Here is a 116,674-nt window from a genome sequence, read left to right as displayed (position 1 = left end):
GATCTAACTGATGACCTAAATAAACAGAGGCTGTTTGTCTGTGCTCACTGTAGAGGCACAGGGAGAGGGGGGGAGAGGGAAAAAAAAATATGGGAGAGACTAGCGGGAAATAGAGGGAGAGGCAGGCAACCGTGGATAGAGTTACCTGTGCACAGGTGACCTCGTCGCCATGGGCAGTGGATTAGCTGATTGTTAGGTATCAGGTAACTCCTCCTGTAATATTGAAGAGGGTGAAAACAGCTTTGTTGGAGCCCAGAACAATATCCCATTCGCAGCAGGAGCCCATGGCCTGTGGGTCTCACGGGGAGGGGGCCCACAGAAAATTCCACCTCAGTATTGTGTCCATAAATTAGACAAGAAAGGAGCACAATTGTCGCCTCATAGGGGATATTTAATATCACGGGGCACTCGGTTGAATTTTTATATTTTAAAGTTCTTTTTCCCTCACTGTGTCAAACAGACTTGGGTGTGCATTGAAAAAAAAAAAGGAAAAAAGAAAAGAGGACACTCCCCCACAACTCTGGCCTTATTAAAAACACTGACCTCTGATCTTTCAGATGCTTTCAAAGCTGACATTTAATGCTGCGGAGCAGACTGCAAGCCATATGTAACATGACCTGGGGAGAACGGCACTCCACTGCTCCACGTCCCACTAATGAGAGGGCAGGGGTCAGTGGGTGCCAGGCTGCTCCGGCAGACCCACCACTACTGACCCAACTCCTTCCTCGTGTCTCCTCTGGCACGAAACAAAGTCGTGGCTCTCAACCAGGAAAAATAGACACAGTGTTTGTCAACTACGAGGAAATAAACATCTTCATTCCTTGGTCGGGCGTTTGTCGTGTTCTCATTTGTTGCCTGGCAAGGACAGAGGTCATGTGCACATGTCCCACCACTGGGAAGACGCGCCACTCATCAGTGTGTCCGTGGCCTTCAAGGACAGAAAAACATGGGACTTTTTTTTTTTAAAGTGTGATGGACACACAAACACACTCACACAGTGGCAGCAGCTGTGAAGCAGCATCATTGTTACGCCACAGTATTTCCCAGAGAGGGGAAAAAAAACAGCACTTTGTAACCAGAGCAGAGGAGGAGGAGGAGGCCTGATATGAACACACACACACACACACACCTGCTGCTTTACTGCAAAAACTTTATGTGCAAAAATAACAACTGATCCCATCACTAGGACACGTTCGGACGTGCATGATCACACTGCGATGGCGCCCCCTCCAGTCGGCCGGCGGGCTCACACGGTGTGCCTGAGCATCACCACCCTTTAAAAAACCTCTCCCTTTTGGTGCTGTTGTCCGTCTGCCTTGTTTATTTACACACACACACCTGCCGTGCAGCTTAATAATAATAATCATAATTCTGATCATAACAATTTCCCTAACCCTGTATAAATGTGAGCCCGGGGCGAGTTTTCCCGACTGTAAAAGCCGAGGCCGTAATTGCATATTTGTGGAGCAGGTCCTCTGAGGAAATGCGTAATGATCGTGATTGGGGAGGGTGGGATGGATGGAGGGTAACCCCAGCGCACTTGTACCAGGTCTAATTTTCCAACATGACAGGAAACTCTGTTAAGCTGATAATTGCGGCTCCAATTTCATTTAACTCACTCATGTCAACAGTTGTGTTTTGTTTTGAGAAGAAGGAGCAGCTTTTTTTCTTTTTCTTGTTCCCACCACTGCGTGTTTTTTTTTTTTTGTTCACACAGTTAAAACACTTCATTATAGAGAGACACGAGGTATTGATTGGATGAATTATGCACGTGAAGGCAAATTAAAGAGCAGTTGCAATATGGTGTGTTTTACTTTTTCTCATTTAAATGCCTCGTTTTTTTTGTTTTTTGTTTTTTTTTACTTCTCCAACTTTTCTTTCAATGTCACCAAGGTCACCGAACGAAACATAACAACTCGGAGGAGGAAATAAAGCCGCCTTGGAGACTCTTTTTTCTCGCTTGATTTAGACACTATCGGCTTTGTTCCAGTCAATACAGCTGAAATAGCACTTTTGGATTTTTTTGAGACAGAGTGAAAACCATCTGCTCAGTGAGCCAGCGCTCGTTTCACTTTCCATATTTTCCTTTTTTTTACTTTATAAAAAAAAAATATATATATATAATAATAATAAAACCCTGGATAGAAAACAGTCTTGTTTTTTGGATGATGACATTTTTATGAAGTGTCTCACTGGAGTCACTCTTTTTATTTTAATATATTTTTTTTTGATGTGAGTGTCACAATGTGTGAGTTGCTTAAACCAGTTTGAATAGAAATAGAGTTCATTTTTAATGAATGTGTGAGTATAATCTGGAACATGCAGGAGGAGCTACAGGTTTTAATGATGATATTGGATGAGGGAGGGGTGGGGGGGGGGTAGGAGTCTGTTTAGTGATGATGATTTAAAAAAAACAAAAAACAAAAAAAAAAAACAGACAGGAGTAAGGAGTCATAGCTTTACCTTGCACTACTTGTCGTGGAGTACTAGAGGAGCCGCAGCAGCTCTGGCCGTGGCAGAGGCTGAGAGTCCACATCTTGAAATAATCTCGCCCCCCGGGCTGCTCGGGTTAAAGGAGGAGGCGCGGCGCAATGTGGTAGAGATATTAGAGAAACCCGAGAGCCGCTCATCAGACAGCTCATTTACTGAAGCACTGAGGTTTTTTACGCACAAATACAGACCCGGAGCTGCATGTGTGCATGTGGCTGCAGGGCCCTGCCTTCAGAGTGTCCATCAGCTGACACTCACACCCCCCCCCCCCCCGAAACCTGCACCAGGAAACGCAAAAAATACATTTCAATTCCAATTCAATTACATTTAGATTCAATTAAAGCGTGTGCTGTAAGTGTAGGGGCCTTTGGATTGATGAAATCTACATGTAATCTCAGATTATGTAAAGTGTCCACAGCCAAATTTACATTTCAGCGCCATAGAATCAACTGTATTTACACATTTTTTAGTAAAATAAACAGAGCCTTAATTAATCACGTGAATACATTTTATTTGTTTAGACTTATAATATAAATTATTTAATGTTGCTATGTAATTGTTATAATTGTTTTTTGTGTCCTAAACATTGCCTTGTGTTTTGTTTTTTGGGGATGGCTACAAAAACAAAAACATTTTACAGCAAACTAATCTAACCTTTCTTAAAATAAAATAGTCGACGTTTAATATCATTTTCGAGCTCCATTTCTTTGTCTTTTTTGTTTTATTTTTCTTGTGACGCGTCCAGAGCGAGTTTGAGTTCCAGACTTTTGTTGCAGATGAAGAAACGTGATCTATACGGTCCGAACCGACAACTGCACCACGCAGGGCCAGTGTCGCAGAGAACTCATTTACTAATGGATTGGTTTAGTGTTTCACTGCACAGAAAACCCTGGAGCCACAGCGGTGCCCGTCTAATCCCTGAAATATAAATGTAGGCAACACACACACACACGCACACACTAACACGAGAGAGTGAGGGGACACTTTTATCTTTGGCACAATCAATTATTTAAAAAAAGTCTTTCATAGGAAATACTGAATTTGTGACCTTGAGAGAGTTTGGATGCGACATTTTACGCACACACACACACACACTTAAGTGGCTGGTTTCCTACTGGTGGTCTTTGGCCCTTAACACATTTGGCAGGTACTGTAACACAGGTTCCTCACATAAAGGACGCGCGCAGTCATGGCACAGACAGAAACTGTCCCTTTTTTTTTTACATTATATCACCTCATAAAGTAAACGGCCTCGGGTAATTGTATATATATATATATATATATAGACTATATATGTATATATGGATGGTGGTCTGAATGTAATTAAGGAAGTGGCGCATGGGTGGAGACCACAATCAGCGTGTGTGACAGTAAACACCTCCACTCACACACATTTATGATGTTACTTTCTGTTTTTGGTCATTAGTGTTTTACTGCGTGTGTGTGTGTGTGTGTGTGTGTGTGTGTGTGTGTTTGGTCCTGGGGATTTTTCAGGTTCCACATAAAAAAAAGAAAAAGAAAAAGAAAAAGAAAAGAAAGAAAGAGGCAAAAGTTTCCTCCACAAACACGAATCTTGTGGGTTCACCCTCCACTGACTGTGATTACTGATAAGGTATAAGGCGAGGCGAGTGTGCGGTTTTTTTAACCCCCCACACGTGGGGAAGCCTATATACGGGGCATCACGATAAAAGGTGTATATTCCGAAGACGTTAATAAGGCTTTTTAAGAGGTCTGCAATAATTGATTAGTGTTTAGGTGCTGCTCTGCTCCCTCAGCTGGAGCAGGAGAGGGGCTGTGGGGGCGGGAGGTGGAGGCGCTCCTATTTCAGCCCCTGACGCACTGCCTCTGGGGAGGAAACGGAGCTGCAAACTCAGTCCTGCTCTGCTGTACAGGGTGCAGGGCAAGACGGAGAGCCAATCACCGAAACGCACAGGCTCCCTTTAAGCCTGACATATCTCCAGCAGGAACAAATTGTCCCAACAATCAACATCCCAATCTGCTGCGCGCATCAGGGGCTGGAGTGGAGAGGATATAGGCCTGCGCTGCGCGGATAAGGATTGCGCTGGATTGCAATTACGTCAAAAAGTCATAATAATAATACTACACGGCAGCTCTCATTGTGGATACCGACGTTTTGGGCGGAGGAGTGAGCTCGGACATCATGTCTATACTGCCGTCCTTCGGGTTTACGCAGGAGCAAGTGGCGTGCGTTTGTGAGGTGTTGCAGCAGGGAGGAAACCTGGAGAGGCTCGGCCGCTTCCTGTGGTCTCTGCCCGCCTGCGATCACCTCCACAAGAACGAGAGCGTCCTAAAAGCCAAGGCTGTGGTGGCCTTCCACCGGGGGAACTTCAGGGAGCTCTACAAGATCCTGGAGAGCCACCAGTTCTCTCCGCACAACCACCCGAAGCTGCAGCAGCTCTGGCTGAAGGCGCACTACGTGGAGGCGGAGAAGCTGCGCGGTCGGCCGCTCGGAGCTGTAGGGAAGTACCGGGTGCGCAGGAAATTCCCGCTGCCCCGCACGATATGGGACGGCGAGGAGACGAGCTACTGCTTTAAGGAGAAGTCCAGAGGAGTCCTGAGAGAATGGTACACGCACAACCCCTACCCGTCCCCGCGGGAAAAGAGAGAGCTGGCCGAGGCCACAGGACTGACCACGACGCAGGTCAGCAACTGGTTCAAAAACAGACGGCAGAGAGACAGAGCCGCAGAGGCGAAGGAGAGGTACGTTTGACTGGCGCCGCCTCGCTGCTGCTTTTAGTTCACAGTAGTAAAAAAAAAAAAAAAAAGGATGTTGACATGTTTTTATTTCGCACCTCGATTTCTCCAGCAACGAAATCCAGTTAAAATCTGGAGGGAGTTTTAACTGGAAATCTGCGCCATTTACGCGCAGGAATTGGAGCAGATTGACACAGAAGTGACAACAACGCAGGGACAGAATCTGAACACAGCAGTGTGTTGTTGTTGTTGTTGTTTTAATCTAAATGTTTTAAATCACAACTGTGATGGTGTCACTTTCTGGTGAAAACGTCGCAGTTGTTTTGTTTGCGGCTGAATTATAAAAATCAAAAATTAAAAAAATTGGCAAGTTCATAGAAAAAAAACAGTGGAGCGACAGTTTGGGAGAAAATGTGTCGTTTTTTGGGGGATTCACGTTAAAGGTTAAAATGACACGTGGAGACACAATGTGTTTGTGTCTTATATAAAACAACACAAAAGTGCCTTTTTTAAAAAACAACAAAAAACTAAATATTTCTGTTTAGGTCAAGGCCAAGGCCTGTTGTGTGTTTTCTGCATCCTCTCATGTATGTTGGCCCAATTCTTTCCTCTTTTTTTTTTTTACAATATTTCCCCTCTCGTGTTTTCATTTCCAGAGAGAACAGTGAAAACAGCAACGCAGGCGGCAACAAACAGAACCAGCTGTCGCCGCTGGACGGAGGAAAGTCTCTCATGTCCAGCTCGGAGGACGAGTTTTCTCCACCGCAGAGCCCCGACCAGAACTCAGCGCTTTTGCTCCAGGGTAACATGAGCCACCCCGGGGCCTCCGCTTACCCCATGTCCGGCCTGGGGCCCCCACAGCCGGTGCACGGCATGCACGGACACCCGCACCAACTGCAGGACTCTTTGTTGGGACCTCTAACCTCCAGTCTTGTGGATTTGGGCTCTTAAGGCTGCCAGATTGTTTCTATTTTACAAAAACAACAACAACAAAAAAAAAGAAATCTGGGCTGGGGTGTGAGGGGAGGAGGGGGGGGGCTGAGAACGAAAGAAAGACTGGTATCAGATTGAATCCATGTATGAAATCACACTATACTGTAGCCTACCTTATAATAATAATAATGAGAATAATAATAATAATAATATAGACTGACTTGTCTGTCGTTAAATTTGGTTCTAGAACAAAAAAATCCCTAATATGCGCTTAACCTGTATATCGCCCTTGTCTGGAGGATTTGTGACCTCCTACACACACACACACACACACACACACACACACACACACACACAAACGCCTCTTTTTTTTCTTTTTTTTTTCCTCCTCGACGTCGAAACTCAACGAAACACTTAACTGGACTTGCCCATTTGCTTAATTTATGATATTTTGTTAAGATAAGGAAGAAGAAGAAGAAGAAGAAAAAAAAAGAATTATAGGAAGGAAAACTCCTGCGATGGAAACTAAAGAGGTAACGTTTTCATTAGAGTCCTGGTTAATTAGTTTCCAATAAAACAAAAGTAATACATTTTGTCTCTGTGTTATTTGTGTATTTGGAAAAAAAAAAAAAGGCAAAGATTTATTATCCTATTTATTAAATATTAAATAGACGACGGCCTTAAATGGCAGATTTTAATTTTAATTTTGTTATTGTGGCTGCATGTTTATGGCGTTTTTTTTTTTTAAATGAAGACAATAATAATTGAATTAAACGCAGTGATAAATTTCAATCACGTATATGATGAGACTTTATGGAGGTGGAGATAAAACTCTGCTGCTCCCTTTGTTTCTTTCTTTCTTTCTTTTTTTTATGTACAATAACAATGGTAATTTAGAACATATCATTCAAAAACAGAGTCACAAAGGGGAAATTTAATTATACCAGTGTGAGTCAACATCAGCAGCTGTCTGTCAGGAGACTGTTGTGTACACACGAGGCTGCTTTGAATATCATGTCTGTTGTATAATGCATGTTTGGGTTGAGGAGAGGAGAGAGAGGTTTTTTTTTTTGTTTTACTTTCTTTCCTCTCGTCTTTTTTTTTGTGTTCTGTTGAGAGCGAGTGCTGCGGATCATTGGCTTTTTGTTGCCCGTGTTTTCTTTGCTCTCCCCGAGAGTTTGTTCTGGTTGGTTCCGGGCCATGGGAAAAAGCCACCGCGTGCACTCACACTCCACCAGAGGTTTTTCTTCGGGACTAAATATCAGCAAAACATCCAGAAAAAGACCCGATGACAGCAACAGAACAAAAAAAAACTAAACAATTATTACATATTTGCTTTTTTAAATAATATATTTATATATAAATAATCTGACAGTATTATTCCCAGGGATTGAGGTCAATCTGTGGGTCACACAGGTCCCCAAATAAATTTTTTGTAGACATTTATATTTGCTTATTATATATAAATTGTATAAATAAATGGCAGTAAAAAAAATAATCTGTAATATTTTACATGTAAAAAAGCTTGGGAAACCGTGTATTATAAAACGAGTTCAGATTAGATTAGATTAGAATCTATCCATATGATAAACAACAACATACAATCACTACTAATTACTACTACTAATAATAATATTAATAATATTAATGATGCACTGAAAGACACAGTTGGATGTACAGAGTGTGAGAGTCTCCTGGTGAGGACAGCTCTCCTGTCCCCTCCTCTCCCTCCCTCCTCCTCCTCCTCCCCCCCACACTCTCTTTGGGCTCATGTCAGGGTAAATTGTTTTGAGCAGAGAGCACCGAGGATTTCCTGAGCATAATCTGAAACAGTTGCTGCTAGCATTACTGCCTGATTGCGAAGATTGCAGGGGCTGCAGGGGCTGCAGCGGCGGCAGCAGCAGCAGCAGCAGCAGCAGCAGTGCCCGGGCTTCAGTGGAGGGACCTTGAGGTAGAGAACTGCATCCCAGAGGCCTCTCCTCTCCCTTTCTCTGTCTCTCCTCTCTCTCAGCCCCACAGGTCGACTAAAAACACCTATAGAGCACATCCAGCCTGCACATCTATCACCTGCAACCCTGCACATGGCTGTGTGTTTGAGTGACAGGCCTGAGTGTGTGTCTGTGTGTTGTTGTGTCCTCAGCAGACCTTCCCTCCATCAGCAGGATTCTCGTCACTGAGCCTTATTTTGAGCCTTAATACATGAGAACCATGCAGTTCTGGGAGGTGTATTACAGTAAGATCTGGCACACACACACACACACACACAATCCTGCTTTCAATTTATTACATCAGCAAAAGGACAAAGTGAAAAAAGAGTGTTTTTGTACTTGTTGACAGACGCATTAGGCCTTTAATGTGGTTGCCTGGCAACATGAAGCCATTTTATGCCATGAATCTGCTTCTAAGCTGTTTAATTTGCACTCACGGATTCTTTTTGTCTTAATTGATCACGTGTGTAAAGATAATTTTCTGTATATACTATAATATATCCATGGATTTTAAGTAAAAGGGGAAAATATGAGTGTAAGTATTGTAAAATAATACTATTTCCATGTCGTTTTCTCTTTAATATCAAACATATTTATGAATAATAAGTAGACGTTTAGAGAAATGAACAAACAATCCATTAAAGTTGTGAAATATTACTCAATTACTTAATTTAATACTCAAAAAGAAACTCTATATGTGACACAATACTTATAATTTCCCATTTATTAAACTAAACTAAACTAAACTAAACTAAAATCTTTTGTAACTTAAGCAGAAAAGTGTATGATCCCAAATAGGAAAATTGATTTTTATGGTTGTTATTTTTTAAGTCTGTGATACTTAATATGTGACATATAACCAAAAATTTGTAGTATAATAGTAAATAAAAGGAACATTTTACTGATGTGGGCCTGGCGTAGGGCAATTTGATATGAAATCCCCTGTTTTCTACAATGATACAACACTAACTCATGATTACTAGCAGCAGAGAGCAGATATACAGCAGGTGTGTGCCGTGCCGTGCCGTTGGCACACATCCGTGGCTAAATATTCACAAATTAACAAACAGGTGATCGCAGAGCCACCAGAGTGACTCGTGTCATCCCTGCTAATCTCAACGACAACATTTCCATACGGCCACGGACTCAGTGGGAGATTAAAGCAGCTCTAAGTCACCTTCAGGACAGCAAAACTTTGACAAAGCCCGTAATCGTGCACAAATCCCTCCTTTCCGGAAAAGTCTGCATCTATAAATCTATGTGCTGCGTCAGCATGTGTGTGTAAAGGTGCACGTAAGGTAAGGTAAGCTGCGGCCTATGGATGACATAAAGGTTGGGGGGGGGGGGGGGGGTAAATGTCAGGCAACAGTAGGCCGTTGCCAGTGGCAACAGCTGCTGATGGCAAACAGAGACTGAGTCATCAAAAGGGCATTTCATTTGTCATAGGTGTAAGTGGCAGTGGCTCTAAATCAACAGCAGGAAGGGCCTCAACATGTGCAAATAAACATGGAGGGAAGCCCGCATGAGCCGGAGCCGGAGCCTGAGCCGACTGCCTCTGCCTGGGCTAATGTTTTCTCTGGCACCAGGGGGGGTCAACGTATGGTTCCCTTCGAAAAATGAAACGCCGAGGAGCGTTTGGTTGAGCGGCACGATCTCAAACATCTTTCCATGGTCTGGTGCCCGAAGGAAGCTTCACCCCCACATTGGGAGGCGGGTGTGAGACAGTCCCAGGTATCCATAACCACAAGCTGTATGAGGGGTGTGTGTGTGTGTGCGTGTGTGTGTGTGAGGAGAAACAGGAGGGGCGGGCGGGCGGGTGATGAGGGACAAAAGGATCTTTTCAGGTCTGCCTCAGAAGAGTGGGGGTGGTGGTGGTGGTGGTGGTGCGGGAAGCTGGGGTTGAGAGATTTTCTTACCAATGATGCATGGATCTGACAATGTTCCTGCCTGGCTATATACCCAGAGGCAGATGCAGGCCAGTGTGTGTGTGTGTGTGTGTGCTGTGACTGTATCTGAGAAACTACAAATGATTAGAAGTCAAACTTCTAAAAAAGCATTTCTCTGGCAGTAGTGGCAGATGTCGGAATTTAAAGCTGCGCTAGGTTTTTTTGTGTGTTTGTTTTGAAATTGATATTTTATTCTTTGGAGGAGGGAAAACTATAGCAAGGGAACGCGAAAAAAAAGTTTGTTTTTCTAAAATAATTTGACCCACTATGACCCCACCAAGGCACCGTAGGTAGACCTGACGGAGGGAGCATTTGTGTGTATAAAGCAGCAGCGCAGTCGTCGGGTAAGAAGTATCGATAACTCATCGAATTGTGAAACGCCTGGAGAATAGGCCGTTTCTTTGTGTTTTCAGTTCTTACTCCAATGAGTGTCTGGTCAAGAGGTCCCCAACCCCTAGGCCGCAGACTGGTACTGGTTCGTGGGTCACTTGGTGCCGGGCCCACGGGAAGACTGATTGAAAACAATATTTTATTGATTATCAGAGTCTGAAAGAACTTTTATTATGAAAAAAAAAACAAAAAAACGCTCAGCATTGGGATATGGTACGTCAAAAGTGTAGCTTACAAGCAAAAATGAGCCAAAACCAAACGTCTTTAAATTTGCTTCCATTTCCAACGTCCTATCTTTGTGCAGCGGGATTGGACACACTTGACCCCCAGATGGGACCAGCTCGTGGGAGGGAAACAAGCTCAGGGCTGCCACTAATTCAGCGGGATGGTGAGTTTTTTTGTTTTTAGTTGTTTCTGTACTGAAAATATTGGTTTACATGAAACCGGTTTGTGGCGTAAAAAAAAGTTGGGGACAAAAATGTCAATTAAAACACAATATTCCATCATGATCTCGCAAATTAAGATATTCGTGATGACATTTCCCCCAAATTTCAAAGTAAAAGTGCTCGTTTTGATATGGAAGGACGTATACTTCACAATAAAAGCATATATATGATGCAAAATCAAGCTATTAACATCAAAAACACGAAACATTTGTTTAAAATGACGTCAACAACAATGTGGAAAACTGTAAATAAAACACCAAACAATCTTATTTATGCATGTAACTGAATGTTGTATGTGATACATATCATAACGTGATCATTATGACAGAATGTCTTATTATTACTGTTGCTAGCAAACATATTTAGTATTATATTCTGTCTGTATCCTCTCACCTCCCTGTGTTTAAAAGAAGGTGAGGTCGTGGGCCATTTGGTGGGCCACGTGTAATTGTTCGGGGGGGCCGCACGTGGCCCACGGGCCGCCGGTTTGACACCTCTGCAAACAGTTTTTTGGCCTGTTTTTGGACATTGAGACCCAAACTCAAACAAATGCTATTTTAAATGTGTTTTAAACTGTTCACGTGTCCCAAACTATTTGTTGTTCTTCGTTTTAAATTGTTAACACAGTATTTTAACGCGCAGTAAATTGTAAACAACTGCAAAGTTACATTTTCTGGCCCTTTTATGGTTAAAATGAGCAAACAAGGCCACACGGGCATCTTGAGGCTTAGGTGTTAAAGGGTTAACTTAAATAATATATCCAATTTCGTGCATGAACTCACGCCTGCCTGGATTACAGTCGTCTTATTCTTCTGTTCACTTCTGTTCTTTGTCATTTCTTCAGTATAATTTCAGTCAGATTAAATATGTTTCCCTGTATTTATTATTATTATTGTTCTTTTTTTAAATCTTGTTTCACACAATGATTCATTTTTATTTGTTGTTGTTGTTGTTTCAAAAATGGGACGCAGGAGCCGGAAGCCAAAGACGGAAGCTGCTCAGGAAGCTCATACGTGAGCGATGCTGAAAGAAATATTTATCTCTTTCTTGCAGTCGGATGAGTGATGCATGACCTAGGGTGCAGACGTGAGGAGGAGGAGGAGGAGGAGGAGGAGGAGGAGGAGGTGGAGACTCGCCAGACAATCCCATAAGTATTAGGGTGTTAAATGGCATGTTCTGTGTCAAATAAAGGACAGCGTCATATACATTACCTGATGAAAGGAGAGAAAATTTCTAATGCATTACAAGAGGAGGAGACGGGGGGGACAAGATAAGACGTGTGTGTGTGTGTGTGTGTGTGTACGAAAAAAGGACTTGTGTAAAAGAAATGTGGCCAGAAGGCACGGGCTCATGTAACCAACTCTTCCTGAGTCAAAACCCAGCTCTGGTTGCTCAGAATCAGATATCTATATTTTTGGAGCTCGGAGGGAAAGGTGATAGTGGCATTAGTGTCATGTTTTTTGATCAGGAAAGTGACTTCAGTCTGGGATTGTTTCGGGAGGCCTTTTCCGCAGACTTTGGAAATGTTAACTTTTTGATTTTAGATCGTCTCCCTATAGCCACGACCAACTTCTTCGTGGCCCAAGCTGTGGTTTCCACCGGAGACACTGAGAAAAACAAAGTAGAGAAACACTCTTCACTGTCCCTCAAATATCCCTGCAGTCGTCTGACAGGTTTGAGAGCAGCGTTGGTTCCTTTGTGTTCTGTTAATCCTTAGAACACAGAGCATTTTTCCCATCACTATGTTAAAACATACAGTATTTACAGATAGGATAGAATAAGACGCTCGTTTTTACGAAAAAATTAAAAAGAAAAGTCTAATTTTGTGACTTTGGGGCAATTATTGCTACTTTATATCACTAAACCAAAAAAATGCGATATAAAATGAATCATAACAACACACAAGAAGAGGAAAAAACAACAACATTGTTTTAAAGCCTGACTATGTGACCTGTAAACACACGCCCCCAGGATGTCCATATAAGGAGTTGTGTATTATTATAGGGTTTGTGGGTCGTTATTTCGATTTCCTACGCAAACACGTTTACTTTTGATTTGAAATAGTCACAGCTAATGCTTTGTACTTCTTTTCGTTTAAGTACTTTGAAGTGTGCGAAGTTTTAAATTTGAGTTCGTCATTGAACAGTGCTGCCCCCTATAGGACACGTTAAAGCAGGCGGGACAGCTGTCGTCTTACAATGTCTTGGTATTCAGTTACCACATTTCAGGGGAACAAAAAAGCAAAAGCAACAGGAAGAAGAAAGAAAAAAACATATGTTCTTGGGCAATTATGAGAAAATATGCGACGCACCGTCAAGTGCAAGTGGGTCAAGTAATATTATGTCTTACTATTTGTAGTTTTTTTGCTCCCCAGAAAGTTCCAACCCGAAGCAAATGAAGCTGCCAAACGCCATTTTCCCTTGGATGATTTACCGGCCGCATGACTGCCTCGTATTGAATGTGCTGCGGCTTTTATTGGAGTCATTCGCAGAGACGATGACTTACTGTCAAGGATGAGCGTGTCTAAAGCCTGGTGTGTTTTAATTCCCCCCGCGCCTCGTGACTCATCACTCAGCCACACCGCTGCTCTGCGTGGCTGACCGGTCTGTTCCCTTTTAACCATGAATGTGGGCACTGGAGCTTATTTTGAGTCGGTTTCTCCAAATATTCTCCTGTCAGGACTCAAAGTGCTTCATTTCCAGTTAGTTTAAAAGAGTCCAGCTGTTTTAAAAAAGGGAATTTAATTGAAAGAAATGCTTGTTTATGAGGTGTTTTTTTGAAGATTGAAGGAACAAAAGTATCCTAGACACTTGATTTATCTTTTAAATACATGTTATTCTCAGAATATCAGTTCATTTACAGTTATAAATGATGCCAAACAGCAGCCATGACTAGATATAATGACCTGCTCCTGTTTAACCATCAACGTGGAGCTTATTATGAGTCGGTTTCTACAAGTGTGCTTGATTTCCAGCTACTCTGAAGAGACCTGGCATTTTAAACAAGGGAATAATCTTTACTTGTGAGTGATTTATGCAGAAACACCTGATTTATCTTTTAAATACACATTAATATTGTTATTTTTTTTGTGGAAAACAATTGATTATGATGCCAAACAGCAGCCATAACTGGATATAAAGACAGGGTTCTCTACATCCACGTCCATGGATCTAAACTCTGTTCCTGTTTAACCATGAATGTCAAAATATCAGTGCTTTAATTTCCAGCTCTTCTAATAGTCCAGGTGATTTTTTTTAAGAAAATGAATAATCTTTAAAGAAATTAGTCATTTTTGAAGACGGACGAAACCAAACAAACTATTTGTGAGGACAAAAAGTATCCTAAACACCAGATTTATCTTTTGTTTGTCAATTTATGGGTTTTTAATCATATTATGGGGGACGCTTGTTGTCCAGCCTCTACATCCATGGACCTAAACTCAGACACATGACTGCTCCAGACTCACAGGGGTTGCCGGGGAGGGGTGGGCTGAAGTGGCAGACACAACAAGAGGAAGTGGTATGGGATATGGGATAATAAAATCTACCTCACACTCCCGAGGGGCATCACCTCACCTATCCTGGGGCTCACAAATAGCTCAAGTAACCAGTCCGCCCCCTCTACTCTCTCTTCACACACATGATCCATACCCCCGCTGTGGCCAAACCACACCAGCGACTCCTCCACCTACGACCCTGTAGCTCTGAGCAGTTTTCACTCCGTTTGTTTGCCAGCGTTGGAGTGACAGCGGCCCCGAATCTGAGCTGCCATCTCGCTCCCCCTCACCCTTCAGCTTCACAGGGCAGAGCAGGATAAAATAGCCGTCTTGGTTCCATGCAGGAGGAGAAGAAGAAAAAAAAGAAAAAAGAAAAAAGAAAGAAAAACATTCAGGAAATGAAAGTTGTAACACGATCCTCTGTGTGCCAAACATCTCCCTGAGCAGGGACAAAGGCCCAGAGAAAAAGCTGCTGGGCCTATTTTTGCCTGCAGATGATACAGGACTGGTGGCGAAGGAGAAAGAGGAGCCGAGACGGAGGGGGAGGAGGGAGGAGGGAGAAGAAAAGAGAAGAAGCAGAAGTATAATGGGGTGGGGGAATTAAAACTCTGGAGCAGGGATGAGCTGGAATCATTCCCTTAGACAGTGAAACAGGAGGAGGAGGAGGAGGGAGGCTCTGCAGTGATGAACCCGTCTGTGAAGTGCACAGCAGAGCCCCACATCCCTCCAGATATGCACCAAGCAAAATAAACTTCCCATTCCGGGGGCCCTGCAGTATGAGCTGCTCCGTCCTCATTGAGTGAAGACACACACATGGAAGACAATAGATTCTTATTTGATATTAAATAAGAGGAGGTAAAGATAGAAAAACCTGTGTCACTCTCCGGTGCCCACTGCTCGTCTCACTGTTGACTGGTGAATTTGTGGCATGGTGTCAGTGGCTGGTGGTAATTGCCCCGGCTCTCTGTGAGTTACTGCCACACCAGCGTGCCACCGGCTCTGGCATGCCCGGCTAAGCTCTGTTATTATGCACAGCACTGCCACTGAACAGTAGGTGCGACTTCAGTGGACAATGAACCTCCGAGCTGAGGTTCGCTGAGGACACGGAGATCCACTGACTTCTGCACATGTGTGTGTGTGTGTGTGTGTCTTCATAATGAATGATTGTGCAGGCCGAAGGTGCTAAATTAGTAGGAACGTCGACATGATGGAGATCACGGTGATCGTGCATGCAGCAGCTGTAATCACGTGCACTTAGAATGTCTTGATTAAAGCCGCGTTTGGTGCAGAGGTCATCAAAGAAGACAGCGAAGAAGAAGAAGAAGAAGAAGAAGAAGAAGAAGGAGGAGTAAGATGATGTGTACTGTACTGCCAAAACAAAACAAATCTCCCATTAATTATGTAAAAATGTGTGTGTTTAGAGATTCAAATATTTAAGTACAAACAATAGATTTAGAGGGAAAACTGATGTTTAAAAGCAACTTAACACATGATTTTTACAGCTAATAATTGCAAGTCATTGTCAGTTTTTTTTTCTTTCTAGTTATTCATCAGTTTTATGTGTTTTTTCCAGCAAAGAAACAAATAAAACTGTTTTCAGTAACTTGTTTGGTCAAATGTAGTGATTTTATCAAATGTAGAACATGGAGTTGGAGGATGAAGTTGATGAGCCAGGTTTTTAGTTCAGAGACACTTTAAGGTGTTTTAAAGAACAAACTCCTATGAAAAAAACCTATGAAAACACACACATTTTTAAAAACTGACGGTAAAAGACGGGGCGAGAGGTTCTGCTCCCCTCACCCTCTGTTTGTCAGGTTTACGGCGACAGTTTGACCCGAGAGCACGAGTGGGAAGGCCTTAAGGTGCTGAACTTAAACTTGGCGACAGCTGCAGAAACCAGAGACCAAAGAGTTTTAAATATAGACCTTTAAAATCCCGGCCAGTGAACTCGTCCTGCTTTCACACTTTCTTACACATGTACATTCACTCTCTCTGCTCAGTAATCATGTTCTCTTGTTCACACGCGGGCCAAAAAACTTGCCGTTTGTGTTGTTTGTTGTGTATTGCTTTTGGGTAAACTTGTGTTCTTGTCTTTTTATTAATTGTTTTAATTGTTTGTTTGCTGTCTGCAATCTTGTTTTTATGTTTTTTTTATTTTATGCACTTGCTTTGTGATTTTTATCTGTGAAAAGTGTTATATTAATAAAATGTTCTTTATTTCACTAGTAAATGTTGATTCGTTTGATTAACTATAAATGTCACAATTTATAGAAAAAACAAAGACTTGAAAGAGAAGCTTTTATTTTAATAATAAGGTTAAAAGGCACTAAGTTAGTGTCAGGCCTTTTATTATACATATTTGTTTTTTAATTTACTAATCTAGTGAAAAAGGAACTGAGCTCTCTGAAGCTGAAGGGTTTTTGCTCACTTTCATGACTTGTGTGCGCCATCTTGTGGCCAAGAGGGAGTACTACGGATACAAAAGAGAAAAGAGAAAATGACCTTATTTAAAAAGTCAGATTAAGATGAGTCAATACACAATTCCGTGCTGTAAATCTATTAAAAATAAATCCTCCCATCAACAGCTACAGGTTTGTTGTTATAAAGATATAAATATACGTGTGTACAATACATGGTGTTGGATTAAAGCAGCTTATGCTCTTTCTTTGGTCACTGTCTTCACCTAGTGGTTAAACGCTGTACAGCATCCACTGACAACAACAGTGTTTTGGATGTTTTTTTATCCATTGTATTTTTATGTCTCTCTTTTAATATTTATTGTATTTATTTTATTTTTAAGCACTTTGTGATTGTATATTTGTGAAAGGTGCTGTATAAATAAACTTTATTCACTTAAAGACTAAATGATTTTGGAGACTTTATCTCATGTCTTATGTCTTTAATCTCGACATCATTTATTGTGTGCATATATATACTAGGGATGGCACGATCCCCATTTTTGTGCCCAATACCAGTCTCACGACCATCTACTGATACCGATATAAGAAACTTGAGTCTCTACTGATACCGATATAAGAAACTTGAGTCTTTACTGATACCAATATAACAAACTCGAGCATCTACTGATACCAATATAACAAACTTGAGTCTCTACTGATACCAATATAACAAACTTCAGTCTCTACTGATACCGATATAACAAACTTGAGTCTCTACTGATACCAATATAACAAACTTCAGTCTCTACTGATACCGATATAAGAAACTTGAGTCTCTACTGATACCAATATAACAAACTTCAGTCTCTACTGATACCGATATAAGAAACTTGAGTCTCTACTGATACCAATATAACAAACTTCAGTCTCTACTGATACCGATATAAGAAACTTGAGTCTCTACTGATACCAATATAACAACTCGAGCATCTACTGATACCAATATATCAAACTCGAGCATCTACTGATACCAACATAACAAACTCGAGCATCTACTGATACCGATATAACAAACTTGAGTCTTTACTGATACCAATATATCAAACTCGAGCATCTACTGATAACAACATAATAAACTCGAGCATCTACTGATACCAATATAACAAACTCGAGCATCTACTGATACCGATATAAGAAACTTGAGTCTCTACTGATACCAATATAACAAACTTCAGGCTCTACTGATACCGATATAAGAAACTTGAGTCTCTACTGATACCAATATAACAAACTCGAGCATCTACTGATACCGATATAACAAACTTGAGCATCTACTGATACCGATATAACAAACTTGAGTCTCTACTGATACCGATATCACAAACTTGAGCATCTACTGATACTGATATACAAACTTGAGCGTCTACTGATACCGATATAACAAACTTGAGTCTCTACTGATACCGATATAACAAACTCGAGCATCTACTGATACCGATATCACAAACTTGAGTCTCTACTGATACCAATATCACAAACTCGAGCATCTACTGATACCAATATAACAGACTCGAGCATCTACTGATACCGATATCACAAACTTGAGACTCTACTGATACCGATATAACAAACTGGATTATCTACTGATACTGATATCAGAAACTCGAACATTTACTGACACCAATATCACAAACTTGAGTCCTAACTGATACCGATATAACAAACTCGTTTGTTATTTTAGACCATTTATGACCGAATGAAGCTGTGAACAACACATTTGTGCCGAGTCGTTTCACAGACATACAGTAATTCTCCAACTGTCTAACAAATATTGTTAGATTGACTCAGCTAAATGGCCTCTCAATCCGCAACACTTGAGTATGATGACAGATGACCTCAAATAACCCAGCATGACCCAGGGCCGTGTCAGCCTCAGGCAGAACATAAGAAATGAAATACAACCCCCTTGTGGTTGGGGGGGGGGGGGGGGGGGGGGGGGGACTCACAAATAAAAATGAGACATACAGTACTTCTCCTGCTACATACTGCTTTGAAAATGTAAAGGACGATTTGTAAAATGTGCCAAAGTGAGTGAGAAAAACTAGGATTAAAAAAGGATGAAATGGCTTATTAAGCAGTGAAGGTTTCACTTTTTAACCGAGATCCACAGTCCGTGACTTTTGCTGCGAGCCATTGACCTCCACGAGGTGGCTCCACCCACTTCAACATGTGGATATAATCCCACTGTAAGAGGAAAAATTTAGGATCCGGCCTTCTTTGATGGCAACCATCATTTGTCTACAGAGAGTGCCTCATTATATCTTAACTCATCCCTGACTCCAGAATCTCTGCAACACCCACCAGGGGTGTGTCAAGAGTCTTTGGAGTCCCTGGCACAAGAAAGAAGCGGGGGGGGGGGGGGGGGAGTTCTACATCAAAACTGAATCAAGAGACTTTTAAGAGACTATGCTGCCTTGTTGGGAATAGAGAGGCGCCGTATTTTCATCACACACACACACCTTCCAACCATCGCCTGTCGGAGCAAAACGCTGCTTACAGCTTACAGCAGCGCGCTGATATGAGCATCGACTGACTCCGCGTCAGCCTCTGTAATTGCCTCACATTGTCTGCATTGCATCCTGTCGCACCGCGGAAAAAACATGTGGCGGGTCCGCGGGCGGGGGGGGAAGACGAGCCGGGGGTCGGAGCGAGACGGAGCCGATCGATGGATCCGTCTGCGAGTCACGAAAAGATGATTTGCAACAGACGCAAAACAGGAGCAATCAATCGCTGCTGAAGAACTCGCCCATGAAGTTACAAGCACAAGCGCTGGTGTGCGTGTGATCGATGAGTGGACTTAAGTAGATTTGAAAGTTGCTGTGATGAAGCCTGTGTGTGCAGCTAATAGCCTATTGAATTGTGAGCGTTTTTGAGCCACTTGTAGGTCCTTATCTACGGCCATTAATGTAATCAACCTTAAATGCTGCAGCACAGAATGCTATTTTTCTTTTTGGTCGCTGTTCCATTCATTCATTCATTCATTCATTCATAGCATGTGGTAATTACAAAATTTGTGAAATGGGTTTTGTTTTGTCAGAAAGATCTCTTATACTGGCGGCCCAAAGGCCACATGCAGTTGTTTTATAATGAAAACATGGCCCACGATAGAATATCACCTAAATAAATAAAAATATACTAAATGTCTGATCTATTTCTTGTTCTGTGCATCATTAATATGTTTTTTTTAGTGTGAAATATACAAAAGCAAACACTTTTACTTTGAAATTCTGTCAAATATCATCATGAATATCTTATATCACGCCCCTTTTTTCTCAAGTCCGGCCCCCCTCTTGACCAGATTAGATGCTCATTGGCTCCCACGGTCATTTGAAATCTAACAGAACACAAAGAAAACATTACATATTCATGATGATATTTGACAGACGTTACAAGTAAAAGTGCTTGTTTTTGTATACTTTGCAATAAAAAACATATTAATGATGCACAAAAACAGAAATAAATCAGAAATTAAGGTAATACTGACGTGGATAACTGTAATTAAACAGCTTAAATATACGTGTCAAGTGTAATACATTTAATAATGCGATAATTACAGGTGTTAAATGTCTTATTGTTACTACTATAAAAACACTACCAAACATATTTAGTATTATATTCTATCACCTCACTGACGAAGAGGAGGTTGTGGGCCATGTTTTCATGATAAAATGATATTAAGCGGTGGGCCGCATGTGGCCCGCGAACCGTCAGTTTGACACACCTGAGTAAAATGTAATTTTTAAAAAAAAAAAACGTATCGAATTTGTGAAATTTGGAAATACATCACAGAACGTCAAAAAAAGAGAAAAAAAGTCTAATTTGCCACTTCTGCGCAATAATCGCTATTGACAGCTTTTTTTATAAAAAATATGTGATAGAAAATGAATCAAAACAAAAGAAGTCTCACTGCAGTCAGAGACTTTAAATGGCCTGAGAGTGTGAATAAACACCACACTGCTTTAAATCAGCGTGAGCACACAAGGGGAAGAGAAGAGAAAAAAGAAAAATCTCCTGCAGTATTTTATTCTTGATCTAGACGTTGCGTGGAGCCAACATTTTAAATAAAATACACCAAGTCCCACAATTAATTGCACACCAATTATTTAGTTATAGATTTTTTATAAAAGCAGTCAATGCTCTGAGATACATGAAAGTGCATTTAAAAGACATTTAATTTCAATAGCTCCATAATGGCAGGCAGATATAATTACACTGACGGAAAGTACTTATTGTGCTTTTAATGTAAAGCGACTTTGAGTACATGAAAAGCGCTATATTAATAAAATGTATACATGTGTATATGTATGTATATATGTATGTATGTGTATATGTATGTAAGTATATATACTATATGCATGCATATATGTATATATGTGTATGTATGTATATGTACGTATGTATGTATATATGTATGTATGTGTATATGTATGTATGTATGTGTATATGTATGTATATGTATGTATATATGTATGCATGTGTATATGTATGTATATATGTATGTATGTGTATATGTACAGTATGTAAGTATATATACTATATGCATGCATATATGTATATATGTGTATGTATGTATGTGTATATGTATGTAAGTATATATACTATATTCATGCATATATATGTGTATGTATGTATATGTATGTATGTATGTATATATGTATATACAGTATGTATATGTCACATACATATATATGTTTGTATGTATATGACATATACACATATGTATATATGTCATATACATATATGTATGTATATATATTTATACATACATACTTACACATGTATGTGTGTATGTATACACACACATATACATACATACACATATGCATGTACATACATATACATGTACACACACATATGTATATATAGATATATATATATATACATACAGTACATATATATGTATGTATACATGTATGTATGTACAGTACAGTAATGCTAATAGACAACATCTTAATTAGCTCCTACTTTCTTTTGTGTAACATTTATTTTACTCTTTGCAAGTGAGACTTCAAACTGCATGTTTTAGGAATGTGAGAGCAAAGCCATGTCGCCGCGCATGTAGGAGAATAAGACCACCACCAGGGGGCGTCACCGGCATGCATTCTGTTGCTCAGAGCTCACCATGATGGAGGTGCAGCAGCAGCACAGTGAGACAGACCACTGTGCTGCTGCACACACTTGGGATTGTTCCTTTATTTCCTTTTATAAGAGAAACCCATTGACCAACATGTGACACACACAAATAAAACCTTGAAATAATAAATAAATAAAAATAAATAAATAAAGATATATATTTATATTCCTAAGGTTGGGAAACACGAGGAGGAAAGAGCTTGTTTGAATGTGGTTTTCTGTGCACACACGTTCATGGCCTTGGCCCTCGGAACGAAACTATTTTTTAAATGGTGAAAGCATCAAAGGTTCAGCCATGCTGTGGGTTTCTGGTTCAAGCTTTTCAAACAACAACAACAAGCAGTTGGGGTTGAAAAATTGTTCCGTTGGAGAGATGTCGGGTTTGAAAAGGGAAGACAGGCGACGGACAAAGGGCCTGAAGAAAAGGACACGTTTCTCCTGCTGAGTGACCTCGAACCACTTTAGAGTCACTGTGCTCACACACACACACACACAGTGTGGATGTCTGATACTACCAGGTTACACAGTTATTATTCCTGTTATCATTCAGAAAAAAGGATCCAGTTTCTGTAAATAACTAACTCACACTATAGCATTATAAGCAAACAAACTTGACACACTCATGTGTCTCTTTCAGAATAAAAGCTTTTACAAGCTGATGCATTGTTGCTGAAAATTAAATGACTGAAATTAAAATTATATCTTGAAGGAATACGCATGATATTGCACAACATTTCAAATGAATAGTGTTTGTGCTTTTGATAATAGTATACACAACAAAAATAGCATGTTTATGAATGAATGAATAAATGAATTTTTCAAATATTAGCATCAAAATAAAACAAAAAACTTGATACTCACTCATACATTTTAAATAAATATCTAATTGGGATTATTTGACACACATTTTGGCTGTAAGAAACGATCAAATTCATACTACAAATCAAGATTATAATACTGTACAGTACAGTAACAAATTTATATTATGGCAATATCATATTTCTATAGGTAATAGCCTGTTAATAAGAATTGAAAAAATATGTGAGAGGATGAATTTCAACACAATATGGTAAATATTACAATTCTGAGTCATTTTAATGTGAAGGTGTAAATTACATGTACTATGGAAAAAAAAAACTATACATGTTGTTACTGTATTGTAATATAATGTGTTACCATGAAATCACATGGTCAGTGTGTGCCAATTTATTAGGTACAGGCTCACATTATAATGCAGTTCAATACAACCTCATGCCCACACTGAACACGTCCACTCTCAAGGTCACATGAGAGAGTCTGTGCTGAGAGATGTTTTCTGTTTACGCACAAGAAGGCCGATTATTATTAACACCTCAATGACTCCTTTTTTAAAAAAAACATAAAACCACCTGTTTGTATAACTATAAGAAGAAGTAATGTATTCCTCTAAAGTGCGCTGGCGAAGACAAATAAACACGAGTGTAATGCGCGATTAAATATAATTATAAAAGAGATAATGTTCAGTCCGGAGGACGACTACGGCATACGGTTAAAAAACAAGTGAAAGATAATATCTGTAAAGGAATTATGTTTATCTTTGTTTTATAGTAAAAGAAAAGAAGTCAGTCATGGACAGTGAGGCAGAGTCCTCTCCCTTCATTCTGCTCTGCACCATCATTAAAACACCATTTAACACAGGGAGTTAAACTCAAAATGACTTGGGGGCCAGTGAACTTCTAGTCTGGTCAGGAGGGGGAGCTGGTCAAGTGAAAACAGGAAAAAAAATGAACTCTTTAGTAATTAGAAATTAAAATGATACTATAATATACATATATATATATATATATATATACGTACTATAATACAGCGCACAAACAGAACCAGAAATAAAATAATAACAACAATAGACAATTGTAGTCGAAACACAAGACAAGCTTGAATATTATAACAATAATAATAATAATATTAATAACAATAATAATATTATTAATAATAATAATAATAATTATTATTATTATTATAATTAAAATTAAATGTTGAATTTGAGTAATGTTGTTCACTGTTGGTGAGTTTGGGCCAATTTTCATCATCTATATATATATATATGTGTATATATAGATATGTATACATATATCTATATATATATATATATATATATTAAAATAAGTGTAGGGCCACAGGACGTCCACTGGGGGGCCATATGTGGCCCGCGGGCCGCGAATTTGACTCCCCTGATTGAACAAGTTCATTTAAATGTGTTTTTAATTTTATTACTGCTTGAAACAAAAAAAATATATATACTGTATATGTATAAATATATACGTATATATATATAAAATATACACATATATGTATACATATAAACATACATATATATATACATATATATATATGTATATATATATACATACATAAAGTGGATGCTGCCAGGGTTCTTTTTTTTGTTTTTTTTTCCGTATGCTTTTCGAGCCTGTGACAACCTGAACCTATTGTTGAGAAATCGGATGATTCTTCCTGGAGCTCGTGTCCTTCAACCCTTCAACAACTCCCCGGCCACTTTATTAGGTACACCTTTTCAACGGCTCATTAATGCAAGGCGGATGCTTTCAGGCATGTTGACGCGGCCAAGGTCACACTGAGGTCACACTCGGGACATGGTAAGATTGTAAGTGTGGAAAAAGACCTTGTCGATGGCAAAGGCCACAGGAAAATGACCTGACTGGGGAATCGGTATCGTCCAGTATCGGTCCGATAGTGGTCATAAAATCACGGGATCGGATATCTGACGGATAAAAATGTAACGCTTTCACTCTGCACAGACTGTAAAAAAAACATTTTAGCTGAGTCATGTTTGGGCTGTTTATTTCCTCGTTTTTGGGGAAAACGATAATTGTTAAACAGTTGGAGAGTCATGTCTTTGATAAAATGACTCGGCACAAATGTGTTATTAACAGCTTCATACGTTCATAAATGGTCTAAAATGTAGCGCACTAATATCGGTATAAATAGATACTCAAGTTTGTTATACCAGTAGATACTCGAGTTTGTTATATTGGTATCAGTAGATCCTCGAGTTTGATATATTGGTATCAGTAGATACTCGAGTTTGATATATTGGTATCAGTAGATACTCGAGTTTGATATATTGGTATCAGTAGATACTTGAGTTTGTTATATTGGTATCAGTAGATCCTCGAGTTTGATATATTGGTATCAGTAGATCCTCGAGTTTGATATATTGGTATCAGTAGACACTAGTAGATACTCGTGATATCGATATATAGATAGTTTGTGATATCGGTATCAGACACTAAAAAGTAGCATCTAAACCACACTGGTATCAAGTAACACACTATGAGAAGACCATTTCTGAAAAGAAAAAACAAAACACGTTGACACTTTATTATGTGTCCTGTGTACCTAATTAATCTTATTGTCTGCGTCACCGTGTAACCGTGTAACTTTCTCCACCACAGACTGCAGGAAACAGTTGAAGTTTGTGCATTTATCCGACACCTGCTCTGGATTTGCTATATGAACTGTGCTCGTCAGTGTCTGCACACACACACACTGAAACTCAATCACAATGCAGATGCATTTTGTCAGGGAAGAAGCAGCAGCAGCAGCAGCAGCAACAACAACAGCAGCAGCAGCAGCAGCAGCAGCGTGCCCTTCAGCTTTACTGTAACACACTGGATTTACAGTGAGACACTTTTTAACCACACTGATGCATTAACTACTGTTTGATTGACAGCAAGTACTGACCTGATACAACTTATGTGTGTGTGTGTGTCTGATACACACTTGGATTTCTACACATAAGGACATCAGCCCAGTACAGTGTTGTTATGACGATGCTTTAAAAGCAGCCATTCCCACCACATAATATAGCATTCCTCACTCTTTCTATCCAGTCCATTTTGAGCATTATCGATCATCGTGATGCTTAACCAAGGTTTGCAGAAATAAGGGGTAAAAAAAAAAAAAAAAAGTATTCAAATTGAAAACTAAATGTGTGAGAAATCCTTCTCTGAGCAGGCTACTACAAGCCACACAAAAACAATCAACTGGTAATTAAATCCTGTTAATGGGACACACACACACACACACACACACACACAGAGAGAGGAGTCTTTTCTTTAGCTGTGGTCGCTTCCCTTCACAAAACAGCAGCGGGGCCCCTTTTGTCCCAGCAGAGAGCACAGAGAACATCATTAGCACTGATTACTGCTGACCAGTTTGACAACCTTATTGACTGCGAGAAAGACTTTTTCATCCACTCCTCGTTTTCAATGAGGAAAAACGGAAATATTCAGCCATTTTGTCCCCCAGGTCTGAAAAGGAGGGAGGCAGCAAAAGTAAAAAAAGAGCCTCCCAACCCAATTTATTTCCCTTCACTTGTTTCCTCTGTGTCTGTGCTGCTGGAGCTCAAAGACTTTTGTGTGCTGGAGAAGTTACTGTAGCCTAATTAATTACAAATGGGAAGGAAACCAGGTGTCTGGCCCTAAAGCTCAACTTGAAGTTCTGCTTTTAGTCTGTGTTTGCTCACTTTTTTTTTGTTTCCTCCTCCTTAACACATCAAGTCTACTTATATATAAGACCAGCAGATAATAATCTGAATTATAGGACTGCAGCGATTAATCGATTTGAGTGTTTTATTTATATTATTTGAATAATTCTGATGTTTGGTTTATTTTTTTTTTTTTGCTCCACATCACAAAGAAATGATTGTTTTGTGGATAAAACAAGACATTTTTGACATTTTATGGACTCGACAGATTAATCGATTATGAAAATAATCGCTGGGTGCAGTACAATTATTTTTCAATGCTACAGAGTCTATAATGCCGTATTTAAATATGGAAGGATGCTGCAAAAAAATATAAAAAAGAATATAGAAAAATAGATATTATAGTGAACAGTAGCGGTGTGATAATTCTGCGCCAAATAATTGAAACCATGTCAGTCAATTAAAATAAACCACAGCTATCAAGCAAAACGGTCCAAAACACAATTTAAAAAAAAAATCTTTTGTTTGTGTACGACATTAAATTCAATTTGATTCAAAATGAAATCTCTCACTGATGAAGCAACAATAACAAACCTAAAAAAATGTTTTTGTTTTTTTCAAATGTGATTTAAAGGAAGCTTGTGCGCCATTACGCATCTCCATTACGCACCAGAGCCCGCTGCTGTCTTGGGAAAATGGACACTTGCCCGTTTCTTTACATGATGTGAAGCTCATTTCGTGGATGTGCCGTGTTGTGATCTGTGTGATCTCTCCCCTGCACATCATCCGGTTTGTGATTCGGCCTCTGCGTGACCTCTCGCTGTCACCCTGCGTTACGGGGACGCCAAGCGTGCTGTGGCCAATTATGTGTCACATAAAAAAAACAAAAAAACGCAGCACTGCAGCGCATGAAAACAACCAATAAGATGTTTTATATATTATTATTACTTCCAATTTTGCTCCTCGATTAGTGTTGTTTTTTTCCTTCTTTCCACACGACAATGATAAAAATTTAAACTCGTTTCATGGACAGTTATTTTTATTTATTTATTTATTTTTTTGAGACGTTACGGACACACATGTTTGTCACTAAAGCGCGCATGCTCAACAGGTCCACCTGTGTACAAGGTAAGTATTAAAAAACACCAAGCAAATGAATATGAAATCCAGAGAGACAGAGCAGATTGTTTCTTTCTTCTTCTTCTTTTTCTTTTTTTTTTAAATAGGCAAATAAACATTATTTATAAAACTTTGAAAGTAAAGTGGAAAATATCACAGTTCTCTTTCAACATGAAATACCCACAGAGAAGAGCTTAGATGAGGCGCTCACGTGCCCTTTTCTTTTTTTTTTTTTTTTTAAATCTTTCTTCCTTTTTCTTCTCAGGGCGTTGTTTTTAAATATTAGTCCGTGAAATATGCTTCGTCCCATTTTAAGTTCAGTTATCCACGCGTGGGTAAAAACGCAAATTAAAAAGTGTGTGTTGGCCTAAAAAGGAACAGGACGCACAGTCACATCAGATCCACGATTTGGCATCAGTCACTATCAGTGTGTGTGTGTGTGTGTGTGTGTGTGTGTGTGTTTACTCAATGCAGGCACTATATGACTTGTTTCTTTTTGTCAGATTGTCTTTCTCTCCCCTCCCTCTAATTCATCCTCAGCATCATCAGCGTCGGTGCACGCACGCGCGCGCGTCAAATGTCAGATGTCACATTCACTGTCGCTGGAGGTGATGGAGATGGCGGAGGCGGCGGCCTTGCTGGACAGACTCGCCTCCGGACTGGACGAGTTCCCGAGCCGGTCCACGGTGCCGTCCTCGTCCGCCAGAGAGCGAACCGAGCCGCCGGAGAGAACCTGCTGCTGGAGCCTGCGAGGAGACGAAGAACACGTGGCGTTCAAATGCTTCCCAATTATGTTAAATCATCAGAAAACACATTTTTATTATTATTATTATTATTATTATTATTTTTGTAGATGATATTTGTGCTGTTATTTTATTATTATCATACATGTATTATTAATATTGTCTGTCTTTTATTTAACAACAAAATAGCATCTTAATCGTAATTACACATTTACACCGAGCACGGAAATGTGATCTGTTAGAATATGATAAAAAAAAGCTAATTATAATAAAATCCTGAAACAAAAGGAGTACATTTGAATTTTTTTTTACTCCCATAAAACGCATTAAATTAAATAACAAAAAAAATACGAGCTTTTGATTGAAACTACCCAATAACCTTGTGTTTTATTTACAAAAACTCAAAACACAAACAAAAGGCCAGTGGACATTTATCATCTAAAAGCTGGTTCTCAGGTTAAACTATAGTTTATTCACTATAGTGGCAAATTATAGGTTTCTTTTATCTCTATTAAACGTGACCAATAAAGCAGTTTGACCTCGACCCACACCACAAAGGGGCCTTTCAACGGAGGGGCTGGACGAGTAATTGGCATTTACAGGATTTCTCTACGAAGCTTAACCTAAATTGTATGCATGCATGAAATAGCAAAGGCCCATTTGTGAAGTACAAATATGTATTTATCTACTTAAATTAAATCTCATTAATTTGTCCTCATAATATTTTAATTGTCATATCATTCTTTTTAAACCTTTTTTAAATGGGATTTCAATTTATTGCAAAAGGAACATATAACAATTCCGATTTGTAAATATCAGCGGCATCAGTGGTTTGTTTTCTGTGCGTAAAATCCGTGTGTTTTTGTTTGTTTCTATAATCCACTGGCACGAGCGATTTGTAGGACGGACACACACACACACACGCACACGCAGAGAGAGACGCTCACCTGTTCTTCGCAGCCGCTGCTCTGTCTCTTTGTCTGCGGTTTTTGAACCAGTTCCCCACTTGCGTGGGTGTGAGTCCAGTGGCCTGAGCCAGCTCCCTCTTTTTACTGGGATTCGGGTAGGGATCCTGCAAATACCATTCTCTTAACAAGTGCCGGGTTCGCTCCTTGAAGCAGTGCGTCTTCTGCTCTCCATCCCAGATGGTTCTGGGCAAAGGGAACTTCTTGCGCACCCTGTATTTGTCCACGGGCCCCAGCGGGCGCCCGCGCAGCTTCTCCGCCTCCTGGTAGTGCGCTTCGAGCCACAGCGCCTGCAGCTTTGTGTGCGACTCCTTGGTGAACTTGTGGTTCTCCAGGATGTGGTAGAGTTCGCGGAAATTGCCCGTGTGGAAGGCGACGACGGCGCGAGCCCTCAGTACGGACTCGTTCTTGTTGAGGACCTCGCAGGCCGCTGGCGCCACGGGCAGCGACCAGAGGAAGCGACCGAGCCGCTCCACGTCCCCGCTCTCCTCCAGGGTCTCGCAGACCCCGGCGACCTGCTGGGGGCTGAAATTCAAGATGGGCAGCTGAAACATGGAGGCTTCTCCTGTGTTGCCCTCTCTCCCCCTCCTTTCTCCTCTCTCACTCTCTCTCTCTCTCTCTCTCCCTCTCTCCCTCTCCTCCGCGTCTAATCCTCCGTTTCTCCTTCTTCTCCTTCTTCCCGTGCGCCAAAGCAATCCTATCCAAAAAAAAAAAAAAGAAAAAACCCAGGCAATTCCAAAGTTACCCTACCAGTCGTGTGTGACCAGCCGCTGAACCGCTCAAACACCAAGCGCCGCCGTGGAGCAGGAACGATGCTGCGTGCGCGCTGTTCCGGCTTAGCGCATCCTCCTCCTCCCGCAAACTTGGCCGCAAAGAGGCGAAGATGCGAGACAATTATTAAAGCCGGAGCCGCGGTGTATTTTTCAAGGTAGGGTGTATAGGAAAGAATTGCAGCCGGAGCAGAGATGTATTTTTGAAGGGGGGGAAAAAGACAGTCAAGCCCCCTCCGATGATTTCCTATTGGACTTGGCAGATTGGCTGCTCGGTTGCCATGGATGCACGTCAATCACTGTCAAGTTCGGCCAATCGGGCGGAAAGAGAGGGAGATGCGCGCACCTCCCTTTCTCCAAAAAAGAAAAGAAATAAATAAATAAAATAATAATAAAAAAATAATATAAACATTTTTTGACCTTTGGTGCATCATAGTGTGCAAACGTTTCGCTGCCACCGAACGCGCCGTGTCTTTGTGCGGCGGGCGGTGTTAAAGGGAGAAAGAGAGACTCTTCACTTTGTAAACAGTGAAGTGCCAAACGCAGCACAACACGTCCTCATCCTCTTCACACGTCGCTTTACATAGGAAAATTACAGCTCACCATATACATATATATATATATATATATATATATATATACATATATATGTATATATATATATATATATACATATATATGTATATATATATATATATATAAAATCTTTGTGGTTTGTGGACAAAAAAGAACATTTTAACAAGAGCAGGTTTGATCGACACTTTTCAATAATACATTTCATAAACCAAAGAAGTACTCAGTACTAATCGAGAGAATATCGACAGATGACTAGATTATGAACATAATCTATTAATCTGATTACATTTTACGAAAAATAAAAAAAGTCTAATATTGAATCCAATCAATAAGTTTATAGCCACAATCAAAAGGTATGAATACAAAATTGTATAACATTTATTCTATACAATCATTTTTTTAATTATTATTATTATTTGTTTTCAGGTTTGAGGCTACAGTGCCAAATAAATAAAAAATTTAAAAAATGAAATTTTCAGTGTGGTTTTACAGAAAAAAATGTTGTTGGTTTTTTTTGTTATTAAAGAATGACTGAGTGAACTGGAGCCAGTGTGGTGATGTTGGTGTGTGTGCGTGCGCGTGCACGTGTGTGTGGCCTGTATATTTACAGTATAGTTTATCTACATCAGCGCGCGCACAGCAGAGATGGAGGCTGTGGTGAAGATGGATGCTGCAGCTGCAGGAGGAGGAGGAGGAGGAGGAGAAGAAGATTCCTCATATACTGTATATTTGTGTGCGCGTGCGTGCGTGCGTGCAGGATTACCGTGGCACTGCCAGGCTACTCGGCTTTAGTATCAGACACACTCCGTTTTGTGCACAGGCTGATTTGGTAAATAAGAGGGAGGATAGATAGCGCAGATGGTTTTAAGTGTCGGGTCAGATTATTTCATGGCTGGATACAGTGGTAAAGTTCATTCTGACGGAAAAGCCCGATATTATTTTCACAGTCTCTCTCTCTCTCCCTCTCTCTGTGTCTCTCTGTGTCTCTCTCTCTGAATCCCCCTCGGGCTCTTTGTGCATGAATTATAGACTCTTGATGCGGGGTTATGAATGCCTTCTGCCCAGGAAGCTGCTCATTCTCTCGCTGCTCTGCTTCCACTGCATCATCTTCCCATTTATTTATTTATTTGTTTATCTTTAAGGACAATCTCGTTTTGATTGTATTCTAATTTTGAGAGAAGTCTGCATTAAACTGCCCGCTGCGTGTGGTGACTAAATGATGATATTTCCGGCTACATAGTTTGGTAAATATTGATAAACAGTGGAAGGAAAGTGAGAGGGCGAAAAGACAAGGTGCTGCACTGAAATATTCAGCTGCGTGTTAAATATTTCACCTCTGGAGACTGAAATTTACAAGCACAGCAGGTTAACTTTTATTCTTTTATCTCCTTCTTCTAGGAAGTGTGCATCAATAAAACATGGAGGTGTTTTGGATCTCGTAAATAACAATAGTAGACTGTAAGCCTGTAAGCCACACGTCTGCACACGTGCTTAAAGATTTATAAGTGTGATGTGGACACTTTTATTTACTATAATTTCCAAATTTGATCCCCCTTTTTTATTCGTTACATATTTAGAGAAAGTTCATTATCTGGAGCAGGGAATAAAACCAAAATGATCATTTGCATTATATTCGATTTTCCCCTCTGCATCTACACTGATAAATATTCCATGTGCTCTTAAGTGTATAGTCTATACTGTGGTGTGGTGTATGTGTAAGTGTATGTTCGAGACCGCAGGCCTTTGTCACATGCAGGGTGACGCGAGAGTACAGGCCTCCTGACACCCATTCACATCCATCATCACAGCAACACAGTGGCTCTCATTCAAACACTTTTTCTATTTCTCTTTTTTCTTTTTTTTTTGTGTCTCATGGATCACTCCGCCATGTCTCCTCTCAGACAAACACAGAGTATGTTGCTGCTGCTGCTGCTGCTACTGATGCACGTTTCTATTTTAAACCAGTGGGTATTTATAAATAGCTGTTTAATAATAATAACAATAATAATATTAATTATTATTGTTATTAATAATAATAAGAACCTGGATTACAGTTGGAATACAGGCATAAATCCAGCCCACAAGCTGTGACCTTAAAATAAAGGAGTTGTTGGTTTAGTTTGGGTTTATAGTGTGAGGTTTTATCATTTTAAAATAATATAATCCTTTTAATCCAGTAGCATACAATCACAAAATATGTAAAATTGGGGGGGAAAAAATACTATTAAATATTATGAAATATGTGCAAGGCAACAAATGAAAACAAGGCAAACAATAACATAATATTTACAAGCAAATATGTTATATAATTAGCAGTATTGCACAGTAGATGTCATATTTCTTAAATAGTTTACATATACATATATACATATATACATATATACATATATGTATATATATATATATATATATATATATATATATATATACATATGTATATATATGTATAAATAAGGGATGATTCCAAGGGATGATAAATGACTTAAAGCCTTTTTTAATACATAAATAAATAAATACTATACATATCAGATTATTTATAAACTAATATCCTTATGCGGATGCACGTATAGATGTTATTTTAACACCATCATAAATAATTATTGTACTGTTGATGAACTCGCAGTGTTGGGGAGAAGCTCATGTATATATATATACATACATAAGTGTATGTATGTGTGTGTGTGTGTGTGTGTGTGTGTAGCATGTAGCAGGGTTGTAGCTCGCCCCAGGCGGAGGGAGGGAAGAAGTGGGGGAACGGTTTCATGTGAACAGGCTGAAAATGACCCAGATTCCCTGGGATCAGTGGAGCAGACGAGACGCTACAAGGGTCTGTCACCAACAGCCATGCTGCCACTATCCCATGCAGAGACCGACAGTACCTTTACTCCCCCCCCCCCCCCTCCCCCACCACCCCCATCACTGCTGCTGCTCTTCATGTTCATAAATCCCTCCGAAATGTACATGTACATGCAAAACAAAGAGGTTTCTCACTCTGTGTGTGCAGAGGCACTAAGCCTGTTCATACGCCAACAGTGCCCCGGTGTAAAAATGTGTGCTGGTCGTTGCCTGGGGTGGGCAGGCACTTCTGCTTGGCAAAGATGGGGGGGGATGGGGGGGGTGCACTGTGATGAAAACATCACAGTGCACGTTTACACGCTGCCATGACCTCAGTGTTTGGTCGACTTCTACACCAGTAGCGACAGACTGTTTTAACTTAAGAGTCACTGTAGCTGTCCTGCAGCACGGGATTAACTTTCCAATTAAGATATCATGTCAGTAACACCACCCATAAACCCTGGGTGACCTGCACGTATTTAAAGGCCAGGCTCATGCAGCACGACTTAAAGAGTCACTTCGCTCACACGTCGTCCACGGCGACAGAAGGGTTAAGCCAAAGCTCTCTCTGCGAGTTGTATTTTCAGACCCATTCGCCCTCGGGGGCAAGCACTGGCTCTTGACGCTGCATTTAATCTGTGGATTTGTGGTAACAGAGAAGACTTCTTATCAGCTGACCCATTGCCCACCGCGTGTAATCCAGCGAGCCACAGCTGACATGGAGAGTGGAGAATACAATACAATACACACACATACACACTGAATTGACTCCCATTCATTTGGACGGCCTTACTGACAGTACTGAAATAGTCTACTCCAGTATGAGTACCACTATTTTCATAACATTTTACTGAAGTACAAGTAAAGGTACTGGTCTAAAAATGTCCTCAAGTTAAAGTAAAAAAAAGCCTGTTTAAGCTTGTTTAAAATGTAAAAGGGGACACAAATCACAAAAGTACTGACAAAATAAAATATGTAAACATAATGTGTCATTCACCTGTCCTCATCATTCATTCATCTGTCCTCATCGTTCACCTGTCCTCATCGTTCATTCATCTGTCCTCATCGTTCACCTGTCCTCATCGTTCATTCACCTGTCCTCATCATTCATTCACCTGTCCTCATCGTTCACCTGTCCTCATCATTCATTCACCTGTCCTCATCGTTCACCTGTCCTCATCATTCATTCACCTGTCCTCATCATTCACCCGTCCTCATCATTCATTCACCTGTCCTCTTCATTCATTCACCTGTCCTCTTCATTCATTCACCTGCCCTCATCATTCATTCACCTGTCCTCATCATTCATTCACCTGTCCTCGTCATTCACCTGTCCTCATCATTCATTCACCTGTCCTCGTCATTCACCTGTCCTCATCATTCGTTCACCTGTCCTCATCATTCATTCACCTGCCCTCATCATTCATTCACCTGCCCTTATCATTCATTCACCTGTCCTCATCGGTCACCTGTCCTCATTATTCATTCACCTGTCCTCATTATTCATTCATCTGCCTTCATCATTCATTCACCTGCCCTCATCATTCATTCACCTGTCCTCATCATTTGTTCACCTGTCCTCATCATTCATTCACCTATCCTCGTCATTCACCTGTCCTCATCATTTGTTCACCTGTCCTCATCATTCATTCACCTGTCCTCATCATTCATTCACCTGTCCTCATCATTCGTTCACCTGTCCTCATCATTCATTCACCTGCCCTTATCATTCATTCACCTGTCCTCATCGTTCACCTGTCCTCATCATTCATTCACCTGCCCTCATCATTCATTCACCTGTTCTCATCATTCATTCACCTGTCCTCATCACTCACAGCCAAAGTTGAATTGTGTTTTTCTCAGTAATGGATGTGATTTAAAATGTAGCAAAGTTCAGTAACTTTCAAAAGAAAACATATTTCAGTAAAAGTACAATTACAAATTTAAGAAATGACTTTAAAAAGTACAAGTACACAAAAATAACCTACTCAATTACAGTAACGCGAGTCAATGTAATTCATTACTGTCCACCTCTGGTTATCGCTAACAAATCTTAGATCCTAAACTTAACCAGGTCCTCAGAAAGGAGGTTCTGTCTCATTAGGACCAAGTTTTGGTCCTGACAAGGTCCATATTTATGCCACACACACACACACACACACACACTCCTCCCCCCAAGCTTTTGTGTGTCAGGCATGACCAGTGCACGTGATGTCAGAAATGATACCCTCTAAGCCAATCCACACCAGCACAATGCAGTGAATATGTAATTCCATAATGTCCACCTCAAAGCAGAGCACACAAGAGGGTTTCACATGGTTTTTCCATTGCATTATGAGGAGACTGAGGCGGCACAAAAGCAAGGAGTGCCATTTCACCTGAGCTTAAGAATCTTCCCTTTGTGCCTGTATATCACTGCGGTTCTATATTACGCCGGGCTTTATCAAGCATCCGTCGCCTGTAAATGTAACTCCATTCAGTCGTCGCGCAACCATAAAAAAAACAAAACAAGATCCAATGCCCAAGGTTTCCCCCGAATCTCCATGTTTTCACTCGCCTTGCTGGTCGTGAAATGTAAGCGAGAGAAAACCGTTTACGGGGGAGTAACTTATAGAGTGTATGCAATTATTACATCCATTCCACCCTTGAATGCAGTCAATTCCAGGCCAGATAAAGGGCTAAATGAAACTAAGCAGAGTGCACGCCGCACACCACCTGCCGTGTATTATAGTGTTTGTGCAGGAAGCAGCGCGATGGAGAGGAGAAAATTGTGAACAAATGAACAAATGCATGCATCACCTATAGGCACTCGCACAACAAAGTGATTGTGTGTGCGAGGCGGCGTTTCTCTGTTGGAGGGAATTGTGATTGTGTGGACGGTAAATCCTCGGCGAGTGCAGCTCCAACGCGGGCAGGCTTGGAATTGAAATTGAACACAGCGGTGAGTGATTTTGTCCACGCACAAAAACATACGTGAAATTGTTATTCTTCGCAATCACTCCTCCTCAGCCGCATTGTACCGCGGTGAATGTAAACTGTTCAAAAAAAAACAAACAAGCAAACGTGTGCTGTAAACGTAGCAGATGCTCAACAAATCCAATGAAAGAGCCACTGTGATAATACACAATACCCTCAGAAAATGTTTACTGTCTATTGTGATTTGCCTTAAGTGCAAAAATGACTGTTTACAAATCTTTAATCTTGGGCTCATTTTGGAATGTTGGACGAGACGAAAACAATCATATACTGTATATCATGGGGAATCCATCCACGGCGCTGCCATTTTTGTAGTCCTTTGAAAGGGGAGAAACTACTGAATTATCATCCGATTTTTGGTATATTTGTAGTCAAGGAGTAGCTGAAGGGGATCAGTGTGCGGAATCATTGTTAGCGTGGTGTTAAATTTGGTTTACTCACATTTACTCAGGCATAGTAACAGACATTTATGGAACTGTAAACTGAGTTATTTTAATTAAAAAAAGACCTCTGATGAAATTTTGGTCACACTTTATATTAAGGAACACATATTCACCATTAACTACTAACATGCATATAGCACGTAGCATACTAGCCCTTTATTAGTAATTATTAAGCACGTATTAACACCTTATTCTCGACGTGAACTAAGATTTTTCCCTGATTATGGTGTTAATACGTGCTTAATAATGACTAATAAAGGGCTAGTAAGCAACCTAGTTAATGGTGAATATGTGTTCCTTAATATTGTTTTAACCCTTAGTGCTCACGCGGCACGGATCTGTGCATTGCCGTGGGAATAATACACAACTCCTAATATGGGCATCCTGGGTGTGTGTGTGTGTGTTAATAGGTCACATATTCAGGCTTTACAAATTATTCTCTATCGTTGTTGAGTTAAGGTTATGATACATTTTAAATTGTGATATAAAGTAGAAATAATGGTGCAGAGGTCACAAAATAGACCGTTTTTTATTTTTGTTTTTGTCGATAAAGACTATTTTAACATAGTAATGGAAAAAAGCAGCTGAAATGCTCTTCCTCACATATAGGTATATGATCTCTTATCGACTCACTCGGTGTGTGTGAGTGACAAGGGTAAACCTCTTTTTCTGTTTCCTGGTGTCTGGATTATGACTGAAAAGCCAGAAGAAGAAGAAGAAGAAGAAGGAGGAGGAGGAGGAGACAGAAAAAAAAAAAAAAAACCCAGCCTATGCCATGTCAGAGGATCCTGACGACACCTAAAGGTGACAGGAGTCAACACTCATCAGAGTCAGGGCGTCCGCTGGCGTCGGGGAGCGACATGATGCGTGACTCAGGGCACAGGTCACAGCGCCGCCCGGGCCTCACCTACACTTCACATTGTCTAAGAGCCACTGCTTCTCCCAGTGTCCCCCCCCCCCCCCCCCCCACACACACACAGAGATGACTGTCAATAAATGTCTCCTCTAGTGAGAGACTTTGCTCTTTTGTCCGCACTGTCACAGAGTTTTCCATAGTGACCTTTACATGGTCTTTTTTTAGGAAGTGTGTGATTTAATATCGGAGTGAAAAAAGCGTCCCAGTACATGGTACACTGGGTTAATTTCATATTTTTGAACCTGTTATGTCCCCATAATAAATACCCGTATACATCCTCAGGCAATTCGAGGGACGGGGGGAAAAGCAGAGGAGAAGCCTGGATCGCGTCCATTAGCTCCGGGGAATGATTCATACCATCTCCTCATAGCACAGTGACTTCACCCTGAGCTCATGCATTACTCTATAGTAAGTGGTACATTCATCTCTGTATTACAATCTCCTACACTATAAGGATAAAAAAAAAGAAAAGAAAAAAGAAGCCTCCTCCAGTTCATTTTTCCACCCACAACTGTTTCCTCAATGTGGGATTTTTTTTATTTGCATCAAGAACGGCCTTCACACACAATGTGCCACAGCTCTTGGATCTCAGACAACGGTGCCCATCGATCCATCGTCCACTCGAATCATCTTCAATTTTTTTTTTTTTTTTCTGCCGAAAACAAGACAAAGGAGAAATAAGGGCACCCGGCGTGTGCCGTGCACCGCAGGTCAAAACTCAAACAATCTGCCCGTCAAACTGCAAATGGAGCACTGACCATTACAAAAGGGGGATTTCCCGGATTCCCTGACTCTCGGTGACTGTCAGCTGTGCTTCACCCACGGCTTATGTTAAATGCCATTCTGACAGAGCTCATTAGGATGAGGGGAGTCGGCTATACTGTAGGTACGGAGACGGGAGACGACGGGGCTGCCCGAGCAGAGTCAGTGTGCACAAGGCTCATCACTGGACCTACAGGGTGATGCCTCTGACAGGAGATGGCAGACAAGGCTTTTCTCTGTGTGTGTGTGTGTGTGTCTGTGTTGCTGCTGTTGTTGTATTTGTTGCCTCTTTTGGGACAGTGTTCTGGCATAAACACTGACCTCGTCCTCATGGAGACCAAAACGTGGTCCTAAAGACACAGAACCCTCTTCTATCTCTACCTCACCTCCCTCTTGTCCTTTCTCTCCCCCCACCTCTACTCTATCCCCCATTTTTCCTTTCACCCCAACCTGTCCAGGCAGATAGCTGAATTTAGGGCTAAGATTTGAATTGTGGTTAGGGATGACGCTTTCATTAGGTTGTGTTAAGACCAGGCCTGGGGGAAGACCTGATCGCAACACAAATAAGGAGAATCCCCCTTTCCCCACTCCCAAGAAACCACCAACAACAATATTAAAAACTTTAAAAGAGAACATTTCTGCCCTAAATAAATGTTCGAAACAACCAAAATGCTAAAGTGGCTGCCACCATGAGGTAAAAACATCCCAAAAGACAAACTCAAAGTTTGTGCTTTAACACAAAACAGTAACACACAAAGTGGAGGGAAACAGCCACAAACCAAAACGGGTCGAACCAAAGTTGCTCCCACAGCAACACACAAAATGGACACTGGTCATCGAAATGCAACAAAGGTCAACTCCACAACATGAGAGAGACTTCAGTTACACACAATAAATAACAGCAACACACAAAAGCTCGTCTCGGCTCTACGCGGTTTGGTTGTGTCTTCATTACGATATAGTTCTTCCTCAACGTGGGCGGAGTCATCACAGAACGGCTGCACGAAACTGCCGTGTCGCTTAATACACCAGACTCCACTGTTAAATGATGAGATTTTAGACATTTCCCAGGTAATTGTTGGAGATGAACCCACATTTTTAGGAGTGTTATGTCTTTTGAACTGATCTACAGTTCGGCATTGTTCGGCTTGATTCTTGTGTCGGACGTCGCGCTCATGCCTCTTCCTGTGGCGGCACTATGACCAATCAGTGGCCGGCAGTTTGACCACGTCACATAGCTCACCTGGAACCTCGCTAACCTCTAACCCAGAGCAGGTACTAAAAAAAGTACCAGGTGCTATCGCTAGTGAAAACTAGCAAAATAATCGCTAGTGAATAACTAGCAAAATCAACCGTGCCGAGGTGAGTCGCTGGAGTGGAAAAGGGGCTAAAGTGGTTCGTCCAAATGAAGTAATGCAGTGTCCTAATTAAAATAGTTGCATAAATGTGTGTGTGGGCACAGGGCTGTGGCACGGCGATGGAACGCCGAGAGTGAAAGTATAACGTGCATGTATTCATGCCGCCCACCCCCCCCGGTGTCACCGAGCAGGTCCCCGCGCTTGATGCCGCGACACCAACCACAACTGACAGGCTGAGAGTCAGCTCACTTTTGCCACTCAGATATTAAACCGTGCGTGGCATCGGTAGTCTTGCACTACAAGCGCGAGGCCGCGTGGAGATTTCAGAGACCTTGAGTCGATGAGTCGAATGATTTCTGCACTTGTCCTCGGCGCACTTCTCTGCCACTGAATGTAACATCCTGCCGCCCCCCCCACCACCACCACCAAAAACACACCAAGATTGGATTCTATTTGCAGCCGAGCTGTCGCCCTTGGTATAGCTCTCATATAGGAAAAATACATTTTTACACATCATCATTCAGTGATTACTCTCTAACAGCCAGCAGCTGCGGCGGCATTATGCTACTTTAAACAGAACTGAATCCATATCTGCGAAGGCCAGCGGCGCTGGTGATGAGCTCAGACTGTTATGTGACATCTTAATATACAGATTAAAAATGCATGTTTGGAGGGTAAGTAGAGGGGTGTTCTGGCTGCTCCTGCCAGGGAAGATTAAATCAGGCTGCTTAACAGACATACTGGGAATTTGGGTCAGTGTAAATGAGCAAGCTATGAGACACCAGAGTCAGCAGTGGAGTTTCTAACAGAGTCATGCATCAGGATGAGCTGATATGATCAGAATCAGTCATAGGTCTGAAATCTCATACTAATATCGACATATTTTCACCACAAGAACAATATGGTAATAGTACTATAATCATTTTTGTAATACAGAGGTACTATTCTTACTTTTTTTTTAATTTCCAGCTTAATAATTTACAAAAGGATATAATGTTACAGTAATATGATGTTATTTCAAACATATCCAACCAACTACAGGCTGCCATCAGTGTCGTCAAAATTCATTATCAAGATGCGATCACATCAGTGCAACATACATGTACAATATCTCATATTCAATCATGTTTATACTGTACATATCAAACTCATATTGTATATAGTCTGTTAACTTAATAATGTCTATGACGTACATTCTATGTTTTACCTTTTTATAGCCTTATTGCTTATCATTTATTATTATGCATGCTTATTATGTATTACCTTGGTCTTTACTGTCTTTGCTGCTGTGATACTGTGGGACTAATTAAAGGACTATCTTATCGTATCGTATCTTATCTTATAGTATCATATAGTATTGTATTGCATCTTATCATATCGTATCTTATCTCATTGTATCGTATCTTATAGTATCATATCTCATTATAAAGTATCACATCTTAAAGTATCGTATTTCTTCGTATAGCATCTCATCGTTTAGTATCGCATCGCATCTTATAGTATCGTATCGCATTGCATCTTATAGTATCGTATCTCATCGTATGGTATCGTATCTCATCGTATAGTATCGTATCGCATTGCATTTTATAGTATCGTATCTCATTGTATAGTATCATATCGCATCACATCTTAAAGTATCGTATTTCATCATATTGCATCTCATCGTATAGTATCGTATCTTATCTTATAGTATCATATCTCATTGTGTCATATCGTATCTCATCGTATAGTATCGTATCGCATTGTATCTCATCGTATCGCATTGCATCGCATTGTATCTCATCGTATCGCATTGCATCGCGTTGTATCTCATCGTATAGTATCATATCGCATGGCATTTCATCGTATAGTATCGTATCGCATTGTATCTTATCGTATAGTATCACATTGTATCTCATCGTATAGTATCGCATCGCATCTCATTGTATCTCATCGTATAGTATCGCATCGCATTGCATTGCATCTCATCTGAGGTATCATATCGCATGGCATTTCATCGTATAGTATCGTATCGCATTGTATCTCATCGTATAGTATCGCATTGTATCTCATCGTATAGTATCGCATCGCATTGCATCTCATTGTATCTCATCGTATAGTATCGCATCGCATTGCATCGCATTGTATCTCATCGTATAGTATCGCATCGCATTGCATCGCATTGTATCTCATCGTATAGTATCGTAACACATTGCATCGCATTGTATAGTATCGTATCGCATCGTATCTCATCGTATAGTATCGCATTGCATCGCATTGTATAGTATCGTATCGCATCGTATCTCATCGTATAGTATCGCATTGCATCGCATTGTATCTCATCGTATAGTATCGTATCACATCGTATCGTATCGTATCTCATCGTATAGTATCGTATCGCATTGCATCGTACCTCATCGTATAGTATCGTATCGCATTGCATCGTATCGTATCTCATCGTATAGTATCGTATCGCATCGTATCGTATCTCATCGTATAGTATCGTATCGCATTGCATCGTATCCTATCTCATCATTTAGTATGTGTCACTGTGAGGTGAGTAGTTATAGAAAAATCAAAATGAGCAACAATAAAGGTAAGATCAGGGATGAGGATGGAAAAGAGAAATAATTGTAACAGAATATAAATATGTGATGACTTGTCAACTCGTGGTGTTTCCTGGTTGATGAGAAAATGTTTGGTATGAAGCCTAAGCATCATCTAGTAGGTGCAATTAACATTTTATTTCTCAATAAGTTCAAGAAAAAAAGAAAAAGAGAAAAATAAAGAACCGACGCGCTTGTGAATGAGAACAGTATCAGAGCACGCCAACACGGAAGCCATAATTGCGCAAAGGAGGTGACACGAGCTGTTTGTGGCCTCATCAGCATCCACTTCCATTAACATCCTGCCAAATATTTTGGCACGCGGGCGGCGGCACGTCAGCTGAGGAAAAAGCCGAGCGGCGGTTAATGCCATTCTTAGCTTTTGAAGTTGCATGTGGATGCCGGCCAAGTAGATGCTGGCTGCTAATCCAATCAGCTAAAACACAAGTGTGTGAGGTTTGGAGCTGATCACCACTGCTCTTTCCTTTGTCAGACGCACATCACTCTTTCATTACGACTCAAATGTGCACATTTTCTTTTACCGACGGCAAATAAAGCGCGGTTATTGTACGCGGTATCTTCCGTCGTCGTCTTCTTCTTTTGCTCCTGACAGTTTCCAGCGTCACCATTTACAATCGTCCACATGCTTTTCAGAAATACTGACTGTCATGGCCTTGTGCTGAATAATACAGCTTTAGAGAGAGCAGGGGAATTTTCCTCGGGGCACACCTGTGCCCTGATAGTCTCATAAGCCCCCGGCAGCACAAAGAAAGAAAGATGCTGCCTCGGTGAAAGGGAATCGGGAGGCACGAGGTGTAGAAACACACCGACAATGGCCTCTCTCGGTTTTTCTCCAGGTTTGGGTGTATTTGGTTTTGACCTTCAGACAGAGCTCGAAATTAATGTGAAACCGAATTGGAATATGTGGTGTGTGTGTGTGGGGGGGGGGGGGGCGAATAAGAGGTCCAATTCTTAAAGTGTAATACATTTTCTGACAGGCAGAGACAAAAGTGTGCAGGCAAAGCCTCTCCACAATTGTTGCACCAGCAGCTTCTGTGGTCTCTCCTTCTTTCTTTCATTCGTTTCTTCATTCATACACTCAAAGACAAGAAGTGCTACCCACATACCTATATATATATATACACAGTATATATATATATATATATATTCCTATAAATGACAATCATCTGTGTCAGGTAAATGTAAACTTCACGTGTACTTGTAGAGAAATTCCTCTCCTCGAGATGCTCGACGTGCCTTGACGTGGTCTGACGAGGTGAGTGGGCCGAGTGCGAGGTCTGGCGGTCAGAAGGATGGACGAGACACTTAGGACTTAGGAGGCAAGTGTGTGTGCAGGGGAATCTCGGGCAAATCTGACTTTGGAATAAGAATGAGTTAAAAAATGAAGCAAATACACCACTCCTCCTGGTGGCTCGTAGAAATTCTACGTGTCCTCCACTATGTATTTATTTACTTTCCCCCCCCAATAAAAGCATTTTTTTTTTCCTTTTCTCAACAAGCCTCAACACTGGGTTTTTTTCTAAGTATCGACACAGTTGAAAAGCTGACGACTAGGTTGTAAGTAGGTGCTAGAGGTGCACTGTAGAATTTCTGGGCCTGTTTTTGTTCCGTTTTCTCTTCATTTTAGTGTCTACACTTCAGCAACAAGGGGAGCGCGGAGGGGGAGTGATAAGGGAGGAAAACAAAACAAACAAAAAAAAAAAACCAGACAAGGAGTGCCAAGCTCTGGAAACTGGCATGCTGCAGTTGTGTGTCAGTCACCTAGCAACAAGTCCACCCCATCACTTACCCCCGCCGCCGTCCCCGTCTCCTGCTGCGCTCTCTAATTCGACAAATCTGCTCAGAATGTATGGCTGCTCTTCTAACAAAACAGCGTCTGCGCTGGGGGGCTAAGGATGTGGGCCCTCCGCTGAACACGCCACTCAGCTGCCCATTGACCACCGGGGGCCTTTCTCTGCGCACACTAAGGAGCCGGGGACAAAGACGCTGAAAGCACGGGCAGCTCTACAGAGAAAACATTTGCTTGTAATTGTGTTTGACTGCATAATGAAAATGATGTTCTTTTTTAATTTGGGCTTGTTAAGGCCACGCTATTTTCCCCCTGGTCACCTGATTATTGTAAAGGAACAACCCCTCACTTACCCTATGGGACACAGAGGGGGGAAATATTGAAAATGGTCCAAAGACCTCGCCACTATTTAGTTTAACCCCTCTTGTGTTTCAAGTGTTCTCCGGGAGAGAGGAAACATAAATATACAGAGTCTGTTCATTACAGGATGGGAGAGTATGCTAGAATGAGGGTTTTTTTTTCTCTCTCTCTCTCTCTCTCTCTCTCTCTCTCTCCAACAAGGATAATGACGCACACACACACACACACAAATAGGAGGTTAGCATTCTTGGTGCTACTTCAGCAAAAAAAACAGACCAATAGCAGGAGTTTTAGACCCAAAGAAGTGCTTCAGTGGACACATTCACACACGTTTATATGAATGTTTGTTTTCTACATTTATCCGGCTTCCCCCCCCCGCCCCCACCCCCAAATGCACTCCTGTGGTAAAGGTATATTCCCGCTGAATATCTAGTGGAGAAAATTCCTTTTTTTAAATAATGTTTGCACACTGTAAAATATTTCATTTATATATTCACAGTAAGTAGATAAATTAACTATTTGAGATATTGAACTTTCACGGTGGCAGTGAAGCCATTTATAGCACTATGATTAAGCAGTGTCTACCTGTATAAATGCTGTATTTCTTCACAGTAATTATAGTTTATATGTCTAATATTTCACAATTTTTACTATGACTTAGCTGTTAAACCATTTAGTACTATGTTTTAGCAGTTTTTACCTGTATATGTTGTATTTCGTCACAGCAATTACAATTTATATGACTAATATTCCACATTTCTTTCCGGTATAGATACTGTTTTTACTACGACTAAGCAGTCATGTCATATTACCTGTGTAAATGCTGTATTTTACTGTAACGTCACAGTAATTACAGTATGATTTACTACTATTTCACAATTAGTTTCCTGTATAGATACTGTTTTTACTATGACTTAGCGGTTAAGCCATATAGTACTATGATTTAGCAGTGTTTACCTGTATAAATGTTGTATTTTGTCACAGTAAATACAGTTTATATGACTAATGTTTCACAATTTTTCCCCGTACAGATACTGTTTTTACTACGACTTAGCAGTTAAACCAGGGGTGTCAAACTAATTTTTGTTCAGCGGCCACATACAGCACAATTTGATCTCAAGTGGGCCGGACCAGTAAAAATAGTAAAATAATAGCATAATAACCTATGAAGAACAAGAACTCCTTGCTTTTTTTTCTCCTTTGTTTTACATTTAATGAAGGATATTTTTTTACAAAACATGACATTTCTTTAGAAATATAAGTGCAATTTCAACAATATCGTGCCTAAATGTACTATTCACACATCACACTGGATCTAAAAAGGACACAAACATTTAGTCACAGGTATCTGGAAGAGAAAAATATTGTATTTGACATTACGTTTAGATTGTAATCGGAGTGTGAAATTTTAACAAATTCATCCTGTGGGCCGGATTGGACTCTCTAGTGGGCCGGTTCTGGACCCCGGGCCGTATGTTTGTCACCCCTGAGTTAAACCATTTAGTACTATGTTTTAGCAGTTTTTACCTGTATATGTTGTATTTCGTCACAGCAATTACAATTTATATGACTAATATTCCACATTTCTTTCCGGTATAGATACTGTTTTTACTACGACTAAGCAGTCGTGTCATATTACCTGTGTAAATGCTGTATTTTACTGTAATGTCACAGTAATTACAGTATGATTTACTACTAGGATTTTCCTGTATAGATACTGTTTTTACTATGACTTAGCGGTTAAGCCATATAGTACTATGATTTAGCAGTGTTTACCTGTATAAATGTTGTATTTTGTCACAGTAATTACAGTTTATATGACTAATGTTTCACAATTTTTCCATGTCTAGATAGTGTTTTTACTACAATTAAGCAGTCATGTCGTATAATGCTGCATTTCACAGTAAATTCACAGTAAGTACAGTATAAATGACTACTATTTCACATTGTATAGATACTGTTTTGTACTGTGACTTAGCAGTTATGACATATTACTGTGATTTAGGTGTATTTACCTGGTGAGTGCTGCATTTTACTGTATCTTTGCAGTATTTTCTCGTATAAATACTGTATTCAAACATTAAAAGATCACACTTAAAGCGAGATTTGTGACAGACCTATAGTAATTTCATAATATAACACAACAGTGTGATATTGTATGATGTGATAATGATGTCAAATATTGTCAAATTTACAGTTAAAGTCCTGTGAAATCCTGGAAAAGGGATTTACAGTTCAGGTTTGGCAGAAAAATGGCCGACCAGTATCACTTTATTTGACACCGCTAACGTCGCGCTTCTTCGAGTGCGACAATCAGAACGGCGACGCCGGCCAAGGCGAGCGTCAGCCCTGCTGGCACAACTATCCAGTGACTTAATTGGATGAAGTCTGGTTCCCCGTTTCCACCGTTTGTACAATCGCCCTCCGCCAACCTCTCCACAAAGCCTCGGGTTGCCGACGAGTCACCGAGGAGAAGAAGAAAGCAGGCCGCTCCCCGCTCGCAGATATTAAAGGGTTCTCTCGCAGCTCTCATTCACCAGGTCTGGATTCAAAGGGTCAAATCATTTGACCCCCGACCAAAACCACAGCACCTTATTCTGCAGGTTGAACATCCTGAAAAGCCCATTTATTGGTATCACAACTCATAACATGACACGTATATGACTAATTCTTAATAGGTAAAGCAGCCAAAGAGAATTATTTGATGCATTCTGGCACGTTCTTACAAGCAAAATCAATTTAACGGGCGGTTTCTGCAAATACTGGACATAATAGCATTTGTGAGGGGAAGATGAGGACGGCTGAATCAACAAGGAGTGCTTAAAAAACACTTAGAGGCAATATCAGCAAATGGGGTCGTCTGTTTTGAGCATTTCCAGCCCCGACGTGGTGTCGATGCACTTTCTTTTTTCATATTACCTGCAACAATCCTGTAAAAATCCAGTATTAGCATAATGTAGTCCGACTCAAACTGGGGAATTACAGTAAAAAAAAAAAACGATGAGTGATTTGAGATGAAATCGTCAAAGTTTGATGATGTCGCCGCTTGTTTAATGAAAGACTTACTGCTTTTTTTTTTTTTTTTTGTTAACCGTAGTGTCGTAACTTTGTTTCAGGATGAAGGCCAGACACCATCAATCTGAAGGAGTCGCCTTGAGCTACGGGGGGGAAATCACAAAAGCAGCTTTCAATTTGTCTGTATTTTATTTATTTTTTTTAAGACCAAATAATTAAACAGTATCAAGTAAAAAAAAAAGTGACTATGAATGAATGTCTGCTGCAGGACCTTTTAATCCTAATTTGGAGAAGGATGATGAGATAAATGTCTTGGAGTGTGGAGAATTAAAGCCTGAGCAGGTGTAAAGAGGACAAGGTTGAAGAGTCTGAAGAGTCAGAGAGAAGTTAAGGGATCCTGTCTCACTCACACACACACACACACACACACACACACACACACGCACACACGCAACAATGTCTGTCTCTTTAAGTATTTGCAGGACTTTCAGCACAAGGACCCCAAACTCTGACACCAATTAAAGAGATTATCTTAAGTCTTAAGATGAGAGGGGAAAACTATAGGCCCGCGTTGCCACGGTGATTACTTCTGACAAGGTCACAGGGCGCGGGGTGCAACAGTGCACGACCTCCACCGGCAGCTGCTAAATCTAGCGGGGATGGAACGCAGAGCAAGCAAACACGACACTATATTATTATTGTTGTTTTTTACTGCACACGTGCGCCTCTTTATTTCTCTTTAAATTGCTCTACACTCCCTGATCAATAAAGATTCATTGAATTGAATTTACAGGAGTGAGTCAGTTCTAGACTTTTTATATATATGTTTATACAGTTTAATAATTAACTATATATACAACAGCGTGTCTCATTTCATAGCAAATATCTCTGAAGAGGTTGCTTTCGTCATAAAATGTAAAGATAATTAAAAATGACTGCGGAGGATGGATTATTTACAGCGACTGTCAATCTAATGTGGGATTATTCCATGAGACGAATAGCATGCCACGCCCACGTGTAGGCGGGTCCACTTCTTTGAACGACGCCTCAAATAAATGCATTTTATTACATGACATTACATTACATCACATGTCATTTAGCGGACGCTTTTATCCAAAGCGACTTACAAGGGAATTGAGTACAACCTGCCAGGGGTGGAGTTGAACTTGTGACCTTGTGACCATGATGTCTCTGCACACAGGGGTAACCACTGAGCCACGCCCACCCTATATTATTATTATTATTATCATTATTATTGTTATTATAGTTATTATTATAATTATTATTAAAATTATTAGTTATTATTATTATTTTTATAACTATTATTATTATTATTATCATTATTATTATTATTATTATTATTATTATTAACGCGGTCAGGATGTTTAAGCAGAAAAATCAAGTCATTTAGAGCGTTAAAAAACAGTTTACACACTCTCTTTATTAAATGTTGTATGCTTCCTGTCTTCAGTTCTTTTTTTACCCACTGCTGTAAAATGCAAATAAATGAATAGTTGAAGCTCTGTGGTGACAGACGAGCCTTTAGAGGTCAAGCATCTCCACGCTGCCACTCTCCTCCTCCTCCTCCTCCTCCTCTTCTCTGTCTGTGAGTCTCTAATAGTTTCTGATGTCCTACCTTGATGTGGAGAGCAGGTTGATCCTGAGTCAGTTTTGTGCAGTAGGAGGAAACTTACAGGTCTCCTCCTCCTCCTCCTCCTGCACCACCTCATCTTCCTCCTCCTAGTTTTTCTCCCCCCCCCCCCCACCCCCTTTGAAAAACTGTTTTCACGTTAATTAGCAGCAGTTGAACTGTGAGCCGTAAATCAACAAGCGCGGAGTGTATGAATGAGTCGGACCACCCAGGAAAACTCTTTTCCTGGGCGGACAAAGTGAGGACACTCGAGTGGTGCCGTGCTCTGAAAACCATGAATGAACATTGACAAGAGCAGTGCTCCCCCGCTGTCACAGCTCCAGCAGGCTAATGGCTGCTCCAAGTACTGTTTAAAGTATTAAAAAAAACAAAAAGGTGAAGTATTCCGGACAAAAACAGATCATTTTACCAGAGGAAGTTTTTAAAAAAATGATTATTCAGCCTTAAAAACACTCTATTGACGTTTGATTGAATGTAGCTTGTTTTTTTTGTTTCTTTTTGGAATATAAAGTTATTAAATGAGCAGGAAAATCAACCAACAAGCTTTAGGTCGAGCTATTCAACAAAAATCTCCCTCATACATACTCTATATAAAAAAAAAAGGTTCCAAAAATAAATATTTTCCCGCATAAGAGTGGATCCTGTGCGCTGAAAGTAGTGCTTAATTGTCTTCCATTATGAAAGCTCACAAAGCTAGACCACTGGCTACTAAAATACCAAGGTTAATCTTGATTAAATGTCTTTTCAGGGTACAAAAAGCATATTTTACATAAAACATCCTTCAAGGGGATCGAGGGATGAGGGAAAAAAAAAGAAGGAAATACATAAAATATCGCTGATGGCAAGGCCAAGCATCCCACCCTTACAAATCAACATACCGCTAATATGGCTCCGTCTGCCTTTCCTTTTTAATCCTCCTCCCCAATTCAAGTCACACCGACAACTTCAATCCCCCCCCCCCCCATTAACATTTCACCTGAAACACTTTCCAGACCATAATGTGTCACTTAAATATGCTTCTGCCTTGACGACAGTTTACGCGTATTTATTAAAACGCAAAGATCAATTAAAGCGTGTTGATGAACACATCAATGCTTCCTTCACTTCTCCTTCTCTCCCGCGTTCGCCGACCTTTAACCCCTACACACACACACACACAAAAACACATTTCCGCCCACACCTGTTGATGAATTGTGTTTGTGTTTAAGGCTCAAAATGGGCAATAGCGTGTCTTTGTGCGTCCCGAGGCAGCGACCCAAAATGGAAGCTTCCCCAACTGGAGAGTCATGAATGAGGGAACCCTTTCACAGGAAGAAGAAGAAGAAGAAGGTTGGAGCCAAATTAGAGCAATCATTGACAAATAGACAGGAAAGTCACAAGATGGCTTAATGACTGCTGCTGCTGCTGTGAGGAGGGTGTGTGTGTGTGTGTGTGTGTGTTCTTTCTTTGTGGCCGCAGACTTGAATGCACGGGGGATGAATTTGTTGGCTGCACACCACATAAAAATCACACCAGGGTTAATACTACACGTCCAAACGGGGGCCAGATTTGATAATGTGAAGGTTCAGACCAGTTAACCCTTAGAACACAGAGCATTTACGCGGCTGTTTTTTTTCCCCTCCCATTACTATGTTAAAACGTATAAGAATGTGCAGTATAGAGTGTCTTACGTCCCCTTTTTCTGCACGACCTGAACAAAAAAGGACTAAAAATCTTTTAAAATCAGATTGAATTTGTGAAATTTGGACATACGTCGCAGTTTATTTCGTGACCTCTGCACAATTATCGCTACCGCGGAGAAAAACGCCTTTGTAAAGCCTGAAGATGTGACCTATAAACACACACACCCAGGATGTCCATATAAGGAGTGCCACGTGTGCCCCCCCCCCCAATCGATTACATGCGGCCCACCAAATGGCCCACGGCCTCACCACCTTTTAAACACAGCTGTCAGCGAGGTGAGAGAATACAGACAGACCATAACCCTAAAGTATGTTTTACTAGCAATGTTTTTATAACCGTAATAATAATTACAATTACGTTATTAAATGTGTCACATAACATTCAGTTACATGAAAATGAAGTTGTGTTTTGATTACAATTATTGTTATTGACGTCATTTTAATTATTTTGCATCATAATTGTTTTTTATTGTGAAGTGCACGTCATTCCATATCAAAACGAGCATTTCACAGGAAGCTGGCGAATCAGCATTTTTGTCACCAGATAGGAGAGAGCTGGAAAAACGCCTGTACATAAGTTTCCATTTTTTGGCCTGTTCTTGCACACTGAGACAGAAACTCAAACAAATGTTACTTTAAATATGTTTCACACTGTTGAAATTTCAAATTTGACACAAAAAATCTGAGGTTCATGTACAACTCCAGTGTTTTTTCAATTTCTAAGTAATACTTTTCTGTTTTTAATTGTTAATACAGTATTTTAACACCCAGTAAATTGCAAACAAGTGCCAGATATTGAAAGGTATTTTGGAAAAATGGGCAAAAACACTTTGTCACAGGACATTTCCTGGCTCTTTTTGTGGTTAAAATAAGCAAATAAAAGTCCAGACGGACATCATTTTGAGGTGTTAAAGGGATAAGAATGCAATCATGTCTCCTGTATTCTCTCAATGTGTTCCAATAAAGTAATTGATATACACACATATATATATATATATATATATACACATACATATATACACATATATACATATATGCACATATACATACATATATACACATATACATACATGCACATATACATACATATATACACATACATACATATATACACATATATACATATATGCACATATACATACATATATACACATACATACATATATACACATATATACATATATGCACATATACATACATATAAACATACATGCACATATACATATATACACATATATATGCACATATAAATACATATATACACATAGACATACATATATACATACACAAATATATATACACATATATGCACATATACATACATATATACACATATACATACATGCACATATACATACATATATACACATATACATACATGCACATATACATACATATATACACATATATGCACATATAAATACATATATACACATATACATACATATATATGCACATATAAATACATATATACACATACACATATACATACATATATACATACACACATACTGTATATACACATATATATGCACATATACATATACACATATATATACACATACATACATTCTTATACACACATACATATATACATATATAAATGTATATATAAATATATATATAAGACCATCAAATTGTTCCAAACCACAAGTCAAAAAACAACAAAGCTGGTGTTGCCCTGACACTTGTGAACACTAGCTCTATATGGTCGTTTAATGTGGGTTGTGTGAACGTGTCGATTCATATACATGTCTCAGTGTCATCAGAATAAATTAGAAAGCTGGTGTGCGGCACATCATTCTGTGAGGCATAAATGTGGATTTATTCCAGAGACTGTGCTTGACCCCTTTCACTGTCGCCGTGTATACAGTGCCTGACAAATTGAATAGTGTTATTTGTGAATGAGAGTATTTGTGCGCACGAGTGTGTGTGTTTGTGTGTGTATAGGAAGAAAGACAGAAGGGGATAATGACAGAGATGAAAAGACTGAAGACTCTCTTCACCTCCTCAGTGTCACTTAAAGAAAGCAAACGCCACCGCGTCTGAATTTGCAACTTTGGCACATAGGAGGAAAAAAAATTAAAATGCTCACAATTACACGCCGCACAATGCAGTGATCGACGCGTTCAAGGTTTTATTTGTGTGCACGGATGGAACAACAGTTTGTCACTCAGACAGCGGAGATGTTCCCATCAAAGAATTCCTTGAGGCACAAACATGGTCTTTACACAAACAGCATACATGAACAATCCACTGAATTCCCTTTTTGGATTTGCAAGTGCTGATTCAGAGGCGACTTTGGTTAACTAGTCTGTGGTCATACAGCTGGAGGTAACACTTTATATTAGGGAACACATATTCACCATTAACTACGTGCTTACTAACAGAATTAAGTACCATTCAAGCCCTTTTATTAAACATATTATGGCATGAATTAAGATTTTTCCTAAATAAGGTGTTAAAACGTGCTTAATATTGACTAATAAAGGGCTAGTATGCTACTTATATGCATGTTATTAAGCACGTGGTTAATGGTGAATATGTGTTTTCATATATAAAGTGTTACCCAGCAGGAATAGAAATACGATATAATACGTACTTGTTGTTCAGCTGCAGCCTCAGAACCAGTCACTTGTTTCTGCACCGTTATTTAGCACAGACTCTTCAGTCGCACGTGACGACAGAGGTGTGGGATGGACCAAGAAACACTGAGGAACATTAGTGGTTTCATAAATGAAGAGGTTTTACACGGGTACGTCTAGAGTAGGGAAGCACGATATTGGACTTTTTGTTGATATCTGATGTGCCAATTGGCACAGGGGGGGAATTAAAAAAATTCATAATATTACGGGGAAAACAGTCCTAATATTATAAGAATAAATCATAATATTAAAAAAGTTTTTATATATATATATATTTTATACATATATTTTCATATTATGAAAAAAAAGATGGAAAAGTAATATTACGAGAATAAAGCTGTAATATTCTGAGAATAAAGTTGGAATTTTAAAAAGTCATAATATTCGGAGAGAAAAGTAAACATTTTATGAAAAACTGTCATAATATTACGAGAATAAAGTTGTAATATTATTAAAATGAAGTTGTAAGATTATGAAAATAAAGTCGTAATATTAAAAAAATTCATAATATTACGAGAGGGAAGTCATAATATTACGAGAATAAAGTTGTAATATTCAAAAAGTCATAATATTACGGGAAAAAAGACATAATAGGAGAAAAATGTAGAAATATTAGGAGAATAAAGCTGTAATATTCTGAGAATAAAGTCTTAATATTATGGGGAAAAATTCATTATATTAAGAGCAAATAGTCTCTTACAAATTTTATGAAAAATCTGTCGTTGAAATTTTAAAAAAGTTATAATATTACGAGGAAAAAGTCATAATATCATGAAGAAACAGTCGTAATATTAAAAAGCCATAATATTATGGAAAAAAAAGTTGTAATATTATGAGAATAAAGTCTTAATATTTAAAAAGTCGCAATATTACGAGAAAAAAAGCATAATATTCGAGACAATCGTTCCAAAGTGTTATGTTACATGTTTTTCCCCGCACCAAACTGCAGAGGTCATGCATGTTTGCTGATATCTGATTATCTGATAATACATTTTAAATATCTGCCGATAATATCGTGCATCCCTAGTCAAGAGTCTCCAGACAAGATCTTACAATGACGACATCCAACAGGTGGACAGTGGATACATGGTCAGAGGAGAGAACAATAGTTTATAAACAATAAAACACAGAGGAAATATTACTGCGGTTATGACGCAGGAGAGCTGGAAACAGTGTTGATTGTTCACCTTTGATTCAAAACTAGGTTATGTGGGAGGGTACTCAGAAATGAGTATCATGACTTTACAATAAAAACTTTACAATTAGCCTTTTCTTTGCAGCACAACACACAGAACATCTTTTCTGATATGAGAAGACCAGACTTCCGTAGTTCCCTGATGCCAACATGAGATGTCACTATTTCTTACACACTGGTCCTTGAAAATAGGTTTTTGAGACCGCCCCAGTGCCTGTTCCTGAGCTCAAGGCACACGGCAGATGATCCAAGGCAGTTTCTGAAACTCTGATTGGGCGCGTTATTGTGTCTTTTGTCTTTGCTAGGGTTTTCTGTTGGCGTCATGGAACAGAGGAGGTTGTTCTTTCTCAAATGACTTGATTTATTGCCCTAAATATCCGTAAACTTGGAGCCACATCTTCTTAAAGGTAGGGTGGGAGATCATCATCCAATCATATTGAACGGCCAGAACGAATTAATTGGAACATGATGCATCAATCCCTATGCGCGTACTCCTCTTCTCAGAAGACAGCGCCAGAGCTTATGCTAGCTTGCTAAAACCAACGAAACAGTTGCAGCAACGTTACGGCAGAAAAGGCACTAAGAACAGACGTTTTTTGGGAAAAGGCTGATGCAGAGCAATCCAAGACCCGAGTGAACATCGCAAAGTGATGCTACGGTAGCACTCTTTCTAACTTAACGTCTTTGCGATCTTTTGAGAGTATTTGTTGTTCAAACGACGACGCAATGCCGAAAAAGTATCCAAAGTATCCAAAAAAGTTAGCGTCACCGGGAAAGTACCGAAAGTAATCCGCGTTCGTTGCACATTCCTGTGCTCCGGAGGCGGAGCTTCGGAGGGAGGTCTGAAGAAAGGGGCTTGGACTTTTGATTTTCCAGGATCTCCAATCCTAATCTTTAATTGTAATATAAAGGTAGAGAGAAAGGTATACGCTGCTGGGATTGACGAGAAGAGCTATCGAACTCATCCGTAATAATTTTGAATGAGAACGACAAAATGTATGAAGCTGCACGATAGAGGACTGAGTCATTCCCATCCCTGTGTAATGTAACGACCTTTATAATGACCAGAGACATGATGAAGAGGAGTTCAGTGGGTGAAACTGTAAGTGAGGTGGAAAGAAGGTTACTTTAAATATGATGACGGGGCAAACGGTTGGTCGGCATCCTCCGATTAGTTCTTGTTTTAGCTGAAACCACGGAAGAGGAGGATTTGTGGGTCCTGGGGAAGGAGAAGAGCAGGATGAAGATGAAGGGAAGTGAATGGATACAGATGAAGTGAAGTGAAAGCATGCAGGCGTGGGACTGATGTAGTCACCGACAGTACGGGGGCAGCATGCTACCAGATGGTTACAAAAAAACTGACATTTTTTGGATGTTATGATTAAAACTAGGGATGGGACGATACCACTTTTTTGTGTCCGATACTGATATCAAAAACTCGAGTACCTACCGATACCTACATTAGGCCGATACAATCATTTTAGACAATTTATTAACAACACGTTTGTGTTTCAAAGACATAATTCTCCAACTGTGTCACAAATATTGTTCTCCCCAAAAAGAAGAAATAAACAGCCCAAACATGACTCAGCATATCGGACCGATACCGACCGATATCGATTCCCATCCCTAATTAGAACCCTATGAGAAGGCCCCACTGAGACTGAGGCCCAGATCGTTTCTATCAAAATACAGCGCCATCACAGACAAGAGAGCATGCTGAAAACAAGAACATCTATGTGTATTAAACCTGTTTTTTGATATTATGTACAATACATTCATAGACCCTGACGTAAAAACATAGTCAAAAGGAGGATACTTTTTAAATTGAGATATTTCATTTTTACGGTCAGATCTTTAAGACAATCATGATTATGTTAAAAAAAAAAAAAGAAGAGACTAAAGAGAGTTAAAAGCCAAAACCATTTTGTGAATAAAGCCATTTGTCTTCTGCTGAACTAAGACGTCTTTGTCCGTCCCCTGAAGCTTTGACACACCATGAGTCAGCCACTTATTCTGAGACGCGGTTTGTTTTGTACAGAAGCGGAATTGAATTCGCCTAAAATAACTTTTAAAAAGGCTCTGTTTTTACGAGATATGTTTTTCAGGGTCTGTTTTTACGTGATTTTTTTGGGGTCTGTTTTTATGTTATTTGTTTTCGGGTCTGTTTTGTACGAGATGTTCTTGGGTCTGTTTTACGTGATTTGTTTTTCAGGGTCTGTTTTACGTGATTTGTTTTTCAGGGTCTGTTTTACGTGATTTGTTTTTCAGGGTCTGTTTTTACGTGATTTCTTTTTGGGTCTGTTTTTATAAGATATTCCAGTCTGTTTTTACATGATTTTTTTGGGGTCTGTTTTTTAGCAGATCTGTTTTTCAGGGTCTGTTTTTGCGTAATTCTTTTGGGGTCTGTTTTACGTGATGGTTTTTCGGGGTCTGTTTTACACGATATCTTCTTGAGTCTGTTTTTACATAATTCTTTCGGGGTCTGTTTTACGTGATTGATTTTTCGGGGTCTGTTTTTACACGATATCTTCTTGGGTCTGTTTTTACAAGATATTCGGGTCTGTTTTTACCCAATTTTTTGTTGTCTGTTTTTAAGAGATTTGTTTTTCGTGGTCTGTTTTACGTGATTTTTTTGGGGTCTGTTTTACATGATTTCTTTTTGTGTCTGTTTTTACATGATATTCAGGGCTATTTTTTGGGGGTCTGTTTTAACGAGAATTTTTTGGGGTCTACTTTTACATGATTTTTTTGGGGGGGTCTGTTTTTACAGATCTTTTTTATTATCAGGGTCTGTTTTTACAAGATTTTTTTTCGGGGTCTGTTTTTACAGATCTTTTTTATTATCAGGGTCTGTTTTTACAAGATTTTTTTGGGATCTGTTTTACGAGCACTTTGGTTTTTGGCGGGGGGTTTTTTAATCATGTAAAAAAAATTTAAAATGATTTTAGCTGAATGCAATATGCTTCCATTGTTTTACCCTTACACACAATGAAACATAGCAGCCAGTGGAGCTTTCCGCCACCACTTATCAATCAATCCTGAATCTGAGCCACAGCAGTGTTGACCCGCCGGCTACAGAGCTGACATTAATCCACAATCTTCTAGTCAGTGTGGAGGAATGACCGGACACAACATGGTGGTGGTGGTGAAAGCGAGCGCTCATAGAGGCTTTAACGAGCAAAAGGTGCCGACGCTAATGAGTGTATCTGTGGCTCTTTAACAAGCCTGCATCATTTCATGTCCTAAATCACAGCGAGCTGTGTCTCACGGGTGCAGGATAATGAGCTGGCCTGGGATTCCCGGAGCAGCAGCTTGTGTAACCCACCTCATATAGGAGAAGGAGACACTCGCTGCCACCGAGGATAAGTGAGAGACAGAAGCAGAGTGAGCATGAAGGACATAGTCGAGGCGTGAGAAAGGAGGAGGAGGAGGAGGAGGAGGAGGAGGAGGAGGAGGAGGGTGGTGGTGGTGGGGGTATATGTCATCATCCCTGTTTGATATGCTTGTTTGTACACACCAATCACTGAATCTCTGCAGCCAAGTGAGAAAAGCTTGTGCTCTCAGTGACAAAGTGACCCCGGGCGACGAGAGCGCTCACAGGAAGAGGAAACGGAGAGGGAGAAGCTTTTAAGGGCAGAATGTAAACGCTGTAAATCCTAATCCAGGGAAATATCTTGTCCATAATCACTTGTGTTTAATCAAATTGCATTGACCTCTTTCTTTAAACAGAGCGCCCGGGTGCACTCCAAGCCAAATTAGCAAAATGTGGAGCTCAGTGACCTCAGAGTGGAGAGCGTCCTGCCGTCCCCGTCGACCGTCCCCCCCACCTCTTACTGCTGCGTCTGCATGGACGCATTAGTCGAGCTCAAACGGGTTCCTCTGCCACGCGAAGCAGAGCATGACATGCGTTAAATAATGGCAGGCGGATGACGAGCCGGGCCCCCGTTTGACGATGATGATGATGATGGTGGTGGCGGCCTCTGCCGACGTGGGCACTTTTCTGATGTAGTGTGATTCATTAAGAGTGCACAGGTGGCCACTGAGTCACATTCTGTGCGAGGCGTGCAAATTAGTGCAAAACAAGCTCCTTTTAAATTGAGACTTGAGACTCGTTCTTGTTTGTCCCTCAGTAGATTTAAACGTAGGAGTCTGATCTTTTTATTTGCTTATTTATTTGACCAGATAAAATGTTTGAGAGCCAGTAAATACACTTTACTAGGCAGTTAAAAGTGCAAAATACCTTTCAACTTATCTTTTCTAATAATGATGTATTTGAACATGAAGAGGTATTGATAGAGGCATTTGATTTAGGCAAATTTCTTTCTTTCCACCCCCATTTCATTTGCTTTTACTTGTTTACATTTACTTATTTAATATTTTTTAATTAAGGTCAGCTGCAGTTACTAGAGATATGGCTATTATACGAGGAGTAGACCAAAAATAAAGCATTAGATGGCGATGACTTAACCCTTGAACACCAAGCGTATCGCAGACGACACGTTCCGGCCGTTTTCTGAAAGCTGAGAAGTTGCGCGTCAAAGCCAGCGTGCGGTTATTACGGTAATTTTACTCAGGAAGCCGGCGAATCAGCGTCTTTGTCAACAGAGAGGAGAGAGTTAGATGCCTCCACATTGGACATTGAGACAAAAAATCTAATGTTATTACAAATGTGTAAATAATATATTTTATATAATAATAAAATAAAAATTGTGCAAAAAGTGCAAAACAGTTGGCGTTATTATTATTATTATTATTATTATTATGCCACATATAAATATACACATGCTGCTTGTGTCTATTTCTTACATCAGGAAATTATAATCTGACACTTTAAAAGTAAAAAAAAAAAAAAAATGCTTGATGCTTTTAAAAGCTGTCATAATAACTGGATGATAATGAATGGAGAATGCCACTGCTGGTGTCATCAACACTGCCCCCTTTTGGTGAACTGGCAGCCTGATGATTGTTTGATATAGTTTTAACACTGACCACATATTATTATTATTATAAGCATAAAGAACAAGAAACTTACACTAAGATGTCAAACTACGCACAAACGGCACAATAACTCCTGACCTCGCTTCAGTTACTTTTTCATACTCCACAAACAAACAAAAAAAGAGCCGCAATAACAGTTTCATGGCAGGAGCCACAATAATCCAAATTGTACCTGATCTATTAACCGCTCGCCACTGAGCAGCGTTTGAACGTTTGACCTTCTAACGCGGCTCATGACATTATGTTGACATTTAAAGTAATCCCTCCCACCGTTCTTAATCCCAGTGGCCGTGGACCGCTCTGACCCACTCTCAGTGACTCCCCAGCAGCCCCCCCCCTCGCATGCACACACACACAAACAGAGAAAACACAAAGAGACAAAGTCGACTATGACACCCAGACAGGTCAACGACACCACTGAGGACTCATGGGGGCTGCAAACATGCAGCGATGAAAGGAAACGCCGTGGTTATCGTTCAGCGTCCAGTCACATGCTGACATTCAGTGTGTAACATGAGGATCATCCCTCTATCATGTGTGGGTCGCTGTCAATACAAGCCATCGGCTCCGAATAACACACATTTCACATGTCCTGAATATTCATACTTGTCTAACACAGAGAACACAGAGTGTTTACTCTGCTTTTTTCCCATTACTATGTTAAAACATACATACAGAGGCTATAAGGATGTATAATAGAGCGTCTTTTATCCTTTTTTTGAGCATAACCTATAGACTATTTATGTTTTTCCATTTTCACCAATTATATAAACAAACCAGAGGAGAGTGCTAAACATCAGATTGAATTTGTTAAAGTTGGGAGATGCGTCACAGTTCAAAGTTCGCTTGGCTCGTTTTGATGAACAAAAAAGAATCCACAATTATTAAGTTGCTAATATGCGATATAGAGCGAATCATAAGTTTGACTCCACAAGAGATAAGAGTCTGAAGATGTGACCTATAAACACGCACACGCCCCGGCATGTCCATATAAGGAGTTGTGTATTATTCCCACAGCAATTTACCAAGAGCACTCAGGGTTAAGGCATCATACTGCGTTAAAGTACGGTGAAATACAGTAGGAGGAAAGTAAAACATCAAAATATCAGAGAATGATTGTTTTTTTAGAGGTAAAACTGGAACGAACATCAGTGACAAACACACGCAGAGCTGAGCTACAGTAGAAGAACCCGTGTCTGGAGTCATGTGATGAAAAACACTGTTAAATTCATCTCTCATTACTCACCTGGGGGGTAAAAACACCAACTTCCAGTTTACTAAAAATGTCATTAAAAGCAAAAGTCAGACTCACCACCATAAACGCAGCGTTGGTCAGGCTCCAAGACATTTAACTTGTCAATTATTATTATTATTATTATTATTCGGCGTTCTTTATTTACTTCTCTTTAACCCTTTTTTTCCCCAGGTAAACAGTGATGAAATGAGAGGTACAAGATGACAACCCATTTATTTAGTAATACATTCTGCAAACTAGAAATTTTATTCAAACTTCAAAGGCTAAAAAAAATGAAAGAAAGAAAGGAAGGAAAGAAGGGGAGAAAATGTACGGAGAGAGAGAGAGAGAGAAATGCATCAATTCACAAGCAAGGAATGCAATTTGTTCAATCAACAACACAAATAGTACAATTTAGTTCAGGGGAACAAAGCTTTTTTTAAACAGTTACTCTTTCTTTCTTTCTTTTTTTTCGTTTTGCCGTTCCTTGTGAACGAGAACATAATACAAAATATACAGTTCATGTACTTTTGTCGAACCCCTCACAGGAGGCCTCTGAAGCATTTGAATCAACACCGACAATTACTTATCTACAGCACTCTAAAGCTATTCTCGAACGTAATTATAAATAGAGCAGACGTGTGGACGAGTGGGTGCACTGTACGTGACGTCATCTGCAGTGGGGGAGGGACGGGGACAGGGGGGGGTTAAATAAGCTTTTTCAAGAACAGGAAACATGGAGGGAGCGGGAGATGTGAGGGATTTAAAAAAAAAAAAAAAAAAAAAAGGTTGTACCATGTTACGACCAGGAACGAAGTTGTTAGTAGCTCGTACCTAACATCGAGTGTAATGTCCGCACCATTACGCATAGTGTTCTCTTGTACAAGTACTTTAAGGGGTGTGGGGGGGGGGGGCAACATGAGATCGGGTAAGGCAAATCGGTGAGCTTATTTATGAGCTGAGAAACATCAGCAAAGTGAGGCTCAGGTTCACCCAGCAAGGAGACAAATGAACTGCCACTGCTCGGGGTTACACAGTAAATACCAACGACCGAGGTACACCAACAGGACGCAAGCGTTTATTTTTTTTATTTATTTATTTATTTTTTTTAAATCTCTTAAAATTGAAGCCAGGTAGTACTCTGTACAAGAATATACAGGCGACCAATGGTCACTCTGTAAATAGCTTTATCATCTTTTTTTTTCTACAATAACAATTCTGGAAGGAAAAAAAAAAGCTGATTATACAGACGATCAGTGCATATGACTATACGATCATTTTAGTCACGACTATTTTCCCCGCACGTTTCCCCCCGAAAGACCTAAACACACAACTACACACACGAGCATTTTTTTAAGTCGATCGCTTTATGATTCTTGGCCAATAGTGTTCCTAAAATGGGATTATTAGCCTTCTCAGTCAAACACTGTACACAAGTACACAGAGCCATCCCATCCCTAACAGACCAGTGTTCACATCGCAGGTTCTAGTTTAGGACCAGAGGAACTAAAGTGAACCTGAGTTTGGATCTACATCGCACCAGAAAACCAAAGAGAAAAAAAAATGCTTCCTATAAATGTTATGAGGTATTTCAGTTCATAAAAAAGTCAAACAATAGATACTTAGGGGCTTTTATCTCTTCCTTTTTTTGTTAATGTTTTTCAAAGATGGCGACGGGCTGGATTTTCTTTTTAATGAGTATCTACGACTATTTTTGTTTTTAAAAGAAAAATAAATAGTGGATTAAGTCTAGGTCTGGATTTATTTATATAATTTCTCTGACAAAATATATAGAACTGTGCAGGGAGGTGACGTGGGGGGGGAGGGGTCAGGTTTGTTCTTTATCAAGCTGTACGACGGATGCTTGAAAGGTTTCTCAAGAGTCGTCGACACCTACCAGTTGGGCAACAAAACCGCTGGGTGCTGAGAACGCTTGAATAAGAGACTTGACTTAGTGCACTCACTTCACAAACACAGGTAACGCAGCACAAAATGAAAGAGCTTAGACTTATTCATTCAAATGTTTTCTCCTGAAACGCTAAATAAACCGGGGTTTTGTTTGGTTTCTTTTTCCATAAATGAGCACGAGTGTATACACAAGTGCGGGGAAGTATATCGTGGTAGAAATACAACACTGTAAATCAAAAGTTAACGGCCGGCAATTTTCTTTTGCAAATTCATGGGTAGAAATGTTCAAAATTCAAACGTCTTATAACATTTTCAGTGTTTTATTTTTATTGGTTCATTTAAAAAGGAAAGGAAATATAGGGAAAAAAAACAGATAACGAACTGTATTTGATTTTCAAAATAAAATGAAAAAAACGGATAACGAGTGTTTCCCGTTTCGTTCAATTTAGATTTTTCCATCTGACGTGCAAGTTGGAAAGATATTCACAAATTTGAAATTCCGCGATCAATTACATTTCAAGGAAACATTGTTGAAACACATGCGAGACATATTTCGAATCGTAGAAACGTGGACAACAAGCTACAGCATTGTTCTCACTAAAAAGAGCTGGAGAAACTACGTTGATCTCTACGTGCAGTCATCAGTGACTCAGGGGCACAGGGACCGTCTACAAAGTGCAACACGGGAAAAAAGATATTTAGAAAATATTCAATAACTTCACCATAACACAGTCTAGTGTCGTCAAATTTTCTGTAAACGTTACAGCATAAAAATGGAATTTTTTTTTTTTTTTTGATTTGCAGACACTTTTATGATCGTTGTCCCGTGTGAAGCTCCACTGTCACAGGTCACTACCGGGTTATGCACCCTTCAGGTCACGTAATTTGCGTTACATGTAAAAATCAAAACTGGAAACGCTCGTTATCCATTTTTTTTTCTCTTTCCTTTTTCATTTGAGCACAATATTGGGAATCTGAAAAAAGAAAAACAGAGTCATAATCCGTTTTTTTTTTTTCCCATTTGATTTTGAAAAACGAATGATACACGGAGTTTGATCTCGAGCATGTGCTCAACAGCGCCACCAGTGCTCAGAAATACCACAGAGTAACTTTAAAAGACCAACGACAGTGATGTCTTTTAGAGAATTCGCAGGTACAAAGTGTTTTTTGGCAGCTTTGTCACAAAAGGATATTAGGAAGCAGCTTATGGATTATAGTGAAAACTAATGTTTGTTTTTTTTAGATTTTTTTTTAATTTGCAACCAACCACAAACCTAAATGCAGTGAAAATGATAACTCAAGTATTACTGATTTTTAGTACATCATTGTTATGAAAATGGAATCCTCAGTTGCCGAGACGGGACACCCACACACAAAAACTAAACTTATAATATACCAAAGACACATCCAGAATCACATTTTGTCCATGGCAAAGATCTAACTCAAGCGACATGATTTATTACTTGAAATTTTGAGTCAAAAATATATACATACATAAATTTCAAAACAATGCAATTTTAGACAAAAAAAAAAAAAAAAAAGGATCAGAAATCTGAAATAAAACAATTTCTTTTCAAGAGATTTATCTACGGTTGTGTGTTAAGATACAGGTTTAGTCATCTTTTCAGGAGGGGGGGGTATGGGGGCGGGGATTAACTGAAAAACAGAACCCACAGATCATACACTATAGCAGCAAACTGTATTGTGCTGTGGCGTTGTGGTGGCACAGGGGAGGGTTTTTGTTTTTGTTTTTTTTTTAAGCAAAGCAAAACCAGATGGGAACAAGAAAAGTGCTATACAATCATGAGAAATCATGGTAGGTTAGAGGATTTGTTCTTGGTGTGAACTTCCAAATATTGTCCATAGTTCTCCCATTTTCAACCTAGCAACAGGCGACGACCTAAAAAAAAAAACAGTTTAAGAACTGTTCACGTCGGAAGCTAAAACTCCGTTTGTACCACATACAAAAACTGGACCTCATGGAAAAATAAAACTTGGCATAGGCTGTCGTAAAGCTGAAGTAAGTGATCGTGAATCGTATGGCACCCACTGTGGGCACTGGTACTGTTACAATGGAGGTTTAGAAAGTGATCATAAAATACAAACACAATAGATGTGTAAAATAGTCAAGACTTAAATAGCTACAAACCTTAGTAAGCCATAAAATTTAACTACTTGTGTCATCTCGGGTTACAGTATAGTTCTGATATATAGCTTAACGTTGTTCAAATAGCTTAACAGCATGTCAACTCTGTTAACCAAAGTTTTGTGGAGTAAGAAGTAGTGAGAGACAATTTTAAATCGATACAAAACACTGGCAGAGTGGAAAAAAAAAAATATATATATATATATAATAAATGGCAGACAATGGGTGAGCAGTGGGGTCATTCCCTTAAACTCCAAGCCTGATCTGTTGTCCCGACCACCTCAGCAAACTTAAATTAGAGTCGCACGTACATTTATGCTGCGAGACGAAACACACGTGCGCACATACACACACACACACACACACAAGCACCCACGCACGCTTGCAAGAAACCATCCGCACAGACAAACATGTCAACAGGGTTGTTTTTGTTTTTTTATCTGATGCCATAAAGAAATTTAAAAAAAAGAAAGAAAATGTTTTGCTTCACACTTTGCAATTATTATTTAAGCATGTACAGAAAGCCACGTACAAAAATAAAACACAATAAAAAAAGCACAGGGGAAAACAAATAATTAGGATTTAAATTGATATAGAGCTTACTGTGCTGTCGACTATACAATTTACCCGTTTGTTTTTTTTTGTTTTTTTTTTAAAAGGAGCATAGACTAACTGAAAAAAAGAATGAAGGAAAAGTAAAAGCGCGGCGACATTGTGCCTGGAGGACAAGCGAGAATATCCACTGAACAGACATCTGTTAGAATTCCAGAAGAGCAGGAGAAGGCAGATAGTGCATAAAGGTTCTCTTTTTCAATTCTTTCATTTTTTAACTTAAAATCAAGCTGCATTAAATACAGGCCGTTTGTACAGGACAATTGCACTTCACAAAAACAGAAATATACAAACACACACAAGGAAATGTGAATCAAATTAATTACAGCAACAACAAAACAATCTTACTACTTAAGCTGATTATTTAACAAAAAAAAAGAAAAAAAAAAAGAAAGAAAACTTTGCGGACTCACTTGTTATGGATTACTTTAGAGGAGAGTATTTTTAAGTGGGTGAACATATATGGGAGACAAGATGGTGAGGATCCTGAACTCCAGAGTGGACTGGTGCAGCACTATTCCAGGTTTGTGTGCATGCAAATCCTCTTCCTCCTCCTCCTCCTCCTCCTCCTCCTCCCATGATATTCCCTTCTTAGAAACCAAAAGCTCAGAGTGACGGCGAGACAGACTGCTGAGCTGAGCTGCTGTGGGTCTTGAGAGGATGGTGGTTTGTAAACTCTATGCTGTGTTAGTGGTAGGAGGTTGTGTTACCACATGTCGTCTGTGGACGCAGAGTCCTTGATAAGAGAGGAGAGGAAGGAAAACCCTTCAGACTCTGACTCCATGAGACCTCTATCAAGAGCTGGAACAGGCTTAAGCAAGAGCAATACACACGGACAGAAAAATCATTCAGGAATTCTTTTTTGGTGGATATTTATATATCGACACCGTCTGATGTTATTGTAGACACTATTTCAAATTAACTGGACTATAATTAACTTGGCAAATACACAACACGGCGATATAAATGACTCACAGTCAAATATAATGACCATTTATAAAGGCTTATACATAGTTTCTTTAAACATGCACGAGTGTCTGAAGCTTCTGGCACAAGCTTTTTATTTGAAATACTTGAAAAGATAAGTATTTGTTTTAATGTTGGTGTAGTCTCCGCCTTCAATGACTTCTCACAAATGAAGTGAGCTGTAGAGGAGTTAAGACTTATCATTTTTTAGCTTCCATTGAGGCAACAGTACAAAGTTCAACTGTAGCATTAGCAACATGAATGTAATTGCTCAAGAGGCAAGTCAAATATAAACTTGTGACATGAAAAGCCCTTTGCAAATGAATACATGTAAGTAATAAGTGATATTATCAAAGTGTACTGCTTTAACCATTACTCATATGGGCAAGTATGTTTGACGTTTACCTTTTTAAACCCATGACAAGCAGCAGCTGGAGATCTCTGTCTCAATAATTACTCTTACGATCTATAAACAAGTTGCCACGTAAAACTACAGTATCTATGTGGACCGAGGTCCAAGTGTGACAGTGGACATAAACCAGACCAAGGCAAACTACCAACCAGACAAGGATGACAACAGCATTATGTAAGTCATAAAGTTTAGGTGGGATAATGACAGACGATAAAATGATAAAGCCAACAAGTTCAGGACGGTTTCATATTTGTAAGTGACTTAGTTCCTGGAAGTGGTTTGAAACGGCAGCATGAAATTTGCCATGATTACAAAAACATTTTGGTTACGGGTTTAAATCATAACATGATGACACATAACATGATTTTTCACATATTATGAACTTTTCATTACTACACGTCAAGCACTAAAACATATGGCTGGCAATATCCTCATAACCGGTGTAAAGTACCATGTTATTTTACAATAATGGATGTTCCATTGCTAATCATTAATACACATGAGTATGGACGGACAGGTGCTAAAATGTGGCCACATATCAATGAAAGACACAGCAGCAGATGTGAGGAATGATTTGGATGTTGCAACCGACTCAGAGCGGACAGAATTTTCAGGAAGTTAACCCATTTTTCTTATAATTAATTTAATCTACATTACTTTAGGAATCTTCGGTCTTGAATGAGTACACATCTGTACACCTAATTTCACTATGCACGGCACATTATTATTTTGAGATGATCTGCTGCGTCATTATTAGATTAAAGTTTCAGCAAAGTAAACAAACTAGCCTCAAAAAGGTATGAGTTGGGACTTCCCGTTGGCTGCCGCATGGAGTAGACGCAACGCGCGAGCGCTCCCGTTTACTCTGCATTTTTCTCACTTATTCGCTCCGTTATTTTGCAAATGTACAATTTATATTGAGCTATTACCTTACATACATTTTGTTTAACATACACCTGCTTCGAAATGACTTCACATCGCGGCAAGTCGGGGAAAAGAGACGACCAAGCCTTGACCATGGAGGCTATTTCGGAGCTACTTGAGCAGCACAGGCAGTCGCTAGCCGACGACTTTAAAACATCTTTTAACCAGCTGGAAAATAAGTTTGACGAGGTTCGCTCCACAGTTGACGAGCATGGGCAGCGCCTTTCGTCGTTAGAGCTCGCTGCGGATGACCTGAGTCAGCGTGTCGGTGAGCTGGAAAGTGTCTGCGCTAACCTACAGGAAAGCAACTCCAAGCTAACGGCTAAAGTTATCGACTTAGAGGGTCGCAGCAGAAGACAAAACATTCGCATCTTGGGTCTAGCGGAGTCTATTGAAGGTGGGAAACCTACAGCCTTTTTTTCTGATTTGCTGTGCGAGGTTTTTGGAAAGGAGACGCTTCCATCTCAGCCCGAGATTGACAGGGCTCATCGCTCGCTAGCAGCAAAACCAGCCCCCGGTCAGAGACCGCGTCCTGTCATTCTCCGTCTGCACCGCTATCAGATCAAGGACCTTCTGGTCCGCGAGGCCCGCCGTAGAGGGAAGCTGGAGTACCGCGGCCAGCAAATCCGAGTTGTCGAAGACTACAGCCCTGACGTTCAAAGCCAGCGTGCCGAGTACAGAGCAGTCATGGCAGATCTCTACAACCGAGGGCTCAAACCATCTCTCCTCTATCCCGCACGGCTCCGCATCACACTTCCAAGCGGAGACAAGAAGTGGCTCCGCTCGACTGATGAGGCGCGGAAATACATCGATGGCCTGCCTCCATCTGTTCCACCGTAAATGACTGCTTGACGACTATGCCTGGCTGTTTGCAACCGCTAACATGCTATCTTTATTCTGGTCATTACCATATACGATTTCGGTGATCAGACCACAGCTGGTGTGGAGCAGCTTTCTTAATCATTAGTATTACACTCACCCTAGCTGTAAGTATGTGAGTATATCACCCAACGTTGAACTTAGTTTACTGCTACATGCCAGTGAGTACAACCTGCCAGAGTCTGTTAATTCGTTGAAGCAGCATGTTTATTTATTTTTGTTCTGCTATATAACTTTATATGTATATGCATATATATATTTGTTATTATGTTTGTACTCGTGGAATAGTTCAAATGTGGTCTTAGGAGTGTTGAGTGCATTCTAACACTTCAATAAGGAGCTGAAGATATGGGGGGTAACTGACAAGAAGTTCGTTTTTGAGGGTAAATAATGATTGCTTTGAAGAGCTTGCTGCTATGTTCTTGGGCAGCTGTCTTGTTGTGGGGTGGGTGGTTGAGGGGTTTCTTTTCCTATGCCAGTACTGGTTTATTATCCTACATAAGCTATGTACAGCTCATTCCTGGTTTATTATGTCCTTTATTCGCCTGGAGTTTTGATTTCTTCTGTGTTTATCCTTCTGCGGTTTCAGTTGTAGACAGTGGATAGGTCATTAAAATTTGTTAGCTGGAATGTAAAGGGTTTGAACCATCCTGTTAAAAGGAGGAGAGTATTTTCGCATATAAAACAATTTAAACTGGCATTTATTTTTTTGCAAGAGACACACATTCGTGGTTCTGATAACTCTCGCCTGATGTCACGGTGGGCGGGGCAGCACTTCCATTCCTCATTCCAGGCAAAGGCCAGGGGGGTTTCAATCCTTGTTGATCAAAGTATCCCGTTTGTGCATCACAATGTTGTATCAGATACAAACGGTCGTTTTATCATCGTCTCAGGGAAATTATACAATACAATGATGGTGCTGGCCAATGTCTATGCTCCAAATGCGGACGATGTGGGTTTTTTTGAACGCTTTTTTAATTCTCTCCCGGATTTGAGCTCATACTCTCTTATACTTGGTGGGGATTTCAATTGTTGGTTAGATCCCGTGCTGGACCGGTCTTCGCCCAATCCTGTCTCAATTGGTGGGTCTGCCTTATTCATTCAATCCAATTTCGGTGTCTCTGATGTGTGGCGTTCCCTCCATCCGAATAAGAGAGAGTACTCTTTCTTCTCGCACGTTCACCATACCTTCACTAGGATTGACTACTTTTTCATTGATAATGCACTGATACCTTTGGCGCGTTCTTGTACTTATCAGGGCATAGTGATATCAGATCATGCTCCTGTTGTGTTAGCTTTGGCACTGCCTGACCTTCCTCAAGCTAAAAAACACTGGCGCTTTAATTCGACTCTCCTGTCGGACAATGATTTTGTAAACTCCATGAAAGAACATATATCCTTCTTCTTTCAGACAAATACCTCCCCGGATATATCCAGTCTAGTAGTTTGGGATGCTTTTAAGGCATACCTTAGGGGGCAAATTATTTCCTACACCGCAAATATGAAAAAAAAGGCCCACCGTGAACGATTAAAATTAGCCGATCAAATTAAGGACTTAGATAATCAATATGCTCAAGTTAAAGACCCTAACCTATATAAAACGCGTGTGGAGCTTCAAACCAAATTTGATTTGGCCTCTACTTATCTGGTTGAACGCCAACTCTCGAGGAGTAAGAGTTTGTTCTATATTCATGGTGAAAAATCTGCGAAATTGTTAGCTAATCAGCTGAGAGGACTCAAAGCAAAGGGTCATATCACAAATATTAAAATGGAGGATGGTAAGGCTACTTCGGATCATGTAGAAATTAATAAAACATTCAGGAGTTACTACTCGCAGCTCTATACCTCTGACTTTTCGAATAATGCTGTATTAATGGATAATTTTCTGAATCGACTAAACGTTCCCACGCTCTCCCCCAACAGTAAGATGAGATTAGATGAACCCATAACGACAGAGGAGATAGATGCTGCCATTTCCTCACTGCAGTCAGGAAAATCCCCGGGACCTGACGGGTTTCCCACAGAATTCTTTAAGACATTTTCCTCACTACTTTCGTCGCAGCTAAGCATAGTGCTGTCTGACTCATTCAAGCAAAGTAAGCTTCCGGCATCATTTTGTGAAGCATGTATCACCCTTATTGCAAAGAAAGGCAAGGATCCGACAGATTGCTCTTCATATAGACCGATCTCTTTATTAAATGTTGATGTTAAGATTCTGGCTAAAGTTTTGGCCCGAAGGTTGGAGAACATTTTACCCTCCGTCATATCTGAAGACCAAACTGGCTTTGTCAAGCATCGTTACTCTTATTTCAACATTCGTCGGTTATTTGACATTTTATATCTCCCTTCCGGTGATACTCCTGAGTGTGTTCTTTCTTTAGACGCGGAGAAAGCGTTTGACCGGATAGAGTGGGTATATTTATTTGAGACCTTAAGGAAATTTGGCTTTGGTCCGAATTTTATCACCTGGATAAAATTACTGTACTCAAACCCCACTGCTTCTGTCCTTACCAACTCTCAGCTGTCACAACCATTTAACCTCTATCGGGGAACCCGACAAGGGTGTCCTCTAAGCCCCCTGTTATTTGACCTGGCCATAGAGCCATTGGCGATAGCAATCCGCAGTTGTGAGAATATCTCTGGTATATGGAGGAATGGAGTGGAACATAAAGTGGCCCTATATGCAGACGACTTGTTAAGTTTTATCTCACGTCCAGATATCTCTCTGCCTGCCATGTTATCCCTATTGAATGATTTTAGCCAGTTTTCAGGATACAAATTAAATCTTAATAAATCTGAACTTTTCCCTGTCAGTGAGGGGACACCGGCATCAGACTACTCCAACCTCCCTTTTAGGATTGTGGAAAACAAATTCACTTACTTAGGTATTACAGTTACGAAAAAGCACAAGTGTCTTTTCAAAGAAAATTTTCTTACCTTGCTAAACCACACAAGGCGGTGCCTGACCCAGTGGTCACCCCTTTCTATGTCTTTGGTTGGCCGAATTAATTCTATCAAAATGAATATTCTTCCTAAATTTTTGTATGCTTTCCAATCAGTACCAATCTTCATTCCTAAATCATTTTTTGATACATTGGATTCTGTTATATCATCCTATATATGGAAAGGGAAGCGTCCTAGGTTAAATAAGGTCCATCTCTATAGACCTAAGGGAGAGGGGGGTATGGCGCTACCTAATTTTCGTTTTTACTATTGGGCAGCCAACATTCGTTGTCTAACGTTTTGGTCTTATTTTTACAATCGATCTGAATGCCCTTCATGGGTGGCAATGGAGTTGGGTTCTGCTAAAAGCTGTTCAGTTCCAGCACTTATTGGATCTAGACTTCCTCTCCCACCAAATAAACCCATAGATAATCCAGTTGTCTGGCATACGTTGAGGGTGTGGGCTCAGTTCAGGAGACACTTTGGCTCCTTCGATTTTTGCCTCTCGAGTCCCATTTCTGCCAATCACTTTTTTCAACCTTCCTTATTGGACACTACATTCCAGGAATGGCGGAGACTGGGTATTGAGCGTTTCAGGGATCTTTTCATAGATAATAATTTTGTATCATTTGAGCAACTAACTGAGAAGTTTAATCTTCCAAAGTCTCACTTTTTCAGGTATCTACAAATAAGACATTTTCTTCGCTGTCAGATACCAAGCTTCCCTCAGGCACCTGATGTGAACATTGCTGATGCACTTCTCAATTTACAGCCATCACGCAGGGGTTTGATCTCAATTGTCTATAATAAACTGCTAGGTATAAGACGGGCCCCACTCGACAACATTAAAATTGCATGGGAGCTAGATCTGGGTTTGTCCTTGTCAGAAGAAATGTGGGACACAATTCTTAAATTGATAAACTCAACTTCGCTTTGTGCCCGTCACTGCTTGCTGCAATTCAAAGTTGTACACAGGACCCATATATCCAAAGCCAAATTATCTCGTTTTCGCCCAGATGTGGATCCCTGGTGCGACAAATGTAAGAGAGCAGAGGCTTCGCTCATCCACATGTTTTGGACATGTCCTAGCCTTGAGAAATACTGGAAGGAAGTTTTCCAAACCTTGTCCCTGATTGTCAATTTGAACATAGAGCCCAACCCTTTGGTCGGTCTTTTTGGAACTGTGGGTGAGGTCGATGTGCGCCTGACCCCAGCTAAACGGCGTGCTTTGTCTTTCGCCTCTCTCCTGGCCAGGCGTGCAATATTGCTGCGATGGAAAGATGCTGTCCCGCCCACCCACGCTCAGTGGTTGAGAGATGTTATGTCTTGTCTAAATCTTGAAAAAATACATTACTCAATCTGTAACTCCAAAGAAAAGTTTCAGAAAGTGTGGGGACCCTTTCTGGAATACTTTCATAATTTTAAAACAGCATAGGGACTGGATCCTTCACACCTTTCTTGTTTCGATGCTACCAATTTCAAGTGTACAAATTGGCCTGATGCCTGCTTTTGACCCATTTGTGGGTTCATGATTTGTATGTGTATATGTATATATATATATGTATATGTATATGTGTATGTATGTTTATGTATATATTCTCTTTTCTATCTTGTTTTACTTTATTTTACTTTTTCAGAGTAAAACCCGACTTCCAGCTGTTACTTGTACCACTCCAGGAATTAAGCACAGTTGGTGTTTATTCTGTTTATTTATTTGTGAATGTGTCTGGCTAGGTAATGATGTGTTCTGAGGGGTGGGCTTGGGTTAGATAAGGTTTCTTCTTTTGTGATTTTGTAAAATGTTGAAATTCAATAAAAATATCTTTGAGAAAAAAAAAAGGTATGAGTTTCAGAACATCTATACAGTTTCATTTTACGGTCAACAAATTATGCATATGATAACCCCTTTTCTTAACCTTCTAAAACAGTATTTTACTTAGGCTTTACAAACTATATCATAATTATCCTCTATGCTAAAATACTAGCGTATAATAATTTAGCGCACGACTAAAGGGATTTTCATTCTGCTCAAGAAAAACATCTTATTTATAATTCTTATGAAAATTAATTGCCACTCAAGTTCTGTTTAAAAAAAAAAAAACTACAACAAAAAAACAGATTGCCAGCTGACACGAAAACTGCAGGGCATATCATATTACAATCGCAGCAACCGTGTCGCTCTAGTTATCACCATTTTGGATCACTCCCTTAAAAAAAAAAACATTCAGCTTTTTTTTTTTAGCTGGACCGATAATTAGGGAAGGACACGAGGCAATTTCGTCAGTGTTCAAATTTTACAAAGCACAGAAGGCTGCATCACTAACTGAGCTGCCGGGCCAGATGGACAGGTTGAACCACAGTACCAAGGACAACTCAGACAGAGTGAGATCCAGACCTATGATTAAAATGATCACTAAAAGGAACTTATTATATGTGAAGAAGAAAACCAAACAAAGATCTGCATGTCACACTGTCGCTTGTTTGATTAGAAGACTCATAAGGAGTCAAAGAGAGCGGAGATGATAAAAACCACAAAGTCATAATTCAAATTGCCGTCAAGCTTTTTCTTTTTCCTGACAGTCGCTTTCGGCATAATTCACCTAACAATGTGGTCTAATATTACAAATAGTCTTCCCTCACAGCAGCTATTTAACAGTACAGCCTCCCCTCTAATGCAAAAAAAAGCTTGCAATACACAATATAGGTTTGGAATATAGTTCAGTGGTACCTTGGGCAGAGTGCAAATTTGAACTTCATTGAGAATGATGGCAGTAATTCAAATCAAATTTAAGTTTGAACCATTGCAGCTTGACCTGACTAGAGCAACTCTGCAGCCAACTGACCAATATCCAGACGCATAAAGATGACACAGATGTATCCGAGGAGACCGGAAAGTTGGAATGCTGCTAAGAGGTGGTACAAATTACTACTCACTCATCTGAATATAGTAGCAAATGCTGTATTCAGTTTGCTATGAGCCACTTGGAATTAATCTAGAATCAAAATTGGGAAATATTTTTTTTTCATGAAAAGCTTTGTGAAGGCTGTTGGCAAACAAAAGCTCAATTTAGCACATTTTTGTATTTTGCCAGAGCCCATTAAAACAGACAGGTCAAGAGGCCTGACAGCATTCTGAAAATAGCCTAATTTCTGAAATAACTCAATATGCAAAACGTTATTCAAAAAATTCATCTTCATACAAATGTGAAATACTAAAACAAACTGCCAATTTTCTGTGGTCAAGGACAAAATGATGCACACAATCATAGGGTGAATCAGTCAACTTTTCTGAGTGAAATTTAAAAGGACGATATAACCGAGTAGACAAGGGCGCCATCTTTGTGGCCTGTTTGTACACAAAATCCCGTTGAGCAATGCTCCTTTAAATGCAAGAGAATGCAGGTTTTATTCTATCCAGACAAATGTCAGATATTGTTAATTTAAGTTATTAGCTCTTTCACTAATTACTGAAATCAGCTCATGTGGTAAGAGGCAAAGCCTTTTTAGCACAGGACCTGCAGAGTACTTGTGCTCTTTGTCAAAATGAAAACAAGTTTTATGACTAAATAAATGCGAATGAATAGCAAAGAGATACGATTGGACCATTTTCTGACCGTCCTACAGACATTTCATAGTATTACAAAAAATTGCGCTTGTGTTTTTTTCTTGTGTAAAACTCTTACTTAGCAGAAGATAATAATACTAGATGCCCTAGATGGGCAATTTATAAATTAATCAATAAATAACTGGGCAAAAGCTTCTTTTACTTGTTCCATCTTGTTTAAAACATACCGACATGCACAATATTAGTTTATGTTTGCCAGTCACATGTGAACAAGCATGCGTATTTCAAGCAAAGCAAACCTACGGACCATTAAAGACGAGCTGAGGTACTCACTGTGTCATCACTTCGGTAGGGGTTGAGTTTGTTGTAGACTGCTTCAATAACACTTCGTCTGAGGGGGAAAAAGTATAAGACTAAATGTCAGTTTTCAGAAAATAAAAAAATATTGTGTGCAATAGAAAGTTATTAAACAGTACAAAGAAAAGGTTGCTGTCAACACTAAACACTCACTTGCTTGCCAGCTCTCCTCCAGGAGGGAGATTAGGGATGCTCTCAGATGCTAATGTTCGCATGACATGGACCAAATCTGGGACACCTTCATCCCCTTGCTTTTTGATGATCTCTGTTGTACAAAGAAACAAAACAAAGTATTTTAAATTGCTGCATTTTTGCATCAAAACGAGTCTTTAAAAAAAAGCCATTGAATCTTTGTGCAATTTCATTACAGGAAATGGGCACTTCTGTGTAAAACTGTGTGGTGTGTGGTAGAGCGATTTTAACCTCCTTCACTTGTGTTAACACTGAAGAATAGATGAGCAAGGTTTGTCTTTGTCAACACTGCAATACCACATTGAAATAAAAACACTTATTTACTGATGTACTAAAAAAAGCAAATAAGACTGACATTGTGCTTATTTTTTCCACATCTATGTAGTGCTGTTCATCACGGGCCCTTCTCAATGTTTTTTTCTAAAGATTATTTTCTGGAGAAAAATTCTCCTCATGTGACTCAAGGTAAGTGTCTTGTCTGCTGTATAGTCTACATTGTGATTGCACATTGAATTGATTGACACCATCTTAGCATTTGCCAACTTTACTAGCATGATTTTATGAAAAAAAAAAAAAGAAAGACTAAACTTTTCTCCCTTACCTTCTACTCTGGCTTCCAGATATTTATCCAGCTCAGCCTCCCGTTTCACCGCTTCTGGTGATACCTTTGGGGCTCCGGGAAAGCAGATTAGCACAACACTCATATTGTCCCGGCTTCCCTGGGGATCAAGAACAAACCAAGACATAATGTAAATTAACCATGAAACCAAAACAGACACATACATAACAAAATGCCAATGTAGTTTTGATGGACAAGTATACCTTATACAAGCAGGTGTCAACAATTTCATTGCTGACTCTTTCAAGATCATCTGTCACTTCTAGCCTCGATCTGACAAAGTCACACAGTTCCTCATTGGCCATGACATCCCAGATGCCATCACAAGCTAGTATAATGAATTCGTCTTCCCCTTCACATCTCTCTATTGCATAAACTTCAGGTTCAGGAGAAACAAGCTGCTCCGTCTGGCCTTTTCCATGCACACACTTGTAGTCGAAGTCTCCCAGAGCTCGAGAGACAGCTAGGGAGCCATTCACCCGCTGGATCATGACTGAGCCACCAGCGTTCTGAATCCTTTCCTTCTCCAAGGGGTTGCTGGGTTTGTGGTCTTGTGTGAAGAAGTGCACAGCTCCACCACGACTGAGGAGCCCCCTTGAGTCGCCACAGTTGATAAAGTAGATATGGCTTGGTGCAATCATCACTCCCACTGCAGTGGAGCCACTGCGGTCCACACCGTGCTTCTTCTCGGAGATGGTTCGCATGTGTTCATCGATCTGCAGAAAACCTGTGCGGATCCCAGTCTTCACGCTTTCCACAGAGGGGTCCTCCTGCAGAGCACTCTGGAAGTCTGAGTTGCTGGTGATGTGCTCCAACAGGTGCTCACAGCAATACTTGGCCACCTGAGAGCCAGCATGCCCGTCATAAACGGCAAAGAAGGACCAGAGGTCGAGACCATGGGGCAGACCAATTACTGCTGTGTGTGCATCTTCCATCTCTACCCGCCAACCCTGCATGCTGCTCAGCCCATATCTCAGGTAGTTACCCTCACCATGGGAATTATATTTTTCCATCTTTGGTTTGTCCAGAAATGCACCCATTGTGTCCCTCTTAAAACCTGTAATGCAAATTAAGACACATTAATCTACTTAGAGAATTTAGGAGCCACTTTGTTTTTTAGAATATAGTAAATACATTTGAGAGCTCTGCAACGACATTCAGTTTCAAACCACATTATTAGGCAAAGGTATGATTGACCAAAAACAATAATAATACAAAATGTATTCTACAGTTAGAGGGAAAAGCTTTTTAACGTTAATTTAACACATCAGATCTTCCATCAAATTGAGAGAAATAATTAGCGTATTGGAGCAGAGTTCTCGCCCCCTGCTATGGTCTAAAAATAGTGGGCCACACATTTGCTAGATATTAGAAACTGCTAGTGTGGATCAAATTAAAACGCCCTCAAACAACTGGCGGATAGACTTTTGCACGACGTGCACTGGCGTGAATTCCGATATTTAACCAAATAATGAATACACCTCTGGTCAGTATCTCTCTGACCTTCGCAATGCAGAACACCTCGTCACTTTGAGTGTCGATGTGACAGTTACAGCCATCGTAACGTGCCCGCAGAGCTAACGTTAGCTAACCTTCTGACCAGTAACCCGATAAAAACAAATTCAAGAGACCTGACATTTCCTACATCAACTGTGACGCTGTGGTGAGCTCATGTACACCGTGTACCTGGTCAGAAAGGGCGGCTTTTTGCTGTTTGATTAACGCTAAAAGTTAGCTCTTTGGATAGTCCAAACCACAACCCAAATAAACAAACAGCCTTGACTAAATGCGGGCCTTGACCCTTGTCCCTCGGAGCTAACTTTAACAGGCCTCCCCCTGCCGTAATACTGAGGCAAATAGAGCCCTCGGCCTTGCTAACGTACTGTGGCTACATGCTAACTTAGCTGTGGTAGCTAACTGCCCAACCTTTCCTTACAGTCACGGGCGCAAGAGTAAACACTCCAATCACTTACCAAATTTCCAAAATAGTGGTCGGCGAAAACTGACGTGTGACTGTGACCAGGACTGACAGCCCGAACTTCACAGCGGAGAGGCTACGCCGACGAAACTCGGGGGGTTGCGGTGGGTTAGCTAGGCTAGCTAGCCAGTAATCTATCGCTACTCAAGCCTCGGTGCATATAAATCCTCTACGTGCGGTGGTCCCTCTTTTCGTACGACTGCGTTGCATTACATTATCTCAGCTGGCGTCATAAAACGTATACCCTAGCGGACCTTCGTGTAAATTGGTGGGCCGGAGCTTTGAGTGGCCAAGCCAGGGGGAAGCTGAAACGTTTGTCCCAGCCTCTCCACTTGACAGGTTGACAGCTTGCTAGCTAACATTAGCTTGTAAGGAGCACAGAGGCACTGGGAGAAAGACCCGGATGTTGCAGGTTGCGTACTCGAAAACATGACATCATCCTTGAAGAGATGAGGCTGCTCAGTCTGCTGCACCGAGGACACATAAACAACAACAACACGGGCTTAAATACTTGATTTAAGCCGAGTTTGTTCACAGTGTACTCAATGTTTGCAAGGTATTCAGATTTACCATAACTAATTCAATATAAATTGATGTAAAAATAAAAAAATGAAAACGTAGGATGTGTCATGAGTGCGAATAAGGTCACAATGTGCAGGACTTTACTTCTACTGGCAGAAGAGCGTATCTTTTATTTGTTTAAGCTTGCAACACTAACTAGAGGGGGCAGTAATTATTCCATGGGTCATGCATATTTAACAATCTTTTATGGAAGGGTCACAATTATTAGTAACAATATAATTGTATTATTTTGCTTTTGGTCTGGAAGTAGTCAATGTCAGCTGTTTGTTTGTTTAATGTATGATTAATATATCTTACTTACATTTATTAAACCAGGTTAAAAAAACAAACAAAAAAAACCCATGGAGATCGAAATCTCTTTTCCAAGGATGACCTAGCCAAGAGGTCAGCAGCAGTGGCACACGTCATGATAAATATTAGATTAAGTAAAGGAGACAGGTTACAAACAATGACTTTGACAATGTACAATGTTAGCATGACATTTAAAGTGCAGGAGTTGAGGTCACAGTAATATATATCTACTGTATATATGCTCATTCTCTTTTCTGAGTTCCGCTTTGTAATATTGTTTGAATGGACTGTATTTTGAAAATATTGGAGCGGAAGTGACGTCGCATTCGTCAATTTATTGCGGATCAGTAGCATCTGAACTTGTAGTTCCTCGAAGACGTTCCGCTTCTGCAGTTGTACATACAGTATCTCGTGTTTCGTGTTTGCAGCTTGTCGTGCAGTATAGTATGGACTGCTGTTGTTTTGTGTCCGCGGCGTGGTATTTCACGCTACTTTATTTACTCGTTCACTGTTTGTGTTTCATTTTCGCGGATGCAGACTTGACTCTGTTGTGGTCCAGCGTGACAGGACACAGTCCAGGTGAGTTGTACATGTGTAAGTACAGACAGTGTATAATGTCACATGTAGTGTACTATAAAATGGAGTTTTCTGCTTCTTAAATGGCCTCCATAAGCTCTGGTTTCTTTGCTCCACATAACAAAGAAACTATTAAAACTGAATAAGTTTGGTTTGTGGACAAAACAAAGCATTGGTGAAATGGTGAAATATAGATTTCAACATTTTCGGGACCAAACAACAAACTGAGTCAAATAATCAATAAAATTCATCGATTTTGAAAATACTGTGTGTCGGGTAGAAACAATGGACAGCAATAATACTTTCTGTGGAAATGGACATTACAGACATTATCCTGAGGTCATGCCATGTTTGTTATCAAATTGCTCTTACAAATGCTGTGACAGTGACGCACTGTAACATTTGAATCGTTGAATTTCTGTGATTTCTTGTGTTCACCAGAGACCAAGCTGAGGAGACTGGTGGTGTGGGTCACTGGAGCTTCCAGTGGTATTGGAGAGGAACTGGCCTACCAGCTGGCAAAGTGTGGATCACGTCTCGTCCTGTCTGCACGGCGTGAGGACGAGCTGAATCGGGTGAAGCGCTGCTGTTTGGGTGAGAGAGCTATTAATACAAAAAGAAGATCCACTTAACATTCAAGAATGACCCTAACCCTAATGATTTTCACACTTTCATATAGTGTTATTCATGAATATAATTTCATCTTTCATTTTTGTAGAGCGCTCCAACCTCAAGGATGAAGACATTCTTGTCCTTCCTCTCGATTTGCTGCAGAGGACATCGCACGCCGACAAGGCAAAAGCTGTTGTCCAGTATTTTGGACATGTGAGGATCCGTTGCTCATTTCTAACGAAATAAATATGTATTATTAGAAGTTGAATTTTGAACACTTCTAACTCAAAGCTAACATTTCTGTTGTGACAGCTCTTCTAGTTTTTACTATCTGACAGTTCATCAAGGGGAAACTTTTCCATTTTTCCACTTTTCTTTTTTCTCTCCTTGTCTCGGGTTTTTCAGATTGATGTTCTAATTAACAACGGTGGCCGGAGCCAGCGCTCTCTGTTCGAGGAGACCAGTCTCGATGTGTACCAGGCCTTGATGGAGCTCAACGTCCTGGGCACGATATCCATCACCAAGCACGTGCTGCCTTACATGACACAGCGGGGAAGCGGGAGCATCGTGACTGTCAGCAGCATAACGGGCCTCGTTGGTGCGCCACTGAGTACAGGGTACGCGGCCAGTAAGCACGCTCTCCAGGTGAATAGCTGTGTGTTTATTTCAGTATGTGAAATGAATATCTTTACAAGTGAGATGTCCACGTATGGATAAACGCACTGCACGTTTTTTCCTTTAGGGATTTTTTAATTCCCTCCGAATTGAACTGACCGAGTACCCAAACATACTCATCAGCACAGTGTGTCCAGGGCCTGTGCAGTCACAGATTGTCCACAATGCCTTCACAGAGGACTTAAGCAAGGTACTTTTTGGCTATATTGTGTCATATGACGGATCAATTTCGTGAGCTTGTTCCAATTCGGTGTTTGTTTCCATCCATCCAGCCTGTAAAGGCACCCGGTCTCCAGGAACATAAGATGGCAACGAGTCGCTGTGTGCGTTTAATGCTGGTGGGGATCGCCAACGGTGTCAAGGAAATGTGGATTGCACAACAGCCCTTCCTCTTTGTTTACTACGCCTGGCAATACGTGCCCACATTTGCCTTGTTCTTAACAAGCAAGTTGGGAAGGAGAAGGGTGGAAAATTTCAGAGCTGGTTTGGTAGGTATTCAAATAATAATAAAATGTATTAGTCTCACCCTGGAGACATTTCCAGTTTTACAGCAGCAAAGACCATCAAAACAGTTTTTGCTATTCCTGAAAGGTTCGGTGTAGCAATGCAGGAAGTCTCTGAGCTCTCCCTGGGAACGTGAGGTCTTTTTGACTCACCCACAGCTGGGGTTGGTTCCTGCTATAGTTGCACCATACTCACAAAACTTAAGCGGCGCAAGGACAGAGATTCAGGGAATAAAAGAGGCTCCGTTCCCCCTATTTCAAGCCAGTGACCGTCAAAATGAGGCTTTGAAGAACTGTCCTTCCTTTGAAGATAGATAATCCGCCAAAAAGAAATAATTCATTGCACTGAGAAATAATTTCCTAAATTCACGATTTCAGTCGCATAAGAAGATCCACATTAGACAGATACCAACGAGTGCTCACTTGCGACAGGATCATTGTGTCCGTTTGCAACCGCGTAAGGTCGACCTCTCTTGCTCTTGAACTGTCGTCTCACCATGTGAGCACACTGAAGGTATTTGAACATATGGCAGCCACAAAGCAGAGCTGTCTTTGAACAGCTAGGGGGCCTCAGCTGTCCCTGACCTTGCTCGACTCAAATAAGGAGACGGTGTCCAGGGTGCGACAGTGAACACGACTACACCCCCCCGTGGTGTTCAGTGACTGACTGATTGTGTCTGGTGGCTTCTGCTCAACAGTGATGGCCGAGGGCCAAGGAGAAAGGTCATTTTCCAACCGGCCAGTCAAGGCTCTGTGTTCTTGTCTCAGAAAGGAGACGTCAAACAAAGCCCATCGCAGTGAGGTGTCTCTGCAGGTTAACAAAACATAAACAGTTAGGACACTGCAGTTGACCACAACACAATGTTTAAATAATGATCCTATTTTCATGTCATTTCATTTGCAGGTGTCAAACAGCAGTGCTAACGGTTCCCTTTTTCTTTGACAGGACGCAGACGCCACATACTTCACTAAAGCCAAGCGCTCCTGAAAGTCGAGACAGGTTTATTGCATTCCTCATGGACAAATGTGTATTTAAATGTTGTTTCCATGCAAACTTTTAGGTTAATTCTTTCTGAAGGGGATCAAGTCTTTTTTTGTGCGCTTCAATGTCAGATGAGAAGGCTTCATTTGAATCTTCATGGTTAATAAAGTTTGTTTAAATGAATCTAAACGACTGCCTCTGCCAAGCTATTTTATTATAAGTATATACATTTACACATATAAAAAAAAAAAATCAATATTTACAAGTGACAATGGACATATTCATTGAAGTCTTCATTCTAAATTGTAAACAAGTGAAGTGTAAACAATACAATAGCAATAAACAACACACATGTACAGCAAGACCTACCCAAGGCACATCCTCGATATCTTTAACAAAACTAAAATTCGTGTCCCTTTTTTTTTTTTGTGGATGTGAAGCCTGATAATTACGAAATCTAAAAAAATACAATAAAACCAGAGGTATCTCGCGGGAGTCTTTTAGTGGGTGGGCGTGGGCAAATCTATTCCACTTCTTTATAAGCATGATCCTCAACTAACAGACAAATCACAAAACCTATGTGTCCATCAATGGTCAATGTTATTTTTGAAAGTGCTGACCAGTGAAAAAAATGTCCACACTGACATTAAAACATGTACCATGGGACAGCGTGACGTGACATAATGTCAATGTTGGGGAAAAACAACATCGGTTCCCAAATCAGATGGACGCCATCCATTTTGAAGTCAAGAATTACAAAAGTAAAACTCCAAAAAACCGTTTGAAGTTTTCTCTTGATTTTGAAATAGGTTCCACATCAATTTCCCAATAACCACCGACTTTGGAAACAAGATCATTTGCTGCTGGGGCACGGTACCTCTTCAAAAGTAGCTCAGAGGCAGGGGAAGTGAAGAGGTGCTGAAGAGTAGATGGGATACCCTAAAGGGGGATCGGCCGCCTGAACCGTTAAGTTTCGGAGCATGAACGGATGAGCTTGGATGCTGTAACGCTCCTCGTCGTCATTAGTAGCATACAGGAGCTCCCAGGAAAGGTTTGCCCACTGGCCTCGTACCCCCTCGCCATTCAGACGGCCCACTTGCACCAGCTGCTCCTGCAGGGACAGGACTCGCCCCGTGTAGGTACCCTGTGGACATGGACAGTCTCTAAGTACACTTTTACTCATTATGTGAACAAGATTTGAATTGTTGCATTAGTCGGACGAGAACCAGACTTAGAACACATGTAAATAAGATAAGATCATTCTTTATTAGTTCTACAATGGAGTGTCCAGAATATATACAGTATGATCTTAATAAATATTGATAATTAATAATAACCCCTTGTGCTTGAACCCTATGCTATAAATATGCTAATCTGGCTAAAATTGCATTTAATCAAATGTGATTGGCACGAAATTACAATTGCATGTCTTAATGTTAATTGGCAAAATCTACTGTAGGTCTGCACATTTTGAACTAATGAGGAAACCAAGTTAATAGCAGCTCAAATATTTGTACATTTTTAAGTTCATGGAATGGTGGTCAACATGCAAATAGTAAATATAAATATATGCAAATGTGTAGCTGGCAGCTACACCAGAGACTACCCAATACTAACCAGCTGAAAGGGGGAATATAACAACTTAAGAGTAGCAGAGGTCGACACACTAAATGTAATAAATAGATTCCCTGCAAGTGCTTTTTATCTTGGGACAAGGACAGTCGTGTTAAATAACATTAATTGGGTAAAGTTCTGAAGAAATGATTATAGAGTTTATGTGTCACGGCTTAGAGGGAGTGTGGACAAGGACTTGTCTGTTTCATTACCATAGCTAGGTCGTGCCCTAGAGAGAACAGGAAAGGTTTCTCCTGAAGGACGCTGTCATGCCAGCCTTTTTCTGTCACCAGGCCAATGTACCAGTCCCTTTCATATTCCTCCAAGGTGCTGAACAATTCCTCAAGGGACTCCAAGGGCCCGAGGCTCGCTTGATCAAACAGCAGCTTGAAACTGAACCTGAAGTAGACAAAAGCATAGAGGTAGAATTCAATAAAATATAAACTTTCCCCCCCTCCCCAAAAGTGTAAATAAGTTCTGGTGTAAACAATACATTTTACCTGAAAGCTTGCAGAGAGAGCTGATAAAGTTCTTTACTTGAGGAGAGCCATTCGAGTCCTTCTGTCCATGGTACATCTCCACAATAGAGCCTGTACACGTAACTGGGACTGGTGAAGGCAGACTCTGCCCCCAGTGAGATGAGACAGGAAAGTGCAACCTGAGCATGCAGTTCTTTCAACGCGTCATCCTCCTTCAGGGCTTTGGACATGTCCTCTGACGTCTCGCCCTGTACAGCAGGCCCAAAGCGACCTAAGGTAAACCGAAACCAGTCCTCGGGAAACAAAGGCCTGAGCTGCAGCAGGCGGGACGGTAGTAACGGTGCTGTCCTCCACCCCGTTGGTAGATTAAAGACCTCCGATTGGGGGCAACTAAAGTTCAGATGAGGAACAGAGTTGGGACTCTCTCTGAAGACCTCTGTGCTTCTGCCATTATCTACTGCTGGCATCCCAATGCCCAGTCCAAGAGGCTGCAGAGGCTGCAAGGCAGAGAGAGCCATGTTTTCAAAGAGACTGTCCATCTCCACAGAGCCTGGCAGGGAGGCGCCTGTCTGCAGCACTGTGTGTCCAGGCTGGGCCTCTGCAGTCACTAATGCCACTGTCCGCCTGGCTGGTTGAGGGCCAAATAAGTCATCTTCATCTGACCAATCCCCAAAGGAGGTCAAGCTGGAGCTGTCTTGTCGAAACCTGAGAGACGACACATTGGATTCCACAATTACGGCCTCAGGCGGCGGGTTGCAGGTCGTCTGAGCCACCTGGGATGACTGGGACTTCCTGCCTCCGACCCCTAGCCCGTCTTCACTAATCCAAAGGAAACCTTTATGCCTCTGAACACAGTATCGGATGAGCAACCAGACTAGGACTTTGAGAAAATCATCCTGAAGTTTCCTCAAGTTGTCATGAGAGTCAATGATGCCAGAGAGCACATTCCGAGCGTCGGAGTAGACTCGAACTGCAAGGGCAGCACAAGGGGTGAGGGCGTTCCCCCAGTGCAGGTTAAAGCCCTGAGTGAAGCCAAGATGTTCGGGGCGCTCAAAGGCCGCCTCGAACACCTCATCCACTCGCCGCGCCTCCACCGTGTGGCAAGATGTCTCCTGCAGCTCCAGACCCTGTAACAAAGCACACCCCATGTTATGTAGTCTTGTACAACCGCCGACGAGACTCAAAAACAGGAAATCAGACAGACCCCGCACCTTTATGTTGACTGTGCAATAGCCATAGCCTCTCTCCAGGATCATTATCCAAACCATACGGTCCTGAAAGCGGCCGAGAAAATGAGAGCCGGGGGCTAAAGACCCTACGAAGGGAAAGAAAACATTAAATCATCCATGTTTCCAACATGCCAGAGATGTGATTTGTAAATTGAGGGCAATGAATAAGGGAACACACTACATATACATCATGCAACGCACAGGGATGTCTTGGTGCCCATCCTTTTCATTTAGCATCAGCAGTGCGTCGCTGTGCTGAGGTGGAAAAACATGGCTACTGGATGAGCTGCGGGGAGACGCGTACATCGCAGTAGTACAGGAAGGTCATGATACTATTTTGACCGGCTGACTGCACAGAGATCTAAATATTCTTGGCCTTAGCCTTCCATTCGTCTCTAAAACCTCACTCACACAGGTGCTTTTGTTGGCATAAGGATAATGTCATGTCCCATAATGACATCTCCAGATAGATGCAAGCGCGACCACATTATAGTTAGTGACACGCTAGGAAAACTCTTTTCCTGGCCACTGCTCCCCAGGCCCCAGTGTGAGCGAAGCAAAAGCACACCACAAAGAACTACCGTTAGACTGCTAGTATCGACTTAAGGTGCTTATTGTGAATCATACATCATAGCAACAGCCCCCCCCCAAACCTTATCCACATAAAAAAAATCACTAAGACATGATATCCCCTCATAAATACTGTTTTTCCCCCCTGCCCCCTCCCGATCGAGCATAGAACAAAACCATAGCAGCAGAAGAGTATTATGCAGTTAATGGTGTGGAAACATTTGGATGTAATGAATACAGATCAGAGCTTTTTTTTTTTTTGGGTCACTTCACAGGAGCTCAATGTGGATGATGCGAGCTCATGCTGCCAGCAACTCCAAAGAGTTGCAATAACATTCCTCTTACTATCAAGACCTACAAGATGATGCTTCTATGCTCTTTAATTAGCATACAAGCCTGACTTGAATCAAAATACATGATTTTTTTTTTTTTTAAATACAGCCCAACAACTCTTTATTGTTAGCATACTTTATTTTACATATAAATTATACCTGACAGCTACTGGTTAAATCCCATTAAATACAATTCAAATGTCGCTGTACATACTCAATAAGATAGTCTGGCACTGCTTACTTGTAACATCTGAGAAGATTTAAGGTAAAAACTCAAAACACAAATTACAGGGGTGATTATCAAGCATGCAATACTAACCCAATGACCCTCTTGCAAAGGCCGTCCTCAGAGCAGACGCCAGACTTCCACTCATCTGCTGGTAGAAGATGGAGTCTATGCAGGGACAGGCCGTACCCACAGGCCCCGGCCAAGTGCGCTGAGGTCTGGGAAACCCAACCAGGAAGATGGGGAGGGTGAAGAGGGGCAGCAGTGGGGCAGAGAGCAGAGCAGAGAGGGTCACCACTGCCAGAAGCAGCGGGCATATAGACGCATTCAGAGCTAAGAGAGTTCCAGCCGACTGCCGGCGCTGCTTCTTCTCCGTCCATGACGTCACCAAGACAGTCAGGGTGAACTTCAGTTTGGCCAGAAACTGGGTCACTCTGTCGATCGCAAGGCCCACCTGAATCAGAAACACAGAGGTGAACATGGTGATCTACTGAACCACCAGCAGGTCTTAGTCTTTTGTTTTGTTTTGAATTGAATTGAGAACTTCATTATTTATCTACTTTTTTTTTTTTTTTTTTTTAAAGTTATACTTTTTGTAAAAGAAAAAAAACTTCAGTAATAAATATAAGTATAGCTGAATCAACAAATATTGAGAGTCAACAAGAACTGATAAGTTCTGGAGTTAAGGCAAATGATTACATAGCTGTTCTATGTATTTACTATTTTATTCAAACAGCGATCTATATGGAAAGGGTGTGTCATATTTGAGTTTTGGAAAACAATAGTCCCATCACAGTGTACATTTTGCAGACAAACAGTAAAGTTAAGAAATGAAATGTCCCATAGCCCCACAGTAGGTCATTGTGCTTTCACAGATTTTAGCCAGTGCAGACTACAGAGGCTGTATGTTCATATAATTCATATGGCGGAAGCAAATCGATGCAGATCTCACCAGAAGAAGCTGAACTCCAGTTCCCAGGTTGTCCCACCCCGGCAGCATGTTGTTTCCGGCTGCCAGCCGCACCAGCACCACCACCACCATTTGAAGCAGAGCGTCTTCTGAGCTCTGCCACACCTGTACGGACCAACCACTACGGTGAGCATGAGTGAAAAGCACACACATTTCATGCGAAGAAGACACAAGGACACATGTTTCATTTATTTTAGTTTTCTGTTAAAAGGACAAAAAAAATACTTTAAAAAGTATCTTAATTATAATCAGCATGATATTAAAGACTGGATATACATACCACTCTGAAGGCTCGTGTGAATCCCACACTGAGGGCAGCCCTGTGGAGAAGCTGCAGAGATTTGTCCATCGACAAAAAAGCAACCATTGCAAATGGAGACACTGTGGGGTGAAACACACATAGGATTAAACACACTTACATTATAACATCAGAGAAAGATGATAATACTGGACTTGCATGAAGCTCACCGAAATAAAGAAGGACTCTTCTGATTGCTGCAGCTATGTATAACCCTCTATTCCTTTGCTTGAAAGTCTGTACACTGGACATCCCTTTGGGGTACAGGGGATTGAGGAACACCCCACCAAATACATAGGCCCCCTGGATCTCTCTGAGAGCCCAGCAGAGGCAGAAAAGTATGAGGAGTAGGTAGCTGACAGGAGCCTGAGGTCCTATAACCAAGCTCTGAGACTGAGCGGAACCGAGGAAGTGATGCAACAGCCCCGCCTCTGCCACTGCCACCAGTAGCAGGCTCAAATATAGCAGCAGCTCCCTGCAGCCCAGATTCCAACCAAAAGAACTGGGAGGAGGTGGGGGTGGTGCACCCCCTGTGCGAAATCCATGGTCTCCAAAGGCTGCTGCAGGACCTCTGCAGAGTGTGCTGACCTGGCTGAGGTCCAGGCTCAGCAAAAACCCCATAGAGATGGAGAAGAGAACCACACCAAGTGTTGATGGGATGAAATAATTGCACACAGCTACACCGGCAGATACACCAAACATCAACAGCAGCCTGTGGGAAAGCACACACACCAAGTCAGGGCTAATGATACACACGCTAGTTTCACACTTGTCACTTCAGTTAGACCATTACAGTCACGAGTGATTACTCACTTAACATGAGCAGGATTTGGGATTAGACTGATGCTGTGAGGATGCACAGGTATTTTACAATAATTCAGCCATACCAAAATGTCCTGAGGTGAAATTCTATTTATGACTTCATATGCTAAATTTCAATGTGAAATAGTTAGCACAAATTAATATGAAAAAAGGGAACATAAGATACACTGTATATACTGTATATAAAATTATGTATGCAACCAATGCCAATATTTAAGACAAACATAATTTGCCTGTTTCTGTTCATTCTTCCTTCCTATAAAACAGTATAATGGGTTTTGCTTGAGGCTTTTTTTATATACCTGACGTTGCTAGACATGGGTGAGCCTCCTAAGCCAAACACAAGAGCCTGTTCCATGCCCCAGAGAAGCAGAGCATCCAAGGGAGGCAGGATACCCAGCGCCCACAGTAGAGGTAGGAAGAGGAACAGCACATGGAGAACTTGGCTGGCCAGTTGGAGCTCAGGGACAGAGTCAGAGAACCTAAAACGGGGAATGATTCAACCAGAGGGCAGCAAGGACATGTAAAATACATAACAGTATTCTTTAGGAAGAAGTCTTAGACAATCAGACAACTTTTTTTTGCTTTTTCCTCACCTGTCAGCCAAGTCAACAGCGATGAAAATAAAAATGTAGAGTGGCCGGGTGAGTGGGGTGATCTCGTATGTGTCCTGTGCTTGGAAAGTGGCTGTCTCTGTGGCCGTATTTACAATTAGGGAGTACTCCGCTATACACAGTGTCACCCAACTTAGGACAAAGACGACGACGGATACACCAATGCTGCCATAAAGAGCAGTCAGTCTGCCAAGGAACACATACCATGTTCCAAAGCCACAGAGTACCCCGGCAAGTACTGTATGCAGAACCACGTTCACTCCAAACCTCTTCCCAGGGGCAATGAATCGCACCGTCTCCGGGCTGACACAGTGGGTGAATTCCACTTCCTCCTCATCAACCAGGATGTTCGGTGCACCAAGTCTTTCCACTGTGCTACTGCTCCGTGCAGCATACAACGCCAAGGCCTGGACACCCGCCGCAGCCCCGGACATAAGCACACCAGAGAGCACTGCAGCGTGGAGCTCCTGAAGCAGCTGCAGCTGGCAGAGCAGAGTACCAATGCCTCCAAAAAGCCATGGCGCCAAGAACAAGACTGCCTGATTAACATAGACATATGGTGGGGCACAGTAACCCAACTTGAAGCGTGGACCGCCCAACACTGTCTGCGGGAAGCGCTTCCAGAAGAACTCCTGCTTGTATTCATTAAGAAGGGGCACATCTGGCCCCATTCTGACCATTCCCAAATGGGTGGATGGTCATCTCCACACAGCCGAAGGAGGGTTTCCATTCATCGTCCCGGACACAGTTAAGCTGTCTGCAATAAAAACACATCTTTAGTTAGGCAACAGTTACACGAAGATGACATTGGTGGGTTTTTTTTTTTACAGATGGGACAATAATTGCAATTAAAACACAATAGGTTGATTGCAGTGAATTGCCGTTATTGAAAACTTATTCCTTAACTGAAAGCTTTGCAAGTGACATGAAAATGCTGTCTAGCTTGCCACCATAGAGTCTAGGGACAAGGGACATATTTTCAGTCAGTCTCATAATGTACAATAATCACTTTAAATGTCCACACAGAAAAGTATCCCAACATATTTTAGTAACCCAAGGAAGTTTTTAGTAATGCAACACACTTTTTTAACACCACAATATTTTGTTACGTTACATTAGTGACATTAGAAATGTTTTTGTAACCTTAGTTTGACTAGTTTATCCGTTTCTTCTGTATTAATATGCTTTCAGAAAATGTGGCCCAAATGCTTCCATTCATTCATATTTGTCCATTTAACCTCTATGAATCTAAAAAAATGATGGATGTTCTTAAAATGACTGTATATTCAGTCATTGTTAAAGATTGTAAGGCTTCTCATACGTCAATGGTACATTTAGAAAATTCATTCAAATATTCAATATATATTTTAAAATATAGAAATGAATATACAGTCATTTTAGAATAATAATAATAATAATGTGATAATAATAATTGATCCCTAAATATAATTCCTGAATCCACTTATTCAAAATCTGACACAGAATATTAATATGCCACACCAAATTGTTGTTTTTATATAAATGCTAATCATATAAGCATGTTATTATTGTGGCTGTGGTCAAGTGCCTTTCTTACAATGTTTTTACATGGAAAGGATGAGCACAAGACTGTCATTTAAATATTGTATATTGAAAACACATAAAAAATTAACGTATATGTGTGAAAAAGGCCTGAGCATATTCAACGAGACTTCGTAGATCTGGGAGATTTTATCAGCAAAAGCTTGAGTGCATTTTCTCTCGGTTAATAACGGGTGGCACAAAGAGAGATAAAGACAGGAGCAACACCTACTGAGTTGCCATGAAAACAAAACACGCAAGCAGCGGCTTGTGCATGCGCTAACTTGGGCTAATCTAGTAGTGGGACATTTCGTGTCTCATGTCATAAAACAATTAAAGGACATAAGCGAAAGACATGCTCGTCTAATCGGGAATTGTTATCTGCTGTAGCTAGCTCTGTTATTGATAGCTAGCAGTGCCCCAGCAAATATGATCTGCTTCGATACCCGTTAGCTGGCTATTACTACCAGGGTAATCACAGCGTGTAAGGCAACCTTCGCTGTCACATGTGTGACATTAACCTACCGTCATCAGCGCGGCGTCCGATTGCAGAAGCGCTTTGTGAAATATATGGTGATATTGTGTTGTATTGGAGGAAAACGAGCGTAAATCGCCAGCACTAACATTAGCTCAGCTGCTAGCTAGCTAGCCGCTAGAAAGCCAAGAGCCAACGTCGGCATGATCACACGCACACATCTGAGCCAATAGGAGTGGAGAGGACACGAGGGCGAGGTCTCCGATTGGGACGCGCCGTATAAGCCCCGCCCAAAAACACACACAACCCCGCCCCTCAGCAAATACAGTACACACACACACCACATTAACTGGGGAACAAGATAAATCTATATTTGAGGTGGAAAGTAATGAATTATATTGACTCGTGTTACTGTACTTTAATAGTTTTTTGTGTGAAATAAATGTTGGCCTGAATTAAAATAAATAAATAAAATTCATTCACTGGAAACTGTGGCAGTGACTGATGAGGACAGGTGAAGGACAAGGACAGGTGAATTTGCACTTATTAATGTCCCTGAGTGAGTAAGAAAGTTGAAGCATCTGTGACCTTTGACCCATGTTGACTGATACTTTGTGTTTACATATTTTATTTTGCCAGCGCTTTAATTTGTAAAGGTTTGCCTTTAATTAAAAGCAATTCATGTTAGACTTGTGTTCCCTTGTCTTTTTTGCACGACACAAGAAAGAACCCCAACCTTGTTAAAAAAGTAACTTTTACTCAGAGTACATTTTAAACGAGCTGCTTTTTTACTTTAACTGAAGTACATTTTTAGACCACTGATTTTAAGTGTCAGTCAGTCAGTCATCATCTACCGCTTTATCCTCAACCAGAGGGTCGCGGGGGGTGCTGTGCCAATCTCAGCTACATCGGGCGATAGGCGGGGTACACCCTGGACAGTTCGCCAGTCCATCGCAGGGCCACACACAGATAGAGACAAACAACCATTCACTCTCACACTCACTCCTATGGTCAATTTGGAGTGTCCAATTTACCTATCCCCACATTGCATGTTTTTGGACTGTGGGAGGAAGCCGGAGTACCCGGAGAGAACCCACGCACACACGGGGAGAACATGCAAACTCCATGCAGAAAGGCCCTTGTTCCAACCGGGGCTCGAACCCGGGTCTTCTCGCTGCAAGGCGAGAGTGCTAACCACTATACCACCGTGTGGCCCCTGATTTTAAGTGTACTTAAGTAAAATTACTTGAGTAGAATATTTCAGTACTTTTTCCACCTCTGGTTTGTTGCGTCTGAAAGGAAGTGGTTTGTGTTATGTTAAATACATACCTGACAACAAAATATAAAGAAATGTTCTGTGTGAGCAGCAGAAATAAGAACATGACAGTATATTGCATTTTAAAATCTTGAAATATTGATTATTTTACACCCAGTTGATGTAATGCTACAAAAGAGAGGCACAAAATAGGGTCAACTGCTGTATAATATAACAATAAGTAATATAAAATATTACCTTCTTTAGCAACATTATTTGGCACAGTATCCTTAAATCCTGAATTCACTTATTCAAAATCTGGATTTGGAATATTAATATCCCACACCAAATTGTTGTTTTCATGTCAATGCTAATCATGTAAGTACGTTATTATTCACACATGTTGAAAGTACAATGTTTCTACTTGGAAAGGACGAGCACAACGGGAGGATCACGATGGGATCAACTAAAAAAAAAAGGCCACAATATTAACACAATGACAGAAAATAATCTCAAGCGAGGGAGATTAAATTGTTGTTTTTACTCTTTGTGGACGACACAAAGAAAACAATAACATCATGACAATGGAAACGCCTGTCAGTCATCATGACAACATGTATAGCTCCATGTTTTCCCCAAAAGCACCGCTTATTTAAAAACAACTGCTCCATTTTTATTATCAGCCATCTGAGGAGGAATAATATGTCAGAGTCGTTAACAGAGAAACAAATGAAATATAAAATAAAAGGCCAAAAATGCAGACAGTCTGACAGTTCTTTGAAAATCGCTTGCTGTTAAGTGTACTGGCTGAGTATTAATCTGTTTTGAGGGTTTTTTTGTTATCACATCACCTTTTATTTTTTCCTATTTTAACCAACCGACACGCTTTAAAGTAATGTGATAAATGACACACAGGTTCAGTAATGAGATAACTCGCATGCATGGAGAAATAAATAGCAGTTAAGATTGAACGTTTCTGTGAATTTCGTTTTCCCTTTCATTCTAATTGTCACTCTCACAACAGTCCTTTATCTGTATTTTTACTCTCTCTCTCCATTCGCTCTTTTATTTTTTCTCAAGGGAACCTCACAGGAAACAAATTAAAGGAAAATGGCCAGCAACAGTGATAACTCAGTAACTGATTTGGAGATGAGCGCCGTGGCAAGATTGATTTTGAGCAGAGGATGTATTTACGGGGATGAACAAAAAAAATGAACTTGGGGCATTAATGTGCACCTTGTGAGCACAATAATTTATATTTTGATGATAACCTTCACAATAGCAGGCAAATGGTGAGAGATTGGATTTTAAAAAAACAAATAAAAACATTAAGTAAAGATGTAATTGTAAGCTCCACTGAAGCTCCTTCAAAGTTAATACAAACTGGTAAACGTGCAGCGCATGCAGGGTAACAGGGTTCACGCAGCAGATATGCGTGTGCATAATGCTTTAATAAGCACTGCAGCAGGACGCTGTGTTATCCTCGGCATCAAACATCAATCAGTGTCCTCGTCCCTCTCACTTCACCTCCTACATCAACCCCCAACACTGGAACCTGAGTAGATAGCAGTGAAAACATGGTCCATTCAGCAATTATTCACAGAGTCCTGGACTAATGGCGCTCTGAATGCACAGACACAGCAAATGTAGGGAGTTGGTGGACCAGCAATAATAGCCCCATTCAGAGCATGTGTGTGTGTGTGTGTGTGTGTGTACTTGTATGTGTTACCTCTTGAAGACATTTTCTGGCATAAACACTGACCTTGTCAAGACCAGTAGTTCATATGGAGACCCAAATGTGGTCCAAATGAGGCAAAACCTCAATTTCTGAGTAACTGTCTAAGTTTATGGCTAAGCTTTGGTCTGTGGTTAAGGTTAAGGTTAGGGTAAGACATGAACCGGCTGTGGGTTAGGTTAGGCTGTCCAAATAAACACATCTGCATCGTGTCCTTAAAAGAATAGCTGTGCAAACCTTCATGTGAGTTGAATGGACTTGGGTATCATCTATAACTGATTCACAACCAAGCGCAAACATGTCAAATTATGAATCCAAAACACAAGTGCAGAGACCAACATCCCTCTCTCCATCTGCCTCTCTCTCTTTCTCTCTCTCTCTCTCTCTCTCTCTCTGCCCGAGCCCGGCTCCATATCAGGGCAGATAAAAACATAACCTGTCACATTCCATCCCATTAAACCAGCTACAAACCATGTGGTTGGAGCAGAGGGAGAGAGAGAGAGAGAGAGAAAGAGAGGGAGAGCGGTGCATCTGGGTTCACTCAGGACTGATGAATAATTCACAATCTTTATGCAAATGTCATTTTAATGCTAAAAATACTGACAGACATGCAAAGAGAGACATACTGTATAAAGTGCTACGCTCACTACAGGTTTCCACCACACAGCAAATGCATTTGCATTAAAAATGATACGCCGAACATATCCATATACTGCACATCCTGCACATAACTATAACACGTGTAATTATCCCGCACAATACCTAATGCATTTGCACTGAGCCACCAAATGTGTGCATTAGTTTCTGGCTTTTTTTTGGAGTGTGTGTGTGTGTGTGAGTCCATCAGCTGCCATTTGATGTCAGGCAGAGCGCAGTAATGACAGTGCACTCACTTGCACAGTCATTAGCCCTGATTAGTGCTGGGAATTAACACAAATTAAGTGAAGTTAAGTACATGCATTAGAGGAGCCTGTTTGGGGGAGAGCGTTTGCACTTTTGGCCGCTTATAGAGCGGCATGTTTCCCTCGCATGTTCAGCAAACGCGACAGCAGCGCGGAGCGCGTATTTGCGGCCTACACGCGTGTCGCTCTTCAGCTGATAAAATGCGACCTGCAAGTACAGGGCAGGTGGTAAATTTATTGACTGAGTAGCAGCATCTTTAAGGAGAAGCTAATGGAGCTCCAAGGACACCTAGTGGTCACATTAATACTCACTAAAACTGAGTTTGGTGGAAGGAAAATGATTTGCTTTTTCTTTTACATTTTAACCCCAGAATGAAAACTTATTTCAAGGCCAGAAAGGCCTTTTTTTATCAAAAAAGAACATCATAAATATCAAGTGAAGTGTTACAGCACGCAAAAAATTTGGCCCATTACTGTCAAAATTGCAGCGAGCTCTGTGAAAAGAGGCTTACACAGTGAAACCGAGCGTCTCTGAAATCCATTTGGACCTCATTTAAGATTACATCTTTATCTGGGTGACGGCAGATTATTGTCCACTGAGAGGTGTGCTAAACCTGGATTATCCCACTTGTTGGGGATGACCCGATGGACGCAGCATGCCAGCCTCACACGCTCTTACATCTGTGGGTGTTTTTTTTTTTTACTGGTTTGGGTCCAAGGAGAGGATAGTGGTAAAAATGATGCCAAAACCTCTCATCCTCAGATTACCGTGGTTAATGATGCACTTACGTGGATAGAAAATAGAAACCAAATGCATTTGAAAGCGATTTGTAGAAGTCTAATTTCCTCCCGGCCAAAAGCGGCTTTACTTTCAACTAACAGCATGGGACATTTATTAACAGGTTGTTGAAGTGTAAAGAAAATGACTTTCTGCCACGCTCAAAGGCAGAAAATAAAGCATCTGAAATACTATGTGTCCAGATGTTTTCCTCACTGACAATGCTGTACAGAGTAACGGTATGCAGATGCTCACAGATGTTTTAAAACACCATAATAATGATAATGCGACACGAGTCATGGCTAAGTGGGAGAACGACGTTACTCCTCGTCTCCTCTGGCTGCTACACGGGTGGAGGTTTACCACCGTTTGGTAATCTGGAAAAACACAAATACAGTTAAACACATCACTCGCATTTTTAAGTAAAGTAATAATAATAATAATAATAATAATGTGTGTAAAATGAATAAATAACCTGCTGTCTTGCTCCGGGCTGTGATATGTGACAGGAAGGTTGTTGTTCCCCGTTCTTCTAATGTATCTGAAGTTAATATCAGTCTGGCCACTTCGCGCAGGGTTACTCTGCTTGTGCTTCTTGTCTGTTACATTGGAAAATAGTGTGTCCGACATGTATTTGGAGTTTTAGCATCATGTGGAAATTGTATGTGTTTTGCACTCACGCTTGTATGTGTAATGAGGCGGGGTCTCTTCCGCGTTACCCGACAGGACGTCGTGCCCATGCATGTAGCTCTGCAGTCCACTTATGTTCATTCCTCTGAGAGGGGCGGTTCTGGGCATGGCGGGAAACAGTCCGGGCAGGTTTATTTCAGTGGGAGGGAGAGAGCCGCCGGAGCACTGGCAACACAGCTGTCGGAGAAATATTAAACATCTCAGAACATCTGAGAACGCACAGTGAAAGATATTTAACCCAGAGGTGTCAAACTGATGCGGCCCATAACTTAATAATCAAGGTATAATAAAAACTTTTATCGCTCATTGGCCCTCTGGTCAAGTTTGACTCCCCTGCTTTAAGCCTTTTTTTTGTAGTTCTCTGCTCAAATACTGAACACCGCTCGAATATTTGAATACTTTGGGTGTCACAGTAAAGGGAACACTTGTGTTAAGATGTGTAAATATCAGTACTTGTGTTACTGGTGAAGAGTAAATGAAGAAAAAAAAACATCTCTTGTGTTGAACACTCTCCTCGTATAAACCACAGGTAGGGGATTGTTGATTGGTCCACGTATATAAGCATCTTCCAGGGGGGAAAGCAATTACTCCTCATCAATAACAATGTTCAAATTCAAACGCAGACATAGACCGACGGTGGCAACTGAGATGACCGTCTTTAGAATCCATTAAGAGGGGTCTCTGTGTGTGTTTTTAATGAGAAAAAAAACCCCTTGATCTCTGGCTCTGTCATTTCCCCATCTGCGATTAACAAGCAGAGGGGGTCATGTTGACCTGGCTAATAGGGGGTAAATCCACTGGTGCGTTATCGGCCGGGCACATTTCATCTAATCAGCAGGATGATGCCAGCGGGCTTAGGCTGCTTTTAATTCGGAGCCGCACAAGAATTACTGCCTGGGTCTCTCATACATGAACATCAGGTCAGTCAGACTGAAAATGTGTGTGATCCAGGCTTTTCTCTCTTTTTTTTCTCTGTGGCGACGGCTGCTGCTGTTGTTATGAGCGTTTACAATACAGCGGCAAGGTACTTTTGTTCCTTTTGTAATTCAGTCATAATTGAAATGCAGGCACTTCCTGCAAAATGATAACAACTTTGCTACAAGTGACACCTTTTGATAAGTCAGGAAAACACAATTGTGCTTTATGTAAGTGTGTTATCCTTAAGAGAGGTTATATCTCTTAAAAACCCTGAGTAGATGACAATAGGAAACCACAGATATTGTATTTAGTGTGTATATACAGTTGTGTTCAAAATAATAGCAGTCACTGTTTTTGTTAGATTTTCAACTTCTACACTGCAAGTAAGTTTCTAGAGGGTTTGGTAAAGGTATAGACAACCAACAGACCCAACAGGCATGACGTGCATGCTGCATTTACTGAAAGGGGCGTGTTAAAAAAAAATAGCAGTGCCGAGTTCAAGACACTGTTCAAAAGAAGAGCGTTCTTTTATTAAGAAATAAATTAGTGCAGAAAATGATAGGCTGTTCAGCAAAAAAAAATTCTTTTTTGAACATTATATTTCTTGACTTTGTGTAAAATATTATCAAATTCAATTCCAATGTTCTTCCTTTGAAATAGAATGCATTTGTGTTCATTAAAATACAATTTATTTGAAGAATTTTGAGGTTTCCTCACCTTTTTAAACACACTGCTATTATTATGAACATAACTGTATGTGGTGGTGGCACCAGGTCTGTGGAACCGTTGTTATTTACTACATCCATGTGTCATGATTCCACCTGTGACTCAAGGTCACATCTTTTTTGTTTGCTCCCACATTGCAGAGAGGCAAGATAGGGCTCTTCATTCCCACACAATACTTAAGCTTGGGTCACTCCTCCACTCACTGGCAGATTATCCATGTTTGTAGAAACTTGTCAGTTTTTATAATCTTTGTAAGTAATATTTCAACGAGAACCTTTTGACTAGACAATCCATTCCATTACCGCGTTATTCTCCACATGAGGGTTGCGGCTGACATAGGGTGAAAGGCGGGGTTCACCCTGGACAGGTCGCCAGTCCATCACAGGGCCACATAGAGACAAACCACCATCCACTCTCACAGCTACGGCCAATTTAGAGTGTCCAATTGACCTAATCCCAAAATCTACATGTTTTTGGACAGTGGGAGGAAATCACCCCTGAAAGTCATCTTTAACAAATGGACATACAGCATGTGGGTGAATGGGTGAACATATATACACTTCTTACTGATGGATCAGCGCTGACGAGTTCAGCCCTCGTCCTTTCCTCCAGAGTGATCGTCACTCCATCCAGCACCTGCAGCTGGGACAGATGAAGCACTACTCCTAATCTGTGGAGAGAACTGCGGGCCACCTGAGAGCACAAACATTAAGAGTCACAAATTACACTCATCTCACATGGCAGACAACACTTTTAACGCCGCAGCCCGGATGAAGCCGGCTCGTGACATCCACTTTAAATATCAACGCGTGTTCTTACGTCGTTATCGTGTTCCCGGGCAAGCTATGCGACGCAGCTGACAGTTAGCAGATAGTTCCTTACCCATCTGACCAGAGTACAAATCCAGATCGGTCCAGTGACAGAACTGTATGTTCCTGCAGGACGCTGCGACTGCTGCTATGATTAAGTTACGAGTTGAGTGCGTGCCAATTTAATGTCCACTGGAAAAGGAATTTTGGCTGGGAAATATGGATGAAGTAATAACAATCTCATGTAGTCAACAACAGCGGGACGCATTGTCTCCAGAGTTGCTGTTGGCATGTAATCTCGACCCCGAAATGCAGGATTAAATCCTCCCTTTGGGAAGAGAAGCGGGGGATGGGGCCGGACCAGTAAAGAGGCTACCACAGCTGAGCATGACCCAGCTCCAGATGGGTGATGATGCCCTGCCATTTGGTCACTGGATTTGACAGCCAATCATGTAATTGCTTCATTTTGACCGGCTGAACTCCCCTGGGTTAACGTTCTGAGTTTTTGCGAGTGAGATACTGACACTGTGAGTTCATTTCTTTGAGTTTGAGCGTTCACGACTGTGGATTGTGTGTTAAGTAAGCTTGTGTAACCAATGGACAACCACAAATCACAATAATATTGTTAACAGTATGTCTACAGTGTTTTAATACATAGTCAACAGTAACATTACTTACAGGATTGCCCAGAACTGAAAGCTCCATCAGAGAAGGAAGAACCTCGAGTTTTTCAAGTTCAGCGATGTCCTACGAAGAAAAGAAGAATATAGTTTGTTTTTGTGTAATTAAATAAAATTTGTAATTTTTTTTGGAAGTGATGTACTTCACTATGTTTTAAATAAGAATAAATCACACACTGGAAACTTTGGCAGGGAATGATGAGGAATTGAGGAATTGGCGCTAAATAAGGTCCCAGAGTCAGTGACATTTGTGACCTTTGACCCATGTTGACCGACACATTGTGTGTTTACATATTTTATTTTGACCACACTTTCATTTGTAAAAGTTTGCCTTTAAATAAAAACAATTCATGTGAGATTTGTGTCCCCTTGTCCTTTTTACATGACACAAGAAAGAACCCAAACCTTGTTAAAGTAAGTTTTTACTCGTATGTAAGTAAAGTGTTATCAAAATAGTGGTACTTTCACTTGAGTAGAATATTTCAGTACTCTTTCCACCTCTGCTACTGCCTCATTTAACTTTTCTTTCCTACTGTTCGCGGACTAATGTGCAGTGGAAACACACGCATCCGGGTTGAACCTTTCATAATTTCGGTGTAGGCAGGATTGAAGCAGCTGATGGGAGAGATTACGCATGTTAATCTCATGAGAGAGTGTGGCCACACAACATGGCGTGGGACTGTTTTCCCCTCTCATTCCCGGGGGTTTGTTGTGCTTGGATTTGGCTGAAATTTAAGCCCCCCCGACTGTGACGACTGCTGTGCCGCGATGATTGCTGTATTCCATGTATTTCTTAATTGAATGCATGAAAACATTAAGGAGGTAAAGGGAAGAGGGCACTGGCAACAAATCACTCACTCTGGGTGAGATGGAGATGCAGACTGAGAAGCTGATTACACGTTTGTGCTGATTGTCCCCTTCTTTCTTCATACACATGTCCCTGACCTTCAATCAAACTTGATTCTCCTTAATGCTACCCCTTGTGTGGCATAGTGGGTGGTAATGACTTATGATTACTATACTTCATGTCTTACTTTGCAAATGCAGGGAAAAGTAATACTGCTGCATGTTGAATAAAATACATTCTTAAACATTCACACATTTTACATAAGAACCAATCAGCAAAACTTTGAATCAAAAACGACACAAAGGCCGACTGTAACCTTGGTGGTCACCTCAGAAAATCACCGTGTTGAGAGTCATTCAGGCAGTTTAATTGAAAGTCTCAAATACAGTTGGATCAAAAATGAATACACACATCCAGCATGTTAGGAAGGAGAATACCTGCAGCTTGTTCATGCCAAGAAACAGCTTGCGGAGCTCAGTCAGAGAATTGAGGTGGTTGAGCTCCCGGATGCGATTCTCCGCTAAGTGCAGTTCTAACAGGTCATTCTGGGCCACGAAAGAGTTCTCAGACAGAGTTTTGATCCGGTTCCTGTCTAACACGAGCTCTCTGAGCTGGTGAAGCCCCTCCAATCCTTCCACCTGGCTGATCTCATTACCTAGCAGAGTGCAAAGCGTATGAAATCACAGAAAAAGACAGTATTTCACATATACCACAGTGAATTCAAGAGAGAATATTTAAAAAAACAGGGGCAGAATATTGAAGGCTAGATAAACATTTGCCTGGCATTTATGTTTGTTCTGGTGTCAAAAAGCACTGAAATTACACAGGCGGCTTCAATGGGTTTAAAACGGTAAAATAAAGAAAGGACAAGTAAGGTCGGCTGGTTGGGACAAATCACACTAACAAAGCGCACCAAATCAAAACCCATCAAACGCTGAAGAAAAGAAAGTCAGTTTCTCTTTTCTTCCAGGCTCATCACCCATCTGGCCTTAGGTCCATGGGAGACTTTGCTCCCAGTGTTTGCCTTTTCACAGGTTCTATACCCTTGCGTTTGCAAAAGGGCTTTGTGTGGCCAGGATTTGTACGTCAACCATACATACCTTGAAGGAAGAGCGCTTTAAGATTGGTGAGCCTGCTGAGCTGCAGATTGGCCATATTGGAGATGCTATTGTGACTCAAATGCAGCACCTCCAGGCTGCCCATCAGCGGCTCCAGGCCGACGGTGGGCCCAGTTTCCCTTAAACACAGCCACAGAAAGGCAGTTTGTCATCGCTCTGCGGTTAAATGAACATCTCTTTCTCCCTCCCGCTGCCTCATTTAACCAGTCAGACCTCACAGGTGCAGACCACATAAAGGCAATCACAGGCAGGCCAAACAAAAGCATGTCTGTCACAGCGCTGCCTATTCACCGGCTCCGGCACAAGGACAACGTGTCATCATCGTAAAATATCATCAAATATGATAAAAAGTCAACAAAAAAAATAATAAATCAAACCAATATATAAATATTGATTTTGTTTTTAGCATAATGTTTAAAAATTAAAGTATTTTAAATTAAATGACAACATCATGACTGTCTTAAACCATCTAAAAGTCAGTGTTATTAGTATTATAATTTATTAATATTTTACAGACAATCTATCAAGATAGTCGATCTATTTGGCAGGTCAGTACTGCCCCCTAATGGTTACAGTCATCCTATTCATTTGAAGTGAACACTTGATGACAACAGTCTAGTTCAGGGGTCTGCAACCTGCGGCTCTGGAGCCACATGTGGCTCTTCAGCTGCTCTGCAGTGGCTCCCTGTAGCCTCAAAAGAAAAGTCATTTTATTGTTTCCATTCATCCAATTTCTGTCTCCCACCTCTTAGTGAGAGATCAAGGTGAGAAATGTACACGTTTTAATATTTGGGCTACTAAAAATATGCGTCACATCCTATGTTTACATCAAAAACGTCAATAGTTTTTCTTTTTGTACTTCTTAAATTTCATAAATGACACAAGTTATTTATATATATAACATATTACCTGATGTCATCCTTTTTTCATGGCTCCTGAATGAGCAAAAATGGCTCTTCTGATTCTAGAGGTTGCAGACCCTTGGTGTACAAGTCTCAAAGTAAAAACACACAAATGACTGACAAGTGGTCAAGTGTTACCTGTTGCCTTTGGATGGGCACTGCTGACCATAACCACTGGAGGAAACCTTGCTGTAGAGCATCTGTCTGTTTGTCAGATGAGCTTGAGTTCTTTGCCGGGGCAGAATGGACTCGACGTGGTTGTAGTTCAGACACAGAGCCTGCACAGGTGACAACACGGGGAAAAAAAATCCATCCAGACTGTTTATTGTCTTTATATTTTGGGTAAAATGAGTTAATAACATGTGTGATATGCAGGTCTGTGCAGTTAGATTTGGTAGCATCTCGTCAGTGTGTGGATGATTGTTCATCATTTGGCTTTTCCTGTGAATTCTGTTTGTAAACTGAGGGGATTACTAACTACTGGAATTATGGGTTAGACTGGATTGGTAATGTGACGATTGGGTAGAGTTGTTAATCTGAGTTGTGAAAATATTCTGGGATCTAGTGTTGGCTTCAATTTGGAGTGGTTAGTATAACTATCGACTAATTTTCTTTGTTTATACCCTACATATGTTAAATATTAAAAGGTTGATTAAATGCAATTTAATTCTTTCTTCTATCTTCAGAGATAGATCCTAAAGATACTTGTTTAGATCATTTAATAAACAGATTCATGACAGAAATGCATTTAAAGCAGGGGGACAAAAATATTGTACCTTGATGTTGGGCAGATAAATGAGGCCTGAGAACGAGGTGAGTTTGTTGTGATCCAAGTTGACGCTGCGCAGGTTTCTGAACAGGTCTGCCGGAGACAGATCCACGCTCCTGTGTGGGGGGGAAAAAAAAGAACAATTCACAGTGTTTCAGCACTGAAAAATCACTAAATCATGTTCATGTCTGGATGCATGTCTTGTCTCTTATTCTTCTCAGAAGAAGAATCAGAAATACTTTATTGATGCCCAGGGGGGGAAATTGTTTATATCACAACAATGACATAACAAAGGTGTAAATAGTATAAAAAAATACCTTTAAAATAGCATAGAAATGAAATATACAGCAGAACAACATACAGCAGAATATAACATTATACAGCAGTTGAAATAGTGAATAAAAACATCTGTTTATTGCACTGTGTCTCGAGTTTGTGACATGACACTGGGTTACCTGATGGAGCAGGACTGCAGGGTGAGGTAGGTGATGTCGGTATAATCCGAGTGACCCAGCTTCTCTGCAACCATGTCAGAGGTCAGTCTTCCTCCAAACATATCCTTTGCACTTTCACACTCAGTTATTTCCTTTAAAAAAAACAACAAAAAAAAACAGCACAGGTAATTATTTCACCGTCAACCCTTCAGTATCCGAGTGAATCTGTCGTTATTGGCACATACGACTGCGATCCCGTCCAGTGCTTTCAGCGAGGGCAGGTGGAAGACCACGTAGATCCGGTAATTCTCTAATTTCTCCACTAAAGGGTTTCCATAAAGATCCAGAATGATGAGGTTTGTTACACTCTAAAAAAAAAAAAAAAAAAGAAGAAAAAGATGTTGCATATGGACCAAGGTTATTATCGTTCACGAAAAACATTTCAGTTATTTAAAGGTTTTCTTGCCTTAAGATAGAAGACGTCTCGAGATGTAGAAATCTGGTTGTTGCCAATGTAGAGTTCGAGGAGGGAGCGAACCCTCTGGACGCCGCGCAGGGAACTGATACAGTTGTTCTCCACAGACAGGAAGGACAGGTTCGGCAGATGATCGAGGACTGAAGCGGCGTCCAGACTGGAGAGTTGATTCCCGTCCACGCTCAGTTTATTTAGGTTGTGCAGTTTTGACAGGCCTGAAGACACAGGGACAGAGAAAAGACGGGGAATTCAAAGCAGCCACGCTTTCTTGTTTGGTTTAGTTTAGCTCCGGTCGGACAGTGTGACTGACCGCTGAGTGTGCTGATGCTGTTGTTGTCCAGAGAAAGCTCCTCCAGCTTCACACAGCTCTCCAGTCCTTCCACTTTGCATATGTCGTTGTCATTGAAGGAAGCCCAGCGCAGGTTCACCAGCTTATTCAGGTGAATGAGCCTGGAGATCCTCTGACCGTCGAGGTTCAGGGCTGTGATCTGGTCAAAAGTGATCTTTTTTTCAATCATTAAATAAATCTTACATACAACTGCAATAATCCAAACGGGAAGTGACAAGGCTGTGGACCAGGATGGCAGTGGTGGAAGGAGGCTGAACGGGGAAAATCATTGATACGGGATGTGAAAGAGAGAGTGCCGTCGACTCTTTACCCGGGTGGACGACGAAGCTCACCTTTGCAGTCCAGTCTGGCTCCAGCTCTCGGCGGAGTCCCCAGGGAGCTGGATCGAGGAGATGCAGGAGCTGAGCTGTCGACAGCAGGCGGAGACTTCGAGGGCGACTGTCGCTGGTGCGCGAGTGAGCCAGGAGAGATGCCTACAGTATTGAAACCCAGCACAAACTAACTTCACAAACTGAAGGTAACCAGAGCTGAAACAATTAAGTGATTAAATGATAATCGATTAATCGGTTTGAAGCTTTTTTCATGATTAAAATAAGATTTCTGAGTGTTTACGCTTCTTAAATGTGAATATTTCCTTAATTTCTTTGCTCTGGAGTACAAAGAAATCATTAAAAGTGAATCATTTTGGTTTGTGGACAAAACAAGACATTTGAGAACGTCACCATTTCCAGGTTCAACGAACACCGGTCAACATTTTTGGAACGATGAATCATCGTTCCAAATCATCGACAGATTAATCTATTATAAAAACAGTCGTCAGTTGCAGCTCTAAAGGTAACCACAAGTTTCTGTCGAACGGACAGATACAGGAAGTCTTTCCTGCCACATGTCATATCTCTGTTCACAGTTACACTCCTCATCTTTACGTTTTGTACATACAATTTCATATACCTTAATATTGTGTGTCTTGCTGCTGCTACACTCTAATTTCCCAGTTTGGGATTAATAAAGTCCATCTATTCCATTCTATTCTATATCAAATATGTAAATAAAATATATGTATATATATATAGATATATATATATATGTATATAACCTGGTAAATTTTGGAGCCTGCAGCCATGCTAGCTGCATCAGCAGCCTCCTCCTCTGTTACCATCACTTGATCCAGGTGTGTGAGTGTTGTTAAACATCCCAGAATGGTCGTTCTGACTGCAGTCGGCTGAAAGGGCAGAAACAGCCTTACAGAGCATTGCAGCGCATTACAGAATTGACTACGTTTGAATTAAAACTAATGTTTCAATGTAGATTTTAACGTCATTTTGATGACAGCACGCACTCTGTTCCAGGGGTTGTATCTGGTGTCGAGCTTCAGAAGTGTCGGCGCGTGTTTCCTCAGCACCGCTGCGTCCTCTCTGGCTTTGGTCAACTTGTTCCAGCGCACATCCAGCTGTTTGAGTTGTCCCAGCCCCCTCAGGCCCTCCAGGGTCACCAGGTGGTTGAAGCTCGCGTCCAAAAACTCAAGGTTGGGCTGTGATTTTGGCACGAGAGAAAAGCGATGAAGGGTCTGCTTCAAGTACGGTCCCTCTACCTCTACATTGTTAGAGCACACCTCGGTATCGTCACTCCTACCATGTGAGAAATGTCATCGAGGCGCGTGAACTCGTTGAAGCTGATGGTGAGATGGCGCAGAGACGTCAAGCAGGAAATCTCCGTTATCTTGTTCAGACTGTTCCCATGAAGGTTCAGTACCTGCACAGTTGCAACATTAAGGTTTTATTCTTTGTTTTTTTTATGAAATAACTTAGATTAAACGTGTGAATCTCCAGAATACTCACAGTGATCTGACTCAGAACGTTGGCTCTGGCAACAGTGAGCAGAATTTTGTCGTCCAAGCTCAACAACTTGGGCTGTGCCTTCAGCACTGGTCCCATGCCGAGGACTTCTTTGTCCAGGACGACGTTGTTACAGGTTTCATCTTGTCCATGCAACGCAGTTTGCTTTTGGTTCTATGATAACAGCAATCAAAAGTACATTTATTAGCAGTGTTGTAATGAAACGAAGCCTCAAAATGTCCGTCTGGACTTTTTTTTTTGCTTATTTTAACCATAAAAGGGCCAGAAATGGCCTATGAGTCAGTGCTTTTGCCCATTTTTCCAGAATAACTTCCAATGTCTGGCAGTTATTTACAGTTTACTGCATGTTAAAATAGGAATGAACACATTTATTTAGAAAAAAAGACACCGTAGTTGTACATGAACCCCAGACTTTGTGTGTTAAATTTGAACAGCATAAAGCATATTTAAAATAAAATTTGTTTCAGTCTGAATGTCCAAAAACAGGCCAAAAAATGGAAACTATGGACAAGCATTTTTTTTCCGACTCTGTATCTGGTGACAAAGGTGCAGATTCGCCGGTTTTCTGCAACAGCGCGAGTGAAATGACCTTAATAACCAAATGTTGGCTTTCTCTACTACCAAATAAAACCAGAAGAAGAAGACTTGGTATTATGGTATTTCTAGTCTTGATGAGCTGCTTTACACTATAGTTTTGTGCTTCACCCATTCACATGCTGCAACATGGGGTTAAGTGTCTTGCTCAAGGACACATATAGACTAGCAGAGCCAGGAATTGAACAAACAACCTTCCAGATGAAAGACAACTTGCCCTACCACTGAGCCACCACGGCAAAATCCTAACTCCTTACTTTTTTAATACTTTAACTTCTAAAACTTAAGTTCATTTTATATCAAAGTACAGTAAATGTCAATACTAAGACTTTTACTGAAGTCAGTCAGTCATCATCTACCGCTTTATCCTCAACCAGAGGGTCGCGGGGGGTGCTGTGCCAATCTCAGCTACATCGGGCGATAGGCGGGGTACACCCTGGACAGTTCGCCAGTCCATCGCAGGGCCACACACACAGATAGAGACAAACAACCATTCACTCTCACACTCACTCCTATGGTCAATTTGGAGTGTCCAATTTACCTATCCCCACATTGCATGTTTTTGGACTGTGGGAGGAAGCCGGAGTACCCGGAGAGAACCCACGCACACACGGGGAGAACATGCAAACTCCATGCAGAAAGGCCCTTGTTCCAACCGGGGCTCGAACCCGGGTCTTCTCGCTGCAAGGCGAGAGTGCTAACCACTACACCACCATGTGGCCCCACTTTTACTGAAGTAATATTATAAAAAGTGACTTCTACCAAAGTCATTTTCTGGTAAGATACTTGTACTTTTACTCAAGTATCAGAGTGTTGAGGCTATTGTTCATTAGTACAACATGTATCTTCAAATTAATAATAAACACATGTTTTAATGAAAAGTAAGTAGTATTTCTCTCTTAGATTTAATTTTGGTAGTTTTTGCTCCCACTCGGCCTGACATTAAGTTTCAGTCAAATACATCAAATAATCTGAGAAGACACAAGTACAACTCAACAATAATGTATGTATATCAGTTGATTACCTCTGTAACGTAGTGAAAATACACAACATACTCGGGCAAGACGAGTTCACGGTCAAACACAAACCACTGTCTCCGCCTGTGGCTGCACTCGGGACCAGGATTAGAGGAGTGAGGTCTCTCTGAATAAAAGACAAACAACGTTCAGCGACTGACTGAAACAGGAATCCTTTTCTTGGTGATATCCCACATACCGTCACTCGTTGCAGTTCTGTTCTTGGCGTCCACATTGCGATACACCGAGCTGACTGTTGGGTGGCTTCTTCTGTCGACTGGACCTCCCTCTCGTATCGGCATGCTGTGTCCCACAAACACTTTGGAAATAATAATCTGAGCTACAGGTAAAAAAAACATTTCAGCTTTTAAGGAAAAAGACAAAGGAGTCTTTTAAGGCGAGATGAGGGGAAAAGTGACCCACCGTGTCTGAAAGGGACTGAATCCACACCGTGCTTCGAGTGATGTTGGCGTGTCTGGTGAAGAGTGTGATCAATTCTGGGCTGTTCAGTCACACTGAGGCTGTTCGATAAAGGTATGGCACCCTCCTTTCCCAGGGCCTAATTCAAAGTCAACATGGTTAAAATTCATTTACAGTAGGAGAGTCCATAACTGATGATCTGTGGGACAAAGCAGAGGTGGAAAGAGAACTTTTTGGACGGATCCTTTGAAATAACAACTACAGCACAATACACACCTCGTAATGCTCTGCTGTTTTGAAGCCTTCCTCCAGAATAGACAACATTTGTCTATTCTTCTCACCGTTTCTCTCAGGGTGGGCGATGTAGAACAAGTGCTCCAGCCGACGTCTGTAATTCCTGCTTCAGGTGAGCGGGATACGAGGTCAAGATCAACGTAACGGTGAGGCCACGACAGTTAAAACACCTTGTTTACTTACTGTAGGTTTACTGTGTCATTGCCGTTGAGTAGGCTGTGAAGTCTGTCCTCAAAGCGAAGCCTCAGTGCGCTGTTTAAGACGCGGATGACTCGGTCGATCTTAATTCCAGTGACGCCATGAGCCCTGTAGTCTGACGGAGCGAAGCGGGAGACCAGGAGGTCGCAACAGGAATTAAACCTGTTGGCCACAAAGCAGGTAAATGTCTGGGTTTAATAAAAGTGTGTTTTTAATAATAAATGACACAATGGCTACAGGTGCATCTAATAATAGAAAATAAGTAGAAAATTCCTCTAAGAAATTTTGATCGTACCTGCTTCAGTGGACTAACATTTGGGTGGATTGAACTTTTAAATCCTGATTGTTGCTGGTCGCACAAGCCCCTCCCCCTCCCTGATCCCTCCCCCTTCCAAACACCTGTTTCTTACAGTCAAAAACAGGTGAAAAACAGAGAAAGCAACATGTTTTAAAGTTGTCATATTTCCAGAATGGTTGATGATACGGATTCAATTTTTTTTTTCAATTGGTTTGTGAGCGTCAGGAGGCTTTCAGGAGCTTGCACATTTAAATTTGTGAGAAACGAATGTGAATTGACAGAGAGATTACAGTTTTAAAATCACCCTCGTCTTCATTTTTTTTAAAGCTCCACAGCTGAGTTTTTACATGGGAGTCAATGAGAGGTTTGACCAGAACTCTCTGCACTTTTAGGTGATTTCAAGAAAAAAACGCAAGTCATATAAAAATGAAACAACACACAGGGTTAAAAAATGTCTGTGTAGGTTGGAAACTGTGGGCAGGAGAAGAGTTTGTTTAGAGATTTTTGTGAATATTTTCATGGACCTCAGCTAGCGGCGCAATACACACTCATTATAAAATCTAAAAAAAAGAACAAAACTTAAACTGTGATTGTTTAAAAACAGTAATATGTATCAATACTTTGATTTATGTGAGAAAAGTCTGAAGTCTTGCGACCCGTTTAAAGTTTCAACTATGTCTCTACAGTCCAAAGAGAACTGGGTTTTTTTAGACCGTTTTCCATTCATGTGTATGTGGAAATGCTTAGAAAAGTCATAGCACAACATCCCAATCAAACAAAAAGCACGTTCTGATATCGGATGTGTGGGGGTTTTCTCAAAACTAGGAAAAAGAAGAAGAAAAAGAAACGTGGAAGAAGAACGTGCTAAGCAGGCACTCTTATTACCAAGCGTCTGTGGAGGTGCCCTCCTCCAAACGAATATTCCCAACACTTTCCAGCTCCATCAGAAGAAACTGGACTGTATCGTCCATCATGTTTGTGGCGTGGGCAACCTCTTCTTCATAACAGGCTTCAATCCTACAATGCAAAGAAGGAATATGATTTTATTATACTCAACACAACTATAGGGCGACTTCTCCAGGTTTACAAACTAACTCATGCAGCCGTCTGGTCCATACTGTCAGTCTCTCCCTCAGCGCTTCCATCTTGAGGAGTATATTGGGCTCCATGGCAGGATCACAGCCGACGTCGGTGTCGGATGCAGCTTTCACGGCGTGCCTCGTTCCTCCGGGTTCATCCACCATCCTGCAGCTGGACTTCTTTCCTCCCGCCAGCATCTTGGAGCGCTCACGTTCGAGCTGGAGACGAGGGGAAGTGTTAACAACTGTGCTGATATGCGCACAAAATGCTTTTAATAAATGACGACGTACATTTTTGAGGGCATGACTGAGCGTTCTGATACTTTCTTCAGGTAACTGGAGCAGCGCTTTCTTCCTCTCCGTCAGACTGAAGCGAGTCTCCGCCAGGTGCCTCCGAGCAGTACGCACACGCATGTTGTAGTACATCATTTTCTTCATCACTGTGGACTGAGGCAATAAAAAAAATACAATTCTGGACGTGCAACAAGTAATAACTGCTGTATGTCTGCTTTAGACCAGGGGTCTGCAACCTGTGGCTCTAGAGGTTTTTCTCAAGGCTTTTATATCAAAGTGAACATCTATTATTTAGAGATCAAGATGATAAATAAAAGTGTTTTAATACTTCGTGTGTCACATCCTTTGTCTAAGTCAAATGCAACATTAAAAAGCCTTGAGTGTGAAATAGGGGAAGCCATTCCTGACACTTAAATGAAGTAAATTTGTCCATCTTTGACACACAAACTACATAAAATCCAAATAATTATTTATTTATTTCTAAGTGGGTTACTTTTAATTTCACTGATTTGCCAACAAGACTAATAATTCAAGAGGTTGGGTATAATAAGCAGCAATGAGATGTGAACCGTTTTCTTTTTGTAGTTCTTAAATTTCATAATTTACACGTTATTATCTTCATTTTTGAGGGTCAAGTTGGTTTTGCAGGGCCAGATTCATTTGATGTGGGTGGAGAGGGGGACAAAAATGTCTCTTTTCATCCTAAAAGGTTGCAGACCTTGTCATAAATGCTCAGTAAGATTTCTAAAGACAAAATACAATGCAAAAAAAAAGGGATTTGAAGAGAAAAATTAGGAATTTAAGCAAAGAAAAAGACAAATAACATAATGAGTGTTTCATCATAACTACAGTTTAACTGCTGTGGAACCCGATAAATAAACCAAGAGGCTGATTTGAGCTCAGATTTGTCAGTTACCTCAGCCGCCTCCTTTACTTGCAGGCTCGAGACGTCATACGTGTCGAGCCGCTGGAGGCCGGGCACGTGGTACAGGACATGTGTGGCGTAGTTACAAAGGAGACACACGGGGTTCGGCGGCGACGTGGTGTCGTGTAAAGCCAGCGCTCTCAGACGGGGCAAGCAGGTCAACCGGGTCAACTCCTGTTATCAGAAACAAAGAGCACGGGTTAGTAAGAGGGCAAGGTTTCTGTCCACTGCACGCAGAGTGGACATTACATATGATATATAGCATAAATAATATATGCCTTCTCTTTGTAGGTTGCCACATGTGCAATGATTTGGCAACCGATGCTGCACTTACTTTACATGTGCCTCATAAATGATTCAGTAAATGCTGCGTTTTTATTAGGGATGGGATGATACCACTGTGTAACAAATATTGTTGATAAATTGTAAACTTTGTTCTGTGGTCAGGCCCATAGAATATGTCTTAGGTCCCTCTTGTGGCCACATTCCTTCCAACATAAATCAACAGAGGTTTTATATTTAGCTGACGTTCAAACTAGATTTCCATTATTTATACAGAAGTTGACTAAGGCAAAAAAATGGCTATATTGGACTAAAATCAATATTGGTAGATACCAAGGTCATTATACATATAAGTTAACGAAAAATAATGAAATTAAAATAAAAGCTTGAGTTTAAAAAAACCAAAAAAACAATACCCAACTGAAACTGAATTGTGTGTTTATAAAACAAACTAAAACTAACTAGAATTGTAGTGAAAACGTGCTTAGTTTTCGTCTTTGTACATTTATTTCATACATACCTTTTGTGTTCATATGAAGTGTATTTATTCCTTATAATAATGGCATTTTTTGTTGGGTTTTTTTTATGACACAATACGCAGTATGGACCTCTTAAGGTCCACGCCTGGTGGCGGGTGTGAGGGCTTGCGTGCCTCAATGACCTCCGAGAGCTGTGCCAGCGGGTCACCCGTGCTGGACAGGTCAAGGGGTAGAGGCCAGATAAAATGTGGACCGCCTCACCCCTGAGGTAAAATAAAAAAAAAAAAAAAAAAAGGGTTACCGTAGGGCCAACTACCCTACCTAGAAAAAAAGACTAGTTACAGAAGCACCGATGTTAGAATCTGGAGGAATATCATCCGTGGCCTATGCTCCGACTAACTCATTATGACCTTTTTGAATCTTGCACCTGGCAAATACTCCATATCAGAAAAAACTAAAACTAACTAAGGAAAACTAAACTAAATCTAAGCATTTACAAAAAGCTAAAACTAATAAAAAGTAACTCATGACCTTGTATGAGACAAAGATCCACATATGTTCAGTTGATGATGTATATCACTCAGTGTGGAAGGACAAAAAGAAAAACGATGCTGCTCAGTAAACCAGTGAAGGTTCTCGTGCAGTCGGCCTGTTGGAGGAAATTATTGAAAATGTGAACTGACCAAGACCCCAAAATTTCACAAGAAATTGGAAAACGTCCACACCAAGGATTTTAAGAGACATTTTACAAATTTTAAAGGAAAAGAGTACTTTGGAGGTACTTTCTTTTTACCTTGAAGGAGATTATCTTGTTCCCGGACAGATTAAGGTCCTGAAGGCAAACATTAGAATCAAGGCTGTGCCCTAAAGAGAAGAGAGAGAGAAAAACTGGCGAGTGAATAACAACGAAACATTGGCATAGACCGAAAAAAAAAAAAAAAAAAAGAGATGATGCTTTGAACTTACCAATCTTTTCAATCAAGTTGTCAGCGAGGTTCAGTTCTATGAGATTGTGAAGTGTGCTCATGCCCTTCAGAAAACAACACACACACACACACATAACAACAGATCAATAATGAAAACTCATATTTACTGAGTGATACTGTATGAGGAGCTGTGTGTGAATGCATGTTGACACAAGTTAAGGAATCAAACCTGTATGTGACTGATGCAGTTGTTGTTGAGCCACAGGACTTCGAGGCCGATCAGCGACTCCAAGTTGTTGATTTCACAGATTTGATTGTCATACAGGTAGAGTTTCTGGAGCTGCACACAGTTCTCCAGTCCAGATATTCCCTACAATAAAAAGAGAAAAAAATATTTTATTATGTAAGAAGTTGTCTGCACTGCATAGGATACGGATTTCCTTCCATGAAGTGTCATATACACTCTTTTTACTTTCATAAATGATCCATCATCCATCTTCTACTGCTTTTTGGTTGCCGATTAAGGTTTGATTAGACGTGTGCTTGCATGGCTCATTCATTCATTCATTCATTCATTTTCTACCGCTTTATCCTCCACATGAGGGTCGCAGGGAGACTCTGGTGCCAATCCCAGCTGACATAGTTCAAAAGGCGGAGTACACCCTGGACAGGTCCAAGGTTATAATAGTTTTTACTTTTTGTTTTTAAAATAAGTCATTTTAATTATTATTTTTAGGGTGGTTTTGCTAGTTTGTATTAGTTTTTGTTTTTGGTAAATGCTTGGTTTTAGTTTTTTATAACCAGAGTATAGTTAACTGTGGCAGTGAATGACAAGGACAGGTGAATGATGGGGACAGGTGAATGACGAGGACAGGTGAATGATGAGGACAAGTGAATGACAGGGACAGGTGAATGATGAAGACAGGTGAATGACAGGGACAGGTGAATGATGAGGACAGGTGAATGACGGGGACAGGTGGATGACGAGGAAGGGTGAATGACGAGGACAAGTGAATGACGAGGACAGGTGAATGACGGGGACAGGTGAATGACGGGGACAGGTGAATGACAAGGAGAGGTGAATGACGAGGACAGGTGATTGATGAGGACAGGTGAATGATGAGGAGAGGTGAATGACCACGAGAGGTGAATGACGAGGACAGGTGATTGATGAGGACAGGTGAAGGACAGGGACAGGTGAATAATGAGGACAGGTGAATTGGCACTAATTAAGGTCCCTGAGTGAGTGACATTTGTGACCTTTGACCCATTTTAACTGACACATTATGTGATTACATATCTCATTTTATCAGCACTTTAATTTGTAAAGGTTTGCCTTTAATTAAAAACAATTCATGTGAGATTTGTGTCCCCGTTAAAAAGTAACTTTTACTCCGAGTACATTTTAAACAAGCTACTTTTTTTTTTTAACTTAACTTGAGTACATTTGTAGCCCAGTACTTTTGCTTGTACTTAAGTAAAATTGCTTGTTAACACACTCACCGTCAGCTGACACTGGACGACCCACAGCTCACTGAGCAGAGGACAACACTCCAGTCCTTCCATGTGTTTAATGCTCTGGCCGACGATAGTGAGCTGGCAGAGTCTCGGGAAGAAAGAAAGGCCAACCATGCGTGGGAAACCAGAGAAGAAGATCTCCAGGGAGCTGATGTTGCCTCCTTCTTGTGCAAGTTTTTCATAAGACACTCCGTTGACAAGACACTGTGGAGGACAATGTTGGAAAAAGTCTCAGCGGATGAAACAAGGCGTATGTGTAATAGTTTTGACATCATTTGGATACAGTTCCACACTCACGAGTTCAGTGAGCACCTCCTCCTCGCCCTCCTCATGTTGTTGTTGTTCCTCATTGTGTATCATTCTGTGCTGAAACACACTGAACTTGCTGCTATAATCAACAAAGAGGATTTTGAGGAAGTAGGTGGCACCTGTCGCCCAAAAAAAAAAGAATCAAATCAAACAGCTGAGTGTTACTGATAACTAAGGCCAAAACACAAAATGTTGTCACAGAATTATTAAGCTTTTCATTCTTGTACCTAAAGTAAGACACTAAAAGTGTAAACTCACGTTAAAAAGGTTCCATTAAATTCTTCTGCTCATATTCCATGGATCCACCAGTGAACAGAAACAGCGGCGGACTTCTGCTCCGACACAAACTCTTTGTCCCGTTTGAGTTCAGCAATGTTTGGCATCCTGTGTGTTTCCAGGCAGGAGAGTCTGGTTGCTAAGGAGCCATCTTGAAACTTTTTGCGGCCTCGGTGGTGCTTTGAGCTGCCACCAGAGGGCGCCACACTGCTGGATTTCTTTTCTTTCTTTTTTTTTTTTTTTTAAGAACAGGCTAAAATTCTAAAGTAACTTGTGCCGTCATTAAAAACACACACACACACTTGAAATTATAGTTTTAGTCAACCACAATTAAAACAAAAATGGTTTTATTCTTGTATCATGTGTTTTTATTGGTTGGCTGTGTTTAATTACTCTGATGTGTATGATAGTTGCATAATGTCTATATATATACTATATATATATACACATGTATATATACTTGTGTGTGTGTATATATTATATATA

The 116,674-nt window shown here is 40.8% G+C and overlaps 6 protein-coding genes across 10 annotated transcripts; 2 read left to right on the top strand and 4 right to left on the bottom strand.

Annotated features, from left to right (window-relative positions):
- Window positions 1-4,330: 4,330 nt before the first annotated feature.
- On the top strand, window positions 4,331-6,728 carry six1a (SIX homeobox 1a). Its single transcript, XM_058614514.1, has 2 exons — window positions 4,331-5,211; window positions 5,862-6,728. The coding sequence occupies exons 1-2, from the start codon at window positions 4,652-4,654 to the stop codon at window positions 6,154-6,156; spliced, it is 855 nt and encodes a 284-aa protein (XP_058470497.1). The 5' UTR covers window positions 4,331-4,651; the 3' UTR covers window positions 6,157-6,728.
- A 7,939-nt stretch (window positions 6,729-14,667) lies between these two features.
- On the bottom strand, window positions 14,668-78,971 carry ppm1aa (protein phosphatase, Mg2+/Mn2+ dependent, 1Aa). Of its 3 annotated transcripts, none has more exons than XM_058615206.1 (6): window positions 78,623-78,971; window positions 76,853-77,706; window positions 76,632-76,749; window positions 75,992-76,103; window positions 75,815-75,872; window positions 14,668-14,733 (listed from the first exon to the last, which is right to left on the bottom strand). In XM_058615206.1, exons 2-6 carry the CDS (start codon window positions 77,687-77,689, stop codon window positions 14,704-14,706), a joined length of 1,155 nt encoding a protein of 384 aa, XP_058471189.1. In that variant the 5' UTR covers window positions 77,690-77,706; window positions 78,623-78,971; the 3' UTR covers window positions 14,668-14,703. The 3 variants fall into 3 exon arrangements, with proteins under 3 accessions (XP_058471189.1, XP_058471187.1, XP_058471188.1); XM_058615204.1 differs by lacking the exon at window positions 14,668-14,733 and adding an exon at window positions 55,497-56,110; XM_058615205.1 differs by lacking the exon at window positions 14,668-14,733 and adding an exon at window positions 61,342-66,528 and having other exon boundaries at window positions 78,623-78,970.
- On the bottom strand, window positions 27,551-30,637 carry six6a (SIX homeobox 6a). Its single transcript, XM_058615210.1, has 2 exons — window positions 29,295-30,637; window positions 27,551-28,350 (listed from the first exon to the last, which is right to left on the bottom strand). Exons 1-2 carry the CDS (start codon window positions 29,864-29,866, stop codon window positions 28,185-28,187), a joined length of 738 nt encoding a protein of 245 aa, XP_058471193.1. The 5' UTR covers window positions 29,867-30,637; the 3' UTR covers window positions 27,551-28,184.
- Window positions 78,972-79,943: 972 nt separating the features above from the next.
- Window positions 79,944-82,999, top strand: dhrs7 (dehydrogenase/reductase (SDR family) member 7). Of its 2 annotated transcripts, XM_058615208.1 has the most exons (7): window positions 79,944-80,079; window positions 80,518-80,670; window positions 80,795-80,901; window positions 81,094-81,333; window positions 81,431-81,553; window positions 81,636-81,851; window positions 82,813-82,999. In XM_058615208.1, the coding sequence occupies exons 1-7, from the start codon at window positions 79,947-79,949 to the stop codon at window positions 82,852-82,854; spliced, it is 1,014 nt and encodes a 337-aa protein (XP_058471191.1). In that variant the 5' UTR covers window positions 79,944-79,946; the 3' UTR covers window positions 82,855-82,999. The 2 variants fall into 2 exon arrangements, with proteins under 2 accessions (XP_058471191.1, XP_058471190.1); XM_058615207.1 differs by lacking the exon at window positions 82,813-82,999 and having other exon boundaries at window positions 81,636-81,965.
- pcnx4 (pecanex 4) lies at window positions 82,575-92,270 on the bottom strand. 2 transcript variants are annotated; one of them, XM_058615203.1, is made up of 12 exons: window positions 92,088-92,270; window positions 89,985-90,759; window positions 89,691-89,870; window positions 88,737-89,278; window positions 88,549-88,649; window positions 88,251-88,373; window positions 87,392-87,752; window positions 86,153-86,256; window positions 84,963-86,068; window positions 84,675-84,861; window positions 83,726-83,992; window positions 82,575-82,674 (listed from the first exon to the last, which is right to left on the bottom strand). In XM_058615203.1, exons 2-11 carry the CDS (start codon window positions 90,680-90,682, stop codon window positions 83,741-83,743), a joined length of 3,654 nt encoding a protein of 1,217 aa, XP_058471186.1. In that variant the 5' UTR covers window positions 90,683-90,759; window positions 92,088-92,270; the 3' UTR covers window positions 82,575-82,674; window positions 83,726-83,740. The 2 variants fall into 2 exon arrangements, with proteins under 2 accessions (XP_058471186.1, XP_058471185.1); XM_058615202.1 differs by lacking the exon at window positions 82,575-82,674 and having other exon boundaries at window positions 83,360-83,992.
- Window positions 92,271-95,592: 3,322 nt separating this feature from the next.
- On the bottom strand, window positions 95,593-116,368 carry lrrc9 (leucine rich repeat containing 9). The gene is made up of 33 exons (XM_058614615.1): window positions 116,171-116,368; window positions 115,901-116,031; window positions 115,589-115,807; window positions 114,315-114,455; window positions 114,126-114,189; window positions 113,953-114,023; window positions 112,390-112,572; window positions 111,471-111,626; window positions 111,196-111,398; window positions 110,986-111,117; window positions 109,788-109,964; window positions 109,587-109,710; window positions 109,314-109,449; window positions 109,090-109,230; window positions 108,899-109,017; window positions 107,263-107,433; window positions 107,057-107,176; window positions 106,764-106,955; window positions 106,521-106,646; window positions 105,757-105,897; window positions 105,386-105,563; window positions 105,067-105,290; window positions 104,846-104,968; window positions 104,622-104,752; window positions 104,174-104,282; window positions 103,536-103,675; window positions 102,478-102,614; window positions 101,815-102,032; window positions 100,529-100,597; window positions 99,609-99,734; window positions 97,388-97,574; window positions 97,183-97,306; window positions 95,593-97,084 (listed from the first exon to the last, which is right to left on the bottom strand). The coding sequence occupies exons 2-33, from the start codon at window positions 115,961-115,963 to the stop codon at window positions 97,051-97,053; spliced, it is 4,479 nt and encodes a 1,492-aa protein (XP_058470598.1). The 5' UTR covers window positions 115,964-116,031; window positions 116,171-116,368; the 3' UTR covers window positions 95,593-97,050.
- Between the last annotated feature and the right edge of the window lie 306 nt (window positions 116,369-116,674).

The sequence above is a fragment of the Solea solea genome, chromosome 18, assembly GCF_958295425.1.
Source record: "Solea solea chromosome 18, fSolSol10.1, whole genome shotgun sequence".
Lineage (NCBI taxonomy): Eukaryota > Metazoa > Chordata > Actinopteri > Pleuronectiformes > Soleidae > Solea > Solea solea.
Note: the sequence above shows the minus strand (reverse complement) of the source record. Positions and strands in the feature narration are given on the sequence as shown.

Coding starts and splice junctions, on each gene's coding strand:
- six1a (XM_058614514.1), top strand. CDS start 4,652: ATGTCTATACTGCCGTCCTTCGGGTTTACGCAGGAGCAAGTGGCGTGC. Junction 5,212..5,861: donor GCCGCAGAGGCGAAGGAGAG/GTACGTTTGACT, acceptor TTTCATTTCCAG/AGAGAACAGTGAAAACAGCA.
- six6a (XM_058615210.1), bottom strand. CDS start 29,866: ATGTTTCAGCTGCCCATCTTGAATTTCAGCCCCCAGCAGGTCGCCGGG. Junction 28,351..29,294: donor GCAGCGGCTGCGAAGAACAG/GTGAGCGTCTCT, acceptor GTCTCCTCGCAG/GCTCCAGCAGCAGGTTCTCT.
- ppm1aa (XM_058615204.1), bottom strand. CDS start 77,689: ATGGGTGCATTTCTGGACAAACCAAAGATGGAAAAATATAATTCCCAT. Junction 76,750..76,852: donor TTGACACCTGCTTGTATAAG/GTATACTTGTCC, acceptor CTTGATCCCCAG/GGAAGCCGGGACAATATGAG. Junction 56,111..75,814: donor CCTACCGAAGTGATGACACA/GTGAGTACCTCA, acceptor CTCCTTCCCCAG/GACCCACAAATCCTCCTCTT.
- dhrs7 (XM_058615207.1), top strand. CDS start 79,947: ATGGACTGCTGTTGTTTTGTGTCCGCGGCGTGGTATTTCACGCTACTT. Junction 80,080..80,517: donor CGTGACAGGACACAGTCCAG/GTGAGTTGTACA, acceptor TGTGTTCACCAG/AGACCAAGCTGAGGAGACTG. Junction 80,902..81,093: donor TTGTCCAGTATTTTGGACAT/GTGAGGATCCGT, acceptor CGGGTTTTTCAG/ATTGATGTTCTAATTAACAA.
- pcnx4 (XM_058615203.1), bottom strand. CDS start 90,682: ATGGTCAGAATGGGGCCAGATGTGCCCCTTCTTAATGAATACAAGCAG. Junction 89,871..89,984: donor GCTGTTGACTTGGCTGACAG/GTGAGGAAAAAG, acceptor TCCCCGTTTTAG/GTTCTCTGACTCTGTCCCTG. Junction 89,279..89,690: donor CCCATGTCTAGCAACGTCAG/GTATATAAAAAA, acceptor GCTTTCCCACAG/GCTGCTGTTGATGTTTGGTG.
- lrrc9 (XM_058614615.1), bottom strand. CDS start 115,963: ATGATACACAATGAGGAACAACAACAACATGAGGAGGGCGAGGAGGAG. Junction 115,808..115,900: donor AGGAGGTGCTCACTGAACTC/GTGAGTGTGGAA, acceptor TGTCCTCCACAG/TGTCTTGTCAACGGAGTGTC. Junction 109,711..109,787: donor AATGACACAGTAAACCTACA/GTAAGTAAACAA, acceptor GCTCACCTGAAG/CAGGAATTACAGACGTCGGC.